The sequence below is a fragment of the Ascidiella aspersa genome, chromosome 7, assembly GCF_963924565.1.
Source record: "Ascidiella aspersa chromosome 7, kaAscAspe10.2, whole genome shotgun sequence".
Classification (NCBI taxonomy): domain Eukaryota; kingdom Metazoa; phylum Chordata; class Ascidiacea; order Phlebobranchia; family Ascidiidae; genus Ascidiella; species Ascidiella aspersa.
In genome coordinates, this window is record NC_139453.1 from 27845973 (window position 1) to 27968614 (window position 122642).

The 122642-nt window shown below is 35.6% G+C and overlaps 3 protein-coding genes and 1 long non-coding RNA gene across 5 annotated transcripts; 3 read left to right on the forward strand and 1 right to left on the reverse strand.

The window, feature by feature from the left end:
• Nucleotides 1–1948: 1948 nt before the first annotated feature.
• Nucleotides 1949–31303, forward strand: LOC146138780 (ribosomal protein S6 kinase alpha-3-like). Its single transcript, XM_083393843.1, has 17 exons — nucleotides 1949–2150; nucleotides 3495–3533; nucleotides 4078–4216; nucleotides 6302–6439; nucleotides 8401–8587; nucleotides 12704–12884; nucleotides 19650–19720; nucleotides 20984–21067; nucleotides 22364–22536; nucleotides 23561–23736; nucleotides 24579–24704; nucleotides 24950–25036; nucleotides 25591–25752; nucleotides 26966–27127; nucleotides 27859–28053; nucleotides 28473–28636; nucleotides 29163–31303. The coding sequence occupies exons 1-17, from the start codon at nucleotides 2082–2084 to the stop codon at nucleotides 29260–29262; spliced, it is 2253 nt and encodes a 750-aa protein (XP_083249969.1). The 5' UTR covers nucleotides 1949–2081; the 3' UTR covers nucleotides 29263–31303.
• A 2021-nt stretch (nucleotides 31304–33324) lies between these two features.
• Nucleotides 33325–61393, reverse strand: LOC146138781 (uncharacterized). Of its 2 annotated transcripts, none has more exons than XM_083393675.1 (24): nucleotides 61218–61393; nucleotides 56881–56932; nucleotides 55458–55567; nucleotides 54919–55095; nucleotides 54136–54252; nucleotides 53000–53335; nucleotides 52255–52458; nucleotides 51237–51341; nucleotides 50522–50611; nucleotides 49885–49989; nucleotides 48835–48906; nucleotides 47339–47464; nucleotides 44738–44809; nucleotides 43816–43924; nucleotides 41946–42013; nucleotides 41612–41740; nucleotides 40665–40952; nucleotides 39458–39754; nucleotides 38818–38935; nucleotides 37475–37674; nucleotides 36924–37061; nucleotides 35431–35490; nucleotides 34204–34332; nucleotides 33325–33833 (listed from the first exon to the last, which is right to left on the reverse strand). In XM_083393675.1, the coding sequence occupies exons 1-24, from the start codon at nucleotides 61276–61278 to the stop codon at nucleotides 33814–33816; spliced, it is 3183 nt and encodes a 1060-aa protein (XP_083249801.1). In that variant the 5' UTR covers nucleotides 61279–61393; the 3' UTR covers nucleotides 33325–33813. The 2 variants fall into 2 exon arrangements, with proteins under 2 accessions (XP_083249801.1, XP_083249800.1); XM_083393674.1 differs by having other exon boundaries at nucleotides 41612–41743.
• A 36102-nt stretch (nucleotides 61394–97495) lies between these two features.
• On the forward strand, nucleotides 97496–121422 carry LOC146138782 (uncharacterized). Its single transcript, XM_083394681.1, has 3 exons — nucleotides 97496–97562; nucleotides 118879–119261; nucleotides 121310–121422. The coding sequence occupies exons 1-3, from the start codon at nucleotides 97537–97539 to the stop codon at nucleotides 121420–121422; spliced, it is 522 nt and encodes a 173-aa protein (XP_083250807.1). The 5' UTR covers nucleotides 97496–97536.
• On the forward strand, nucleotides 104121–105248 carry LOC146138783 (uncharacterized). Its single transcript, XR_014501456.1, has 3 exons — nucleotides 104121–104304; nucleotides 104656–104712; nucleotides 105109–105248. It is a non-coding gene; the product is annotated as an uncharacterized LOC146138783 (long non-coding RNA).
• Nucleotides 121423–122642: the final 1220 nt, after the last annotated feature.

Here is a 122642-nt window from a genome sequence, read left to right on the forward strand (position 1 = left end):
AATAATTAGTAAGGTTGATAATTATTCTGCCGTAGTAAGATTCGCATGTAATTTCTTATTTTGAAAGAGTTGGTCTTTAACTGATTGGACATTTTATGCCTCAGATGGTAAATTGTTAATTGGCTATATTGTGATGTGCACCGGTATATTTGTGAAAGCAGGGTATATTTGTCGACCTAAATTTAAAAATTACGTCACTTAAATTTAGTTATAATACGGTACTATAGTATTTGAATAAACGACTCTTATATTGGCCATTTAGTGGGCTGTATGTTTGCTGAAGCTATATATCTTGGATACTTTTGTAAAGAAACCAATCAGTGCAAAGTTTTACCTGACAAACCTGCAAAGTAAGACCCGGCGAAATTTTAAAATAAAATATTTTGCACCGGCGTTGCCTATTTCCCTCATCGGATTTTGCGGAAAAAAATTATTTGCCAAAAATCCAAACAAGAAAAGAAAAGAAAAGTTTGGAGCAATGGCGGGTGTTACGTGATTCGTGTAAAATTTTGTCCATTTCAGGCTCAACTTCGCGGTTTCGCCAATCGGATTTGAACTAAAATATTTGATCATTATAAAATAATGATGTAATCCGATAAAAATGGCGCCATTTATAGTAATTCTCAATTGATTTAATTATGGGCGATTATGCGGTTTCACTTATATTAAAGTACATTGTTGTTATAACGCATCTTCCTGTATATATTATGGAATTTTACCACTAATTTAGTTTATGAATTCGTTTTTTAAATTGTTAAGAAATTTAGACCAAATTTGTCAGTTCAAAACCTTAACGAATGGGCTTATTTCAAACTCATTGAAGCCCAACGGCCAGTCTTGCTAGATATTTTTATACTTAGTGCTCTGATAATTCTCATGTCACCAATTAATGTGCTGAAAAATTTATACTACATCTAGGAATATTGTATAATCTTTTTCCTGGAACATTTTAAACCCAAATAAAAGGTGCCTAAATTAAATTTAACCCAGTTAATTGCACACCAGACATTTAAAAAAAAATTTGCAGGCACAACCAATTAGGTAAATCGCACATAATAATTTCTAAGAGAAGTTAAATTTTCTAAGAAAGGCTGAACATTTCAAACCTCATGTGTCCAAAAATCCTTGATAGCAAAAATACACACTTGAAAGTTTGTGGCTGCACACCTGAGATCTTGGTGGAAAGTGCCATACGCAGCCTGACCTATCCTGTACGCAGCCTGACCTATCCTGCAGATTAAAACTGACTATTTTTTGTTTAAAATATTTAGAAATTGCTTATAGTCGACTATAAAGTGCCTTTTGGTCATATTTTTATATAGCAATTAATTGATTAAGCTCACATTTGTCTTAATATTCCTTTTCCTAAAATCTTATAAAGCAGTTTTATTTTTCCTAATTTCTTGCCATCCCCTATGCTGTTTGTATTATAACCTTTAACTGAGAATTAAGCAAAGCAGTTTAATAAACAGAAAAACAAGATAAACTATTGGACATAGCCATAAAAAATACTGCATTTTAAAAGCAATATACTCCAATAGGTTGCGAAATTCCAGGTGAACTTTCAGTCATTACCGAGTCTGCATTGAAGGCCGCACCAAATTTTAAGGTGTACAGGTCCTACCCAAATTTGTCTTTTTTTAAAGTTTTGGACCAATTCAGGGCGCTGATCTAGAATCATACCACATTTTCGTCCGGGATTTATATTGCTAACAATATTTGGGTTTGGGTGGGTCAAGTGATATTATTATATTTATTCTTACATATGTATGCCTTCCTTGCAATTTCAACTGTGACATCTCGTTTTGTTACTGGTAAAATAAATGTGGTAGGATTCTAGACCAGCGCCCAATTCAGGGGTGTACACATCTCTTAAAAAAATATTGAGTGTGCACCTGCCATGGAATGCAGACTGGTTCTTTACTGTGTTTTTATTCTTTAAGGGTCCTCGTAAGTTTTTTGTTGCAGCTGTTAGGTTAAACGCAGGTGCTTCGTTACTGTTTATTAGTGTTCAGCGTGTGGTGGTGTGCTAATCGCATGTGATTGATTGAATCAAATCGTATTGCGTCAATCCAATCAATATGCCGCTGGCACCGTTCGCAAATGGCTTGTTCGTCGACCAAGTCAACACCCAGCCCCTTACAGAGGAGGTGTGTGTGAGTATTAACCTTTGAAAAATAAAGCTAAGACTGGTTTAAAGTTAACTGACTTTGAAGGCTATCAAATTTTGTGGGGATATGTATATAGGAATTACCCTTCGTCAAGAATTATTAACAAAGTGCATTCATCTTTACTTGACTTTAAAGCCCTTTAAAAAATTAACCCCAAAATTAACTTTCAGATACTGAATATTTCATGGCCTTAACTTCTTTACTACTATGATGAAAAGAATAATGATAGCAAAGTGTATTCATCTTTACTTGACTTTAAAGCCTATGTAATAAAAAATTAACCCCCAAATTATTGAAATTGTACAGTTGAAACTTTCAGATGCTGAATTGGTTTTCTTGACCCTAACTTCTTTACTACTATGATGAATATAAAATAAAAAACACTGGGCAAAAATAAAGTCATTAACCTTGACCTTTTGGGTGCTAAATAGGTTTTATAGTAGACAATGTTAAATTTACAATAAAAAAAAAAGAAAACTGAACTCTTCTATTTTTAATATTATTTTTTATTTGAAGTTTCTAAACACAAATTTAATCACTACCAGGGTCTCCTAAACAGTTTGCACTGGACCCATGGAAACTACAGACGTCTCTCTTGTTTCAATTTTTCACATAAATACCATGGTTAAAAAAATAAATCTAGTTTAATATTACCAGTCACCTGGCTTTTAAAACTGGAATTGAACTCCAAAATTACACAGTTTATAATTTTGTTGAACATTGACATCGGAGAAAGTTAGGATAAGGATTTTTGCAAATTATTGTGAAGTGATTTACTGATTGGTGAATTTTTATATAAATCATATTTTTTTCTTAACCTTTGACTTTATCCTTAACAAGTTGGTATAAAGTAACATATGATATAATGTGGATGTGCCTATTAGCCACAGGTGTAGGGATAGGTTTCCTTATAAATCCAATTAACAAAAACAGTTTTATAAAATGATGACAATGACAAATATACATATAGTCATAGGCGCCGAACTTTCAAATTTTCAGACCGTTATTTTCTAGACAGTGCAAAGTTTCCTTTGAAATGGGCAAATTGTAGCAATAATTTGGAAAAAATGACATAAAACATAAAAAAACATAGTCTGGGGGATTCTGTGGCCTTGTCTATTTGTGGCAATTCTGGAAAATTTGAATTACTTTTGGTTAACTAAGACTGTTCTAAAGAAATTAATTTGCACTTTAATTGAAAACTTGGACGAATTCTAGGGCGTTTTGGCGCCATACGAGAAATCTAGGGCGTCTAAAAACGCTCTGCACACCCACGTTTGGCGCCTGTGCGTAGTCTAACAGACTCTATTTTGTATTTTACAGCAAGAAGATGATATGGCTGTTGACTCTGTAGAGATTAAGGTAAACTTTTTATCATTTATATTTTTGGTAATAAATTAAGCCATGGGTACTTTTTATAATAAAATTACTGTTTGGCGATCAACACGGATTCTAATATTTACCAGAAAGTCTGTCAAGAAGTTCCCGAAAATAACATTTTTTTGTTTTCTTAGTTTAAGATTAAAACACATTATTCTATAACTGTGATTGAGTCTGTTTTCAGTCCTGATCAAGAGGCAAGTCAAACACAGCACACAGGATATCGTACTGTAGATTCATTTTCTAACAATGTATTCATGAAAAGGTCTTTTTGTTTTTTACCCAGAAGACATTGTTAACTTGGTCGATTTGCCGTGAAGATCCGAAAACAAGATCAAAATAGCTGTTTAATAAATACTACTGAAACACTTGCCTAATAACGGAAACAGCATAGCTCATTCAGCACAGTGACAGTTCGGATATGAGGCCTCGAGTTCAAACCTCAAACAGACTGCCTTTTTATCCTATGAATAGATTTTTTACTGGCGGCTTTATCATTTGCTGACACATTTGTTTTTGTCACTAGGATGAACCTATGCAGGAAATCGAGATTAAGGAACACACTAGAAAGGGATGCGAGAAGGCCGACCCCGGTCAGTTCGAGTTGCTCAAAGTTCTTGGCCAGGGTTCTTTTGGCAAAGTGTTCCTAGTTCGTAAAATCACTGGTAAGTTAAACTTTTCTTAACTATTAAGGCCTACCCGTTTTAATTATTTTTTTAAACTTTTTGCGAACCTTTTTGATTAAATGTTCAACAGAACAGTTTTCATTCTCTGTTTCTACACGTTTTGTTTAAGTAATTTGCAAATCACGGTATTATTAGTTGTTTTTTCGTTCGCATGTTGAAATTCACAAAAATGAAATATAAATTTATAGAATGCCATGCACAGATCCATAATGTAGCTTGATATAATGAATGTTAAAGCCAAACTGGTTGAGCAACACCTGAAAATGCTAATTATTGCATTAAACGATGAGTAACTCAAAATGATGGAATTGCACTCCACCTTCATAAGTTAATTTTGATTAACTGCGGTCACAATAACTGATGATACAAGTATGTATCGAAACGTCTTTATCAAGAGGATGTCGATTCACTCGCATCTTTTGGCTTTGCCATTCATTAATAAAATATAAAGAGTTAATCGAAACATTTAAAATTATACCTACTTCTGCATATGCTTTGATGTTCTTACTAGGTTATTCATGTAAAGATTTAAACATTCAAAACGTTCAAAATTATACCCACTTCTGTTATGTATCAGCTTTGATATTCTTTATGTCTTAGTTGGTACAACCTCAAACCATTATGCTCCAAATTAATAGATTTAAAACTTTGTTTGAATCGATATAGGATTACTCATTACCCCTAAATGGTAACCTCTGAGAGTTCACAACCCATGTTAGAAAATGCTGACTTAACCTATTGCTTTAAAATAAACGGTTTACCCTTTATATTGCTAAGATGAACTGCGACATATTAATTTCAATTTTACAATACAAAACATTGTGTAAGATTTTCCAAAAAATAAAATCTATCTATCTTACATAAAGCTAATGAATGGAGCATTTCTCTGTTATAAAATAAACTTTATGTAAAGATATTCTAATGAACTGTGTCCCTTACTTTTACAGTTGTAGTTTAAATATTTGACTGAGAACACAATACAACATTTTTCATGGTATTCCAAAAAACTTTCTTTTGGTGGAAGTATAAAAACAATCTTTTTGTCATAGTTCCCTGCTTTTAAACCCTTGAAAATAATGGCTTTAGTAAATTGTGGTAGTTTGTTGTTCTGGCCACTCCCCCATTATGTTGTTATTGCAGTCTATGTTTAGAATCACAAACAGAATGCCATTCTGAATGCAAAATGCATAAATTTCCTCCATAATAGCTGGTTCATGTTACAACTTTGTTTAGTTGTTTTATTACAAGAAAAATGGGGTTACTACAGTTTAATAAAGAATTTTATAATTTATCTTATTGTACCTGTTTTTACATAGCGTTTTTCAAAAGCTATTCCACAGAGTTTTGTTTCTTGATCTAAACAGTAGAGCTCATCTAAGCAGTTATAGTCACTCACCCTTTCAAGTGATTTAACCTTTAGTCTTGAATGAATTTGAAGAGTCTTGAAGTTTCAGGTTTGTTTCTAACTTGCATAACAGCATCTGACACACAACATTGAAAAAACTGTAAAAAGTCAGATTCGGACATTAGAAATGACAGAGAGCAAAATGGCTCAATGGTATATTAGACGTAAAACATATATCCCATAGAGAAGTTAATAGAATTTTGAAATAAATCTTAAGATAATGACTGAGCCTGGAGGTTCTAGTAAAATGTAGTATGAACATCAAGCCAATACAAAAGTAGTCAGCATTCTCGTAACATTTCGAACAAGTTGATAATGGCTTGAGGTTGTAGTGAGACATAGAATGAATATTAAAACCCATAAAGAAGTCGGTAGCACTTTGCCAACATTTCGAATAAATTTTAAGACAATGGTTGAAGGTTGTAGTTAGACAAAGAATGAATGTCAAAACCATATAGAAAAGCATTTTGCCAACGCATAAATCTTGAGACTGGAGTACTGGACCTTGTATCAGACATGGAATGAATGTACAAACATAGATAGCATTTTAACCATTTTTTTGTTTTATACACAATGTTTGCAAAATGCTATTTGAGTACAACATGGAACTAAAAATGGGATCCTGGCATTTAATTAATCAAATGTTTAATCATCTTCAGGCAATGACCGTGGGCAGCTGTACGCCATGAAGGTTCTGAAAAAAGCGAAGCTCAAGGTCCGTGATCGTGTTCGTACCAAGATGGAACGTAACATCCTCGTAGATGTCAATCATCCCTTCATTGTGAAAGTGTTCTATGGTACAAGATAATTAATTGGTTGATAGTTTTTAAATGTTTAAAAAATCAAAACCAGCCCAATAACACTAGTGTTTATAACTATTTATTAAATTTCAACATTCAAAGAAAACATTGGTTCTATAACTTGAATATTAAATGTCAAAACTATTACATTAAATAGGAATAGATCTTAGGTTGAGTTTTTTAAAAGAATATTGAAGGACAACTGTAATGACATTGCATAAAAAGACAGTGCCGTTTAAATCTAAAATTTAAGGCTTCATTTTTGGAATAAAAAATAACCTTGGAATGCAATTCAGACATAATAAAAAAGCTCATTTAAATCTTTCAATGCATTTTGACTAAGATTTTAGCGCGAGATTGTTTGACAACCTGTGGTTTCTTTAGTTTACCTTAAGAAACACTGCACTAAAGTAATGTATGTATACGTTGACCTACCAAAGCAACATATTCCTAAAGCATTTCAAACTGTTGGAAATCTTTATATCAGGGGTGGGCAACTTACGGCCCACGGGCCAGATCCGGCCTGCCAACGCAAATCATCCGGCCCGCGACCTATTTTACAAACTGGACACAGAGCGATATCTATATCTCATAATTTCTAGCTATTTAAACTACGAAAAAGCAAATATTTTTTTGTGCTTTGCGTTAATCATGTTCCTCCATCGAGTGTAAATTGCAAAACATCCTGGTTTTATCCTTGATTAATTGACGTTGCGATGACAATAAGATGCGTAAAGTATACACAGCTAACATATAACGGCCTGCAGAGACCTTTTTTAGTTTGGTTTTGGCCTGCGACTAGAAAAAGTTGCCCACCCCTGCTTTATATGGTGTTTTCAAATTGTTATCATGCACCTAATCTGCTTTGAGCAAATCTTCCCAGGCTAAAATCTGCACATTCAAACAACATTATTGTTTGCATTTTTTCACATTGTGTTGGCTCTCGACTCAAAGTTTGCCCACCCCTGCATTAAAGTAATGTACAGATTAGCTTACCAAAGCTAGGGATGTTCAAAGTAGAATATCGAATCCTTGGATTCGAATCCAGATGAGATTCGAATCCAATTCTGCCGTTTATTTCGGGTAATTGGAACCGATATAATTTAATGTTTCAAGGCCGATTGTTGCACCTAATTGTACAAACGCGAGTGGTAAGTTGCCTCTAGTTGCGGCGACCAATTTACAGTGCTTGCTTTAAATTAACCTGGTAGTGCAGTGTCAGCGTTTTTTGGGCGACCAATTACTTGCGTCTTGCGATAACGTTCGTCTAACAATTAGGTGTCAATCAAGCATTATTGGGCGAGCGACTAACGTGTAATTTCAGGTGGGAAGTTCCCAATTTCCCTAAATGCGTTAAGTTGCAAACGTAACATTACGTTGCAAGAGGTGCTGGATGTAACCAAATGCGCTATGGGGTTACTTAAGGTCAACTTTAGGCCAATATTCAGCGAGGTTATACAGTAATGCACAGCGTAATTGTCAAGTATTCGTTATGTCAATAGTAACTTATTCTTTGCAGTACATTATTTGACTGCATAAGAGATCATTTTAGTCAAAAAAAGAAGCACAAAAGCACAAAAACCCAACAATGCTTTTAAAAACAGGACCGAATTGCTAAAGAGTTCTGTATTCAGTGTTGCATTGTACTCACTATTGGCAAACATACGTTTTGGAAACAACCTGGACAGTGGACATATTGCAGTTTACACAACTGCTTCAAATGACAGTTGTTAAGAATGTTAAACATATGGGAGATTTTTTTTAGTATAATGTACACATGTTAGCAAAAAATCCCTTCCCCAAACAAAATCGAGGTTAAATAATTTAATAAAATTATACTAGGATTCGATATTCTGGATTCATTATTCTAGATTCAAAACCTATTATTCTAGAATACCTTGGTATTCTACTTTGAACATCCCTAACCAAAGCTTAACCCTTTTAAAATTATTTTAAAGCATTTCAAACTGATGGAAACCTTTACATGGTGCTTGCATTCTTGCGCGGCGGCGATCTTTTCACTCGCCTATCTAAGGAGCTAATGTTCACCGAGGACGATGTGAAGTTTTACCTCGCTGAGCTGGCTCTTGCACTTGATCATCTTCATTCACTCGGCATCATTTACAGGGATCTCAAGCCGGAAAAGTAAGAGTTTTTCTTTTGTGTGTTTAAACCAGGGCTGTGGAGTCTGACTCGGGGCTTTGAACTTAACAGAACAGGGTTGTTTTGTTTTGCTTCAAAGTTAAGTTACTTGTACTAACAGAATGTAGCAAGCATTGGAGTATGGTTCCTCTCCGAGCCTGTTTTGGCTCAGTTGGTAGAACGACAGTCTTGGCATGGCCGTGGTCGTAATTTCATTCCTTACTGCAGGCTGGTTGTTTTTGTAGCCTGCCCTGCTTGCACAATTGATCAGCAGATTCGGTTAGCCTGCGATGGATTTCGGTGCACTAATGATACGGAAGCCGTAATCGTTGGTCAAAGAGCATCTTCCGAGGTGCTAGATCACAGTTGTTAATGAACATATGTATGTGTGTTTTGCATTGTTTTGCTGGAGTCGAACTTAAGCCTTGAGTAAGACTACCTAACTCCAGAGTCTGACGTGCGTAAGAGCAGTTACAATTTTGCAACAGATATGGCCACAAACTGATTATGGTGGAATACCACATGGTGTAATATTTCTTTTGTGGGTGGGTGAAAAACTTGGAGTGAATTGCTAAATATCCACTTTATTTTAGTTAACGTATAACTCTGAACTCAACAAAATCAGAAATTATGCCAGAGTTAGACATGACTGTGGACTAGTGTGGAGTTTTTTAAGATGTTTAGTAATAGATTGTCATTTTTGGTGCAGCTTAAGTAAATTGACTGATTGTTGTAAAGTAGAAAAAGATGGTCTGTTAATTTTATTTTTAAAAAATTTCAATTGTTATGATTCATGATTTTCTAGTTTTTAAATAGTTCTTTTAAATTAATGTATCTCTGTCTGACGTGATCACCACAGTGTTCATGTGTTTAAGCTTATAATTACACTGCATTATGTTGTCACTATGGCTAATCTGTTATATTTAAAAGTATGCCATGCTCTGGACACTAACTAAACTTACCAACATCACAAGTTTGTTGACCAGTAAGTAAACATACTTTTTCAAATTTACAAGTAAAAAAAGGTTTTTGTAACTTGCCAGGGGAAAATTACTCAGGGAAGCTCTTGTTTATTAGGCATTTAGAGGGTTATATTGAATTAGGATTTGCAATCGCCAGAAAAACAAAAATGTTCAGTTTGCGGCCAACTGTTAAAACCATCACAATCACACAGAAAAGCTCTTTAAACGCAAGTGTATTGCTGTTTGAAGGCAGTATAACTGTGCAATTGTTTTGTGCCACAATGCTCAGTCGATTTCCCCATCCTGGTGTGTGAGTTTTACATGCGCTTGTGTCTAAAGAAATATCAGCTGTATATTTTGTAAAACTACCAAATCATTTCAACTTTGTTCTATATTTTCCTGGGCCGCCCAAATTAGGACTCCAATTTGCAGCAGCAACCCAAATCAGCTTATAAGTCATTGCATGGTTTCATTCTTTACTATTTTCAGTTTAAAACCATGCAATCATCTCATGTCCTTGTCATAATCATTGACGAGTGCTGCTTTACCAGGGTATTTTGCATGTCCGGGGCAACATAGTCATGTAGCGTTTAAATCCAGGAAGTCATAACGTAGGCACCACACTTTCTTGTCTAAACAAGTCTTATGCTTGTACATTGTACATTATGCTTGTACATTGTATATTATTCTTGTACGTTGTACATTATGCTTGTACATTGTACATTATGCTTGTACATTGTACATTATGCTTGTACATTGTACATTATGCTTGTACATTGTACATTATGCTTGTACATTGTACATTATGCTTGTACATTGTACATTATGCTTGTACATTGTACATTATGCTTGTACATTGTACATTATGCTTGTACATTGTTTTTAAAAATCAGTTATATTTTAAATAAATACAGCAACTTTGCTGACTTATTTATATGCCACACCTTTATTTGTTTTACATTGTCAAATATACATTGATTAAACCTTAGTTGTCCCTTACATTATAATGCAAAACTTGAAAGATTTCGGTATTTGTCCAACAAACTGAAGGACATTTTCAGAAAAAAATATTTAAGTTAAAGATAATTCACGAAAATGCCTATTCTTGCTATTTAGCTTGTACACATTTAAACACAAATACGTGGTTTTGCCATAAATGTGGCCAATTTGTAGTTTGTTTGTCCGCAAATGAAATGTCTTGCTATGCACCTAGTTTTGTCGACTGTATCATGACCAAAGGTTAAAAACCAAAAAAGTTAGACTTAACCTACTTACAAAGCCAGTTTTGCAACAAAAGCTGAGTTTTAACTGGAAATTGATCTAGTTTGAGACATCTATTGTCAGATTAAGTCATAAGCAGTATGCCAAAGCAAACATTAACATTCCTACGCCCAAAATGTTGTGTCTGTGTGCTCACCAAGTGGACAATTGAAATTCTATGGGAAAATGTTGCCAACCCACACATAACATCAGTAACATTTGTGATTTTGGTATTGTAATATTCACCCAATTTTCATAAATATATATATAATATATATATATATGTTTTGCACAATTTAGCTTTATGCTCATAAAAGAGTAAGTGACAATGTAATTTTTATGCTCCCATTGGCTTGCTAGTATAGAATATTTTCTACTGCTTTAATTTTAGTTCATAACTGTAAAACAGTTTAAATAAGGAGTTTTTTACCCTTTAGTGTTTGCTTAAAAAACATTTGTTTTCCTGTATCATAAGTCATTTTGAATTGAAAAACTAAAAATAGCAAACTGAATAAATGATCAACTTCCTCTTTCACTAGCACAATATTCAAATTTCGGAATTATCAAAAACAATTTATCTAATGCAGCGCCTTTTAAAGTGTAAATACTGGCTTGTAACTAATTTGGAGGTAAATAATTGTTACTCAGTTATTAGTTCTACTCTTCAAATTTTGCAAATTAAAAATTCAATAAACACCCATCTGGCACTACACTTTTTGGGTTGTTCCACACACATTTAAAATGACGCAGTGTTGAGTGGGTATAATAAAATTTCTGTTTCAGTTTTTTCTAAAATTATAGTTCAGTTAAATGTATTTGAATTTAGCAATATTGTAGCCAATTGCTTTACAAACTGCCTTAAGTATCAACAAACTACATTAGTATTTTTTTTTTTTATAAAAAGAATATATACTGCTGAAAAAATTTTCTTTTTTTGAAAGTATGCAGGTTTGCAATCCAATAGCATTTTGTCAAAGTCTGACAAAAACTGTTAAAAAACAACAAATACTCTTTTAACTGTAAAATAAAAAAAACCCAGATAAATAGTGTCTTTAAAGTTGATGTATTTTGGGTTGGCATGGAAAAAGGAGATAAAATTTGTTTGGCAAGCAGATAAAAAATTAAAATGAAAAACATAGATTATTTTGTCAAGTAAGTCAACTTAGTGCAGGGGTTCTTAAACTTTTTTTACCCCGGACCCCTAAAATTTTTTTTTGCTTTGCATGGACCCCGGTAGGCAAGAAATGCTTCAAAATGATGTCATAATATGACGTCACAATACAAATAGACTTCATAACTCTGTTTATTTCGGTCCGAAAAATGTAAAAGTTAAATGGAGTCTAACTATACATTCAGTGCAAAACCGTTTAATTTTTAATTAAGTGTTTTCTTAGAAAAAATAATTACTTAAGTATACACTAGTTCTTTAATTAGGCCTTCATGGACCCCCTAAAACTAGTTCACGGACCCCCAAGGGGTCCATGGACCCCAGTTTAAGAACCCCTGACTTAGTAGAACTGCATTTCGTTCAGTCCAGTTGTAGTATTGTTTTTTTGGGCCTCTGGCAGGGGCGTATTCAAAAAAATTAAAAAGGCCGGCTGAAATTTGGCAATTCCCTTATTTTCCATCTGACGTTAAAGACTAATGACATCATAAAATAGAGACACATATGAAAGGGAAAGAGAGAAAATGTACGTCGATTACATTTGACATTGTTGAAAACAAGAGTCGAAAAATTACATTTACACTTGATTAAGGTTTTAGCTTAACATGTACGACCCAATTACATTAAAAACATTGCCGCTTCGAACAGTTCGGCAAACCTTGACAAAAACGAACAAAAAACTGGCCTTGTGCAAATTAAAGAATAAAAGCAACATCATGTTTACTTCCACAGCATTCTTCTGGATGTTGACGGCCACATCGCTCTCACCGACTTTGGTCTGAGCAAGGAATCTTTGGACGGCTCGGAGAAGGCCTACTCGTTCTGCGGAACCGTGGAATATATGGCGCCGGAGGTTGTGAACCGGCGTGGCCACGAACACTCGGCCGATTGGTGGTCATTTGGTGTCCTAATGGTATGTTGTCTGCTGTTTTACAATGTATTTTTAGTCCGATTATATTAGATCAGAGAAAACATCATGTGTAGTATAGGAACTCCTTAGTTCCAATGTGATACTGAATTTATTTTAGCATTTCATCAATGGTCTGCAATATTTTGTATTCATTAATACTTTTTATTATATCTAAATATAAAATATTACTAATTGTGTGCAGAGCATAGAGATTGATTGAAAAACATGAAAAAACAATTTTAGTTTAACGTTGATAGAGTCATAAAATGCTTTTTGGATACTTTTGTATTTTAAAGTTAGCATCTATTATTACAATATTCTACTATACTTTGACTGCCCAAATAAAAAAAATATATAGTTATGAACCTGGTCAAACGAATATTTGTGAAAAATAACACCCTTAAAAACCCTCTTTAACTGCAATGTTCTGTTTAGGTACTGGGTTACACGTTTAGCTACAATCACTGTTAATATAATACCTTTTTGCGCTATATTTACATAAATATACTTAAGATATGCTTTTTATACATCCTTTGTTTTGCCAAATTTTTAAAACCAAATTTGTTAGCTTTTTTATGGTAAATGCATATAGTTTGAAGGGATTTTCGATACAGTCTTTGATTCAATTACAAATTGTGAAAAACATAAAAGTAGGTGGTTTAAAATGGGGGTGTGAATTGGCTTGTGACTCTTAAACATTTCCACACCTGGGCGTGCCGAAAAGCCCTGCGCAAACATTGCAGATGATAAACCCACACGTATCGGTCATGTGTGCGTTTTCCAATATGTGGAGTTGATGACACGTGTGGCCAATGCAGTCGGTTAGTTGATTAATTGGAAGTAACCACAATGACATCATTGTGCTTTAAATAGCTAATCATTAAGGGCCGAATGCACCAACCCGGATCAAAGCCCGATCAGATCAAATATTGCTGAGTCAGCGATCAAACTAGGATCATCTTTATTTTGGTATGCACCAAACCTGATCGCCGATCAAACCACGATCAAACACGCATATTTGATCCGAAAGTTAAACCTTCGGTGGTGCAGGTTTAAGTGCAGGATCAAATGACTTAACATTGACTAATAATGTATTTTTGAAATCTAATCACAAGTACTAAACTTTTAAACAGTAAACTAACACTAAACTGTCATTTATGAAACATATAAAATGATTTTTACGTTTTTTATTCATCGACATTAGACACCTAAATCATTTGAATTGCGGACCTAGTAAAATATGTAAGTAACTTTGAAAACACACCAACCTTTAAAAAAATCACAAAACCTCAAAATAAAACACGAATCCAGACCTAAAACGTGATCTGGTTTATTTATTTACAGATATATTTGCTTTAGAAAATACTTAATATGAATGCAATTGATGTTATAGAGGAAATAGAAAGACCATTGCAAAGTGTTATACTTGACAGGTCCAATCCATTTGAAGAATATGACAGTATTCAGTTTTACAATAGGTACCGGCTGAGTAAAGAATCCGTGGTTGACTTATTGGCTATGATATCGTTAGACCTTGAGCATCATTCAAAAAGAAACAGTTTTATTCCCCCTATGTTGCAGCTACTTGTCACTTTAAGATATTATGCTACTGGACACTTTCAGAGGTGTGATGGCGATCTTGTAGGAATTCACCAGTCTACCACATGCCGTATCATACACAGGGTGTCAATTGCTTTAGCTTCCAGAAAAAGGAACTTTATTTCACTTGAACTAGAGAGCTTAAACCAAGTAAAATGTAGTTTTAAGGAAGTTGCAGGATTTCCAGGAGTAATTGGTTGTATAGATTGCACACATATTCCTATTGTTTCACCTGGAGGAGAAAATGCAGAAGTTTACAGAAATCGAAAGGGTTATTTTTCTATAAATCTCCAAGCTATTTGTGATCCGAATATGTTGTTTACTAACATTGTATGTAGATGGCCAGGCTCCACACATGACAGCAGAATTTTTGACAACAGCTCAATCTGTTATCAACTCGAACATAATATATTTAAAGGACTTTTGCTTGGTGATGGTGGTTATCCTTGCCGCGCTTACATGATGACCCCGTTGCGCAATCCTGTTAGTATTAAAGAGAAACTATATAATAAAGCACACATAAAAACCAGAAACATAGTTGAAAGGATGTTTGGAGTGTGGAAGCAACGATTTCGTTGTTTAACAATACCAGTTCGCACAAAATTAGAGAATTCTTTACCAATAATTATCGCAACAGCTTGTCTGCATAATTATTGTCGTAGAAGAGGGGATGTAAGCCTGCCTGACGATGAAATCTATGATCTGCCCAACAATGACTTTACTGATGAAGCCTCAAGTGCATCAGGAAATATTGTTCGACAACAAATAATTGATAATTGTTTTTAATTGTTTAATAGTAACTGAAAACATATTGAAAACATGATGATTATTAAAAAAGGCAGTAAACTGCAGCATGCAATTAGACAGTATTAATATTTCTGTTATGTAAAATATTTATGGTATTCTTATTTGTAAGCTGTGACCACAAAATGATAAAACAATACAGGGTCAGAACATAACTGTAAATTGTGGCCATAGATAACAAATGAAATCAGTGAGTAAATCATTCACATTAACTGTTAGCCATGGCCACAATTTACGTCATTGCCCAGTATTGTGTGAATAATGAATATTATATTGGGGTAAGTGGTTACACCTTACAAACAAGAATACCATAAATATTTTACATATAACCAAAATTGCTAGCAATAATCACTTTTCTCAAGTTGACATAACAAAACAACCCTAAAAATGTTAATTTAACTGTTAACTAATTTCGATGTTCATCATAGCTGTCAATTCCTAGTGATCTGTATTCTCATCTGCTTGATTTCTGAGTTCTTTTTCAAGTTTAAGCTGTAAAATTTTCATCTTGATACTATGCCTTTCCTGTTTTTGTTTGAGAACTGTTTCTAGAAATGCCTTTTTTAATACATTTATGTCATTCTGGGTGACATTATTTTTACATTGCTTCATTCTTTTGACTGGCGGACTGTCTTGAACTGACGTAGAACTGCTTTGCTGTAAATCTATTCCAAAAAAAAGTTGATTATTGTTCATTATAAGTAAAACTTGACAACTAACTAAAATCTGTATTTAAGACTTCTAGCTATAACATAACTAACTAAATTTGTAATGTAGTTTATACCTTGATCTACGTAAAGAATAGTTACTGGTTCTCCAGTGTCAGATGCTGTTAGGTCAAGTATTCCATCATCATCAAATGGGTTTTTCAATGGGCTTATTTGACCTGATATCATTGCTGCCATATATACAAAACAAATTGGTAGTTAGTTTCTTTATAAAATAAGTTCTAAGTCATTGTTGGCCAATATTCCAAATATGGTAGTCAAACTATATTCCTATCACAGCAAAAGCAAGGTATTGTTAGCTAACGGTAGCTATTACTTAATAAATTTTTAAACAGATTTCTTTGTAAAGATACATGAACTAACTAACAATAAACGACGTCAAGTGCGTTTACTTAGTTTTAAATAACAAATTACAACATAGAGTTGATTTTAACACAACAAATGGTATATTAGTGTGTTTTGTTGAAGTTACTTTTTGATATAAAATACCATTTATACCTTCAACTTTTTGCAGCTGAGCATCTTCAGCAGGTGTCGGGCCTCCAGCTGTCTGAAAACGCTCCCTTCTGACATAAGCCGATTCTTTTTTGGCCCTTGATTTGAAGTTCTTCCACAGAACTTGAAGCTGCCCTATATTTCTTGTTGCATTTGTGGATTCGGCATTAAATGCCTGGCAAAGTTTTTCCCATGCCTTATTTTTTGCAGCGGCTGTTACGCAGTCTGTTTTTTGCACTCTAAAATATTTTTATAATTGTCCATTAATTGGACAAGTAAATTCTTTTCAAAGTCGGTGAAATTGGTTGACCGGGGCATATTTTATTTTTTATTAGCAGACAATATTAAAACAGTATTATACTGATGATTTACTGACTGTAAGAACAAAAATTAAACAGGGAAAGTACCGAAATCTCGTTTCCATAATTGATTTTGATCGGATCAAGCGCGGCTCAACTGATCGTAGTTTGGTGCATACCAAGTGCCTCAAAAGATCAAACTGGGATCAGTTGATCTTAGTTTGATCTGATCCTAGTTTGATCTGATCCATGATGGTGCATTCGGCCCTAAGAGTTCTGATACAAAACAAACATTCAGCATTAGCCATGTTCTGGTCCAGACTTTCCTAAGTCTGCTTTTCAATGCAAACATAACTCTATTTAAAATATTTGACACAGTCATTTTCCAAGCGATAGTTTTTTAGCCAGATTTGAATTTATGTTATATATTCATTGAAACTGCATAGTTTTTATGTGATTTAAAACGTATAAGGATTTTAAAACTTTTTTTTTGGTTTATTAGTTTTGCATGATGCTGAACCTGTTAGTCAAAGTCAGTTATAAAAAACACAAATAAAATTTTTTAAAGTAAAAAATAGGAAATTTCTTTGTTTTTAGGGCAAAGGGCTGTCAATTGTCATGTATTTTATGGTATTTAAAACAATTTTATTGCCACTTGATTTCTTGTCGTTCTGCTTGACCTTTTGCCTTGTAACCTCAAATAAAGCAGTTTCCTGTTGGGTTAGTTCTGAATATGGAACAATGGTGGCTAAATAATTGGTTTTCTGTCACATGGTTGGCTTGCAGGCGTTTTTTTTAAAGGGATTACTTTATACATAACTTGCATCACCGAATTTTACAAAAAATCTATGTTTTTGGAAATAGACTTAATTGAATAACTTGTAAGTTTACAGCGTGTATCACTAAACCTGATAGAAATTTCAGGTTTTAAATTGGACAAAACAAAGATTATTATTTTCGGTTGTGTTATTTGTTTCCAATTCTGTTTTTTTGTATGGGCCATATTGTAAAGTTTTACCGCAGATTTTGTAACTACATCTAGCCTATACTGTATATTTGCCCTTAAAAGTAAAACCACTTAAAACAATTTAGAGGTGTCCTTTTCAAAATTTGAAACAAGATCCCCGCTTATTATTAACTTCTATCCGTACGTCACATTAGCCGGATGTGCCTATTGAATATCCTTTGTAACATTTTGTCAACAAAAAGGATCTGAAAACTGGGAATTCCCCATGGTATCTATATTTATTTCAAATGCGCCCATTGTCTTTTCGCTGTATGGTACTGTCCTCCAAAAGGCAACAGCAATATATGCGTTTAAAGTAGTCTAGAGAAGTAATTATCGCCTGTTGTTTAACCCTTGAGATCTTATGACACTGGTATGTGTTCCCACACACTTAGTCATCAAAGACAATTGCTCTGTAGTATGTTACAGAGGGTTGTGGGCCTTCTCTCTATATATGTGTGGGTCCCTTGATGCTTTGGAGAAACGTCACGCTGTGGAGAATAGCTTGTTTGTCGTCTGAATTAGCTTGTTTTGATTACTGACTGAACTAATTGGAGTTACTTAATGGCTTATTTTTAATGCTTTGTGGTCCAAACAGCCTGTCCATTTATAGCTACAGCCACGCCGGACATTTAAATTTAAAACTATGGATGAAACATTTTGTTATTAATAGACCACTTCTATGTAAGTCTACAACCAAAAGTATTTGTTTTATATTTGGTTTGTGTATTTTACAAAATAAATATTGAACAGTGTTTGACTTTTTTACCGTTTTTGTATTCAGTACATGTATAAATTAAACTACTTAAAGCTCCAGCCATGCTTATAAAATCTTGTTTGTTTTTTTGGATCTGTTTATTCATCTTGCCTGTTCATCTCAGTAATTTCTGGGAATGCCAGTTGAACATGATTTGACAATTCCTGGAAATATTGCAAGCTAATTTCCTTACAAAGTCTACAACGTTTTAAACCTGAATGCTTTCCTGCTTAATGTTATTTAAAGATTTTGCCCAAGTCCAATCATTAATTTCTTTATTTGTTAAAATATTTTTCTTTTGTATTTTTTTGCTTATATTTCTGATGGGAAACCTATGCTTTACCAATGTCATTTTTTTATTTGTAAATGTTAGTGGACTTCACATATTTGATAAAAACCTGTACATGTGAAAAAAAGCACATCAACTTTTTGCGAATAATTTTAAATTTTGCGTTTTGTAAATTCAATTATTTATAGAACTATTTTGTTTTTTTATACTAGTAATGCAATTTGAATGTGGAAACAAACAATAAGACCTAAAAAGCAACCAATACCCCCGTCGTTAAGGCGCCGCTGTTTTGGGACCGGATTTTTGCCCCTGTTTGGGGTTATTGCTGGGTAATGGCTGGGGTTAGAAAATGGATTAGGATTGAAATTATTAGGAAAGTTAGTAATGTACTTAAGGATCAGGTTTGGGGTTAGGTAAAGTGTTGTTTAGGCCTGATTCTGGCCATTTAGGTCTAATTCTGACTTGTTTAGGACTTATTTTGATTTAGACGGTACTACGACTTTTAGGTATTAGTCCTTTTTTGGTCTTATTCCTAACTGTGGTTTATTTCAACGTGGATGTTGTTCTTATTCTGGTCCTATGGCTGGAGTCTGTAAGCTTGATGTTCTGAATAAATATTTTGACATTCTTGGGTACACTATCACATATCTGTAATGTAACTTAATAATCACAATAAAGCCAAAAAGATGAAGACATTTGGATACGCACTTGTATGAACATCAGCTAATACGCACATTATTCTAATATTTTTTACCATACTTATAATCTACAACTTATTTTGTTAATTTCAGTATGAAATGCTCACTGGCCAACTTCCATTCCAAGGCAGAGACAGGAAAGACACAATGACACAGATCTTAAAGTAAGATTGAAGAAATTTTTTTCGTAAACTATTTAAACCCTGCGTGGTGACCTAGGGATTTCTAGGCTTTTACTGTGTTTTAAGGAAACATTAACCTTCAACACAATAAATGCACTAATAAACATAGAGTTCGGTATGAAATTTGGCGTATGGTTGCTTCTCGACTCGCTCCTTTCTGAAACTTTGTTGCTCAGTTTGTAAAGCGATGGTCCTGGTATGGCACGAGGTCGTGAGTTTGAATGCCACCGCAGGCTAGTTGTTTTTCTAGCCTTCCCTGCTGGCATCATTAAAATTGACAGATTTTGTGAGTTTGTGATGGCTTTCAGCGTACTACTATGAATAACATAAATAACACAAAGTAGAGTGCACAGCACAAATTTACCACACCCTGATTGGGCTAGAATGTTATAAGTCTTATCTGAAATACATTGTTAACTGTTGTTTGCTCATCATATTGCTTTAGTAGTATAATTCATTTCACATTCTAGTGAATTCAGTGAAGATAATATTTTTGTCTAATAAGCTTAAGACATAATTTTGTTTGTAAACTATTTTGGCCGTGATTGGACTAGAATGTTATCAATTTTATATGAAATGTCTCAGTAAAGTGGAAAATATTTATTTTTTGTAAATATCTTGTTTAATATAAAGCGCTTATACTATTATACAGCTACCTTTAACTGTTGTTTACTTATTTTAATGCTTTAGTAGATGTATAATTATTTATTAAACATTCTAGTGAAGTCAGTAAAGATAATCTTTCTGTCTTGACTGCAATAAAAACATAGCCCAATAAATATTTAATGTTTTTGTCCGCTGGTTTTCCTTTGATGAATCTTTCATAAAAATATCAGGTAAAACTATGAAATCTTTTAGACAAGATCTTTATGAAGGATCAGCATATACCAGCATTTCACTTTTTGAGATTAGTTTGTTTTTACTTTTTATTTAAAATTTGGTTTAAACTTTTAGTCGAAAATTTTTTGATCGAGTAAAACAGTTTTTTTTATTTCCACAACAACCCTTTAAATATGTCCTACCTTTGTAACCACCATGGAGAAATTTTTTCGATACTTGGGCTAAAAAAGCTTAAAATTGTTACACTTGTCGGATACCTCAACTGAAAAATAAGAAAAACACACCTATAGCAAGTATATTGTTTTATATGCGAGATAAATGAATTAATTTTATTCACTAAAGACCAATCTTGAAAAAAACTTCCACAGTTATGCGATTTTTGTTAAATTTTGAAATTTTTTGCAGAGCCAAGCTTGGTATGCCCCAGTTTCTTAGTGCAGAAGCACAAAGTCTGCTGAGAATGCTTTTCAAAAGAAACCCAGCAAACAGGTTGGTAACATTTTTGTTAATTTGTTTAAAAAATAGTAAAAGATACATACACAATTACACATACATACATAAAACTCTCAACCACAAAATCGAGTGTACAACACACCACAAAATACAGCTACAGAATTTGGAGTTATATCAATTTTTGAATGTTAATTGAGGCTCTGTTTTGTTCGAGTCATTTAGCCTTACATCCATTTAACTTGCTGGTGTCTAGCTCCTCAAAAAATGCAGTTCTGTTTTGAGGTTGTGAGTTAAGTCTTCTTGCTAATTTATTATCTATTTGGCCTTTCCACCGTCTGCTCGTCATTCGATTTGCTTTTCTGTTTTTACTAGTGGCTGTCAGTGGCCGCTTCACTCATCATTTTTTTTTTTTATTCTTATGTTACTTTAGTGATCCGTAGGGCTATTATTTTTTGACCTAAAATATAGGAAATTTTGACCTAAAAATAATTTATTTTGACAAAATTTTGACCTGTTAAATATACATCGATTTAATAACCTAAGCGTCGTTAATCACACGTTTTTATACCGTATATTGCTCTAATAAAGATATAATACGGTTAAAATGACTTTGAACATAAATCAAAACTAAATTGTTTTGATAAAATTGAACGATAAATTTCAAAACAACTAACCGGCCAATTTCATAAGGCTGACTAAAGTTTTTTTTTTAGTTTTGTAAACGATTTATTTGTAATAGATTTTGACTTGAAAAATTTTGACAAATTTTGACCCAACGTGTAAATTTTGACAAAATTTTGACTTTTTTAACAAGTCAAAAAATAATCGCCCTAGTGATCGGTGTTAAACAAAGTTTGTCTTAGTTTATGTCAGTTTAGGAGGTATTTTGTTTAATTAGTTTACATTTTTAATATTGTAAATATATTTATACCATTTATTTCTGTAGATAAACTAATGATGCCATTGATTTATATGGCGAAATGCATATTTACATTAAAAGTTTTATACCTTGCTGACTGATTGTTGTTCGCAAAAATTTTAGAACTTTTATCGCCAACATTATGTGTTATGTTGGAGGGCAAGAATCTGTTGTGGAAACACATACTAAACTCGTACTAAAAAAAGTTTGAAAATAACAACCTGTCCTTTAGCTTGATAATGAATTAATGTCACTATAAACTGAAGATGATACAAGACATTAACTAAGATGATAGAAGCTCGTAAATGATGATGTCGATCTACTCGACCTTTTTGGCTTGTAATTCATTATCAAGCTACATTAAATATCCATGCACAGTTTACTCTATCCTTTAATACTCCAACTGTTTGCAGACTTGGCAGTGGCAGTGACGGAGTTGAAGAAATCAAGCGTCACGCTTTTTTCGCCAGCATTGATTGGAACAAGTTGCTTCGCAAAGATCTCGATCCTCCGTTTAAACCTGCTACCACTAGGGCTGAGGACGCAGCTTACTTCGACACTGAGTTTACATCACGTACTCCAAGAGGTAGAGTTTGTGGCTCTATATATATAAATATAGTTCAGAAATGAACCAAGAGGTAGAGTTAGAGCAGAGGTGTCCAACTCAAACATGCCAAAATGCCAATTTTTGTCCGTCTTAAAGTTTTCTATTACTTCCATGATTTATTATTTGTTAGCTTGGTAAATAGCTCCATGAAGTGCCTAAATATTGGCTATTTTCCCAGGTTACTTGGGAACTCTTACATCCATTAGTGATTAAATATAGATTTAACTCCGTAGTACAGGTAAAAATAATTTGTTCGAAAGATTCTGGCAAAAAATATTTTCTAACACTTTTCGGTTGTAACGTCTAGAAAAAAAAATAACTTCTTCCCGTATTAAATTTAGTGAGTAATTCTTTCTGATATTAAAAGCTCTTTTTTACAAACTAAAAACGTTTATTTACCCATTAAAAACTTTTGTTTATTTAATCAAGCAAACCAAACACAATAACTGGCCAAAATTGCTTTTTTGCAAACGTTTGTTTTAAGCCTACCTCTGAAGAGTGGCCTTAAGTGTAGCAGTAGCCAATGCGCATTACTGCACAAAAGAGTCTGTCGGTGACTTGACTTTTGCTTCTTGTCCTTGCTTTTTGTACAGAAAAAGAAATAGCGTTGAATACAAACTTTCCATTTAAATTAAATCATTACATTTTATTATTGAGTTACAAAACTTGTTGTCATAAGTTTTTCTAGCTTAAAATTATCACTAACAAATTCCTATTTGACATCTAACACATCCCTTCACTTTGATCAGGGTTGTAATCACTTCATGAACCTCTTTTCGGCAAAACGATTTGACTTGACTGGGGTCATTTAGTTTAAACAAATGTCTTTGCTTGACTTGGATTCAAGTAACTTATACATTTTACTTAACAATTAAAGTGCTTTAATTAAATACATTTTAGTTTGGAATATTAAATGTAATAAATGTTAACTTGCTGTTTGTTTTTCAATTGATACAATGCCTTGCAGTATTCCTACCCTAATTAAATGTTCCTTCTTATCCAGATTCTCCCGGAGTTCCAGCGAGTGCTGCAGCCCAACAACTTTTCCGAGGGTTCTCGTTTGTCGCTCCGACTCTCGACCAGGAGAAGGAGGTGAAGCAGGTTGCTGAGGAAACGCAGAAAAGCGCCGCTAACTCGTCGCACAGGGATTACAGCGGAACCGCTCTGCTCACCAACAGGGTACAGTTGAAAGTCCCTAAAGAGGGCGTTTTTTATAATTCTTTTATGCAACATTATGTTCTTTGTGTTCTTTGCTCACCAACAGGGTACAGTTAAAAGCCCCTGTAGAGAGCGTTTTGTAGACATTCTTTTATGCCTTATGTTCAAAACACTAGAGATCGACTGATATCACTTTTCAGGCCGATACCGATAACCAATTTTTTATGTTTTTGCCAAACGATACCCGATATCAATTTTTTTGTATAACTGGGATATGGTAATAAATTAAATTAATACAAATTAAAGTCCAAATAGCATTTCAGTTTATCTACCCATTCCTATATTTATTTAACCCTTGTTTTGCAAATTAACATTGCATGATACTGAAAGAATATTTTTTTGGCAAAAATAGGAAAATTGTTTGTTTTTTCTGAAAAGCTATACCATTTTTTCATAACAGAAAGCTATACCATTTTTTTCATGACAAAATATTGGCTGAAATTTACTGATACCGATATATCGGTCTATCTCTACAAAATACTTTCACAGGGATTACAGCTGAACCGCTCTGCTCACCAACAGGGTACAGCAGAAATTTATTATTTTTTTTAAGAAGATTCACCATTTTTTCATTAAAAAACAACAAATTTCTAAAATTCCCTTGAAATCAGTCTTATATAATCTGGAAAATATAACTGCCACTTTATTGACATATTTTGCCAAAAATATGCTAAAAAAAAGAAATAAAATGCTGTTTTTTCTCTGTGGAAAATCTTTTTTTGATTTTTTTTGTCTTTAATAAATTTATTTGTCTGTTTTTTCAAGCATTTAAAACCATCTGACAATAATATATTTCCATTCAGACTCTGGCTTCATCACCAAAGAGTTTTTTCGACGAGTACGAAGAAAAGGAGGAGATTGGCATTGGTTCTTACTCAGTGTGCAAACGTTGCATTCATAAAGCAACAAAGAAGGAGTACGCTGTTAAGGTGAAATAAATCAACTTATTCTTTATGATTTTTTTTTTGCTGATGTAATATTGTAGTAATTCCACATGGTAATTTGTTCAATTTTAACTGACATTTACACGTAATTTTCACGTCACGCCGAAAAAAGGCTAAGAAACACTGTGTTAGAGCAATTCTTTTAAACTCTTCCTAACCAATCTGCAATATTATTCACTTATTTTCACTGTATTGTGGCGTAACATTTTGATAACCATTCTCGATTGCAGATCATATTCAAGAACAAGCGTGATTGTGAGGAAGAGGTTCAGATTCTTCTTCGCTATGGACAGCACCCCAACATCATTACTCTTAAGGTAAGAGCATTAAGACTTATTTTTTGTGTTGTTTTTAGGTGTTTTTGTGTTACCTTTTAAACATACATGTGACTGTATTTATCAGGGGTCTGTTATTTTACTGCAGCTGAAACCTGTCAGTTTGACTTCTTTGCGTTACATTACCATCTGTGTTTTTTTACTACGAACTTTTATACCTACTAGTTCCGACAAAATTATTTTTTTGAATTTAAACATTTTTTCGAATTAGTCAGTTCAAAAAGAAAAAAAGTATACGTTTTCAAAAACTAGTCCATTGAAAAATAAAAAAATATACGTCTCAGTGGCTCGTACGAAATTTGTCTCAAAAAGCAGCAAAATCCAATCCCTCGATTCTTATCGCGGTACACTACCTACCCTGTATTGGCTTGATACGATGTTTAAAATCAATAAAGAGATATTCGAAACGTTAACAAAATGCCACCTACATCATTGCCTTTAATGTTCCTAACTTCCTACTACGTCTTACTGCAGCCTCCAACCATTATGCTCCACAATCCCACAAATTTCATACAATCACTATCAAAACTTTCCAGGACGTTTTCGACGATGGTCAACATGTGTTCCTCGTCACTGAACTGATGAAAGGGGGCGAACTGCTCGACAAGATTCTCAGACAAAAGTTCTTCACTGAGAAGGAAGCTAGTGCCGTGCTTAAAACTGTCACCAAGGTCGTCGATTATCTGCACAAGAACGGGGTAAGAAATAAACACATAACTTTTATATGTATAAAACAGTGGTCGGCAAACTGTGGGCCTCGGCCCAAATGTGGGCCGCAGAGCCTTTTTTAGTTGGCCGCGAGTTACTTTTGAATAGCTTAGTGTTATCATGTAGTTGTGGGCCGCGTGAGAGCTTGTACGTTCATTGCACTTTATTTTAAAATTTGTGTGGGCTAGGACTGTTATATGTCTTAGCGTGGTTCAGTCCCACGTGCCAAATGTGGTCCGGGGCCTGTCGAACTATATTTTTTGTCAACTTTTAACTATATGTTAGCCCCCAAATTGTGGCGCTTTGCGCGTATATGTTTTACACTTTGTTTTGGGCATCAGGGACACGTAATAATTCACCTTAAAAACAAATATCCTGAATCCGCCACTGTCCGGTAATAAAATCTTGTTTTAGGCAAACATATATAAACAGTATTGCCGCAAAGTTGTTACATCTTAAAATGTATTTTCTTGTATTTGAATGAATTGAATGAAAACTGAAAAATATAAAATTTATTTTTTGTCGATTATATTTGCACAAGAACGGGTCAGGCAATAAAAACGTAACGGAGTAAAGTGACCTCAACTTTTTTAAAATAGTTTGGGGATCCTCTAAAAGACGTACCTAATCAGGAATGCCGAAATATCGTAATATTTTCCATCATTACTCTTTTCTCTAATGCGAAATTTAAGAAAACGAGCTGAACGTTATTAAATCTAGTAAAAAATCCTAATTTTTTAACCATCTATAAAACCGTGGTGTTACCTTCAAATGCCTTTTATCGTTTGCTTATAAAATCTTTCAAAAACCTTGCGTTTTTCCCAAAAAACTCTTTGAATTGAATTTATGTGCAGCCTTATTTATGTGCGAGGAAAATGACGTAGTAAAACTATTTGTCATCGTGTTGACCATGGCATTTCTACTGTTTTATTTGCGTAACATATTCAAAAACACGAGTCATCCAATTTCCGGTCTTTAAAAACAAATAAATTTTCTTTCAATGTCTTTCAGTTTATTTCATAAACAAGTTTTTTTTAACCTTGATCGAACTACCAGATTCGATAGTACACTTATATAGTAATATCAATATTTAATTTAAACCAGTGTTTCTTCCCTAAAATCCAACTTACAACAAATAGAAACTGTTCTTCCGCGAAAATTCTCTTTTTATCAATCGTTTCCTTCCCGGGACTTTCCCCTCAGGTGGTCCACCGCGACCTGAAACCCAGCAACGTTTTGTACGCTGACGAGACAGGCAACCCAGAGTCGATCCGAGTGTGCGATTTCGGCTTCGCGAAGCAGCTACGTCATGACAATGGACTGCTGATGACGCCATGCTACACTGCCAACTTTGTGGCGCCAGAGGTGAGTGGTTTATTCGACGTTTTTTTTAAGCTGGGGTACGTGGACCTTTTGAAGGCAGCGGTTCCCAAACTTGTCTATAAACTTGGCCGGTGGACCCTTTGCAATTATTTTGATATTTCGCGGCCCTATAAAAATTCAAGGATCAGATGACCCATGTTTCTTGTAGTACACTAGTGCATTCACAATTTTTTCTAATGTAACAACTTTATAACTAATGCGAACGATTCGCTGACAGCAGGTTGTACAGCATAATGGATGCTTTATGATGCCAGAGAGACATCATAAAACACGCTATATTCTTGAATAATAAAGCATGAATAAAGACTAATATTGATGACAGATAATGTTTAAAACATCGCTAAAGCCTAATATTTAAAAACTTTTAGACTAATTCTCATTGCGGGCCCTCTGAAACTGCTGCACGGACCCCAGTTTTGGAACCGCTGATTTAGGGAAACGTGGACAAATTTTGGGGTTTTCATTAGATAAATAATATAAAGTTGATATTTATTTATTATTTTATTTTTGTGCGTAAAAACGTCAAACACCCAATTTTTCGGCGTAAAAACGTCAAACACCAAATTTAATTTTTGTGCGTAAAAAAACGTCAAACGCCAAATTTATTGTGCGTAAAAACGTCAAACACCAAATTTTTTTGCGTGAAAATGTCAAACCACTTTTTTTTGTGCGTAAAAACGCCGAACACCAAATCAACCACCATATATTTTAAGGTGCTGAAAAAGAAGGGTTACGACGAGGCAGTGGACGTATGGAGCCTTGGGGTGCTTCTTTACACAATGCTGGCAGGATACACGCCTTTCGCCAACGGTCCCGACGATACGCCCACTGATATATTGAAGAGGATCGAAGCTGGAAAGTTCAATATGTCAGGAGGAAATTGGAAGAGCGTCTCGGACATTGCAAAGGTGGGAGAATATTTATCACAAAAACAATTTTAGTTCGTAGATTTTGATATGACAGGTTGCCGCTAGTCTTTAAAGTCTGTAAGTTTCTTTTAATTGTTATGCGCATTAAACATTTTTTTAATAAAAATTCTTTGTTTTTCTATAGTATTTGAATAGTCTTTGAATTTGATTTTGATTTAATAGGGTTGTTATAAATGTCTTTTTTATTACGTGTTTATTTAGCAATACAACACTATCACCGATTACTAATTATGCCGACTGTGGATTCTAACATTCATTATTAATTTGCGCTTATACGTTTGAATATAGGGTTAGGGTTTTTAAAGGTTTTCGTGTCTCGGGACATATGCCATGATGTAATGTTTTTCGTGTTCTGTTTTTCTGTTTTTTTTTCATCCTTTTCTTCTTTATTCCTCCAGGACTTGGTTCGTCGGATGTTGCACGTGGATCCCAACCGTCGCCTCTCGTCTTCCCAAGTTCTAATGCACGCTTTCGTGGCTCGTCCCGACCAACTGCCAGAGTTCCACCTGAACCAGAGCAAAGACTACAAGTTCGTCAAGGGAGCAATGTCGGCTATGTTCAGGTGAGACGAAAAAATGGTTTTGTGCAAACGACTTTTATTTTTATTGCATTTACAGTTATTGATAAACTTTTTAAAAACAGAAAAAAAATTCGTTAAAAAAAAGAAAATCATTTTTTTTTAAAAAGAATGTTTATTTATTATTATTTTTCTGTTAACATACTATTTTTTATTAATATTTTTGGTATTTTTTACCTATAGTTTTAACTTATCACCTGCTGTGCTTTTAAGGTGTACAATTTATTCTTGATGACACTTTTATTATTTTTAGTTAAAAAACATCTTTAGATTAAAGACCTCCTTAAAAATATTTATAATCTCGTTTTAATAAACACAATTTTAAAAAACTTTTAAATTTGCCTTTTATGGTAGAATTGCTGCCATGATTCACAAATCTTGCTGAAATATACCAAAAAAATTATTTGTTATATGATGAGCGGTATCTGCTTTGATCCGATATTACCAGACACCCCACATCCAAACTTACGTATCTAACAATATTCAACTGAACCCTTATTTTACCCCACAGCGCCGCTCGTTCTCACAAGCCCCTAAACCTGAACCCAGTGGGTACATCCCTTCTGGCCCAGCGCCGTGGGGTCAAGAAAATCACCTCCACCGCCCTTTGAAGCCCCAAAACCAGACCTAACGCGTTCCAGACCCCTGTTGCAAGAAAAAAATCGCCCTGCAGTGCCATCCAGCGGCCAAGCGAGCCGCCATTTTCTTTTCTCCCAGCTTTGTAAAGTAGAAGATGCGACGATGCCTTAGCCAATTCCAAGTGTGCGTTTTCCCCTTGTTTTTTTGCGGTCGTTCTTGTGTATAGTGATTAGGGCGCGACCGCACTTTGTATATCCGATGTGTTTTGGCCTCGATCCCAGTAGTAATGACCATATTATGTTAATCGTGTGTGTGCCGCTACTAATTCCCGTTTTCGCCCGAAAAATCGTGTCTTTTTTCCTGTTGCGTTCTCTCGCGTCGCCCCTTTTTCTTTTTTTTTTCGTTTCTCGTAGAGCGGCAGTGGCTTTGTGACGTCACACGCGCGCTGTAAAGTCGTAAATATGTGGAAATTGTTCTGCCTAACTTGGCTATACCGGGATTAGCCGATTTAAATCACGGGCTTTGGTGCGAAAAGGCCGAAATGCCCGGTGTTTAAGGCAAGTGTAATGATGACTTGTGTCAAATTGAGAAGTAATCTAGTCAAGATTAAGGAAACGAAGTTATTGCGACTTTACAACGTTGTAGGACGGTAAACATATCAAAGCACTGCTGCTCGACAAAACTTATGCGCTTCCAATTGTGGATATAATAAGTCTGTTCCATCCTTTAGCGGTAAGTCGTTGCCCTTAAACGACAATTCTTAAACTCCCTAAAAATTGTACCGTTTTTTGGTAAAATTAAAATCTGCAAAAGCAACTGTAAAAATTGTAATAGATGTACCAAAATCTGTGTAAAAGCTAAAAGTGCTGTTAAGTATGATTTTTTTTCAGAATTACCGTATAGGTAACCTACAGAAAAGATTACCAACCTGTTTAGTGTCGATTTACCCTTTAGAAAGTGCGTTTCTCCTTTTCTCGCGCTTGCTTCGTTTGTAGCATGCTTCGGCCGTCCTATTAACACGCCGTAGTTTATCGAACCGCGTTCATAATTAACCCTGTGTGTTTCGTCGCTCTTGCAGCAAAATAACGCTGGTTTATTGACCGGTAAAATTTCTTTAAAACTGCGTTGACTGGACTCTACGATGTTAGTCGGTAGCTGTTTGCACCCGTTTAAAAAAATGCCTTTCTTCGCAATTTCAGCATTACAATATTTTGTTTGTTAAAAGCATTGCACACAAAGGGTGTTTCAAAATTTGATGAACACAAGTGTATTTCCAAATTGTACCCGGCTTTTTTATCCATTCAGTTGGAGAAAAAGCCGTTTTTTCAAAGCATTTTTTTCGAGATTTTTGTAGCAGCCAGCTCTAAGTTCCGTGTGTACAAAGTGCCAAGCGAAAACTTACTTTAACGTTCGACCCCCAGCCCACATTTTCTACCTGCACACAGCCATAGGCGGCGTGATATATTCTCGAAGCTCAAGTGATGTTTTTGCACAAAATAAAAACGCTTTGCTGTTTTTTTTTCGCTAAACGCTATTCGGTCGCTTAGTTGAAACGCCTGCGATTATTACAGCAGTTCCAACCGAAAATTAAACGTTGTTTGAAATACTTTTTTTTTACCCATTTAAAGCCAAAAACGGTCTTTAGTGTTCGGTCGATAAAAAGGTCAGTGACTTATTTTTTTTTCATTTTTTTTGATAAAATTTCTCAATTCACCCGAAGCCCCTTATTTGTTTCTCGTTGTCCCCCTTTTTCGACTAAAAACCCGTATTATAGAGTATACATTTATATTTAGCTCTCGTCGTTTTGTGTGCCGCTTACGCCTAACCCTTTATTTCGTGTCAGACCGGTATGGCCGCGTTTTGACGCTGTAAAGCGACTTTTTTTTCATTTTTTTTTTCTTTTTTTAGTAGAGATCCGGACGATTTAGCGTCGCTTTGTTTTTCAAAACCCCGATTTTTTTCGGTTGTAAAATCAGAACCTTTCTATATTTTTTTCTCGCGCTTCATACAAACTGTAATTCGGCCCGTGCTTTCGTTGATATATGAAGAGATGTACAGCAGATTGTGTGTTAGTAAAACTCGGTTGTACATTTTGTCCTGGTAACTTGCATATGCACCACCGGACACACCTACTAAAATTCCAAACTGAAAACAGAAATAAACTTTAAAAAACTTCTGAAATTCTTTATTTTCCAGTTTCCCTTATATAATCTGTGTGTTGCTGAAAATTCGGCCGATATTTTATGGACCAATTATTTGTCGATTGCTAGAAAGGGCTAATATATATAGCTCGCACAGGTTGAACTACGCAAGACAACCTGTGATTCTCGTCCTTTTGCCAATCTTTAATTTGTCATGGGCATTGGGCAATCTACCGCAAAAAATGCGTGTTTGGAATTTTTCTAATTGCCCGCAAATCGACGTAATTATCTTACAGCACCCTTGTTACTCTTCCACGCGCCTTAATCGGCCACTAGTCAATTTTTTTAACAAATTTTCACCAGCTGGTACATTGCTACTGCCTCAATTCCCTTTTCTAGTTGAAGCAGCAGCAGAAAAAAAAGCATTTTTTTTTCTCGTCTCTGTTTCATATTTCGCGGTATGACAACTTTCCCTGAAATGCCTATTTTCGCCGGTTCCGTGATTTTTTCTCGCTATAAACGAGTTAATTGCGAGTGGTATTAGAGATTAAAAAAATAAATTGCATTTAATTATATGCAGCAAATAAAGCACACACACCGAAATACGTTTCGTGTTGTTTTATCGTCGGTTTTAGAAATGTTAGCTCAAGTGTGCTGTACAGCAGCAGGGTAATCAGGAGGCACTTTGTAAAGATAAATTGTATTGAATTCTCCACAGGCTTTGGCACCACCGTGCTTCATCAGGTCAAAGTAGAAGTCTGCATTATAGCAGTGGTAAAAGTAAAACATAACTGTCTCCTTGAATGTATTTAAGCTAAGATTTCAGTTGCCTATTTGCGCACGAAGGCGAACGATAACCTCCAGTTTCAAAGGTTAGTTGTTTTAGACTCAAAATTTCTAGTCGTCCTGGTAAAAAAAATTATTCATTGATACCTGCTGTGTAGCCTTGTAACAGTCAATCAAAACGTTCCACGGGCAATCATAAGGGATATTATGAGAAATTTTACAGATAACTAAAAATTGTAAATCAACACGCGATTTGATTGTTAACTTCCATAACCAGTGTTTTACTCGGTGAGTTTAAAATGCTAGGATAATGTTTGATTAAATGCAAGAAGCTGACAATGATTTGACAGATATAGGCATATTGCTAATTCTAATATAATTTGTGATTTGTTTGTGTGTCTATGCTAGTTCCAATTTAATACTTTGCGATTTTTTTAAGGTAATTTTGGTTCAAATACTGTATACGGCCTTTTTTAGCTCTTTTAACCTTAATAATGTTATTATTATTATAATTGTATAATCAAACAATTTTATCAAAAAGAGAATCTTTTGAAAAAATGTTAAGTGTTTTAAATTAAACAAAAATATTTTAAAATTTTATTTAAGCATTTTATGACTTAAAAAGAAGGCGGGAAAACGATTAACTGTTTCTAAAACTCAGCGACTGTTTCTAATTGCAAATCATGGCTGAATAAAGCAAGTTTCTATTCACGCAATTTAACAATACCTATCTACAGTTAAAGGTCGATTTGATATTAATCCTTAAGACAAAAACTAAAAAAAAATAGGCGTTGGGCTAAGATCCTGCCATATTTTTGAGCGCTGGTCTAGAATCCTACCATTCGCAATACTGTAACCGGATCTGAAAAATTACAATACGATTTATCACTAAAAACGTTTATTTACAGTAGTGCAAATTAAGTTTATATTTATGCTCCCATATTTCTGTCTAACAATTTAATTTTTGTCAACTAGTTTCGTTACTATAAATAAGAATCTAGACCAGTGCCAAAAAATGTTTCGATAAAAGCTAGTTTGTGCTTATTGAGGCCTTTAAAGGTAACTTGTGATAAACTTTGGTGCAATATTTTTAGTTTGGCGCTTACCCTTTAATTTTGACATTAAAAATTTAATGCTTCTTTTAATGTTTTTTTTTGGTTGGTCAACAGTTAGTTCAACAATTTATTTAGTATTTGTTTATTTCACATAGCTTAAAGTAAGGAACTTCCGAAAAAACAATACCAAAACTATACTTGCTTAAATTGATACAAAAGTACAGTAAACAATGAATCCAAGGCAAAGCATTGATTGAGGTATGTACAGTTCTGTAAAGGTCTACTCATACCAAAGTAACATCAGTATACCAACCAACACATAAGCAAATGTAATACAGTATTGGTACATTTGAATTTATCTATTTATAGGAATACAAATGAATACAATCCACTCATCATTCGATATATATATATATAAGTCTGTAAACATTTTTGTTGGCTGTTAATATAAATACATTCATTGTTGTTTACTAACTAAGTCGAAAAAATTGTAGTTTCATTATTTTCACAGCCTTTTTTGCAAGTTTGTGGACACTGGTTTGAAAAAGATATCATCATCACAAAATTCTGAAGTTGAAGACATTTTTCTGAAAGGCTTTTCCTAGACATTTTCCGGTTTACCTGTTTAAAAAAGTATGTTTCAGAACAACCTTATATATTTTGCGAACATTTGTATGAGGGGCCAACAAACAGTTTGTAGTCTTGTTACGAAGCTTAATCCTTATTACTAACTTGCTATATTTACTTGCAATGTTAAAATAGTAAAACAATTCTAAAAAGTTTGATAGTTGGCACAATAATTTCTGTGCACTGTCAGTTAAAAAGAAAATGAATTAAAATATTAAAATGGTTTATGTTCATGGGCTCACTGCTAATATTTTAATGCTGACCATGAACAGTTTTAAACCATTGTTTAGGCAAATTTTGAAAGCCACTGGTCTAGTCTCTTTATGCTATTGGATTTTGTAGATCAGAGTTTTTGTTTACTTACAAACTTCACATGATAACGGGCAAGTGTCTTTCAGCGCTTTAAAGCTCCCGCAAACATTCCTCTCTTTAATGGATTTGCATGTAGATGGAAACCTATCCTCGCATTTTCCGGGAGTTGTTGGCACCACAACTAAACAATAAATTGATTTAGTAATGTACAGTTAAAATCATTACCGATATTTCTCTTAAATTGTCTGCATTTTTTATTATATGGGTTTTATAGTTGCATATCTTTAAAGGGACTTCCAGCCTTTGAGGCTAAGAACGTTATTTTGTCCATTAAAGTCTTAATCCGATTAATTTTGGACTTATTTAGACATGTTTTTTCCTTTCCCTCGCAGCGCACCTAACAGCCTTCCATGGCATACCATTGCGCCGCAGCGTACCGGTTGAGAAACGCCGTTGTGAAGCCTCAAGTCAATGACTTGTGAGAATTATTTGACCTAACTGCATTTAAGTCCCTATTTTTGCAATGGCTTGACCTGACTGAAGTAATATAGGCAAAATAGCTTGACCTGACTTCAGTATTTGGGCAAAATACCTTGATTTGAATCAAATCTTTTAGGACAAATGACTTGAATAAAAACATTCTTTTTTTTTATTTTTCAGTATTATTTGGTTAGTTTTTTACACCATTTTCTGCTCAACCGTTTTGTTGTTAGTCGATCAAAATTTTACTCCTGATCTTACAAATTTACTAATTAAAAATGTATTATTTGTTTTTGATAAAAATGACTTGAAAATTGAAATGTTATAACAATAACACGGACTAGAATTGAAGTTATTTTTTCAAATAACTGCTTTTACAATACTGGTTAAAACTTTCAACATCTAAGAAATCTATTTTCTTGTTGCCAACTTTTACAGTAGCATATGTATAAATTCTACATTAAGAAAAAACAAATGAGTATTAACTAGACTAGATACAGGATTAATTATACAAAACACTAAAGAAAAAAACTATAGTTGTATAGGTATAAAATCTTCATTTTAGAAAAGCAAATGAGTATTAACTAGTTACAGCATTAAATATTTAAAATCAAAATTTAAGGAAACTAAAGTTGTAAAAGATTTATTGCTTATTCTCCAAACGATTATGGCAAAGCCACTAAAATAATGACAATGACACTTGTTCTATCGGATACTGAACAGACAAAAAAAAATTAGAATTTTAAAGTGTTTCTCATTAGTAACATTCTTAACTAATGTAAATGTTGAATAAACTCACCAGCACGTGTTGTGGGGGCTGGAGTCCTGGGTACTGGAGGCCTTGGAGTTCCAACAATTGCTGCAAGGCAAAATCATGTTCTGTTGTTAATATTTAGATTTTTTATTGCTTGCTTTAAGGTTGCCCTATGCTTCATAGCAGGGTTGAGCAACCTTTTTTGTTCGCAGGTTAAAACCACAATTAGAAAGGTTCCTGTCGGCCATTAAATTTTAATTGTGTAGACTTTATGCATCTTATTAAAACAACCGCACTGACTGTTAGTCAGAGATCAGGTACAAAACTAGAATATTTTGCAACTAAAATGGGCTTTACCTACATTAAAAAAAACTAGATTTTTCTTTTAAATAATCTTTGAATTTGCTTGTGCAGGTTAAGTTGTGTTTAGAAAGCGCCATAGTCCAACAATTTTTTAAACTATTTGTGATTGTGTTGACTATGGCCTTTATACTGTTTTGTTGTTAGAATTATATAGTAATACACTTTCAGGTTTCTTAAAAAAATATGGTTTATCTCTTTAAATGTATTTAAACTTATTGGGGGCCAAACGTATTTTAAACCCCATATTTTTCCGTTAAATAATCTTAATTTTAATTTTATCTTCAGCTCAAGTTATGTGTTTAGACAGCGCCATATTTTTTGGTAATTGTTAAACTGTTCTTGATTGTGATGACCACGGCTTTTATACTGTTTTGTGTTTTCAACTTATGTTCAAATTGTGGAGTGATACACCGATATTTGGCTTCTACCGATATATCAGTATCAGTAAATGTAGGCGGATATTTTAGTACGAAAATATGATGTAATTTTTCCTGCACAAAAAATAACTTACCCATTTTTGATAAAAAAACAATTGGGTTTTAGCATCACACCAAGTTAATATGCTAAATAATAGTTTAATAATGGATTAAGGTATATAAACTAAAATGATAGTTGGAATTTTTTTTAATTAATTCAAGTTTTGAACATTTCCCAGGTATATATATAAAAATCGGGTATCAGTCCAAAAAAGTGATATCGGTCAATCTCTATTTAAATGTATTTTTCATAAAAACAAATGGTATGGCTTGGTTTCATCCTAAGAAGTTCTGCTGTATTCACTAGGGATGTTCAAAGTAGAATCCCAAAGTATTCTAGAATAATAGGTTTCGAATCTAGAATAACAAATCCAGAATAGCGAATCCTAATATATTTTTATTGAATTATTTAACCTCGATTTTGTTTGGGGAAGGGATTAATCCTAATGTACCCTACAGGGCCCACAATCACAGCAATAAATGGCCCAAACAATTTGCTAACATGTGTACATTATAATGAAAAAATCTCAGTTACTATTGACATAACGAATACTTGACAATTAAACTGTGCAAAAGTTGACCTTAAGTAGCCCTATAGCACATTTTGTGGACGGCCAGTACGTTTTACAATGTAATGATACTTTTGCAACTTACGCATTTAGGGAAACTTTTGCAACTTACGCATTTAGGCCTATTTACCTTTTAGTTCATCTTCCCTGTCGCATGCATTGCAAGATGCCAGGCATGTTAACTGCAGCCTCCGCGATCGCGCGTCCGTGGCCTGGCACAATCGTGTACCGTTAAACCGTCGGCAGAGGGATGACTTATCCCTGCACACTGATAAATTATTGAAGTTTAATGCGAGAAATTAGAAAAAATTGTTTTGTCAAAATTGATAATTAAATTAGAATAAAAATATCGATAAGCCTGCTATTTTGGCATGTTTTTATGTTTTCAAACATTTCGTCAATAACTCATGCCATCATTTATTCAGTTGGGACCATTAAATGTAAAAAAACGTATCTTTTTATTCTATTTTTCTTTTACAAGGTTGTAATAAGTTATTGCTAAAAAGTCTGAAAGTCTGTAAACACTCAATATAAAGATTTCACTGTTTGTTTACTAGTTGAAGGCAAGACAGATGTGTTGTCATCAAAAATCATTACAAATATACAAAGTTTGTTCTTAAAAAAAGCAACAAAGCTTGGCAACTTAAAATGTACTTCAATTATATAAACTTATTTACTAACCTTTAGGTTTTGGGGTTGTTATACTTGGGTTTGTAATCGGTATTCTACGTGGTATAGTTGTTGCTGGTTGTACAGTTGTGATAGGTTGTGTGGTTGTTGTTTTTGTTGTTGTTCTAGGTTGTGTTGTTGTTGTTGTTGCTGTAGTAGTCTGTGTGGCCGTTGTACGCCGAGCTATTGTCAGTGGTGTAACTTGTGGGCCCCTGTAGCAAAATTGCAAATCAGTTAATGGGTAAAGTAACCAGTTATTTAGGTTTAACATTGTCATGTGTAGCTGTGCATGACAAATGGTGGTATCGGTAATCATCCGATACGCCAATCCTGTGACAAAACTACTTGTGCATTGTAGCCATGGTTTTGGCAGCGATTCTACTTTGAAAAGTAAATTAAAAAAATAGTAGATGTTAACCTTGACTAAATGTTTTAACTACATCTATTCTACTTGATTGAGCATAGTAATGGCGTGATTTTGTTTCGGATGAAATCGCGAGTTTTTTTACTCAAAATATCAAGAAAGCGTGTAAAAATTATTGCTGATAAATTGATCACTTTAAAATCGTATTTAAACAATTCCATTTTATGATTATTTTGGTAGAATGTTTTTTATTACAAGGATAAAATGCCTTGAATGAGGTTCTATAACAGACAAAATTTAACTTAGTAGTAAGGCAATTACTTTTCCATGCTCATTTCATCTAAATGTAATAGGCAATTTTTACTGCAAAATATAACTATATTTGGAAAACGCCAAGTATAACTATAATTTTGGCAAACACGACACATAATTTGCTACACTATATAAGGATCTGTAGTGATTGAAAATAAATGTCAAAGTGAAATAGATTAAACAAATTTGTGATCATTTCAAAAATAAGACATTTCAATATGGACTTGTATCGTCATCACTTATTGTGACTGAATATATTCAAACCTCATGCATAATGATAAAACATAATGCACAATAATATAGTAAAGCTTTGTTTGGTTGTTTATGTGTATTTACCAAATTTACTTATTCAAATTCCAATAAATGAACTAACTGACAAACAAAAATAAAAAAGGTGTATAAGCATAGCTTTATAATGAATTTTGAAGCCAAAAAGGTTGACTAAATCAACATCATTTTGATAAAGACGTTTCAATACCTAATTGTTTTAGTAATTTTATTTATGCTGATCATTAACTGATGATGATACAAGCAGGTATTAAATTGTCTTTATATAAGTTTGATTTGGTTGACCTTTTTGGCTTTAAAATTAATTAGCAAGTTACATTACAGATCTATGTGCAGTGTAGCTATGTGCAAACTTAATATCTACCAAAGCATAGGTTTTATTTCAAGATACCTTAAACTTGGACATGTATTACATGTTAAAGCACATTGCTCACGCAATAGTGTCCGATAGCTCTCTTCGTTGCACTGTCCTCTCAAAGCATCACAGTTATTATATGTATCCTCGCAAACTGGAAAAACACACTAAATTAAACTTAGGCCTACTAAACTAATAGTAAGTTCAATCAACCTTTTAATTGTGTATTATATTACTCCCCTAAAAGTACAGTCCAATTAACTTTGCCATCAAAAGCTGATTTAAAATGCTACCAACCACATAAATGTTAAGCAAAAAATTAAATTTACAAACCTAGAATAATGTAAAGTATTACATTGTAAAAAAAAACTATAAAACCGTTTGAAGACATATACTTTCATTTTCTATAAGCCATTTAAACATGTTGTATCATCGTCAGAATTATCTTTCACCTACAGGTTAACAACGTTCAAGGTTTTTCAAAATTTGGTTTTTTGAACTGTGGCCTCGCCCCCCTGAGAGGCCACTGAGCATATTATATTCTAACTATTAGCCAGCTAAAATAAATATTGTGGTTTTTATACTGAATATAAGGTGAACCTTAGTTATGAGAGAAAAAAAGTGCATAAGTCTGTGAAAAAATATTCAAGAGTTTCAAAGCTAGCCTAAAATTTACCAGTTGATTGCCGTGGTGACGGCGCAGAGGGGACACTTTTACTCCTCGATGTTTGCGCTCGTACGATGGCTCTGTAAAACTCCCCAGGCAGCAAGCCCCTCAAAATAAAGGAATAAGTTCGACTCGGGATGTTTGTTTGTTGATTCTTAATTTCGACTTGTCCATCCGAAGAACTCAGCTCAATCTCAAACCCGGAAATTACAAAATCGCTCGTCGGCATCATCCACATGACCTCGATTGTTGAACTCGGACTTTGAGATGTTGGATTTAATCTGACGTTAAACGGAATCGGTGGGTCTGAAAAATAGAGAATTTTCGGTTAATGTAACAAGTTATTGCCAAGAAAAGCTGTGTTTTGTAAAACAGTGTTTCATGTGTTGCATGTTTAGAATTTTTTTCTAATTTTTTTTTCTTTAAAGGAAAAACAGGCTGTTAATACTATTGTGTCTAACAGTCTAAATACTTAAACTACAAAAAAATGTTTTTAAAAGAGTATTTTAAAATTTTCTTGATTATATAAATTCCTTGTTATAATTTTCGTTTGGTTGCTAAATCATTTTAATCTGATGTAGAAGAAGTTTTCAAAAAACAAAACTGATAAATTTCACCTGTCTCGTGCTAAATGCAAACATACCAATAACACACGAGATATGTTAAAATGAGTTTATAGCATTGTTTCTCAAGCTTTTAGTGTTGCCACCCCAAAACTAGCTTTGATTTTAATTACCCTGTTTATAGAAAGTTGTCAAAAAATAGCATACAAAATTATCCATATCAAATTGATTAAACAAGCTCTTTTTTTAGGAAATTTTGGGAAACACTATTTGAAGCTAATTTAAATTTAGCCGTTTATTCATCCTACTTGCGGACAAGGTTTATTTTGCTTTTAAAAATTATATTAGAATTTAAATTGAATCATTTCAGTTTTTCCAAGTTAGATTTTAATAAGAATTAGACTATTTTAATTTTTCGAATTGGATTAGGATTAGAATTACACAATACTTAAAAAACGGAACTACACTCAATTATTTGCAATCAAATTCTTTAAATCACAATTTATTCTTTTCCGTTCGATAAAATTAGATTAGATCTATAATTTGAGAACACAAGCGATTCGCAAATTAGATGGTAATTAGAAGTAACAGCATTTTGCTTTAATTCATAAAATTAGATAAATAGAACTATTTGGTTATCCAAGTCTTCTTACTTGTAATCAGTGGTGGAGATGGTTTGGAAGTTTTCAGTTGCACATCATTCACAATGGTTACAACTTCAGCCGTGTATATTTCTCCTGCTGTGAACTGGTTAACGGTGTATGAATAGTCTCTGTTGTCGACAGAAACGAAATACTCGGATGTTTGGCGTGTGCTATCTTTTGTGAGAATGACCAAAAACTTGGTAATTTGGATGTTTGAAACTGGCATTTGCCACGAGACCGCAATCTCTCCAATGCTGCTTAGCCTCAGTTGGACGTCGTAAGGTATAATTGTGTATTCTGAAAGGGTTTTTAAAATTTAAACTGTTTAAAATGGGTGAACTATTTTAAAGTTGTGACATTATTGTGTTAGATTAGAAAGAATTGCAGGGATTTATTTTTACTCTAAAACAGTGGTTCTTAACCTTTTGATGCTTGCAGACCGATATAAACAAAAAAATTTTAAGTACCGGTAACAAGAATTTCCAAGTCAAGATTTTTTGCTAAGAAAAGTCGCTATTAAACTGTATAGCTAGAGTACCGTACTATTAACTATTCATCGCGTTTTTGTACTAAAAAGTTGATAAAAGAAAACAACAACGTTTCCAACTACACAATTATAAAAAAAGTTTTTAGCAGACCACATTCTCGTATGATGAGGACATTGTGTTTAGAAGTCGACCATTTGACGAGTTATAAAGTGACATGTCAATCTCTGAAATGAAATCTTTGCTACTCTATTTAAATGTTTTAATAGTTTATTTTTCTATAAAAATTTCATCTCAAATTGGCCAATAAAATTATATTTCGCCAAGTGGCATCGGCAAGAATCGTCCGGTGAATGTGCTTGTAACATGTATGCTACTCAGTCTGTAAAAGGGACTCTTAGCTTTTCTATTTAGATGTTTTACTAGTACTGTTGTTATTAAATTTGTTTTAAATTCCAACAGCAACTTTACCTGTCTTAGGACTTCCACAAACTCCACAAGTCTTTTTGCAGAACTTTGTGATGTGACTGTATTGTTCATTTTCACAGAACCTGACAATCGTGTCGCAGTTTTGCAATTCATCTTCACAAACTTCAGGCACTGCTTAAAACACGATTTAGGAATTTATTTCATATTCAAAAATATTTCAGTTAAAAAATACTTACTTAATTATATAAAAAAATCTTTTCATAAGCTTTTATTTTGAGAAAAAAATATTTCCTATGAAACATGCTTACTTAAATTATATGAAAAAATAATTTCCATAAGTTATTATATAAAAAAAACTGTATATGTTTTCAAATACCAATAGTTGTTGTAGTAGTGGTAGTAGATGTAGTTGTTGGTGGTTGAGTAAATATTATCGGAGAAATCCTAAAGAAGGTAAAACTTTGTATTGTTTCTTGCTGAATACCATTATTTTAGCAACGGTTTAATTTATCATGTAAATTTATCAAACAGACTCAAGATTTACTATTAAATATCTTTGGTCATTCTTGCTAACATTTTACCAATGTAAATACGTTTTTTTGTAGCTATGAATGTAGTCGGTCACTTTAAAATCAAGTCTAAGTAAAGTTATTTTCTATATATCATTGCCATTGTAAATCAAATACCTAAAACTTGAAGATAATATTAAATAAATAAAAAACCATTTCAGTAAAAAATAATTATCAAGGTAAATGTTAAACAAGTTAATTTATTGTTTAAATAACTCCAGTCAGGTTAACTATTTCTCAAACACTTATGTCAGTCAAATCATGACTAAATCGCCATAAATCATTACAACATTCGTTGTAATCATCTTTGTTGAATAAATATAATTATGTTCCGTGAATTAAAATCTAAGTGATAAATATCTATTTCTTGGTATTGTCGTTTCAGATTTTCTTGTGTATTCAGCGATTTTTATATTCAAGAAAATAAGTTTTGATTCAGTTGAAAAGAAACCCTTTAGCATCTATCTTCCCTTTGTTAGAATTGAAAACTTATTTGGTTTTAAAATCTTAGAATTTTTTTTTGTCAAATAGAAAAATGCCAATTACAAATCAACAATTGTTTTAAACTATTAAAGGCTAACCCAGTGGTTTGCATTTTTTATCTCCACTTTCAGATTAATAGAAGATAGACAATGTTTTCTGAAACTATTGCTACCATAGTTTTTTCATGCATATTAATCACCACTGACTATTTCACTCATGATTAGAAAGTTAAGAATAAAGTTATAAGGTTTATACCAGTAATAAATAAAAGTAGTTTTATTGGCAAGAAATTGAAAAACAAACATGTTAAATATTGTACAGAAAGAACAACTTTGGCACATCTCGTTTGATTGACAAGTTACAGTCGGTTTTATCATGCAAAGAAAGGCAAAGGAAAACAATGGAAGGCGTAAAGGCAAGGTAAGTACAACTCTCCCATGTTAGCAATAGTAAGGTGTAGGTAGCTCATGCTATGTTTCAAGTGACAAACATTTTAAAGGTTAGTTATAGTAAATGCTTACCTACTAACACATGCAAAATTATTTCATATTAGTGTTGCAAAATGACTTTATATTAATAATGAAAAATGAGTGGATATTAATAATAAAAAAAGAGTGGATGTTAATAATGTAAAATGATTTGATATTAATAGGCAGACATTTGAACTTTTGATGCGCCATTTAAACCCTTAAAAATTTTACTTTGTTTGCACGCCATTAAAACCCTTAAAAATTTTACTTTGTTTGCATTTCAAATTTTCTAAATGCGTCTGTGGTTATTTATGTTTATTTTAATCCTCATGGCCAGCATATATGTGTCTAAAGAAGGCATAAACACAATTAAAGGCAAGCATAAATATCTGTTTAAATCAAACTGAAAAAAATAGAAAAAATATCTTTCAAAAGCGAGCAAACTATATATTTTAAAATCGGGCATAAAAATCTCGAGGATCAGCAGCTGTTTGCCGTTTATGATCTCTTATGTTGAACGAAACTAAAACAAATAAAATACATGATAAAAGCGCGCATTCATAAATATAAATAGATTAAGTTCGTAAGCAAAGCGGTAGGCGTTTATGCAGTGACTATAAGGATAGAAGTTTGCATGCGCATAAAGAGATGAGTGTATGCCGGGGTTAGTGCACACATTCGTGTTAGCTGAATCCATAATCTGCCTTCCAAGCAGAAAGTTTACCTTCCACATCGGTTACAAGTCAGATCACAAGGCCTCATCACGTCAGAATAGCTAGTGTCGGTGCAGAGACGATAAAGCTGCGGACAGTATTCCCTGCCATCTCTGCAAACTAAAATAAACGAATTGGCGGGTTATGGTCGCACAGCGTTAGGTATACATTGAACACGATTTTGAGGGTCCGAAAGTTCTTCAAATTTTCCATCTGTACTTTATAATATAGCCTACTTCTGTATAATGGTGACTATGGCTATTCTTTAGGCCTGTTTAGAAAAAAAAAAAAAAAAAAATTAAAAAAAAGATAAATCAGTAGCACTGTACAAATCAAAGACTGTGTGAAAGATTGTCGAGAATTTAATACAATTTGTCTTTATACAGTGCCACCTGATTCCTCTATTTAGAATTATACAAATACGGCTATTTACAAAGATTAGTTAAATTAATTGCGGACAAATTTTTTTGCGGACCACAAGCTAAACATTAAAAACGAAGCCTGAACGTATGGTACTGATCTTTTGCCAAAGTTAGAAGGGTCGTGAGTTCGGACATAACCACAGACTCGTTTTACAAACAGTATGCAGCAGTAGGCATTGCCTAGTTGTTTCTAAAATAAACAGAGCCTGTGTAGTTAAGTAGGTGAAGCGACGTTGTGGTATTACTTCATGAAACGTTGATTGATTTCAATAACTTACGTTTCACTGTAAAGATAGTTTTACAGACAGTGTTTCATTTCCAGAATATATCCTACTTCTATAACTATAGAAGGGAAATGGCAGTTAGTACTTGGATGAAATATTTGCCGACCCTTTAAAATGTCTTACCGCTTAGAAAAAACAATCTTAAAACAAATGGTTAACGCAATGAAAACTTTACGGTTGTTAAGTTGGAGTTAAAATCAACGTTAAAGAGTTGCAATTTTTCTTACCAGAGGCTACTGTTCGTGGAGGTTGTGTCGTGGTAGTAGTTGTAGAGGTGGTGGCAACCGTAGTGGGTGCGACTGCAAACAAAAACAGAATCTTAAATACGTTTGTAAAACTTGTGTTTGGTTGTTATTCTGAGTCTTCTATTTGGCCAAACCAACATGCAAAGTTTTTGGACTAGTTTGCCGTTGTATATTGTTGGTTATAAACACGTGAACCACAGACAACTGCCTGTAGGTTAAATATAACCCGAACTCGACAGCATCGTTGAATGGGAGAAAAAGTTAAAATCATGATATATTGGCCTCCAAACTGGTCTCATATATTGAAAGCTTCGTTCCATTTGCCACGACCAATGAGTGTTGTACCCAACGCAGTTTGGCAAACGTGCTAATGTGTTAACATCGAAAATCGTTTTCAGCATTTTCTACTGGTTGTGTTAAACTTCTGCTTGGAATTAACCAGTGATGTATTGCCAAAGTGAACTTAAGACACCGTTTTTAAACTACTTGACTTGACTTTAGTCTTTTGGGCAAATCACGTTACTTGCACTTACGCCATTGTGTCAAATATCTTTTAGATTTTACATTCAATGTTTTTTTATAAAATTGAGTTATTAATCTTGATTTTTGCACATAAAGCGTTAAGTTTGTTGTATATTGCGTTTTGTTATTTTTGGTTGAGTAATTGCTCTTAATAGGACGAGTTTACCAATTCTAATCGTTTAACGTTTTTAGGAACACTACACACGGATCTGTTCATAATCTTCAGGAGAAAGAGAGTAGCCCAAATAATAGATAAAAGATACCTTCTTTTATTAGCAAACGTTATTTTAACGTTTTTGTTATGCCAATTACATGCTTGAAGTGGACTTGTTATCACAATGACTTGACTTGGACAACCATTGATTTGGACTGGGACTTGACTTTTTTTTTAAAAGTACCAGTCAATACATTTGTAAGTCATTTCAAAAAGACTTGTTTACAACACTGAAGGAGATACTTACCCCTCCGGCCTGAAATACAAAAAAAAGCAAAGCATGCACTTTTAACTGCGGCAATATTCGGCCGGTAACGAAGAAGCAAAATTTAATTTTTAAAAGCAGTTGTGTTAGCAGCTGAACGTGCAAAGCAAGTGAGAATCAAGCAAGTTGGCATACTGGCTGTTCATAAAACAGCTGAACCAGTTTCGACCCTAATACAGTTACTTACCTATTGTTAGAGGTAATGTGCTTTCCACTGTAATTCTGACGAGGCGAAAATGTGAAAAATGGAAATAAATGAGGGAATCGTTTTGACAAGCTGTTGGCAACATTCAGCAGCAATATTGTTTCTAAGTTTTAGAGCATTTAAAGCATGATTTCCGATAGATATTGTTTAATCAGGTAATGCGTGATGGTTTTTAGCTATATGGCTGTCAAGAGCAACATTTTTTCTTTGATGTCATCATCGTAAGCCATTTACAAATAAATAACTTTGTAAAAATCCCTTTGTAGTGTGCTAAGATGTTGTGTGAGTCTTAAGTTTGTTAACGTTCGAATATATATATGCAGAAGCAAACAATATCTGTCAGGCGAAACATGCACATGTAACCAAAGCGTTTCTTCTGAAGTTTTAAACTCTTTTTCACCAAAAATGTGAACAGCGTGCAATGGAATATGCAGTTGAAAAGTACGACACAAATATGCAAGTGTGATTATTACAAAATGAATTGTGACGGTAATAAAAAAAATTGTATGGCTTGTCGAAATTAGCGTGCAAAGATGTAACAGCTTTTTGATTCACACTTTAATCGGCTCATGGATCTCTAGCCAAAGGGCACCTCAGAAAGAGTTTTTGTTAAACCTTTCATGCATTTAATGTCGATTTTGTACGGCCCTGTTAGTATACCAGGCTTGAAATTATTTAAATAGAAAAGGACTGAACTAGTTGCCTTTTTTAGGTTGGAACAGCAGCGACATGCAGAAATGCGTATGTACAAAATAAAGTGTGACGGTGATAAAGTGAAGGTATACCTTGTGAAAATTGCGATACAGAGACTTAAAAGCTTTCTTTGATCATCGATCCACAGCCAAAAGGCATGTCACAAACTATTTTTTTATTAAAACATTAATGCCTTTCTTGTCATTCCTATTGTTTGTGTGGCAAAGATTAGATGGCCACTCTTAACGTTAGTATACAGACCTAAAATTGACCTGAAATTATTGCCTTTTTTAAGGTTAGGCAGCAGCGGCATGCAGAAAATGCGTATGTATAAAATAAAGTGTGACGGTGATAAAATCAAGGTATGCCTTGTAAAAATTGCGATACAGAGATTTAAAAGCTTTCTTTGATCATCGATCCACAGCCAAAAGGCATGTCACAAACTATTTTTTTGTTAAACTTTAATACATTTCTTTACATCTCTGTTGTTTGTGTGGCAAAGATTGGATGCCCAATTATCAATCCACTGTTATACCAGGCTTAAAATTTGTCTGAAACGATTTTGTACGTCCTTATTAGTATATTAGGCTTGCAATGATTAAAAAAAGGACTGAAATGATTGCTTTTTTAGGGTGAAACAGCGGCATGCAGAAATGAATGAGTGTAGTTCTCAAGGGGGCTTACCAGGTCCGGACACGAGACAGGTGCCACAGGTTCTGGGGCAAAGTTCGCTGATTTGTTTAAGATCGCAGTACTCTGAGTTACGTTCACAATCGACGTCACTTGCTTGATTAGGGCAGTTTCTATTGGCTGCAATGAAAAGTGCGATGTCTGGTTTCAAGATGTTGTAGGCAGATCGGAATTTTGTAACTTCCATGTCGGGATGTTCGATAATATCAGATAGGAGCCGATACCCAATGCCAGTGCTTCTCAACCTTTTTTCGCGGCGACCCAAATATTAGGCGTAAGTATATGACAACTAAGCTTTGGCGACCCAATTGTTTTTTCTTGTAAGCGAACAAAAATAGGCATTAGCATGAAGAATTTTGAATTTAAAAAAATATTATAAGACATTATTTGTATTGCCTCCTTAATTTTCCAAATTTAATTCTCAGAACCAATCTCAATTAGTATAAACATGTGAGCTACTGCATTCAGCGACCCAACCAAATCAAACCGCGACCCATATGTTGAGAAGCACTGCCCAATGCCAAGTGGTAGTATCGGTATACTCTTTCGATACTATAGGGTGGTGTCGATCTGATACTAAATTAACAGAGTTATTTTTGCCATAATTTGTCTTAAAAAGTATATTAATAAAATAATAGTTAAGGGTAAAAATTCAAGGTAGTACAACTTTTTTAAAACTACACCAAATTTTAACCTAACAACCTGAGAAATTGAGCATAGTTATTACGTCACTGTTATCGCGATGATTTTTGTATAACACTTCGGCTAAATATGCAAAACAGTCAATCTGGAAGCATTCAAAGGATTTTTTCACGTTATTAGGCCAACATTTGCTTGACTGTTAAAGACGTTAAACTCCAGTGGTTAAGCAATACAAATTTTGGATAAATTTACCTTGTAAAAAAAACTGGCTGAAATACTTAAATTGAATTGGTATCGAATCGGCACCTATACAACCCTAGTATTCGACGAATAGGGATCCTATTACTAGGGATCGGGCATCACTTCCGATCTGTCATATGAGACCAAGCTAATATCATATGAGACCAAGCTAATTCTAATTCTTGTGGTTAGTCAGTTTGACCAAAGTTTCTGAAACTTGATTAATTAATACGGCATTGTAATTATGGATAGTAAAGACCGCTGCGTATTAATGTAAGAAGAAAAATGCTAGTTAAATTTAACACACATTTATCACAATCGATCGAAAAATTGCTGATTCGATATTCAGTAGCTTGGTTGTCACGCAATTAGTCAAATATATAAATTTGAGACGAGAAAAGTTGAAGTTCGAACCTCACCCCGGGCTAGTTGTTTTCTAGCCTGGTCTTCGTTGCATGAAAATCATAAACTCGCAGATTTCGGCTTAGTCTATTGAGTGTCTATTTGAGGTGGTTCTGACCAATGCGATTCATCCGAAATTCTAAGATGCGATTAAGTCCTAGTTCTTACAACGTGCAACCGCTTTGTGTATTATCGGGTCAATGTACCTGGTACTGGACCAGAAGGCTGTCTTCGAGGTGAATTAGTCGTTCTTGGTTGAGTGACGGGAACTGGGCGGTCTGTAGCAAAAAGGTTTGTCAAGTTCGATCGTTCGTTGTTTAAAACCCGAAGGACAAAGCTTAACATTTGATAAGCTACTGATCCAAGCATGCAGAAGCTAGAGTATGCAAGTGTGTGCCATTTTTGACACCAAAATGTAGCACAGGAGGTACTTTTCTCTTTGGTTAAACTTGAAAGAAGGTTTAAAGCGATAGAAGACCTAAACATATCCACGTGTTTTTGGTGGATCTGACGTTAACGTCTATCTTCTTACTTGGTTCGATGTTAAGGCGTTGTTATATTGCTGCTATGGTTAATACGGTGAAGAGTTTTAACACACAGACAGGCACAGAACGAATATACAGGCACGGATTTCACAAACATAGATGGATATGTACAGAATGATTTGTCAGCTACTACATCAGAGATTAGTACATCTTTAAGATTAAGATGTCATTTGGAAAAAAAAGAGGATGCAGACAATTTTAATTATCGCAGATCTCTGAATGTTTTATGTTTAATACAAACCTAGGTATAAATAGCAGACATTCCTTCTCACAAATAGCGTAATAGATTGAGACGCACACATACTCAACATTCTGACCCAAGACAATGAATGCCACTGTCACTTTTCTTACACCTTAAAGATGAAGTTGAACACATGGGAATATAGACATTCTGGAGCATAATGGTTGGAAAGTGTTAGTTAGGCGTCGTAAGAATATCAAAGCTCCTATAGATGTTAAAATGAATAAAGAGATGTTCGATAGGTTCAAAATGATACCTACTTCTATACGGGCGATTGATATTGTTACGAAAGACCTACACGAAACAGAGAGCAAAGATCGCTTTTATAGTAAGTTGAATGCAATAGTTTCAAGCAAGCGCTAATTCTATGCAGAAGCAGAAAAGCGAAAAGTTACTGTACACAATTGGCTAAGAGCACGAATTTTCGAGAGCGAGAGTCAAAAGCGTTAAGCGTGCGAAGCCTTTCTTACCACGACATGTGCCACAAGTCTTGGCGCAAAATTTCTTAACGTCTCCCAATTGGCAATTCCAGTTTTCGCAAATCTCATCATCAACCGAATTGTAACAACCGGCCGCTACAAGGACAAAGCGGGAATAGTGTTTTCATGCGTTTTTTATTTTTTTTATGCTATATATATCTTTTTAAATGTTTTTTAATTGTTTTTTAGAATAAAGGCAACCTTTTGGGGGCCATTAGAGGTTGTTTAAGTCTTTAAAACAGCTTAAAGTTATGAATGTTAAATAAACATAAACGCTTTGTTTTTAATCTAGTGGTTTTATAGTCACTTTATGTCGAAATATATTACGTTTTTTTAAGTATACAGAACTACCAGAAACTAAAATGGAAAAATGAACAGTTAATGTTTATTGTGGTTCATAAATAAAGTTGGTGTTGACTTTTTGTAAAAGAAAATTAAATTGTAAATGTTACTTACATATTTATCTAAAAAGAATATGAATACAGTTTCAAATTCTGAGCTATTTGACAACCACGGTTTGCTTAAATTTGAATTGTGATCTTTAATTTATTTGGTAGGCATACTAGAATTATCACCGGTGAATTGGTTTAAAAATTAATCGGTTTGAGCACTTTGTTTGCCACTGTACCTTGTGATGAGGTAACGGTCGTTCTTGGTGTTAACCTAACCGGACTATATTTTGTTGTAACAGCGACAGTTGCGGGAGGTGGAGTGGTTTCTGCACAAAAGTTTTAATTGCAAAGGTTAGGAAAAGGTATTTCTTAGCGTCTTAAATTCCCAGATTCGATTGTTTCGGTTTCTTGAAACATTCGTCATCGGAAATCCTTCTTTTATCGATGTGGTAAGCGGTCAATTTCTGAATACACTTATTACCGACAGCCATAATAGCCATTAGTTGTACTCGTACAGTATATAAATGTGTCCCATATGACCGAAAGCACATAATATGCCTGAACTTGTAGCTGTGAAAGCTTTCTTTCCTATATTAAAATGGAATTCTTGTCAGTAGTGTTACCTAATTTAAAGTTTTTAAATTTCCAAATAGGTCTATCAAACAAGATTCATTTTGTGATTTGGCCAACAGCAATGACCAGTGAAAATTCTCTCCGACGAAAATTCTAACACCTAAATTCCGGATAAGTCTGGAAAACCTGACAAAACCAAACTTGTTTAAACTTTTCAACAAAAGAGAAAAAATTGCCTCTCTCTTGCATAAGTCTCACGTAGGCCTACTCCAGCAAAATGTTTACTCAGAATAAGAAAAAAGCTTATATAATAATACGTTAAGCATTGAACAATTTAGTTCTCGCGCTTATTAGCCTACCACCAAGCCGTTTTCTTACCACATGCTCCGCACGTTTTTGAACACACTTGCTGTACTTGGAACAGGGAGCAGTCCAGCTGGACACAGACTTCCACTCTTGCTGAGTCTCTGCAGCTAGAGTCGCCTGTAAAAGCGGAAAAACTCAAGGTAGAAAATGGGTAAAAGCCTTTCGTAAAATAGGTAGCAATGTGTAATCGTAAAGCATCGTTTCTTAACTATGACCTTTCATCCACCCCCTTACAATACGAAGACTTGTCTCAATTGTTAAATGTACCTATTTTTCGCTAATGTTTTTGTCGCTCATTGAGATTAGACAAAAATTTGTTTCGCCACGAAAAAAAGCTGAAAATCACAGTTATAGAGCATTTTGAAAATGCCACATTCCATACAGAAATAGACAAACTAGGACAAACCAGTAAGCTACAAGGATTACATAAAACAACATACTAAATTACGTTATCAATAAGCTCAAACAAGTAAAATAGATGGAATATAAACAGCCACAAGTTATTTTGATTTTTAGGTTCTTAGATCAAATGTTGCTGAAATGTAAAGAAGTTCAATCACTTTTAGTTGTTAACCTACTATATTTTTTGATAAATTTGATTTCAACGTAGAAATCGTAGGTTAAATAACAAACTATGGCGGAAAGGCTTATATTAATTTGTTATCAAAACGGCGCCGATGCCACCTCGAGCATCGTACGAGTACCGATACTAGCAGTAAATATTAAGTATCGCCTCCAGTTCGATATTAAAGGACATCCGGTAGCTAACGTGGGTTTGCAGAGTGTTTTTCGACGCCCTGGATTTCTTGCAGAGTGTCAAAACTCTCTGGCATTCGACCAAGTTACATAGAGAACAATAATAAAGTACCACAAAAACGCCCTCAGTAACACAGTTCAGGTTCATTAATACTGTGCGATCACTTTGTTGGCGATTAAGCATTTTGATCTGGTTAAAAAACGCCCTGAAATTTTAAAAGTTCGCCGCCTATTTTCATGTGGACACCCAACGGGTTAGTTTCAACCGGCTTACCTGCAATTGGTGGTTGGATTGTTTGGGTTGCGGTGGTAGCAGGTCTTGGTGTTGTTGGGAGAAGAGACCTGAACTTGTTCGGGATGGGCAATTGGCAGAAGTTACATGTGCGTCGGCACAGCAGGTAAAACTGGTCGAATCGTTTCTCTTCCTGGCAGAGTTCGGCGATTCTGTAGCAGGTATCATACTCGTCCACGCAAGCAGCTGGAAAACGAAACGGTGCCGTATTTTTAAGCATTTTACGAAACGAAACGGTGCCGTATTTTAAGCATTTTTGGAAGCAGGTATCGTACTCGTCCACACAAGCAGCTGCGAATGGAAAGGGGTCCGTAGTTTAAGCAGGTTTAACCAGCGCTTTTTGAACTTCAGCCTATTTTCGCTACCTACCATGACAAAAGCGGCACGACCGTTATAACTGTACCAGGGTTGTCTCAAAGTCTTTCTTCAATCTCTAAATGTCTTTGGAGTGTTTAGGGTAATACAAAGGTTTTAAAAACCCTATGTTTTTCCAAAAAGTCTTTTGAATTCAACGTTTTTAGTTTGCGAAGTTTTTGTACTACTCCCTTACTATCGTAAATACCCTAAATTGCAAACATTTTAAACAAATAGAAAGTACTGAACGTTTTAATAGTTCACGTTTTTACTGAACGTTTTTAGCTGCTGCAGATTTTGTACTGCTGTATTACTATCGTGAACACAAGTTAAGCTTTCTTTTCGCCTAATTAAAATATGCTACTCCACTTACTTATGGGATATTTTAAGTCCGGCAGCTGGGGTTTTGTCGTTGGCATTTCGCTGGTGAAAATTTTGGCAGTCGTAAGAGCCTCAGTTGTGGTAGCCTGGGTGGTCACAGGCTTGGGGGTGGACGAGACGCTAGAGGCACCGCAATTCGTTTTGCAAGTCTTGGCGCAAAGCTTGGTCAGCTTGAAGCCATACAGTTCCGTTTCACAGCTCCTGAGGTTTGTTAGGCGTTGGCAGATCACCTCCCCTAGTTCATCGTTACAGCTCTCTTCCACCACAGGCTTGCCTTCATTCGACCCCGCTTCTTTTTCGGCTTCTTTCGCTTTTTCAATATCTGACTCTGTGGATATGGAACGCAAAGTTGTTTTTACTTTGGATGTGTTGTATTCTTACAAGGTTTATTACTCATTAGCGTAGATGTAAAGTTGCACAAAATAACGAAAAACTCGAACGGTTATGTAGGGCGCAGAATGCACTCACCATTCCCACGTACACCAACAATTACTGCGCCGAAGGGACGCTAGCGAAATACCAACGCGTGCACAAATCGTGCATGCTGCAGGGGAGTAGACTCATAAAGTGCGATACATGTACTAAATTGATAGGATGGTCGAACTCCATGACAGGATTTAGTAGGAATATTAAAACCCATTATAGAAGTAGGAACCATTTTAAAAGTTCCGTATATCTCTCTTCATTTGAAAATTTAAATGAATGAAGGACCAATAACAATAATTAGCTAAAATCTTTATATGGTATTCAACAAGTTGCCAGAAGCCCAATGTTGTTGGGACTGTAGACTGTTTTAACATGGTTTGAACTTTAATGCCTTATAAGAAGTATTGGGTAATTCTGTCTTTGTAGGCCACAAATTTGTCTTGTTTTGGATGTGGTAAGCTTTGGTTACAGTGTCAATCAACAAAAATAGGAGAATAAATATACAATACGTATCCGAATTAGTTAATGCATTTGTAGGTTCTATTTCATTTTAGTGCCAAACAAGTTATTTCCACACATTCAAACAGTTTGGTAAGTTTTCAGTGCACTCGGTACTTTCTCACGAACCCCTTGGCCAATTGCCAAGTAAGGCATAAGTAGCGAAATCAAAGGTACAACAAATAGCCCAACTTAGGTACGTACCACTGCACACTTTGCACGTGATCGGGCAGTTGGTTCTTATCACGTTGCTTGTGCAGTCGGCCGCTCGCGCTTCACAGATGTTCGGATACAGCTCTTTGCACGAAATCTCGCCTGGATCTGCAAAGATGACGTCATATCGTGTTAATTAGGTGACGTCATGTTGAAACGCAGTGATGAGAGATTCTCACAATTGCTTGGTCAACAAATTATATTCAAGGACTAATTTGATTTAAGTAGTTTTTCAATACTATCATAAATTTTAAAACTTTTTTAATGTAATAATAATACTGTATCCTGTTTGGAAATATTCTGTTATTAACATACGATTTTGGTGGTTGGGAGATATTTTTGAGTTTATTTATATATGTTGATTATAGGTGACGTAACGTTCTAACGCAGCGATTCGCAGACTGTGCATTGAGAGAATCTCCGGTATGTAGTGAAACGCTTTTTTTTCAAAAATAACATCTTTGTGTTACTAATGGACATTCAATCAAACGTTTTTAGGATGTAATAAGGTCCACTACAGTTTGTCTTGCATAGTTATTTATATTTGCTTTGTATAACCATCATTAAGTTAATCAAGTTGGAAAAATTATGTTTTATCTTAAAAGTTATTCGGCCCGGGATGATCAGACCTTACAGTTATCCTACTCTTTATAAGAAAAGTATGGTGACCCCTGCACTAGAAAACTAAATAAGCTATTTACCTAATTCTACTTATTTACCTATTACATTGGCGTGTATTGATGGCTAACATGTCTTCAGCCTAATAATCCTTACCTCTCTTGCAGGCCGGCTGTGTTGGGCATCGCTTTACCTCCTTATTCTTGCTTTTGCATAGCTGTGTAGGAGCTGGCCTGCCGTCGCTGTATTGACAGAATCGCTCTCGCGTTAGTTCGCCCCTTCCGCAGGTTTTCGAGCAACTGCTCCAAGAACCCCACTCGGCGTACTTTGGGGCTGTGGGTTAAATAAGAAAAAATAAGAAAAAAATACCCTGGCTACGCCTCTGCCTAGTAGTTAGGGGTTTTAGTTAGACGTAGAATAAGCATTGAGATTAAAACGGAGTAGGAAATATTTTGCGAACGTGTCGAATAAAACCTAAGATCATAGCTGGAGGTTGTAGTTAGACGTAGAAGGAATATCAAAACGGTTACAGAAGTAATATGTGCGTTTGTAATCATTTTGATAGTTCTTTTCCGATATCTCATGTTGTGCCAAATTTGGTCAACAGTAAATAATAATTAGACAACAACAACTACGATACAATTAAAAGTTTAACGTTACTGATCATGCTTTTCACTGAATGCTGCTTTTCATACCTTTGCCTTCTTGAAAGTAGCAGTTTGGAATGTCTTCTGGCGACTTGTCATTGTAGCAGCAATTCAGGCGCTCGCAATCTTCTTGCGAGACGTCCCTTGCGCACTCGACCCTGAAGGAAATGAGATCGTCTTTAAATCATATGTTTGGATGCTTTTAGTTATATGCAGTAGAAATAGGCTATCAAAGCTTTAACAGAAGTAGGTAGCATTTCGCCAACGTTTTAAGTAAATCTTAAGCTAGTCGCTGCAGGTTTTAGTGAGACGTAGTGTGAATATCAAAGCCCATACAGAAGTGGGAAGCATTTTATAAACGTTTTGAATAAATCTCAAGTTAATGGCTGGAGGTTGTAGTTAGGATGTCAAAGCCCATACTGAAGTAGGTAGCAATTTTAAAGTAATTAGATGTAAAAAATAAATAGAGATATTTTAAACGTTCATACTGCTACCTGCTTGTGCATGTGCTTTGATAATACTACTAAAATGTTCTTAATTTTAGCCTAAATTGTCTCCCTCACTTTAATGCCTGTACTAAAAAATGCTATTTAAAATAATATTTTCGTCAGATTTCACTGAACATTCAACTTGAAAAATATGTGTTGTTCGTGTCTGAAATTAGTGCCACACATTGTACAACGCGGTAACACTTTAATATTTTAACACAACCCTTGCTACTAACTAAACGATGACCTAAATTGATCAAATCATTTGATTACCTTATGAGTAGTATTCTCACTTTAACTTAAAAATAGTATTCTATCAACACAGTTGCCATTCTAGATTTTTGTAATCTAGATTTAGATGTTTTGGTTTGAATCTAGATGTAGGATTATACAATCTAGATGTTAGATGTTTTTTTAGATTATTATAAAAAAATATTGTGTAATCTAAATTAGTGACAGATTCGCTATTGACGATAAATATTTCAGTAATTTCAAAAGTTTTTTTTCTGCAAATTGAAAAAAAAATAATGAGATATAAAATCGAAATTTCAGTAACTCGTCATGCTCAGTAAAATGTTTTATAAAGCAGAAATCTTAAATGTAAAGCATCAAGCAAGTCCCTTTATGCAACTTTATACGGCATTAAGCCAACGCCTCAGGCGTTGATTCAGCTTTTAATGTTGATTTTTTGTCCAAAAGTATTAAATATTTTCAAAAATCATCTTTAGATTATTTTTTAGATTTCTGCATAAAAATCTAGATGTTTTTAGATTATTTTTTTGGTAAATCTAGATGATTACTGTGAGAAAAAATGGCAACTATATGTCTATCAATAGCTTCGTCAACACAAGAGAAACACTTCCCTGCCGTGTATTCGGTTTAAAAACTATGTCAAAAGGCTTAAAGGGTTAACAATAGGCTGAAGGCAATTCATTTCTACCTTATTTATTTTCAAGCTAATCAATGAAAAAATAGGATCTCACCTTGCTCCGAATAGGATTATACATGAAGGGTTGGTTTGGGATTGTACCAGGTCTGAAAAGTAGAAATATAGTTTAGTTTTGCTTGGTACAAAGCTAAAAGCAGGCCAACATTAAGTTTTACCTAAGCTTTGAGAACTTCAAAAAAAATTACTACGTCGTGTAATTAAAGGGCTGAGTTTGTTGTTATTATCGAGCTTGTAATAAAACACCTTTAACATCAGACTACCCCGCTGTAATTATCTATGAAGACCCGAAAAGAAATGAAGTTTTAAACCTGTTTCTTTATGTTAGGCGTGCAATAAAACGGCTTAGCCATTACGATTCCTAGTTGGGTATATATTTTAAAAATTCTAAAAGCATTGGCGGTAGGTTTCTGTCTGAAACACTGGCAATCTGCTTTGTTGTACGTTTAATAAACGTAAGACACCGTGCTGGCGCTCTATTTTTGTTTTTAGTTTACTTTTGTTACCATCTGAGCAGGCTCAGCTACAGTAAGGCAAACGCGTAGACATTAAGAAACATTGCCTGCTGTATGCTGATCATTTGAACCTGTATTTCGGCCCTTAGCTTTACGTGCACTCCTACTGGTGCAATTCGAGTTACAATTCGATTAACACACGTATAAATTCACCGCTCCAGTAAAACCAAGCCTACAATTAGACGGTGTTAACTAAGCGTGATGTTTCCTTCGACACGTGGTATAATAACAGCGGCAATTTGCTGTAATTGGCCGAATCCTTCCATTTCGTTCACCCAGATCATAGTAGTACTCCGTGGTTTGCCAGGCCTAAATGCTAGCGTTTTTTATTAGATCTGTTTTAAGTAGGCTTTCCTGTACGGGTCGCCGTATTGCTGTTTAAGTTTTGACCCTATATTTCCAACGATGGGTGTGGCATAAAAAGATTAAGGGGTCCCTATTTGGCATCCTTGTGCTTAAATTTTCTTAAGTAACGTTGGGGGTCTTAAAGGTAATAGTTTGTACTTGGTTTTGTCGCAATTATAATGAGACTTATCTAGAGTATACTAGAGGTGCGATTTAATGATGGATTATTTCTAATCTTGACATAACAACAATTACTGGTATGACGCATGTAAAGAAGAATTGAAATTATTTGGTGCGTGGAAACAAAAGCTACACCTGGTTTAAAAATGGAAACTTACCACAGGCTTAAGCGAAGTCCTTTTTCATTGTAAAGAGGAGAAAGATACTAAATATTTTATTACAAGAGCTGCTTTTATTTTAAGTAAGGTTATCTCAAAAGAAAACAAAAATATTTTCCATGTTAAAAAGGTAATACTAAAATTAAGTACAAAATGACTTGGTAGTGGTGTGTCAGGAATTTCACAAAACTCCACCACACCAGGTTTATAAATTTCCTCTAAAATAAAGTCCTAACGAAGCCGAATTAAGTCACAGCATTTGAAAAACGAAGCGACCTTGTGTGTTTATTGCGGCCATGTAATCGATCTTCGTCTCTAGTCTTCTAACGTGGACATATCGCTCGCGTTTTTCGAATTGCGTTCAATTGATTCCACGCCTTCTATGACGTCATATTCGCGTGTTGTTACTTGATACGACAGGCTATCGACGTTGTTTATTGCCCAATAAAATAAGTTGCGCAAAATCTCACTTGAAAACATGATCACCCGTGTGACTTTCGCACGTGTGTTGTGTGGAATTTTCTCACGGCGGTTAGCGACGTTGTTTTATGGCCCGCTGTAATACCCGTTCTGCAGTCTACACTGTATGTAAGCTATTATGCTGTTCATCCTAAAGTATAGGAATAGTTATTTTGACGTTTCACTGAATCAGTAGGTCTGAAGTTGTTAATAAATTATGTAAACCTTTCTATTAATTTACTTATTCACTTAACCATATTTAGTTATCAATATCCATAGCCTCCCATAGATAGCACTGTGTTATTGTTCCAATAAAACAATGGACATTGTTGATGCTACAATTGTTGGTGATTGTTGTTAAACTGCCCATGTTATACGTTTATGCGTTAAATCCACAAGCGAGGGCCAAAACCAGTTACAACATAACCTATGCAATACAATTTACAAAGCTACAATTAAAGCCAGGAAAGCAAATTAGGCGAATGTTGGTAGCCTATTGTGTGCAACCCTTCAAAAAATTACGCTAAAAAAAAGAATATAGTGGCTCCTAGCCGCATATTGAAGGTATTTTCTAAATTTGCAAGTTAATTTTGAAGAATTGATTTATTAACAATGCGACATTTGTATTGCACAAATGTTTCTAATGTGGTGACACCATATGTCTTCTTTTAAGAGGATTTGTCCTATTTTCTAAATAAAAGTGAATGTTCCTCCGAGAATACTGAAAATTCCCAACTGTTTTTTTTTTGGATTTTGCGTTTCGGACTATTTTTTAAGAGAGCTGGTCAATTTTTATATCAATGTTTCTTATTGAAAAAAGCTACGCCACTAAATTGTCGTGATCTAAATCTGGCGAAAAAAATGCATGATTGTTTTTGGTAATTTTACTGCATATCTATAACGCTATTTGCACATCATTAAAGGCCTATAAAAATGAAACATCTGGTGTAAGCGGATTTCGATTATTTATATGTTGCCTTGTGTTGACAATTCTATATGTATTTGCAAATGTAAAACTCTTATGCATTTTGTATTATCCGGCAAAGAAATTGTCCTCTTTTTGGACGACGAAACACCGTTAGTCCTGCTCTAATTTCGATCTTCATAAACGCGCCAATGTTTTCAAATTTCGACAGCCAGCCCGTAAATAATCATCTTTTGTTCAAGACTTGAATACAACGCGTCAAACCGCTCGGATTTTTGCGTGACCTGGCCGGCAGCGTTTGATAGAACGACGAACGCGATCTTGCAAAATGCGATCTTTGCAAAATTTGCCTTTATTACGTGGCTTTTAATTTGCGGTCACCTCTGCTCAGATTTAAATCGTAACGGCATCACGTTGTTTAACACTGTTTACAATATCTTTGCCTTTTTTGCCGGCGGCGTCCAAAATTGAAAATCGATTCGCAACCGTGTTTGTAAGTTTCCCGCACGTTTGTAAGTTTTCCTGTCTTCCCGCCAATGCTTTAAAACTAATATTACACTAAAGTATTTCAGCTAAATTTGATAATAAATTTTGTCTTATTTTAAGTTCTAAAGTTGGTACCTTTCACTTTTTTTATTTGCGTAAACTTCCCTAATTTGCATCGTTCTAATTAAGAATATATTCCTTGCCTAATTTTGGGAAAAACCGTTTAAAAATTAGTCAGGCTACTAAATGTTTCGCCAACTATTAGATTTAGCCGTATCCATAACAATATTATAAAACCATTTTCCAAACGCATGTATTTGCTATTTTTTAACTTGACATGTAACAATTTTTTTTTATCTCTTACGTGTTTTTTTGTTTTAATGAATTAAGTTAGCAAGTAACTATAGCTACAGAACACCAAAGCCAATTGTACAAAAGTATCGACACTTAGTGCGGCCAGTCACACAAAACAAATACTACCTATACATTATTCGTTCCATTTACGATCAAATAATTAATTTAAAAACAAATATACTTCCAAATTGTCGGTACCCGCAATTGACATGTCAATTTTTGACTTGCCAAAACGTATGTCTCCATTTGATAATTTCACCCCGCTCCTTTTCAACGGATTTAGTAAAATATTCATATGCCGTACGAAATATGGATTCTCTTAAGCGGCTAAACGTACTAGACACTATCTCTTAAGCGGCTAAACGTAGACACTTAAGATGTTTTTAAAAACCGAATCAGCTTTTGAAATTTTCTCCAATGCAAACTTAATGCCAATCATTAACATTATAAGACTTACGTTTATAATCCTGTACAATTTTGTTTAGCTCATTTCAGTCCTACTCCGTTTTTTAAGATGTTTTAAACTTTTAAAGGAACGAAACGACCTCTGAAATTATCCCAATGGTCTTTTCAAAAGATGGCCTACTTCTAAAACCGAAGCAGATCATTAGCATTTAGTCTTTTTAATTGATTCTTACCGATTTCTTAGCGGTAACTTATAAACGCATAACTGTTATTAACAGGCATAAAATTAATCAAAAAAAGACAATTTGGTAATATAATTACAAGAAGAACTTAAATATGTATTCCGCATATTCGTTATTTGTTTATTAGTTCCACAAAGTAAAGCGACCAGAATTTCCCAAATTATTTGCTTCCAAAAAGTATGTGGTTCGCCTTTATTTTAGGGTAGCAAGAGTTTTACTGGTTTACCGTATGCAATGTAGTGTATGGTTCACCTTTAGTTTAAAGCTCCTTTCAAGCAAAATATTGTTTTTGTTTATTAACTTACCAATTTGCAGCGTGACGCAAAGAGCGCTCATCAAGAGAGCGGCGATCTTCAGAAGTCCCATGATGCTTTCTCGTCTTCAGTCTTCAGTTCACTGGAAACAACAAGAAATCCAAGCCAAAGGACCAAAAACTGCAACTTGCTATTTCCCGAAAACCCGACGTTCAATTCAATGCAGCGCCAAGAGCTTCTGACCAGCGAGATAAGCGACAAGCGACTAGTGTTTCCTCTCGCCAGTCAAATCGTTGCTTTTGCCCCTAGGGCGTTCCACTCAGTGTTGGGACGGAGTTTGAGATTCGCGCAAATCTTTTTTAATACTTTTCTTTCTTTCCCGGCGGATTTGGTGATAAGAGATTGGAGATCGAAATCATTGGCCGTCGGCTTTTTGACTGTCGTTTGATTGTCGTTTAATCGTCGTTTTTGCTTGTATGCGTTGGCTTATGGGCCTTAATAAAACCACGTATTTCCCCGATAGTACCGTATCGGGCGTCCGTACCCGATACAAAAAAAAGTATCGGAAATTTTCAGTGTGGTATCGATGCCGATCCTAAACCGAATTAATGTGTTCAACCCATTGAATTAATATGTTCAACCCATTCTTTGAACATTAACATATGGCGTTCTATTAAAAGGTAAAATCTCTTAAAATACCAGAAAAATTTGAAGATGCTTCCTAACGGTAAAGTGAACTTGGCTTAAAAACCTAAAAGATATAACATTTTCACGTTTCAATTTTATTAGTTTCAACATAGTTATGACGTCATTTAGTATTAGATCAGACGACATACGTTTTGCCCCAAAAATGTTTATAACGAAAATTGTGATACTCCAATTAAATTAAGTAGGCTAAGCACTTGCGATGTCGGTAGCTGCTAGAAATGTCCTATTGAAGCAAAGTTTATTTCAAAATAATCCATAAACGTTATAAGATTAAAGAAACATGCCAGTGCTAGATGTACATCCACTTAGTAGGATACCAAATAGTTTGTTACCTAATGTAAGATTAAAATTTCGGTGAATGTATAAAAATGAAATTTAAGTAGGCTAAGTATCATTTGGCGATTTGCGCCCTTGATGTGTGTTTCTTGTGAAATTATTAAGTCCATGATAGGAAGTCAAGTCTAAGTAATTTGTGTAAATTAAGTGCACATAAGTCAGTCATTGCAACACTGGTTTCTTGTATCGCTGCCTTGGATCATTTAACTGTTTGAATTCTTTCAATTTGCTTGAACGTATAGTTGTTTGGGCGCCTCGGGCCTTTCCTGGAAAAAACTTCTCTTTGTTTAACAATATTGCAACGCTGGAAAACGTAACATTACTTAAATTGCTTGTCAAAAGTTTTTGAAGAAAAAACTCAGAATGACAGCTTTGGTCTAACTTCTGCACTAACTTGTTTGGACAGCCCCTACTTCTTTTTTTTTTTGATAAATTTGATCATGTCTCTGTCAAAGCAGGAACTCAACATTATGCCTGGAAGCAATAGCTTATTTTATTGCCTTGTATGAATTTTGGAAGTTTGAAACTATGTCTCAAACTGTACGTGTTCAATATAACTACGTTAAAGCAACAACAAATTGAGCAATGATACATTTTACTAATAATTTGTATCTTTCTAAAAATGTTAGAAAGGGCATAAATAAAGAAAGGAATTATTAAATGTACTGAAGTTTAAAATTATGTTTTGAATCGTTAGTGTTAAATATAATTACGTGAAAATAACAATAAATTGAGCAATGACACATTTTACGACTAATTTTTATCTTGCTAAACATGTTAGAAAGGGCATAAATAAAGAAAGGAATTATTATTATACCCCTTGGGGGTCCGTGAACTAGTTCTAGGGGGGGTCCATGAATGTCTAATTGAAACATTAGTGTATATTTAAGCAGTACGGTAATCCATTCATTTAAAGAAAATAATTTATTTAAAAATAAAAAGGTTTTGAACTAAATGTATTTAGACTCCATTTCACTTTCACATTTTTGGACCAAAATCAGCAAGTTGGTGAAGTCTATTTGTACTGTGACGTCTTTTGTTTGGCCTTCAGTGGTCCACGCGAGATGAAAGAAATTTTAGGGGTCCAAGTTTAAGAACTCTGATTTGAACGAAAATATTTAGCCATGACTTGGTTATATTTCTGTAGTCGGAAATTGTCCAACATTTTATCACCTCAGGCAAGAACGTTGCCTCCTACATTAGATCGAACCTGAAATATGAGCTGCGAAACGCCTTTTCAAAAGTTCTTCACAGGTTTATACTTCAATGTTGCTCGAAAATTGTGTATTTTCGTCACCGTTCAAAATGAAGGATTTCTATTGTTTAAGTGCATTAAAATAACTTAAACGACCCCAAAGATATAGACTACTTGGCGTAACCCCCCCTGGGATTAACAACTCACAAAGCCATTTCTTCTCGCAAATTTTTTTTAATGTGCCGGCCTATTCAAGTTTTAATGTTAATATTTTGGGCGCGTTTGCAAAAAGTAACAGAATTTTTTTAATGTTTTGCACTCCCAGTGATATGCTCAGAATATTATGTTTTATTTATATGGGTGAAAGTTTGCAAAATACTTAAATACGTTTTTTTTTTGTTTTTTTTAAGAAAATCGTATTTTTTCTTTTTTTTTTGTTATAATATTAGAAAAGGTTGCGAAAAATATTTTTAGGAAAAATTAATTTGACACTTTTGTTTACATTCTAGGTTAATTGGACAGCAGTTCAAAGATTTTTACTTTTAACCAAAAAATTGGTTTCGCTCTATTGGATACCCAAATTAATTAATGAATACCCAAATTAATTAATTGATTGAAATTCGACAAAAGTAGCAAACATTTTTGGGGGTTATCTTTAGTCCCTTCATATTGATAATATTTCGAGATTTTTACTAAAAATTGGAAGTAGGACAGATTTAATAGATAAAAATCGCTCTTCTGGTGTAAGCGAAGTATAAACTGACGTTTCGGCAGCAGTTTCCAGCTGACCTCATCGTGGTTAAGAAGAAATGTCGGTTTATTACAGTGATTCTCAACCGGGGTGCCGCGGCGCCCTGGTGTGCCATTTGTAATGCTCAAGGGTGACGATATAGGAATTTTATTTTTTTTCTGCATTGGTAAGCTTCTTGATACAACTATTTGTGTACGATTAGAGACTATTATACCAAATGACATTTCCCTACATGTTTTAAGTTGATTGTATTCTTCCAGTCTCATTTATAATAACATATTGACATTTCAGTAAAATACTCAACGAAAATTCCAGTCAAGTGCCGCAAATCTATTGATTATTTTTGAGGGGTGACGTAAGCCATAAAAGGTTGAGAATCACTGGTTTATACCTTCGTTTATACCAGGGGTTCTTGACCTTTTTGGCATGTTTCACCCTTTTAGCAAAGACGAATATCAGATTTACCCTCAATATATAAAATGGTTCCCAGACATGACGTGACAATAAAGTAACTAAGAGATAAAAGTATCAATTAACGAAGCATATAACGTTACCGACACTAGACCATAAAAAATCAAAAGGCAACTGGGCTAGCTTCGAATTAGCAGTTAATCTGAGCTAGGAAAGTAGGAAACTAGGAAAGTACCAATAGCTTGCAAAATTTTCTGTCCCGCCAATTCTGATGTGGATATTTTGATTGATAGCTCATTTACCCCCTAAAACGAGGAAATTTACCCCCAGGGGTAAATTAACCCAGGTTAAGAAAGGCTGGTTTACACCATAAGAGCTATTTCTATCTATTGATAAGTTGCCCGGTGTAGCTAACTCTATTTTTGTATAGGAGCGATTTGTTCGCCATTTTCAAATGAACCCTTTGTTTCCGTCCCGCGTCGAAAAACCAACAAAAACAATCCTCTCTGTGACGTAAGAAAAAGAAGCGTCGCTCTCGAATCCCATTTTACGCCGCGTCGCTCGATTGTTTACGTCACAGTGGTGTGCACAATGGACCGGGCGCCGCGGGCAGAGCTGTGCAGTGAACGTTCGGTTCCGGCGACGTTCCGCGCGTCGATTGCGCCATCACACGCTTGTTTACGTCACAATGCGACGCGATTTACGAGCGGGCCGCGTGGCCGCCTGTCACATGCATCATGTCGCCGGACGCGAGAAAGTAAACCGATCGCTTCTCTTCGGCGGGAAAAAGTGCCTCGGGCGCCCGCCGAACGAGGTTGTAGTTTCCTGATGTCTGCGCAGTTCTGCTTCAACACTTAGGCAAGTAATTTTTTAACTCAGTGTTTCTTAACCTTTTGTGGGTTACGGCACCCCTCGAAAATAATAAATAGATTGCGGCACCCCTACAAGATTTTTCAGTAGGTAAATCACTAAAATGTCACTATAAACGGAACTGGAACAACACACATCAACTCTACACAACGTAGGAAGTTATAAATGGATTTATTCCACCCTGATCTTACACAAAAAGATGTAAGAGTTGGGCAAAAATTAGATTCTCAAATATCTCCCGGCACCCTTGGTTATTAGAAATGACACCCAAGGGTGCCGCGGCACCCCGGTTGAGAACCACTGCTCTAACTGTTTGCCGCAAAAATACAACGCTTTGCGATAAAGTAAACTCAATAGTTTGCCTCAAAATCCACCTTAAAGAAAGTTGTATGGTTTTTATACCTTATCGGTAAAAAAACAAAACTAAGCCTATTGTATTTATTGCAACGAAGCTCTTGTTATACCGCCTTATCGAGTTTTTGTGTACACGGGTTCAACGGCTGTAAAAAGTTGTAAAGGCGTCGTTAAAACATATATATTATTTATTGATGTTTATGAACCAATGTCTGAAACACATTTGAAGAAAAATTAAAACTTTTTGAAAACTTACTCAGCAAAAAAAATATTTCGCACTTTCCTGTGACGGAGCAACACCATTTAAAACAGTCCTCGCCCAGTTTTGTGGAATGGATTGTACAATTGCAAAAATCAATTAACGGGCGCCTCAAAAACTTTTGTTTACAGGAGTATAAGATTCCATTTTTAACCCAGTCATTTTCTGTCGAACCTGCAGATGGCCGACAGAGTTTTCAAACCGCTTATAGAAACACAATGAGCGCTCTACGAAAGTTTCAAATTACCCATTATCTCTTTCAGTACTTCACTTGTTTAATCTTTGAACGAACCTTACGGTCTTTCGCTGTCTCCTGGGAATGTCAAATATTGCTAAACGTTTTGATTTCGACCATTTTTTTGTTTTTTGATGTTCCAAATAAAATCATCTATCTATCTGTCTTTGTATATGGCCGTATTTGTCGAATTCTAAATAGAGGAATCAGGTGGCACTGTATAAAGACAAATTGTATTGGATTTTCGACAAGCTTCGGACAAACAATCAGAAAGCGCATGAATGGACATAAAAGTGACATAAGGCATGGACATATGGAGAAACCTGTTGGCGAACATTTTAACCAAGGATCGAACAGTATAAAGGATCTTAGAGTTTCGGTGATCAAAAAAGTAAGGGGCGGCGCCCAAGCAAGGTTCACAGTCGAACAAAACATAATTAAACATTTCGATGCCGCCAATGTTGGGCTCAATCGAGATTTAGGCTTTATGTCACACTACACCTCATAGCACGCTTTACCACACCCAGCGTACCTTGAAGCGCAGGCCTCGTGGCATAATTGTTTTTGCGTCAGTAACACGCTTTTGCGAGCATGTGCCTGTGGATATCTTAGACGTCACCATTCTTATCGCCTTTTACTTGCGCTTGCGCTCTTACGTGCATTTCAATTATTTTCATTTACACTTTGACCTGACGAAGCACGGTTGTTCGAAAGCTTGTCGAGAATGAAATACAATTTGTCTTTATACAGTGCCACCTGATTCCTCACTTGTTTAAGTTACCTTAGGAAGTTAAGTTTGAGACTCTTGTTTTAAATAAGTGTTTCTCAACTCATAGGTCTCTACCAAAAATTAGGTTGCCGTTTAATTTGGTTTGCTCGCCGATTCCAATAGTTCACTTGGCTAGAATTTTTTAGATCGGTTCTGAGCAAGATTTTTCTCAAAATTTGAGAAAACCATGGGTGAATAGCAAAAACGTGGCTCATTTTAAATAAATCCAATTTATTTATGCTATACTTGTCTTATGTGATTTTGTAAACCAACAGCTTATTTAACTGCGTAAACGTTTTTCCTTAAGTGTCCACTGTTCCTCCGTTAAACGCTATTTCAACAGGAAGTCGATATAATTCAAGGATGTGGTTTCTCGCGATCGCACCTTACACTGTAGCCCCCGGCATTGTGACGTAACACGCGAACGCGCCGTCTCCCAAGTCGCGTATTGTTATTACCCACGGATGGCTCAGTTACATGACAATGCAACGCTGTATGGTAATTGTAGCGGTTTATTCCCGGTCGACTTTGTAGATGTTCTAACCACAACATTAAATCCGATGGTTTCTATTAAACCAGGGCTGCTGACTTTTATGACTTTGGAATATGTTTTTAGTTGAAGAAGCTAATAGCCAAATAACATTAACTAAAAAAAGTAACATAAACTGAAAAATGTTACTTACTTTATATTATATATAACTATTAAAACTAGTAAACTCGTCCGAAAAGGAGCATTTCCTCAAAGAAAAACGTAAAACATAGTAAGCAAGTTGTTTTACGTGCAAAAATGGAGATAAAGCTCAATTTTATAAGTTAATAAGTAATAAAAACACTTAATTTAAACCAGGGCTGCGGAGTCGGACTCAGGACTCGAGGAATCGACTTGTTTTTGCTGGAGTCGGACTCAGCGCTCGATTAAGACCTTGTAAAACTACCGTAATAAAAGTCCGACATGCGCAGGCGCAGTACCGAATTTTAAAACTGATATGGCCGCCAATTGGAAATTATAAAGGTGGAAAATTTTCCAAGTATTGTGAGTGAATGAATTATACGACACCCCTACAAGTGAATTGCTGAATATCCGTGTTATTTTAGTTACGTAAATTGGTGAAATACAGGCTGTAGAGTCAGGGCCGGACTGGGATTCAACGAAATCGCACATTTGATCGGAGTCGAAGTCGGGTTTATTTTTTTGGCCGGAGTCGGACTAGGGTTAATTATAACCGACTCCGCAGCCCTGAATTAAACCCAAGTAATTTGACATAATGATTTAAGTACTTGTGAAATAATTTATGCAATTACCTAAGTTAAGTGAATTTATTTAAAAAAAGTAACTTAAGTGCACTTAATAATTCAAACTATGATTACAACACTCACACATATACACAGTCAGAAAATTACCTTTTTAATCTCGGATTTTTCCTAACAAAAAAGATTTGTGCCAACTAAATGTCATCCGATCTTGTACTTCAACGGTGTAGTGTAGGGGTTCCTAAACTGGGGTCCATGGACCCCTTGTGGGTCCGTTAACTAATTTTGGGGGTCCATGAAGGCCAATTTTGGGGGTCCATGAAGGTAAAATATTGGTGTATAGTTAGGAAGAAGTAAATTCTTAAAAGAAAAGTGATTAATTAGAACCAAATCGTTTTAGCCTTGAACGCATTTAGATTCCAATTTACTTAAATAATCAGCATATTTCTGAAAGTCTATTTTTTACTGTGACATTAAATTATGACGTAATTCCAAAAAAATCTTCCCTACCGTGGTCCCCCTGCGTCAACCGGTGTGCACGCTGCACCAAAATATGCATAGGATGCACCACTACGAAAAGGTATACAAGGGTGCAAACTTTTAATGAACCATTATTATTTGAAGTTTGTTTAAATGCTGTATTTTGTCTCAAATTTGTTTAAATGCTGTTTTATGACATGCAATGGAACTCGCAAGCAGCCTGCTGTCATATTCAAACTGTAACCGACAGTGTATAAAACTTCGGCAGCTCCGCTCGGTTTAATTGACATGATGATATTGATATGCATAATAATTTTTCATATCGCTTTTTACCTCAGTTTACCTTTCAAGTAAACAGCGTGCATGAGTTCGCCACAGCAACTTTAAGAGTTCACCAAATCAAAAAAGGTTGAAGAGCACTGGTGTAATGCATTCCGTTTTAGTACCAATATCGCTTTAGATGTGTTTTTAAGCTCCCAATAGCTACATCCGTCCTGTCAACCTCTTCCGTCTCTGCGTGACTGATCTTCTGACCAGCGACATTTTACGCTGCTCCGTGATTATTTGTCTTTCTCCCGGATTGCTTTTCTAGTCTGTTTACAGACATCACATCTTTGCGGAAAGCGTGGGCGAAGATTAGGGGTCTACCTGGAAATAAACCCAGTTTTCTGCGAACTCTACAGGTATTAATAGCAAATCGTTGCTACACGAAGTCACGTGTATCTTAACCTTTGCTACTAACCTGACGCTTTTTAGCTTTGCTGTTAACTTGACGCTTTTTTCAAGCTGTGATATTATATCAGCGAAAAAATTATTTTGTTGTTTTAATGAATGAAAAAAGGCCGCTGGAAATTTTTCGTCAAACAATAATAAGCTTATAAAAAGCAATATGAAAAATTATTATGCATATCAATATCATCATGTCAATTAAACCGAGCGGAGCTGCCGAAGTTTTATACACTGTTTGTGAGAGTTCGATTTTGGCTGCAGGCTGCTTGTGAGTACCATTGCATGTAATAAAACAGCATTTAAACAAACTTCAAATAATAATGGGTCAATAAAAGTTTGCACCCTTGTATACCTTTTCGTAGTGGTGCATCCTATGCATATTTTGGTGCACCGTGCACACCGGTTGACGAGCACTACATTTTTTAAACGACGTCATAATTTAATGTCACAAAATGTTCCTTTTCGGACGAGTTTACTAGTTTTAATAGTTATATATAAATCTTAAAGTAAGTAACATTTTTCAGTTTATCTAACGGTTTTTCTGTGAATAGTCAAAATATTCGATAAATCCGACATTTCGCAGTTTACAAATGTACTTGCCATACCTCATGCCACCATCATCAGTGTAAAAACGCTTTCTAGTCTGTGCTCTTACTGGGCAGAACAATTCTTTTAATTTTAAAATACACTGTATTTGTAGTAATTTTAATGAACTGGACAGATGCATTTTATGTTGCAAATCTGTGTGACTTTGAAACACAATACAATGATTGCCTTAGAAAATTTTTCATACCATAATAAAAAATACGCTATCTAGTCTCGGCGCTTTCCACTCAGATCCACTCTCTGTGCACAAAAAACGGCATATTTTTGACTTGGGGACAAAATACACTGGTTTTCTTAGTATTTTATTCAAAATACCTAATCAACGATGTTTGATAGATTTTCGTTGTTAAACGTAACGGCAATACTTCATGCCATTATCAGTGTAAAAATTCAAGTGGGATATTGCCAAAACAGCAAAATGTCGATTTTATCAAATAATATGGCTTTATTATTTCCACTGAATTCTTTTACAGCTTTTACAGGTATGGTTCAGATTAAATTTTGTCCGAAGCTTTATAGAAAAAGTAGACATCGTAGAAGTTCCATGACGTAGAGCTGTGGTATGTTGATGCATATAATAGGTTTACGAGTCTGCACCCTTAGGGGCCTTTGATTGGGGTACAAAAAAAATAGTGTGACGTCATCGTTTTAGCTCTCTGTGGCTATCTACTGCTATCTGGCGGTTAAAAAACTTCAAAACAGAATTTCTTCATATTATTTTCACAATTTGCCAGTTAACTTAAATATTCGCTTTTTATTGTGACTGTAATCATTTCTTGAACCGGTAACATGTTATAACGCATTTTTCTGACACGTCGTTTCACGATTATTACTCAATATCGGATCCTAAAATTCGAATCCAAATTGTAATTCTGGCGATTTTGTCGAATGAGTGAAACCGATAAAAGTTGTTCGTTTTATCGCGTAAAGTTATGCCTAGCCACACATACGCGAGTGGCAAGATTAACGCCGCCTATCTCTATGGTGTAACAATTACTGTGCCACTTCGTGGAGACTGTAGCCTTATAATGTAGCGTTCGTGTTTTTTTCGGGTGACAAATTACTTGCCGATAACCTTTGCCTAATTACCGAGGATCCACCAAATGCTGTTGGGCGAGCAACTAATGTGTATTGTGCCAGGTGCAAAGATTTCGCCATTTTTTGAATGGCGTTAAGTTACATTCGATCGCAGAACGTGTAGATTGCGCTATACAGGGTTACTCATGGTCAACTTTAGCCCATATTCAGCGTTGTGTCAATATAAACCTTTGTTATTATCGAGTGCATGCCAAGAATAGAATCAAGGATCGACGTGAAAACGTCAGACGTTATAAAACACAGACGAATCACAGAGGCTCGTTAAGATTAAACAAGCAATTGCTGCCAAATCTTTCTCCTTACATGTGCAATGAAAGCTTATGATAACAAAAGTGATGGCTCCAGTTTTTGGTGTCTATCCGAGATTTGAGGCCTACCCACTACTCAGAAAGAAGGCCGTCTTAATGCGCGTTAAGTCGAAATGATACCTATGTTTGAGAAGCTGGACTTTCTGTTCTGGTGTGCAGTTAAACAAAGTCCAGAAATCGGCGTATGTAATGACATTCTCTTGGCGAACTAAAAAACAGAGCCGAATATAAAAATAACGTGGCGAAGCACAAAAACAAGCTTTGCAGTGACAAACTATAAGTAAATTTAAAGCAAAATGACTGATTTGTTAAATTATTAGAAACCAAGGGCATTTATTCGTTAGACTTCGTTTAATGGCTGTATTTTGTTATTAACGTGAGTAGTAAAACAAGTAAAAACACATTAAATACAATGCTAATTTTTTATAAGCAGGGGGGCACTTTGAGAGTTTATCGGATTGAGAGCCACTGTTAACAACACATAATACTGTCGGAATAACACCTCAATGCCCGCAATTAGATCTAGACCGTAGAGAGGGGGCATGTGACAATTACGCACCGCTATACAGCAATAAAGAACTAAGATAGTTAACCTATTAAAGATTACTAAGGTGCGTGAGGTACGAGATTACAGCAGGTACTTTGAATATTGTCAACTTATCATGATCACTTCAATGTTCATTATTGTAGTGTTTCTTCATTATAATGACTTACCCTTGTTTAGGGTTAGTTAGGACAGGGGTCGGCAACTTTTTTGCACTACGGACCAGTTTTAAACTGAAACTTTGTGGCGGACCGGCCTTAAAATACAACAAATGTTCAGTTATGGATATTAATACCACTTTTTTCAACGACTTATTAAAATGCATACGTTGTTTTAGAAAACTTTCCTGCCTGAACATCAAAATAATCTATCTTTTATTATTGGACATTGTAACATTGTTTTCATGATTTTATTCTATTGCACTTTAGGGTAAGCACGCTTGAACATCAAGGGAACAAGATATTTTAGCCAATTTTTCGATACATTGTACTTACGAGGTGTTAGATTGGTAAATAAAAAATGTATTTTTGGATGTTGTGAACGTTCTATGTAACTCTTATGGCCACAGAACACTATTGATTTGAACCTCACGACAACTACTAAATGTGATTTTTTATCATACAAAATCAACCATGGACTATATATTCAAATTGAAACCAAACTTGATGTGTTTTCAATATAAAAATACATTTACTTGTTTTTGACTTTTTTCGGCTTTTTACGTACAGTTTGGGTTTATATAAAAAAATTAATCTAGAAACCCTGCTAATTGTCACATGCCCCCTCTCTACGTTTTAGATCTAATTGCGGCCATTGAGGTGTTATTTCGACAGTATTATGTGTTGTTAACAGTGGCTCTCAACCCGATAAACTCTCAAAGTGCCCCCCCTGCTTATAAAAAAATTAGCATTGTATTTAATGTGTTTTTACTTGTTTTACTACTCCTGTTAATGACAAAATACAGCCATTAAACGAAGTCTAACGAATAAATGCACTTGGTTTCTAATAATTTAACAAATCAGTAATTTTGCTTTAAATTTACTTATAGTCTGTCACTGCAAAGCTTGTTTTTGTACTTCGCCACGTTATTTTTATATTCGGCTCTGTTTTTTAGTTCGCCAAGCGAATGTCATTACATACGCCGATTTCTGAACTTTGTTTAATTGCACACCAGAACAGAAAGTCCAGCTTCTCAAACATAGGTATCATTTCGACTTAACGCGCATTAAGACGGCCTTCTTTCTGAGTAGTGGGTAGGCCTCAAATCTCGGATAGACACCAAAAACTGGAGCCATCACTTTTGTTATCATAAGCTTTCATTGCACATGTAAGGAGGAAGATTTGGCAGCAATTGCTTGTTTAATCTTAACGAGCCTCTGTGATTCGTCTGTGTTTCATAACGTCTGACGTTTTCACGCCGATCCTTGATTCTATTCTTGGCATGCACTCGATAATAACAAAGGTTTATATTGACACAACGCTGAATATGGGCTAAAGTTGACCATGGGTAACCCTGTATAGCGCAATCTACACGTTCTGCGATCGAATGTAACTTCACGCCCTTCAAAAAATTGCGAAATCTCTGCACCTGACATTACACATTAGTTGCTCGCCCAACAGCATTTGGTGGATCCTTAGTAATTAGGCAAAGGTTATCGGCAAGTAATTTGTCACCCGAAAAAAACACTAACGCTACATTATAAGGCTACAGTCTACACGAAGCGGCACAGTAATTGTTACACCATAGAGATAGGCGGCGTTAATCTTGCCACTCGCGCATGTTTGCATAGCTAACTTTCCGCGATAAAACGAACAACTTTAATCGGTTTCACTCATTCGACAAAATCGTCAGAATTACAATTTGGATTCGAATTTTAGGATCCGATATTGTGAAAATTATATGAAGGAATTCTGTTTTGAGTTTTTCAACCGCTAGATAGGAGTAGATACCCCAATCAAAGGCCCCTAAGGGTGCAGACTCATAAACCTATTATATGCATCAACATACCACAGCTCTACGTCATGAAACTTCTACGATGTCTACATTTTCTATAAAGCTTCGGACATAGTCTGAGCCATACCTGTAAAAGGACTCAGTGGAAATAATAAAGCCATATTATTTGATAAAATCGACATTTTGCTGTTTCGGCAATATCCCACTTGAATTTTTACACTGATAATGGCATAAGGTATTGCCGTTACGTTTAAAAACAACGAAAATTTTCGAACATCGTTGATTAGGTATTTTGATTAACATACTAAGAAAACCAGTGTATTATGTCCCCAAGTCAAAAATATGGCGTTTTTTGTGCAACAGAGAGTGCATCTGCCTGGAAAGCGCCGAGACTAGATAGCGTTTTTTATTATGGTATGAAAGATTTTCTAAGACAATCATTGTATTGTGTTGCAAAGTCACACAGATTTGCGACATAAAATGCATCTGTCCAGTTCATTAAAATTACTACAAAAACAGTGTATTTTAAAGTCAAAAGACTTGCATCTGCAACAGAGAGTGCATCTGCCTAGAAAGAGCACAGAATAGAAAGCGTTTTTCCACTGATGATAACATGAGGTATAGCAAGTACATTTGTAAACGGCGAAATGTCGGATTTATCGAATATTTTGACTACCGGTATTCAAAATAAAACCGTTAGACAAACATACTTGCAACAGAGGGCATCTGCCTCGCTCATTAAATTGCTAAAGAAACACTACTCGGAAGTCAAAAGACTTGTTCACCACAGAGAGTGCCATTTGAAAAGCACAGATTAGAAACATTTTTATCGAATATTTTGACCATTCAAAGAAAATCCGTCTATTTACTTGCAACAGAAAGTACATCTGCCCAGTTCATTAAAATTACTAAATATACAGTGTATTTTAAAATCAAGAAGGCTGGTTTTGCAACAGATAATGCATCTGCCCAGTTAGAGCACAGGCTAGAAACATTTTTATCAAATATTTTGACAATTCAAATAAAATCCGTGTATTGTGTTCCAAAGTTACACAGACTTGCAACAGAGAGTGCATTTGTCCAGATAGACTGGAGACCAGATAGCGTTTTTCCACTGATTATGGCATAAGATATTGCGAAAACATTTTGTGAACGGCGAAATGTCGATTTTATCAAATATTTTGACTTTTCAAAGTCAACCCGACTTGCAACAAAATGCATCTGCCCCGTTCATTGAAATTACTAAAAAAACAGTGCAATTTAAACAGTTTCGCCCCACACAGAGTGCATTTGCCCAGAAACAGCACAGGCTAGAGAGCGTCTACTAGGAGCGAAGCCTCGTTATCAACTGTGTGACCTCGGGTCAAATTTGTCCGACACTTCTCACCCTGTCTAGAGCACGGCTGATTAAAAACTGATTATTTGTCAATTTATGCGGCGTCGCAGCTCGCGCAGGGGCCATATGGCGCGGCCCGAAATCAATCGACTTCTGTTATTTCAGAGACTAAGGCACGTCGTTGTTGAGAATGTGAAGGTTTCGTTTCTGTGAAAGTAAAAAAATGCACTGAACAGGGTTAGCAAAAGTTATTTTTTAGTGTTTCAGGGACAAGATTCCGTTTGAAATGATCTAAATTTGGGCAGGATATTAAAGGTTTTATAAAAGAATTCGTTGCTGTGTAAAGTGAAGGTTTTAAACTAGAGTTTCTTCAGAATATTTTGACACTTTTAGCCGTTTTGTAACCCTCAAGTAGTGCTTAATATTCCGAAGCATGTTGGAAAACGCTATGAAGCGGTCTGTTTATACTGGCAAAGGGCGATAAAACACATCAGTGGTATGGGCAGGGGGTTTTGATTTGGTAGGAGCGGAACTATTTCATCTTGCTAATTTTCTGCAGTATAGTTACACAAGTAAATTATGCTTTGATGGACTAGTGCAGCGTTTCTTAACCGGTACGCCGCGGCGCACTGGTGCGCCATGGAAGGCTGCTAGGTGCGCCGCGAGCGAAATGAAAAACCATGTCGAAATAAGTTCAAAATTAATCGGAATAAGACTTTAATGGACAAAATAACGTTTTTAGTCTCAAAGGCTGGAAGTCCCTTGATATGCAACTATAAACCCATATAATAAAAAATGCTGGCAATTTAAGAGAGATATCGGTAAATCTCAAAAATTTCGCGCTCGCTTCTCTTGTAAGGTGCGCCGCCACCTTTTCATACGTCTCTAGGTGCGCCCCCAAGTAAAAAAGGTTAAGAAACACTGGACTAGTGTGTTATATTTAAGAAACCGTTGCGCTTCTTCAAAGCTCCAAAAATTATCGGCTGCTGTGAAAAAAGCTAAGCGATCTTATAAGTTGCCATAAACAAGCGACGACAATTGTTAACCTGGTTTTATCATAGGGTCGAAAAAAGGCTTAAAACTCTGAGTTGAAAAAGGCAGCCGTTCTCCCTTGGAAGTGTGAAAATCGCGCGGTTCGCGTTTTCTTGAGTCGCAGTAAGCTTCAAAGGAATGAGGGCCATTTTCGCAAGGTGATAATCTGTACAGGAGAAATACAATGCTAGAATACTTTCAATACAGGCCCAAATTTCGAATCGTTTTATTAAAATTCAAAGCGTTATTTGTTTCAAAAAGGGCCTATAGTTGTTGATATAGCCAACATTTGTTGTCCGATGTATGAAGTGGTTATGTACAATGTGCCTGTTGAACTAACATTGGTTTAGGAAGGCAAACAGTATTCGAAAAAGACGAGCCGAGAGGTTACCGCATTTCGACATTTTGCAGTTGATTTCCATGCATGTAAAATGAGTTTTCTTTTGAAGTATTTAATACTCTGAGGTTAAGTTAATAAAACATTTTTATTATGAATAATTTTGTTGTTTATATTGGGATCTTAGCCTGTTCCAACACTGCTAGTTGTTGTGTATATTCTGTTCATATCGTAAGTTCCAAATAGAATCACAAAGGTTTTTCGAATGAAATCGTTTAAGATCTCTTTTATACCCTGTGAGGTTCTATTTGTTTCATTGCGGACTGAGGTTAATGCCGAACTTTTACCATTGGTTTAGAAATAAGGCACAACAGTATTCGAAAAAGTCACTAAAGAGTAAAGCGCTTCTCGAAATTTTGCAGTTTATTTTGTGTTTGCAAAATGATTTTATGATTGAAGTATTCGACATGAATTTTGCTTTATATCGAGCTAGTGACACAGTCTAAAGGGCTTTTTTTAACAGGCGCTCAAAGTAAGAGGCATAGTTTATGCATTTTGTAACTTAACAAGGAATGCTTATTTTTTGCAAAAACCTGATTTCCAACCAACTTTCAAAGCGTTGTTTTTTTCTACTTAATTTCTGGGTCGGTTAGGTTCCAACAGTTGTTATCACAGATTGATCGATTCGAGCGCTATCTCTAGCAGCTGAATACGACGCGAAAGAAATGACGTGTGGCCTGTTTCATGAGATAGCGATCGATGTATACCCTGTGCAAAACATTAATATCCCAGCTGAAAAAATTGCAACTGACAACTCATTTGAAGTCTGTGACCCATTTGCGGAAGTTGAACATGTCGAATCCTTATTTGTTTTGTGTGTGTTGTTTATCGTAACCCACCAGTTCTTTCCTGACTTAGAATAAGTTCGCATTGTTATCTCCAGTTTGTCCATGTATTTCTTCAGTTTGTTGGAGTATATGTCAGTCTTTGCAATTCTGAACGGTCCGGAACGGCGTAACTTGTGACGTTATTTCAGCGTATCGTTAAAAAAAGTATTTTTCATCGATTTGGGAAAAATATTACCTTTTAACCCCTGAAATAGACACTTCATGGCCAAAGTTATATGGTTTCAATGTCGTGCTTTGATCTACACACCTATACAACGTGTTAACAGATACGTCTGATTAGATTTATCGCACTTAACATTTTTTTGCAACGGTTCCGCCATGTTTGGTCCGTGGTATGATTTATGTTTCTATGTCCGTTTACAATAATTCAAAGCAGCAAACCGTTATGTGTGCCATTTGTTAGCAGTTTAAGACAGTTCAGAAAGACGTTAAAATCAAGGTAGCGTCTGGTTTGTTTATTAATGTTATATTTTTTGATTTGAGAATTGAAATTTATATGTAAGCTTATATTGGGATAGAAAGGCAATGTTGAAACGTTTCTAATGCACTTTTGTTAACACCTAATACTAATTCGAAACGTTGTGAACGTAACACACTTGTTTTGAAATTAGGGACTTAATTTTAAGGCTACTTTTTGGGGAATCCCCTTATCATTTAAGGATGCAAAAATTTTGGGGACCTCGATATCTGGCAAACAACAAACGCTAGTTCAAGCTTACATTTTTGTTGATTTCTATGGGAGAAATACTGTCATTCAAACGCTATACTAGTTATAATCGTTTGGTTTTGTAAACGACAAACAAAATAATTGTATTTTTATTACATGCCAATAAACACCTTTTTTAATATTAAATAAACCAGCATGACATAATACGAACAATTCTTGGATTATGTTTTTTGTTAATTGCAAAACAAATATGAATTATAAATGTCTAAAATCGACAAAAGCAAACAAAAAGTGACCCGATCAAATTCCAAAGGCCAAATATTTAGACATTTATTTGCACATCGCACGTCGACATTTAGCAGACAACACATAAAGCAAGTGTCAAACTAATGTCATTCCGCAGTCATATTTCACACAAGCATCCTGTTTGAGGTGCTTTACAGAAGCGAAACGGTTCTCAAACTTTCCCAACTGTGTCTTGGAAATGGAATATAGCGTATAAATTGATAAAGCAACTCTGGATATTTTTTTATAAAATAGCTGTGGTTTCCTAATGTTTCTTAGTGGTCACTAAAGCTAAGCCTTAAGAAATCACACACAAGCACAAGCACAAGCACACACTCATATGCACAAACATACAAACACATACACCACACACACACACACCCCACACACACACACGCACAACAAATAAACAAACACGCACACGCACACGCACACACACATATATATGCACACACACAAACACACACAAACAAACACACATCACACACAAAAGCACATACACAAGCACACAAACAAGCACACAAACAAGCACAAACACAAGCACAAACACAAGCACAAACACGCATATTCCCAGCGCGTCGCTATGCGAACCAACAATTAATTATTGATGTGCATCTCACGCGCCGGCCTTGTGACGTAACAGATAAGGGCCACTGCTCCCCCTGTTGCTATTTTGCTCCCCTCGTTGCCCTAAAACGGTCCGATCGATTGTAATAAGAGAAAGGTAGGCGTTAACGACGATAAAGTGACGCTTAATGGACGTTAACTGACATCCATAGCTGCTCGTTGCTTCGCAACTTGTTCGCACTTTTTAGCGCCTAGTTTTGCTGCGAAAATGTTGGAACAAATCGACAAAATGTTGCACGCCTATTTTGCATTTGAAGATGGAACTGGCTAAGATAATAAATCTAATTGTTTTTAGCGGTACGAGGGTCCTTTTAAAATGAAGTATCTTACATCCCTACTTTTGACTATGAGATCTGGCTCGATCATAAAAATTCTCACAACAACCCTGAAAAAATAGAAATTTAATATCTACTTACTTTTTAGCAGGATTGTAAACAAGTTGTGTTTATCCAAAAGACTTAAGTCAAGTCAAGTCGAGCCATTTAGACAAAATACTTAATCCAAGTCATTTTATTTGAAAACAGTGACTTTAGCACACTTTAGTCAAGCCTTTGGCTTTGGTCATTACATCCTGTCTTTAAGTAAAACTAATGGTATTCGAAAATTTTGGCAAAGTTTCTATTTATTTGAATTTGCTAAACTGCTAAACTTTTATCCCTAATCATACTTTGGACTTTGGAGCACAATGGTAGGAGATCGCAGTAAGACGTATAGTAAGAATATCAAAGCCCATACAGAAGTAGGTATCATTTTGGACGTTTCGAATAACTGTTTATTCATTTTTAACATCAATGTCTAAAGAGTTATTCAAAAAAATGAATAAAGAGTTTTTCGAAACGTTCAAAATGCTACCTACTTTTATATAGGCTTTGCCATTCTTACTACGTAAAATAATACTGTTAATTGATGGTAAACGTTTGCCTGAAAAGGGCATCGATCAAAAACAAATCGATTTATTTGACCACGCGTGCTTTGACCAATTACCTTGTCGGTGGCCACCAACTTCCCCGTCCAGTCGCCAATAACCACTTAAGGGGCGTTTCGAATCGCAAACGAGGATTACATGCGCATTAAGCAAATGTTGTTCTCCTTTGGCCTGTCCCATGGGTAAGCGTCTGATTGAATGGATTATTTGACGGTTTTGGAGTGATTAGCAATGTGACTGTACTGGTGAATGTTCCTGCAAAAAGTCCAAAAGATAACGTAATTCGTTTTGCCAACCCTAATTATTTTACTAGTTAAAAAACCTAAAATTTCGTGGCGGTGTACGCAAACACTCACACACACACTCACTCACTCACACACACAGTAACACACACAGTAACACATACAGTAACACACACATTCACACACACAGTAACACACACAGTCACACACACAGTCACACACACAGTCACACACACAGTCACACACGCAGTCACACACGCAGACACACGTACGATAAAAAGTTGCCCACCTAGTTTGCATTTATAGATGAAACTGGACAGAGGTATTAAATCTAATTATTTTAGCGGCACAAGGTTCCATTTGTCTAAATTTGGTCAAAAGATTATATATGGTTTATAAGGATTAGCGATTTGGCCAGCTTTAAAAACATGTGACTGTACTTGTGAATGTTCCCCGTTGTCGAAATTACGTTTTGTTAGTTTTTCAACCAAAACCTTGTTTGTTTTAAACGCGTGTTTTATAATTGTAGAAAAAGTTTAATCAAAAACCAAAAATAAAAAATGTGTTTAAAGTTTTCTAACATAGACTGTTTGGTATCGGCGTTTAGTTTCGTACCACGCCGCTGTTTTGGCCCCGGACTGTTTGCACCAATTCGGGGTCAGGGTTGGGGTTCGAATTATGGTTAGAGTAAAATTATTAAGGAGTTAGTGATGATGTTAGGGGTGGGGTTTTGGTTAGGTGAAAAGTTTAAACCTTCTGGTTGTTTTGATCTTATTACGACGTATTTAGGACTTTTTATGATTAAAACCTTATTACGACTATTATGTATTAGTTCTTTTCTGGTCGAATTCCGAACTGTTTTATTTCGACCCTGATGTAATTTCAATTTTCGTCTTGAAGCTGTGCCCCGAAAGACGGTTTCAGAATTGCCGAGGTCGATAATTCGAATCTTATGGTTGCTTTAGTTTTTTGTGTTGTGAATCGTTGTTTCAAAATGACGACAGAAAGTTTTTCGGTGTACTGACTTAAAAAAATTTCTACAACTTCGCTTTATTGCACTCACACTAAACCAGGGGTTCTTAAACTGGGGTCAATAGACCCCTTGGGGGGTAGGTGGACTTGTTTCAGTGGTTCAATGAAGACCTGATAAAATCTTAGTGTATAACTTGAAAAAGAAATGAATTTTTTTAAAGAAATATATAATGAAAAAATATTTCTCTGTAAATAGTTTTCTATAAAAATGAGAAAACAGAACTACTAAGGAAAATATTCGTATGGATTCCATGGTTTATACACAATAGCAAAAGTGTGACCAATCGATGTCCAACATTGCTTTAAATCAAAATCTCATTAGGCCATACGTGCGCCAAATTACTATCGACGATGCCTTCGCGTTATGAAATCGATTTTAAGGTCGAATTGCAGCGACTGTTGTTGCAATTGAGTTATTACGCGGCAGGGTTGCGGTGCTCAAGTGTAAAGATTGGTTCACACTAAACGCGTCTGCAGCTTTAGTGGAACAACAAAGATAGATCATTTTATTGCTTGTTTTCAAAACGAACAGGTTGTGTTTTTTTAACAATATTTATTTAGTGGAGCAAAAATCGCGAAAAAAAATTGTTTGTATTTTGCTAAAACGAGAGAATTTATTTTACTTTCTAGCAACCGATCTAACTGGGTAGGCAAGGTGAAGTGTATATTGGCAGATTTCTGCTTTGCATTTTTGTATCTTTTTCAAATCTGTGACCTGGCAAAAACAAAAACGGTTTACGCTATTTCGCCGCCTTTTTATTTATTCGCGACCAAGTGATCCTTAGTTTAATAAAAACCATAATACATTATGTTCTTTTGTGGCCCACTAAAGACTATTCCATGGCCAGGTTAAAAAACTGGTTCAAGTCATGTCTTTGTTTTGCGTCTGGAGAAATCTTGCTCCAAACTCAATAAATCCAACCATACCTGAATTTAACCAAATAAAACTGGGTATTTCCTGTACCAAACCAAATCAAACTGGGTGATATAATATTGAGTCACGGCCCATAGGTTAACGAAACACTATACATTCTATTCTTGTGGTTACATTATGTTCTCTCCCACCAAAGACTATCCCGTGTCCCGGTTAAAAACAAATAGTTTACGCCACGGCGGCACAACTTGGCGTCGCGACCAATTAGGTTTAAACAAAATGACTTGTTGCTTCTTCGTGGCCTGATAAGTCATTTCGCCGCCCGTTATTTATCCGCCAAGTCATCCATGAATAAACTGTCGTTTCGTCGGGCTTTAAACACGCAAGTCGCCCCCACTTGGCCTCGGTAAAGCGGTGGCCCAAATGCATTTCGAGTGTATCCCGCTTGTCAGTAATCGAATTGCGCCGACAGTAGCCTTCGATTTGAGGCCGAACTTTGCCGCTTTAAGCCTTTCTGAAGAAAGCGAGCAACTCAACGTATTACTGCAACGGGCTTTTGATTAATTTTCGATCGATCTTGGGCCAAAAGTGATGGCAGTGGCCACTCCTGTTGTCGCTATGTGTCGGCCATTTATCGACCAACCCTGGCACCACCTGCTACTGAGTCATTACAAACAATTGAGTGCTACTTGCCATGACCCTCGGTCGTTCAGTTATATAACCTTTGAATTGGCCACACTCTCGACAAGATATTTAATGCTAGGTCTTAAAGCTGTGGTCTGAAAGACGAGGTCGTAGGTTCGGATCCTATGGTTGCTTTGAATATCTTTGTGTTGTCAAACCGTTGTTTCGAAAGGAACACAGAAAGTATTTTAGTGTACTGACTTAAAAAAAAGTCATACAACTTCGTTTATTGCACTCACATTAAACCGAGTGATTTTCTTAAATAGTTTCTACGAAATTGAGCAACCAGAACTATACGGAAAAAGATTCGTGTAAATTCTATTGTTTATACACGATAGAAAAAGTCTGACCTATCGATGTACCACATTGCTATAAATCGAAATCTCATCAGGCATATGTTAAGATATTTAATGCTTATTTTGTAGTAGGAAGTCAAGCTGATTTGTTTATAGCAGTGATTCGCAAGCTACAGTATTGTGTGCAGGGCCGGATTAAGGGTACTGCATATAGGCCTAAGGCTGTTTACTGGAGTAGGGCCTAATTTTGCAAACCAAGCCACAAAAAGTAATACAAATACATACAAATACACACCTTATAAAAATATGAGGGCTGATTTTTCCAGGCCCTAAGACTATAGCTTAGTAGCCTAATGGTTAATACTGATTGTGTGCCTCGAAAGATTGTTAAGTGTAAAGCATTTTGTTAGTTTGTGGAAAAAAACCTATTTGTGTTACAAATAGTCGCGTAAGCATGCGAAACTTAGTCACCTACTGCACAGGGATTAGTAACGTACCTAAAGCGCGGATACTTAGTAAGTTATTTGCCGGATTACAATTTTTAAGCCATTATCTGTTTTTTGAATGAAATTTCAGATTTTTGTTGTTTAAGTGTTAATATTTTTTCGTTTGTATGGCAATATTTGCTACTTATTATGTCCGATGTGTGGGCTATGTTTAGTCAGAAGAGTATGATATGGTTGTTGAAGATTTAAGTTGTGCACAGGGGTTTAAGTTGTTCACAGGGGAAAAGCCTTTAAAAAATTGGAACCACCGAACTATTCGAAAACGTTGAAACAAGTTGCTCAACTTTTAAAAACCGTTGGAATATGTTTTTAAGTTTAGAAAACGTTGGAATAGGTTGCTAAACTTTTACAAAACGTTGAAAAAAGTTGCTTAACTTTATGGAATCGTTGAATCAAGTTGTTTATGTTTTAAGAAGAAGAAATATGTATTACACTTTGAAGGGAAACGGTATCTAAATAAGCGCATGTTTTTACCTGAGCGGTTTAAGCCAAGGGTTTCCGGGTAGGTTTACTGGCGCGATTTTTCCAAGCCTATATTCTGCCACAGCGTCATTAAGGTCGCGAAATGGATCGTTAAAATACTCAATTAGGAGCTGTTAAAGAGCGCTTTTCCCATGCGAATTAAAAAACTCCTAGCATTTTTGTCGCGATTTACAATGCGGCGAAATGGTCGTAAGGAAACTTGAATGTATGACAACTCACTACCCCACAAAATAGGCATAAATGAGCTCAATTTAGCTTTAGGTGAAACGATATGAAGCCTTTTATTGCTTCCGTTTACGCTATTTTAAGTTTTGAGACTTACGCAAGTCAAAGCTTTCGAAGACCCAGTATTAAAATATTATATGTTAGCTGTAAAATACATTCCATATCAAGATCTCATTGATAAACCATGTATGCGAAACACATTGCTTTTCAAACTTTGTCCAGTAGTTATTGTTTCATCATTTTTTTTCAAAAATACAACTTAATTTATAACAAAAATAGGAAGCTAATTTTGTTATTCTAATATACATAATCAAATAAGTTTTAAATCTCTTACGCAGACTATTGAACTTCGTTAATAGCCGTATCTGTCTAATTCTATATCTGGAAATCAGGTGTCTCTATTTAACGACAAATTGTATTAAAATCTTGACAAAGTTTCGCACAAGCGTGGTGAAAGTAGAATTGATTCATTTTTGTCAAGTTATTAATGCCGAAGCAGAATAAATTTTGGTTCCGAAAAAACGATTTCATACATACTGAGCGCGGATTTTAGATTTTTGTTTGGGGAAGCATGGCAATGTTTTAGAGGAGACGTCACAACAAAGTAACGTTATAAAGTGACGTAAGACGTGACGTCACAAAGATTTGCTAAGCACTTTTTGTTTATTTTGTTGAAGTTTTTAGGTTAGAGAGGTATTACTTTGAATACAAAAGCTACATTACAAGGATGGTAATCCATTCACAAAAAGTGAACAACACCTTATGGTTTAATACATAGTTAAAATACGCAAGAAATACACTTTAGGGACATGGCCCGGATACCATCTCGATACCTAAACCACGTTTGCAACGTTTTAGTTCACACGAAACACTTCAAAACGAATCCGAATATAGTTCGTGTCGAAAAATACGAAAAAAGGCGCGGCTTGTTGACCCAAGGTCTGAGAATGTTATCGTTGGCCTTTGCCGGCGATATTTATCACACACAAGGGGTAGACATCGGTAACGTTGAGAATCAAGTCTTTGTTAGACCTTCGGTGTAGCGCTATCAAAACACTGCGGTTCGAGTTTGTGGACTGATCGTACGAAGAATATTGCTCACACAACTTCAAAGTGTGTTGAAGAGCTGTAAGAGTCAGGTGTGCGCCACGTATACGTTTTAACAGCGCTTATTGAGCCAGTTTGGCTTATAATCGGCCTCGATGGCCAAGCGGAGGTTCAAAAAGGAAAATAACTTATAAAAAAAGCTCATATTATTACTTTTTAAGCGGTCATTTGACTTAGTCAAGGCGAAAAATCGCGAAATTCTGAATGAAAATAGGGATTTAGGCGTATTTTTAGTAGTCTTGTAAAACGATCAGTGTTTTGAAATGACCAGAGTGAAATGCAAAATGAAACCATTGCGCCTTGATGCAATTTGACTATAGTTCGACGCAGACCATTACGAGACATTACATAAGTTGCCACGTGCATGTATTTTGTCGTTAGTTTTTATCAACATTGCTGAGATAAGATGTGTGGGACTTTGCGCGACTTAAGGCTCGTGTAGTTGTCGCTTATTTCTTGAACTTTTGCCGAAAAACTTTTTTGTTTTCGAAATATTGTAATGCAAATTCTTGTGGTTTAGGTATAACTCCAAGCCTAATATTTTACTTTAAATTGTAGCTAAAAATATACGCATTCGTTATTAAATGACTTCGGTTTTAGTCCTGCATTTGCCTTTAAATCAGCACGACCCAAAATTGGATTTGATTTGGTTGGGTCTCCGACAGCCGTAGGCTAACATCGCTAGATTTAGTGAGTTGGGTTCTGAGCAAGATTTGTGCCAGAATTCGTAAAATCGCGAAGCAGTTTAAACAATTTCTATTTTAAGGTAAACTTGAGGTTATGTGTTATTTTATTTTACTTGTGGTTAGAAAGAAATCAGTAAAGAGAACTGGGTTCTTAAAACTTCGCTGAAGGTAAGGTGTTGCATCTCCACCCAAAAAGGTTGAGAAACACTGCCTTAAATGCTGTTATTTTAAAAACCTTGCGCGCCGCGTACTTTTAAGGATGGCACATCCTCAAACATAAGGCCAGAGATATCCGAGATAGATATTGGGGTCAATAGGGTTCAAGTGATATCGAAGCAAGCTGATACAATCTATCAGAAAGCAAACTTACTTGCGTGACGCGACGAATAAATTCAGATATCAGCTTCGAGGGTTTTTTAATAACATTTGTTGGAATTAGTCCTTCAAAAAATATTTCTACCAGAACCGTATTTTATGTCATAAGATATTGTGCAACCAAGGAAAAATCATATTTAATTTATTTGGAGATTTTTTGAAAAGCATGGAACATACAATCAAAATCATATTTTTTTCCTGTTTTTTTGATGCTTTATTGCTCCTAAAAACGTCCACGGTTTTGATTTTTATTTTTTGATGCCCGAACTCTATTTGGGTTCGTCTAGAAAATACGTTTTACTTAAAAAAAATATTTATAGGCTTTCTAGAGCAAAATGCGAGTTCGGCCTAATACCTGTAAGTCATTACCTTTGTATTCATTTTAACTGCCATGTAAGACTTAGAATTCCTGGTTTCCACAAGTATTTTTTAAAAGCGGTCAATAGCCGTACGCTTGTTAGGGATATGTTTAGGGATTTTGTTTTTTAAAATCTCCTATTGACCGGATGTGCATAGTGGCTTTAAATAAGTGACGTTCAATGGGGAAAAGTATATATATTTTTTCGAAAATAGGTACAAGAATTATGTATTAAAACATTTGCCTTTATTTTATTATTTAAACACGCAATGTATTTTGTTAATGTGAAATTAGGACGGTAAACTTGTTACGATAAACTCACTTCTTCTACGCGCTACCCACCCCTTCAAATGCTTTTCGTGTTTTCAACTACGCTACAGTGTATCTGTTTCGACTTTTTTCATATTTTAAACTTACGAAAACTTCCTTATTCATTTGGTCAAGATGTTTTAATACTGTAGCGCGTATTAACGAGATTTGGTCAGAAACTGGATGACAGGATTTTGTTACAACCCATGCTTGTGTTTAACTTTAACTGTTTGTTGAGCACGCGGAATAGCAATATTACGACAAACACGGCGTCACGCTGCAGAACGAATTTTTGTAATTATTCGTTTTCAGGGTACCTGGTTTTTAATTATTATGGTTTGGGTTTCATTTTTGATAATAACATCCGTTTACCACCGTAAAATAAGCAAGAATAAAAACAAGAAAGTTTATAATAAACAGTTATGAACCCGACCCTAACACCACCGAAAACACAATAGAAAGACAATCACATATACTGCAAATATGACTTGCTAATTGTAGAGTGCAACTGGAAATTCCTAATTTCGTAATGTACGGGCTTATGCGCGTTTTAGCGTGTAAATTATTCAGTAATGAGAGGCCTGTATTCTTCACGCAGGAACTGCATTGTGCAATATGTAAGCGTTGCATGGTTATTATCCGACAAGTATGATATTTTACAGGGCAATTTATTGTTTTTGTTTGGGGGGACCAACGAAAAAAATCAGAATTGACATTAAAATTTTACGGCATAACGTTACGGAATAAAATGCTTATATTTGCTTAAAAATGGCGAAACTGTAGGGGGCATGGGTGGTTTGTCCCCTGGATTCACCCCTGGTTTCGGAATATATGCGTGTGCGGGGTACTATTAGGGGGTGTACTAAATTGGGGGGAGGGGTCCCTTTGGTTTTTCCCTATAGTTCCAAACAAGGACTTCCTATAGTTCCAAACAGAACGTGCACCGTTAAAGTTTGTGTTATACCTTGATAACGTTTATAGATAGGGATTTTTGTTTAAATTTGGTCTTTTCATTCGCCAAAATTTTGATACTTTTGTCACAAAAAATATTCTTTGCGTCACACGCTGGTCTTAATATTTGTACATTTTTTTTTGTTTCGTCGTTTTATCACCAAGAATTTGTTAATTTTTGTCAATAGCTAGATCAGAATGCCCAACCTTATTGGCACAAATACATTTAAACCATGAGAGCAAAGGTTAGTTGATTTTGCGGTTGCGCCTTAAAAATGGCTTCTAGAATTGTTCATGAGGTGATTGCGCTGGAAGTAGAATAACATGTCGTAAAAAAAACTTTAGTTGTTGTGCTAAAAACCATGACTTCTTTTTGACGTTATAATGTTTTGTAAATAAATACAGGGTTTATTAGAAGTTAAATTTGTTAAAAGCAAAGACGTTGAAAATGCATAAAATCAAGTCCATTTTTAAACAGTAAACTACTCAGACAAGCAGCGTTTTGGGGCATAATGGCAGGCGGTTGTAGTAAGACGTAGAATGAATATCAAATCCCATACAGAAGTACGTATAATTTTGAATGTTTCGAATGTCTCTTTATTTAGATCAGGGGTTCTTAACCTTTTTTGTATATTTTACCCTTTTAACAAAGATGAATATCAGATTTACCCCCAATATATAAAATGGTTCTATTTTTTTTAAAAAAGAGTAGAAAATTATATCAGTTATGATTGAACAATAAAGTTACTAAGAGATAAGGATGTTGCCAATTAACTAAAATAGCTATCATCGCAAAAAATAATGTTACCGACACTAGATGATGAAGAATTAATAGGCTACTATAGGCTAACTTTGAATTAGCAGTTAATCTGAACTAGGAAAGAAGGCCACCAATACCTATGGCTTGCACACTTTTTCTGTCCTGTCAGCTGATGTGGATATTTTGATTGATAGCTCATATACCCCCTAAGATGAGAAAATTTACCCCCTGGGGTAAATTTACCCCAGGTTAAGAAAGGCTGATTTAGATGTTGAAAATGAATAAAGGGATATTCGAAACGTTCAAAATGCGACCGTATTCTGTATGGGCTTTGAAACCGATTTTTTTTTAAATATCAATTTTCGAGTTATGTATGGTACAGAGTAAAATTTTAATAGCGTTCATTTCAAATTGATCGTGTTTTTACAACCAGGCGTGCTACAAATTGATAAGCAATTCAATTGGATCGATTCCGTTTTTCGCCCGATTTGTCCAGAAAAGCGAAAACTAAAAAAAGGTCGCCGGGGAATTTTCCGCTTCGTTGCACCCCGCCGATAAACGATCGGTGATCGATATTTCGATCAAACATTTCGGCAATTTAAAACCACAACGAGACGAAACGGCAGTGTTGTAAACAAGTGGTTTTGAAATGACGTAAGTCCCAGTTGAGTCTTTATACAGTAACTTAAATGCAAGTCAAGTCTTTTTGAATAAATAACAAGTCAAGTCTATTGTATGTATAAGTACCAGTATTGTAAAGTAATTTTTTAAACAAGCCATTTTCAAATGACGTAAGTCCCAGCTGTAAGTCTTGTAAAATAACTTGAATTTGTAAAATAACTTGAAGGCAAGTCTATGATATAAGTATAGGTCACGTCATTTGTTTAAAATGCTTGTAAAGTCGAGTCAAGTAATTTTGTCTGTATAACAATTCAAGCCATATGTAAACAGTGACTTAAATTCACTTAAGTCGAGGCATAATTACGGCTAAACTTAAAAACATAAATGAAAACACGCAAAAAGCAAAAAATGGAGGACGCCAGGGAATTTATAAAAGTGCCACGGATGAAAATTCATTTTTATTGTGCTGGAGATGTAGCGTTTATCACTCACACAGCGTTTATCACTGACTGTGAAGTCAACTCAATATTACCGGTTGGACTGTCGCAAAATGATAATTTTAATTGTTAATTTTTTGGGCGGACAAATTACGCCAGTACAGGGGTTCTTAAATTATTTTTACCGCGGACCCCTAACATTTTTTTTTTTATAAATTGACATCACAATACAAATAAACTTAATAAACCTGCTGATTTCGGTCCAAAATTGTGAAAGTGAAATGGATTCTAAATAAATACAGTGCAAATCCGTTTTATTATTAATTAAAGTGTTTTCTTTAAAAAAATTGAAACTTTTTAAATATACACTAATATTTCAATTATGCCTTCATGGACCCCCTAAAACTAGTTCACGGACCCCCAAGGGGTCCACGGACCCCAGTTTAAGAACCCCTGCGCTAGCAGAACCAGCTGTAGAATAATTTTCTGGCTATGAAAAATGGAAACCCATTCATGTTTCTAAGCCTTTTACGGCCAGTGGCACCCCTCATAAATACTAAATATATTGTGGCACCCCTAATAGATTTTTTCGTAGGTTATTCACTAGAATATCACAACAAACGGAACTGAAACAACGCACATCAACTCTACACAACGTAGGAAGTTATAATTGTATTCATTCCACTCTAATATTAGACAAAAAGTTGTAAGAGTTAAGCAAAACTCAGATTCTTAACGATTCTTAAATATCCCTCGGTGCCCTTGAGCATTAGAAATAGCACCCTAAGGTGTCGAGGTACCCCGGTTGAGAACCACTGACTTAAGCCGTATATACTCCCGTTTAGAGCAATTCCGCACAGCCGAATACACTTTTCCCTCGTTGTTCAGCTCCTCAATCGGAGAACCAGTCATCATCATAGAGCTGTGCTATTTCTCCATGTCTCGTCTGCAAGTATAGAAGCTCGTTAATAATGGATGCAGTTCGGGCGCGTTATGCCTTCAACGTGCCACCCGATATGTAAGCACTCTTAAAATGTCGATGGCGATGGCTGTGAGTCCTGTCTTATTGTGAAGAGATGTACAGTATGTCCACTGAGGGTACTACTGTCCAGTACTGGTAATTTTTTAAGCCGCATTTGTGCAGTTGATAGTGTCTTCAGGTAGACATGGGAAACTATATGGATAAGGAGTACAACAGTTTTGTAAAAAAAGCAAAAAAGAAGACATAGTCATGTTGAAAATCAATAAAGAATATTCGAAAAAAAATACTTCTGTATGGGCTTAGATATTCTTACTGCGTATTGATACAACCTCCAACCATTTTGCCTTTAAGACGGAAATGTTGTTGAGATCCGACTTTTGAATGCTGCAAGCGAGTTTTTTTAAACGCAGCCTATTTACCAAAACCAGGGACAAATTCAGGGGTTGCTCGGCTATGCCTCCCCTAAAAAGTGATGTTTTGCCTATTTTAACTGCTTCGATGCAAAATATTTTTGCGACGCAAAATCTGCATTGTGCTTCTATATCTTTTTTGATTAATTTATCGGGTAATTGGGTGAGCCGAACAACTACATTATTGGTCATCCTTTGTTTTGGTCATTACGAATTTGTTGTTCTGGGTTAAGATTTCCAATTTTTAATGTAGTGGCCATTGTGTTGTGTTTTGCGGCCGCCTTGTAAAAGTGTTTTTAAAAGCGAGCCCGCTGATTCTTAATATCGCGGACGCTTTTATTGGTAATTGTGACATCACTATGTGGTCTGTCCTGTGGATTGAACGTATAGGTTGGCAACACGTCGCTGTTGATTGTGACGTTTTGGTTGTTGATGGTCCACTGAAAAGTGGTGACTGGTGGGCGGCGAATAAATTTGTTCTTTGTAGAGATGTCCGATAGTATCGGATCGGAGCCGATGCCCGATATCAAGTGGTAGTATCGGTACTCGTCCGATACTAAAGTTGGTATCGGTGCCGATCCGATACCAAATTAATACAGGAATTCCAGCCGTGGTCTGCGAGTCCACCCCTGGTAAACATGCCTTCGAACGTTTTAATTTCATCTATATTCCTTGTTTAAGGCATAGTAATGACGTCATTGGATCGGATCGGATCGAATCGCGATAATTTTGTCCAAAATATCGGTATCGGAATAAAATGTGCACTATCGGGCATCCCTAGCGCTACGCATTGTTGTTTGATTTCGTTTAGTTTTTTTTTTAAGTTTTTTCGCAAGCTCGCTATACCTTTCCATAGCCTTTATGACGTGACAGTGGTTATTGCAAAATTCGTTTAGGCACTTGTCTAATCGTCACATACCCTCTCCCTACAGTTTCGGGCGTTATTTTGGCCATTCAGGCCTCATTTCGATGAATTTAGGACTTTTCCGACACATTTACGTCATATTCAGACGATTAAGTTCTTATTCTGTCGTGGATATTATTGCGTGTTTGGCTTTATTATGTCGTTGGTCTTAATACTATGGGTTTATCGATTTTTTTCTGCTTTAGGTATTGTTGCTTTATAGGTCTTATTGTGTGTTCCCGCTTGTAGCAAACAAACAACAACAGCCGTACACACGAATTGGTTGTTTACCGTTTCTACGCGCAGCAACCAACCATACTCTAGTGGCGGTGAGTCACACTTGAAGTGGACAGCTTAACAAAAACTCGCAAAGTAATTGGGAAACAGCAGGTTTAGCGGCTCGCACCAAACCGCCAATATCTGGATTCTCCCGTCAAAATTTTACGGCTCTTTTGTAATGCGTTTTCGTTGACGGGGTCGCTACATCGCCACAATGGTGTTTTTTGCACAATTGCAGGTCACCTACGCACATCCGAAGTGTTGTGTTTTTCTCGTTTAGTTTTTGATCGTCCATATAAGAGTGTTTAGCAAGCGTACGAAGACTAAAAGTTAAGTCGCGTTTGATCGAAATACGTGAAAGTTGGTAGATTAAAATCAAGGTTTTCGAATGTAATTCGCCCGTGTACGAAACGTAGTCAGTATAGGGCAAAAAAAAAATGAGAAATTTTAGCCTATAAAATGACGGCTTCCGAATACCTTATTTTGCCCTAATGAACGCATAATGCAGTTATGTTGTTGAGTGTAATTCAACACTAAATTTTAGTAAAATTTGACACAGAACGATAATTTAAAAAAAATCCCGCAACGGTTTTTATTTATTTCGTAAACGATAAATTTTTGACTTGAGAAAGGTGTAAATTTTGGCAAACTTTTGACTTTTTTCCAAAGTCAAAATATAATCGCGCTAGTAATCAGGAATCGTAAATGTCGAAAAGCAAGGCGTATTTAATGCGTATAACTTGGTAAGTCGTAATCAAATCCATTGTATAATATTAACTTGTATAATTATGTAATAGTGTTTAGTAAACGTATATAAGCCTAAATACTATAATCATCGTCTGAAAAGAGCACTGTTGTAATGAGTTAACTTAAACCATTGCACTTAAGTCACTGTTTTTAAATGACTTGACTTTAATTGCAAAAGAAAATATTGCAAAGAAATGAGCGACACGAGCAATTCCGAAAGTTGGATTTGAAACGGAATCGTGGATTGTCAAAAGCTGTCCGTTTCTCAACACTAGAATTGCCACCAATGCCACTCGCGGGAGCTTAGAAAAATATTGTGGTAGACGCAATTCTGTTTAGCTTTCCACAAATTTCTAAAGATACTTTCTACGACCTTATAAAACTGGCCACTTTCAAGAGCCGTTTCAGATAAGCCTGCTCTCGTTTTTCATTTGCTATTTTTGACACGGTTTTAATGGTTTGGGTTAGGGTGGAAAAAGTCTAAATTAAGGGCTGGAAAAAATCAAATTCAAGGTTTAGACGTGGAAAACGCTGAATACCTCTATTTTATAGCGGAGTCTGGCGATATTCGAACAAGATTATTTTTTTAAGGACCGCTTTCAAAAATCAAGTTCTTTATTTATTCTTTTCCATTTTAGTTACGTTTTTCGAATATCAAAAATCAAAAAAGGATTTTTTATCCAAAAATAAAATAATAAAAAATAAATAAAATTGGTCTTTCATATAGTCGAAGTCAAAAAAAAGAGGCTAAGCCTATTTTGTTAAAATAGGCCTTGCAATTTGCGAAAATTGCCCTGAAAATGGGCTAAATGCGGTGGTCTGAGGATTCTTTTTGTATTTTTTGCCTTAAAATGATGCGCAGATGCTGTCATTTCGCTTCCAGCAGATGAACTTTCGCCTATTTACGATGGCCTGTTCCTAAAGCGCCGAGCCTTTTTTTATAATTTTCGCCTTTCAGTCACTTTATGGGCACGTTTTTATAGCAGCGGGCTCCATTTTCCACCTTTCTCATATAAAAGTAGCAGTTCACCGGGGAAAAAAAGTCTCAATGCTGCATAAAACTAAGACCTGGGTGACGAAAAAGGCCTGAAGGAGTTGTTTGTCGTAGTCAGACCTATTCCGTGTCAAGTTTGTTTGGCTGCGAGTTGTGTTCTGGCTGCTATGCGTGCAGGTAAAGGTTGTTTTAACGCTCTATATAGATGTGTATTGTGTAATATCAATAATACCAAGTGTTGTTGTGGTTGTTTAGTTTTAACATTTTTTCTCGCAATTCTAAGTACGGCTTTTTATTGATGCGAACGCGTAAATAGTTTAAAAATAGGTTCATATTACGCTGTATTTAGACAACGTATAAATAACTTAAACTGCATAATTAGTCGGAGTTTTGCTGAAATTTGTTTTTATTTTGTAGGTGAAATGTTTTTGCAAGTGATAGGTTTGTTTCCATTTTTTTTACTATTTTAGTTTTTTTCGCTTTTTTAGCTGTTGTTTCTGTGAAAAAAATATTTATAAAGAAATGAACCCGCAGGCTGTAGTTTTGCTGACCCCTGCTTTACGAAGCAATCCCAATTCAACTTAAACTCTAAAACGAAAAAGTAACATCAATTTGAAACACTTTCCTCACGGACAAATTGTTTTCTACTCGCCAAATTGCGTATTTAAAATCAAAATCAATCAACAATATAATTCAGTCAATATTTCGCCTAATCAGCGTTGATTTAGCGTTACAACTCTTCCAAAGGTTAACACGGCGTCAAATACGACCGAAGCCAGTCAAATGCGACCGACTAAAGCAGTGTTTCTTAACCTTTTTTACTTGGGGGCGCACCTAGAGACGTATAAAATCGTGGCGGCGCACCTTACAAGCAAAGCGAGCGCGAAATTTTTGAGGTGTACCGATGTTTCTCTTAAATTGCCTGCATTTTTTATTATATGGGTTTTATAGTTGCATTTTTTAAAGAGACTTCCAGTCTTTGAGACTAAAAACGTTATTTTGTCCATTAAAGTCTTAATCCATTTAATTTTGGACTTATTTCGACATGTTTTTTCCTTTCGCTCGCGGCGCACCAAGCAGCCTTCCATGGCGCACCAGTTGAGAAATGCTGAACTAAAGGTTCAAGTGACAGTTGCAAAACTAGAAATTCCGCTCCACAGCCTGAATCATCTTGCACTGGAATGACTAAGAAAGGCCGAATGTCCCAAAGGCGCCGCGTCTCCAGTTCGAGGCTGCTCGACAAAGCGTCACTTTCAGCTGCTCTGTGCAAATGGCTTAATTTAAATGGAAATGACCGGGGACCTGGGAATAATGTGGCCGACAGCTGGTGCCGTGTGAAGAAAAGAAGTTTATTTTTTGATTAGTTTTTGTAGCGTAATGGTTGGAGGTTTTAGTTAGAGGTAGTGAGAATATCAAAGCCCGTATAGAAGTATGTAGCTTTTTGTGAACGTTTCGCATAACTCTTTTGTTGCTGAAAAAGAATAAATATTTATTCAACTTCTATATGGGCTTTGCTATTTCCCATATCAAAATATCGTTCATGATAGGACGAGATTACCTATCTTCAGATATGCTACATTTTATATTGTTTCCTGTGAAATAAACAAGTTTAGTTTACAATCAGTTGATAACTTCTTACTTTTGTTTGATCAATCAACCTTTTGATGTAGAAAAAAGTTTGTGAAAAAAATTGTTGTGACAAGCTAGCGAGTTTTGTCTTTTAAAGATTCAATAGCGCTGTTTTAGCACAGTCTTAAAAGCAAATGTTGCGCAAAAGCAGCTATATCTCGATTTTTTTAATTTGACACCATTATTTATTAACCAGGTGATGATTTTTTCAAATGTGATTGAAATACGCGTAACGCGCACTTTTAACAGATATGTTAAATTAAATCCTACACGATTTTTGTCAGACAGTCTCCCGGCGTCTCGCATAATCGCCGTCATTTTAATTCCCAAGTGACCGCATCGCTGATGAGTAATCTATCTACATCGTATATAGTGTTTTGTATACAGGTCCTGTATTTACAGCAGTGTATATTGCGAGAACCTAGTCAGTGTCATAACGCGACAAATAGAGTTAGTTACTGACTTGCTTGGAACTCTTAAAAGTTAAATTGTATCGACTTACGAGCAACATTAATTGAGTTTAAGGGGTTTGAACGTACATGTTTCTGCAATGGCCCACTGTATAATTAGCAAGTTTGGAGTTTTGTAAAACCAGCGACAGTCATAGTTATTAATAGGCGTTGAAAAAGGTTGATAACTCCAGATATTCACCCAAGATGGTATTTAACACCAAACCCAGTTCTTAGAAAAAGTATTCCAACATTTTAAGTTACGTTCAAATGACATTTTTTCTAATGCATAAAGTAATAAGATTACTTTATAGCTACTCTATGATATTAAAGAATATAGGTGTACCCAGTAAACCGAAGTCTGAGCGATCTCCGTTGATTCCGTTTTTGTCCAATTCAAAATCTGGATAATCAGGTGTTACTGTTTAACGACAAATTGTAATAAAATCTTGACAAGCTTTCGAAAAACCTTTCTTAATAAGTCAAAGTCAAACCAGAGGTTAAATTAGAATAATATTCTCACCAGAACGGTTAAACTTTTTTTTACCGGATTGTGTGTTTTATAGAGAACGTCACAAAGTAACGTAACAAATTTACGTCTAAAATAAGTCACTTTCAAAAACTTGAGGATCTTCGATGTCGTGCATAAATATTCAACTGAAATCTTGGTTTAAATACAGTAAGAAGATGGTAAAAAAAATGAAAATTTTACCGGTACGGCGCATCGTTAAGAATTATTTTACCGAAAGGGCCGTTGAGGACCGTTTTGGAGTACTTTTACCATAGCCTGATCGTTAAATGCTTTTTAACAACCGTGGCAAAAATGCATCACCAATGTAGTGTTATGCACATAACCCTTGGAGAATTTATGTAATAATCCTTATATGTCATTTGCAGGTGTTCATAAACAACTTACAGGTCTGTTTTATAAAATACACGAAAATTGTTTGGAGTGATAGGACGAGGAAATATTACCCGACTGTTTATTCCAGCCTTCTTGGATTATTCATAAGAGTCATGTCAAGTTGTCTATCGGGGAATAAACACCAGTAGTCATGAGTCAGGATAATACAGCGGCAAGGTAAGTACATTGTTTTTCGTATTATATGGGACACCGTATAGGTCTGCAATTGGTTTTCTATCACAAAATTCTTAGGTTAAAGAACCCAATTGTTAACTACACTTTAAAAAACAACTGGCTTTTAAATTGATATTTATTTGATGAAATAGTCCAAATTTTTATGGCTCACACTTATTGATTGCATGACAACAATGTGGGCTTCATTTGGTTGTTCGAGTTAAGGTCATGAATTACTAGAAAAATATTTCTAAGTATCAATTTGAAAGTTACTCGCTCTCAATCAGGGGTTACGGCCTGTGGGCCTCATCCGGCCCGCCAGTTCATCAAACCGGCAGCACTTTTTAAAAACTGACTGGCTTTCAGACCTAAAAGAGTTGTTCACGAAGTTGCTCGTTCTAGTTCACAGGTCACCGAATTACGACCCGCCAGTTTAATTTATCTGGGCCGGAGCTTATTTTTTTAAACAAAGGAATTGATATGTTTTTATAAACAGGCATGTTTGCAAGAAGCAAAGCTGACCCAAATTTTGATGAAATTTTGAACAAACCGACATATTTCATGAAGCTTACTGTATATATTGATAATTTTTTTTTTGGTTTATTTCCTTCCTCTAATAATAACCAAGTAAAATAAGGTTAATAGAAAAGCTTATATCCTGCTCGCGATCTTCAATATTTACAGCTTATCGGCCTTTTATGAAAAAAGTTTGGAGGTCTATTTTCTAAATGGTGAAGTTACTCGCTGTAAATGGTGTCACGGCAAAATGTATTCTTTAATCGTAAGACTGCCACCTCATTGTCTTTAAATTAATAAAAAGAAGTTGTTCATAAATGTCATTTTCACTAAAACAATGATTAACTTCTCTACGATAAGACGGCGTTTTTAGAGAACTGGAAAACAAAACATTTCCCCATGCTGACCATAGCAGTACAACAAATCGCCTTAGCCCTTAGGTATATTCGCAATATTTTGAAATATTTACACGAATCGACACAAAAATTATTCTTCGGTCGTATAACTGCTGCATAATCGTCGTTAAATCAATAAAAAAAGTTGTTCATAAGTCCAGTTTACTAAAATAATGATTAAACTATACTTTTTGGCAAGATTAGGTGGAATTTAAAAACAAAAAACCTGGAATAAGAGACAGATTTCCCCACGCTGACTATAGCCATACAACAAAACGCCTTAGCTAATTTCAAATATCTAACCATATTGACCAGGCCTGAAAGACATTTGTGTTTGGCGTCTGGGCCTTGGTCAAAACTGGAGTCAACCCTCATTTACACCGTTTTTTACTACTTATCACCCACAGGCCAATTAATATCATTGGGACCATTGCACGACGTCGGAATGCAATTTCCCGCGCCGGAATGGCCATCAATAATTCAGGGCGCATGTCTTGCCCGCCCGGTCTGAATAATTCACGGTCCAATGCAAGTGTTTGCTTTTAACTATCTCGAATTACCGCTCGCACAACATTGTTGCCAATGACACCGTCTAACCCCCATGTGGGTTCCAATACCCATTTCATCGCGGTTGTCTTGTGTTGAATAGCCTATAGGAGAACATCTCTCTGTTGTTTTTCGAGGTGCAATTTCGTATAGCTTGATTGGTCTTAGGGCTGTCCTTAGGGAAAATAAGCATACTCGAAGCGCGATGATTGGTGGATTAGTTTTTGGGCGAGGTAAATATTGGGACACCTGGTAAGCGTTAGGAGAATTCCGTGCGCGTGCTAAATTGTTTATTTTTTCGTAAAGAAAATTCTGGGCTGGTCTGGTATTAGTATATAGTAGTGCTACATTTTTTCAAGTCATATTTTTTGAAATGCTTGCAAGCCTATTGTATGGTGTGCACCGTTTGCGGTACATTGTTAGGAAGGATGAATTCTTGGATGGTCTGGTATGTTTTGCTATAAAATGTGGTGTGAAATTATCTTAAAGGGTATTTATTGCTTGCAAGCCGTATTATAGATTTGAATGAGGAACGAGGCAAATTGATTGGATATATTGAGGAAAACATTGAAAGGTATGGATAGGTTTTAAAGCACTGTGAAGTATTTCCCAGTTCAATATATGGAAATAGTGTCTCGTATGTGACGTAAACGTAGTAGACGTCAGACGCCAGTGTTGTAAATAAGTCAGTTTGCAATGACTTCTCAAGTTTTTTGTAAAATTCCAGGGTCAATTATTTTTAAATAACTAGTAAAAAAATGCAAGCCAAATTCGTTTTTTTGAAAGTAAGTCAAGTCATACTAGACTGTGTAATTTTGAACGTGTGTTGAAATGTACAAGGCGCGTGCTAAAATGTTAATAATTGGGTGGATAACGCACTAAAAAGTCCAGCATTTTAGGCGCGAAGATGACATTTGGCAGGCTGGCTGCTCCGTTACAAAAGGAATATAACAGTTGTCCCGGTTCAAAAAAATCAACAAGAATTTCTCGAAAGCCTGGGTCGATTATCAGATGATTATCTCAAGTCGTTCCGGTCATACACGTCATAAAGGGCAAAGGTCAAGGCCAAGCAACCGACGATCGATAAGGTGGAAAATGTTTAACGATCTTTGCAAATGGCCGTATTTGTTTATTTCTAAATAGAGGTATCAGATGGCAGTATGTAAAAACTTTTAAAACTTTTAAAACGCAATTCAAACCAATTCAATTAATGGAACGTATTGCTTCGTAGGTTACACTTGCGAAAAAATGCCTTTATTTACTTGGTATTTGGCTAGTTGTCCGGTGAATTCAATAAGGTGTACGTGAGCCATGATGTCTTAACAGTTGATCAAGCGACAAGGTAACAACTCCCAAACCAAATTTATTTCATACTTAAACCTTATTTTTACCCAACTAAAAGTTAAGCTAACACTAACCCCAACCACAACCCTAAACCTATTTTCTCACCGCAATTTAAATCCCAACCCCAATCTAATCCCCAGACTTCTCCCGATATTAAACCTTAACCCTAACCCCATGCATAACCCATAACCCCAACCCCATGCATAACCCATAACCCCAACCCAAGACTAACTGTTAACCTCCTTCCCTAACTGATCCAGCACTATAGGCGGATCCAGGGTGTGCTACCGAACTATGTTTTTGAAAAACCACCGCGCCGCCTTCCGATTGTGACGAAACAGGGACTTCGACATGAAAGGCATCCTTGTTACGTCACAATGCTGGCTGGTTGACGCTAAAGAACCAGGGGCTGATCTGCTTGGCTACATTTCGACGAGTTTCGACGCGCGATGTTTAGGGATGTTTGGGCGTTGCGAATCGCGCACAATGCCGGTTGTTACGTCATAAGCGAGAAACAAAACGCGCGCGCGGTCCCACGAACTCGGTCAACTTGAAAACCGTTTGTTTGCTGTAGTTTTAATCGTTTCGCTCGAATTTGAATGCAAGTTTACATTGTTCTAGTTCATGGAAGGAAAGCGTTACATTGTGTTAATGTTTAACGAACTTATGTGCTCGGATAATATTATATCATACTCGTGCTGATGAGAGTTGTACAGCCATGGCAACAGTATTAGGCGTGGTTACTTGTGAATGCTACTTTTGAGGTACATTTGCAATGTCGTAATAACCAAGTACAGAAACTTAGTAAACCCAAAATCAGTTTCTTTGGATGTTATACGATAAATATATTTTGCTCCTGAAAGCATCATCAGTATCTTAATTTGAATGAAATTTGCAGTGTTGTATAACTAAAGTTAAAAAAGCAAGCAACTTTGTGTAAGTAGCCTAGAACTAAATTGAATAGGGAAGATGTTGAGCAACAGTTAAAGAATTTGTGAAATAGTTGATTCAAACGCTGTTTTCGCGTTATGTGTCGATGTAACGATAAGTAGAATTTAAACCTGGGTCCATGGACCCCTTGTGGGTCCGTGAACTAGTTTTAGGGGGTCCATGAAGGTCGAATTGAAATATCAGTGTTTATTTAAGAAGTAATCCATTTATTAAAGAAATCAATTTAATCAAAAATAAAACGGTTTTGCACTGAATGTAATTAGACCACATTTCACTTTCACAATTTTGGACCAAAATCAGCAAATTTATGAAGTCTATTTGTACTGTGACGTCAATTTATGACGTCAATTTTTAATTTTTTTTTGTCTACAGTGGTTCACGCGAGGTAAAAGAAAATTAAGGGGTCCGCAGTAAAAAAAGTTTAAGAATCCCTGATTTGAAGGTTGTTTCAACGCGACCCACAAACATTACAACTAAGAATCAAAGGTTAACAAGTCTTCAAGTGCAATGAAAGACACACACAAACATATGTGTTTAATAACATCTGTGATCTAGCCCCTCGGAAGTTGCTTTATGACCAACGGGTAAATAAGTCTTCAAGTGCAAGGTGAACACTTGGCTTGTTAGGTTCCTAGTTGTATTAACTGATTTATTTTTGTTCCTTTAAAATTGATTTCGTTTTTCGGTGATGGCAGCTATGGTGATCTATCTCTGAATGTGTTTACTTAATATATCCTAATTTTCTATTAGACTTATTTATTTCATTTTTATGGCGAAAGTATTATTTTCATCCTAATTCGGTGTTAATACTAATTAATCAAACGTGTTAATTCACCGGCGATTAGCCGAAGAGGCAAAATTGATATGATGATATAAAAATTTTTTTATGTATTTCTGAGAACTTTGCCTAAAAAAATTTAAAAAAAAGTTAGCGCAACTGCGTCCCAACCATTTTTAGGTTGGCGATCCACTTTTAATGCAAGTTTTATTGTGTGACCCACAATGAGATAAGACATTACATAAAACCTGCATCTTTGCTACCGGCTTACGTGCTGAAATATATTGCGACAAAACACATTTAATTGTTACGTATTTGTGATATTGTTGCATAAATGTCACCTAATGGTAATGCAATAGTTTGCTAATCTTACAGAAAACTGTATTATTTAGAAATGATTCGTGACTTACCTGAAATAGCTTCGCAACCCACCGGCTGGGAATCGTATTAGAGTATTAAGCGGCTAAGTTTTCGACATATCCAAACTGGCGGTATCATAACGTTAGGGGCGCGAGCATTTTACATACAGTGCTTCGTTGAAACACAATGCATTCTTAAACTTTGACATACAAAACTGGGGATGTCCGATAATGTCGGATCGGAGCCGATACCGGTACCATGTGGTAGTATCGGTACTCGTCCGATACTAGGGTTATATCGGTGCCGATCCGATACCAAATTAATAAAGAAATGCCAGCCATTATTTACCATCCAATTATATTTTACCGTAAAAAGATAAATTTATTAAGAAATAGAAGGTTAACAACTTGAGGTAGCCAAGCTTTTAGCGTTAAAGCAATTTTTTACATAATAGCCTGGGACAAAATGCCTTTAAACGTTTTGATTTCTATTAATTTGTTTTTTTGAGCATAGTAATGATGACATTTGCTACATGCAATTCTAAAACTATGTTTTTTGTCTAGTTTAACCGTGTAACTCTTTGAAAAAGAATCATGTCTTCGAGAATCTGCTTGCCGATCAGTGAAAGGATTTTTGTTTGTGTGATTTCACTTTGCGCCCTGTTGGCTTTGTGTGTTAGTCCCTGACGAAGGCTTGCCGTATAGTAAAGCCGAAATGTTGGTTGAAGAAATATCCCAGTCAGAAATTATCTTGGAGTTATCCCTGGGCCTTACTAGGCATGTTCGAACTAGCAGTGGCCTATCTTAGATAAACTAGGCATGTTCGAACTAGCAGTGGCCTATCTTAGATAAACTAGGCATGTTCGAATTAGCAGTGGCCTATCTTAGAAAAATTAAGATAACTTATCTTAACGAAATTTAGTGTAAGATGTTGTGTAGTACATGTTTTGATACAGAAACGTTAGTTTTTTGTTGTAAATTCAAAAATTGCTAAGATTTTTATGAGCTGTTTCTATGATATTCTATGATAGCCCACGGGTAAATCGAAGATTAGCCCATGATATTTCTTGCATGGTTTTTAAGCTCAAATAATTCACTTTAAACAAAGTAGAAAGATTTTTAGCGACAAAAAAGTAGTTTTTTATTGTAAGTGGAAAAATTGCTGAGGTTTTTGTAAACTGTTTCTATGATATTCTATGATAACCCGCGGAAAAATCGAAGATAGGTCAATGGTATTTCCTGCATGTTTTTTAAGCCCACATCAATGACTTTAAACAAATTGAATATCTAATATTACTTGTTCATCATGTTTTATGGATCAAGCGTGAAAATGTCATTGTACTAATAATACCAAACATATTGGATACCTAAACTGTTCTTAATGAGACTCCGGCATTAAAAATCGACCGAGCGTAACGTAACATTTATGTGTAAGCTCTTGGCCACTACCAGGTGTAATATTTTTATTTATTTAAATGTTTTATAATCTTGAAAAAAAAAATTCGTCGTTATAAAATTTAAAATTACCAGCAACACTTTTTAAAATCACCGTTAACAAATTTAAAATTGTTGGCGGGAAACGTTACGTCACAATGACAACCATTGTTGCGGGTTGTTCGACCTTTTTCAAAAAGTGAACTGTTTTCTTTTACCAAACGGATGCATTGAAGAAGCAGCGCAAGTTTTTAAGTTTTTGCGTATCGTGAAAATGTTATGAAACTAAGTGCAGTTGTAGCTTGTGGACAACGAAATTTACTATGCAGCTAAGGAAGGTTGTAGGCTCGATGCTACATTGTCTTTGAACAGAAAAAATGATGAAGAAATGTAAAGTCCATCTCAAACCAAATCCCCATATGGTAAGTCAAAATGTCTGTTGTTTTTGTTTTTTTTAATGTTAAATTTGTATGTTAAAATGTTTAACTAGAAAATATCCCAATACCACTTAAAACTATATTGTTTCATCTTATGAGTTTTAGCTAAATTATGAGTTAATCCACTTGATTTTAAAGATTTTTTAACAGAAAAATACTAAGTATCCATAATGAAAGTTAAAAACTATTACTATGCCTATAAAATGAAGAAATAATTCTTACAAGGACCTCGTTTTAAGTTATAATTGAAGCAGTTTACACAAGAACAATTATTTTACTTCTGTATAAAAATATACATTATTTAGATATTTCATGTATTCATGTATTTATTTTCAGAAAGTGGAATACTCTTTATAATTGAAAGCCAGAAAAAAGTATGAAAGGTACAAAAAGGTATGGTTTATTTTTTTGTTACTGTGAGGATTATTCCAAGTTTTGTTGTTTTATATCATTATATAAATATTTTTATTTAAATGATTGTCTCTACATACATAATATATTGTGTTAAATGTGTTTATTGAATTTTTTGGTTCAATATAACCTAGTCTGGAAAGTATGGCATGTTTTGATGAGATCTCACAAGAGCAAAAAATATTAAAATTCACCCCACTTATGAATCATAGGCAAATTGGGGTGCAGGTTAGGTCTACTAAAAAAAATTGTGTGCACTTGCCATACTTTCCTGTGTGCTATATTGTTAAATATGTGTTTTGTGTGATTATTTGGAGGGTACAACTACAAGCACATCATTTTTATATAAATTGTGGCCATTTAACTGTTTTTGTTTAGAATTTGAATGGCACCACTTCAAAAAGTCATCTACAGACAAGCATTCCTGCAAGCACTATTTTGTTAATCAGGCTACATCCACACAGGGATGCAGAGATTACACGAATGCTATCAAAGAACAAAAATAAACTGCCAAGTTAAGGATTTTTTCTCAAATAAAGTGACTAACATAAATTTTAAATTATAATTACATGTTTTATGAATTATTTTTATTAAGAAAAAGGCTTTATTTGGTTTGTTGCTTTTGTAAACATAGTTAGTTCAAACGTTTTACTAGCACATAATTTTGATATATATATGTATATATACATGTATACACATACTTTAACACTAATTATGTTATTACAGATGTTCCATATCCTCACTCAACACTCAATATTGTGTTTGTAACCACCAAGAAACAATTACAAGTGGATATGAAAAATAAAACTCAGGCATAAATTGCATTAATATGTGTTTACTTATGAGTATACTGTCAACAGTTACATTTAGCCATTTATTGTTTACGAACCTCTTGGTTAAGCATTCCATCAACTGTCAAAACTCTGAAAGAATTGGCCACAACTTATGATTTAATTGTTTAGTATTTTGCGGTTTGTAACTCGTGTGATGTCAAAAGTTCTATCCATGTTTTTTTTATTACAGCAATGTTTATAATTCTTTTTTTCTATTTGTGTTTATATTTAATCATTCCTAAGTTATTCTTTAAAGCCGTTTTCTTCAATTGTTTTTAACTTTTTCTTTTTGAATAACCGTTTGATATTTTTGTACGTGCTGTTATTGTGCTTCTGTGCGCGGAAATTTAATGACAATAAATATTGATTGCTTGCTATTTTAAAATTGGTGTAAAGCAGGAATATATTTGGCCAGGCTAGTTTCACGCTTGAACCATACGTGGGATGCCATGTATGGGAAATCAAAGAAAATCTAACATGGGCCGATGTTACCTTTCCGGTCTCCCAGCTGGGATATATCTATGGGGTTTCTGTGGTAATCTGGTAATGGGCCATACTAACACCGATGATAGTTCGAGTAAGGCCCGCATTAAAATTTCTGACTGGGATATGCCAGAGGAACCGATTTTAAATATACTATGCCAGGTAGCAACAGCATATTTAAGGATTTTTGTATTTTTACCGATTTACAAGTTTCAAAAAAACCAAAAAAAAAAAACGGTGGTCTAGTTTAGACAACCCTTAAGTTAATAAACATGTTTTTAAGCGCCTCGGTCGCCCATTTTATCAGAAATTTGGCGGAAAACCTCGTTGTACAATTGACCATGAAGCGTTGTATAACATTTCTTGGTACCGGAGGCATGTGTAAGCTTACGCCGGTTCCACGTTCCAGGTATATAACCTCGGAATAAAGAGCCTGCCAATTTGGGGCTTTCGCGGCAATTTAACAAGCCACGGAATTCATTTGTTGGACAAATTGACCTCTTTTTTCATCAAAACGATGTTTTGCGCGCCGTTTTACAAAAATTGTAAAAAGTTTGACTTACTTCTATCCAGAATGCCTTATAGACGTTGAATGAACTACTAAATTACCAATAAAAAGTTTACCATTAGGGTTTTTATACCTTTTTACAGTTTATATACATTTTTCGTAGCGTGGCCTCAAGTTTAACGTTTTTTTCGTTATCACTTCACTACCTCCTTTAAATACATCATTCGACCAATTGTGAATTGCAAAAAATGTTATCCTATAACTTCTTCCCGTGCCAAAATTTAGTAACTAATTCTTTCTAATAATAAAAGCGTTTTTTTACAAATAATAAAAACGTGTATTTAGGAGTGCGCATTACTGCATCTAAATGTCCGTCGGTGAGCTGACTTTTGCTTTTTGTTTCTTCACACCAAACTTTATAGTTATGTAAATGCTAGCCTGCACTACAATATAATGTTATAGTATTAGAAGTAATTATTGGTTGTCGTGATGGCAGCGATTGTTTTATATTGTGATTAAACAATGGCAATTTAATGCATAAAGAGTTAGGAATTTTTTGACAATTGGCTGAATAACAAATTAAGTAATTTTAGGGGGGCGTGCCATTTTTTTATTAGGTCGCGTGCCACAATTGGCACACGTGCCGCTTGTTGGACACCCCTGGCCTAAATGCTTTTTCTATCGCAACGTTACATTGTATCCTAAGGTTCAAAAACATAAAAAACTTACAATCATTTGCATTCAAAGAAGAATTTGCTTTTAAATGGCGCTTGAAAGGTTTTCGAGCCATTTGACCTCTTATCGAAAGAACGCAGCCGAAAATAGCAGCGCAGTTGCTATTTTTACGCATCAGTAGCTTTTCTCCTTAATTCTTCGGCGAATTTTATCTCGGCTCAGCAAGAACGCCAAGCACTTAAAAGGTCTTTATGTCTACCCTTGTGTTTGCAAGTCGGCGATGGACTTTTCTCGTTAGTTTTCGCACGTGTTAAATTCTGGCCTGAAATTAGTCACGCTGTCACTTTGGCTTGTAAATAAGTTGTGGAGGTTGCACAGAAAATCCAAAATCGGTAGCTATTGTTTTGTTCAGTGAAAAGCTTATTTCTCAAATAAGTCGTTTTTCGTAATTTCAGAAAAATTGTAACAAAAACAAAATTTTCCCATAAATTAACCTTGTAATATCTAAAACAATTAACACCATCTGCTATAAACTTTTCGCGACCGTTTTTTGCACATCGAGGTTACGACTGCTTTCATGTTTTTAACATAATGACAATTTAAATGCTTATACTTTAACCTTATGAAAGCAATTAGGGCCATGTTGAAAATGAATAAATTCGAAACGTTCAAAATGTTACCTATGCTTCTATATGGGCTTTAATATTAATTCTATCTATATATATACTTCAGAAAAGGGAATTGTACCAATTCCTGGCGAACTGTGTACTGCAGATCGCAAATAGAGCGTAAAATTAGGTTTCAAGCATTCAAAATAACATCGACAAAACAGCACTTTGTAATCAAGTAGCCTATATATATAGATTCAATTGCATGATAAGCAAACTGAGTTCCTGACTTGTTGCACGGTACCGGTTACATTTTACGAGTTACTGACAAAATTTCATGCCATAAAATTCAACTCATATCAAGGCCATATCTCGTTTTTATAGCTCGGTAAATCGTCAGGCTGTGATTTAATCCACAGAAGTGACGGGAGTTTCGTTATTCAAAATACCGCGTCCCTGAAACCGCCTTGACTCTTCGTGGCGGAATTTTAATAGCTAGTTTGTGCGTCGCGTTTTTCTCCATGGCCACTGAAGAATCTAGGTGCAGACTTGGATGACAAGAAGTTTTTTAGCTTTTTAAATTAGATTAAAGTTAAAAGAGATTTTCAGTTTTTCCTGGAGAGCCTGAATATTTTCAGCTTTTTTTAACTAGTTTAAAAGTAAAATTGTGTTTTTCTGATGCAGGCTTGGGATACTCATTGTTTTTTTTTAAATAGTTAACAATTAAAAATTAGAGCTTTTCGGGTGCAGACTTGTACAAGCAGAAGTTTTTCAGCCTATTTTTTAAATTAAATTAGAAGTAAAATTACAGTTTTCCAAAATTAAAAATAAACCTTAAGATAATTAACTGAATGTTGTAGTTGGACGTAGAATATATATCTGGCCCATACAGAAGTAGATAACATTTTGTGAACGTTTCGAATAATTCCTTATCCTTTGTAACGTGATGTAGAAAAAATTGGCTTAATTCTTTGTCGCTTTTTTAGGTTGGGCAAGAATGAGATATTTCGCTTTTGGGCGACGTGTTTATAAATCGTAGCCTATCTAAATAATCGCGCCACGGAATCTCGTGATATTATCTTGAACATTGTGTGTTGTTGCCGTTGGCGTGTTTTGCCAGCACTAAAAAAACTCATTTGGCATGAATGTCAAGGTTATGAGCTATAGGGGTGTATGGTGTGAAAAAGATTTTGTATTTCGCAAGGGAATAAGTTTTTTACGGAAAAAATTGCTCACTTTTTGGCCGAAATATCGTTCTAAAGCTGTTAATTGGCAAAATGGCAATATTTCTTTAACTTTGCTCCATAAAACGCCTACGCGTTTCTCAATAACGTAAGTAGAAGAAGGTTTAACCAAATGTTTGATTGTCAAACACAATAGGGTTCACCAAACTACGGCACATGAGGTAATCTCTTTAAAGCTAGCCAACTTTTTCACCGGTAATTTCCAATGGAAATATTTACACGAAATGTTCTCCCAACACCAAAGTCAGAACTAGAAAAACCTGTCAATGCCAATTAACCTCACACCAAAAAGTTGGGTTTACAGAGTTCTGTCAATATGTGTTTAAAATGTTTAACCTTAAACCGTGGTCCATAGTATATACGTTTGGATACAATTCTTGTTGCCACACAGCGTATGACCTATTTAAAATGACAATCTCCATTCAAAACCTCAATACGATTTTGCTTACTAATTGTTTGGTTTTTGCCAGTCAGTATGTCCATTTCATTACACATTACATTGCAATCACAATTGAAAAAATGAGTTTTTTATTAACTGTTTCTGAACAACATGAGTAGCTAAACGTAGAATGAAAATCAAAGCCAATCAAAAGTATAGGTGGCATTTTGTGAACGTTTTGAAAAATAGAAAAACTCTTGTGTGTAACAGTTGATGTTTAATCAGTATAACATCTTTGGAGCCTAATGGTTAGATATAGATGGTAGTAAGTCGTAATATAAGATTTTTGAACGTTTCGAATAAGCACCACAAAATCGAATACAGGAGTAGGTAACATATCCTGAACGTAGATCCCCAGCTATTATTCTCCAAAACGCGAGTAGTGTTTATGAAACACGATAGTCATGTATCACGTTCGCGCGCTGTGGAATATTTTGTTGCCCCCCTGATTAAACAGATAGGGCCCGGTCGAAGTTGCGTGTGTTTTCAAAGTAAACAAGAACTAGTTTCACAAGAGCGAGCGACTGGGCAAACTTCCGTAAAGCAGTGAGCGCAACAAAGTCAGGTGTAATGTGGATTTAACACGAGCTCTATTTGGTGGGAAAGAAAATATCGTGTCGCATGTTTTATTGCGATATAAAGCAAACATCAATTCTGCATAATGCCCAGAAAGGCGTAATGGTTCAGGATTCCGTTTTTAATTCTGCTTTTAAAGGAATAATCTTTTATTGCATGTTACAAAAGCGTAATAGGAGTTGTACTGTATGCTGTGTTGCGATGAACGTTCAAAAAAGTTAAAAAAATATTTAAGTCTATAGTTGGCTATTGCTTAATACGCAGATTATTTAAACAAATAAATACGAATTTCTATACTTGTTCCAATCTAATTTGTTATTTACTTGTGTTTACCCACTTACGCTTTAATCTATAGTCAACTGAAAGAAACAAGTTTAATATTTACATTATTGTCAATAAAAATTGCGATTTTAGTTTGATTTAGCTTTCCTCAATTTGGTAATTTTAATTCTAATCTAGCTCGGGAAATTTGAAAAGCTTTTATTTTGCTTATAACCTAGTTTTCGAAGCTACAGCGTTCTAGTTGTTCAAGTCAGTTATGGTAAGGCGATTTATATATACGCCTTTCTCCAGGCCCTTGCCAAAGACCAGCCAATTTTACGTTTTGGCTGACTGGGCGTTTTTTCTGCTGCGGCATAGCGAGTCGCCTTTGAAAATATCTCCACACATTCTAGAGGGGAGCGTTTAAACTCAGGTCGCACAGGTCGTTTTGGGGCAGAGCGCATAATTCCAACTTGTGTGCTCACAGGAATAGCAAGAGTCGTAATTTGGCGACGGAAACGGATAACTTTACCACGAAAGGCTACGACCGCGACGGATCATTACGGGTTAGCGGGCAATGTCAAGTGCCTTCTGGCACAACGCGACTAGAGAGAGATCGAAAAAAGAAGGCGATATTTTTTCGCGTCGTGTTAACCAGTGGTTCACTACATTCGGTGTTCATATAACTAGGGCGAAAGGCAAAGGCCTTCTTCGGGTGTTTCGCGAGCGGTTTTTAGGTGCTATGCGGAATTTAGGAACAAATATTAAGTTATACTCACTTTCCCATGCTGAATGAAGCTATATTTTACAAGCTTAGTCTAGCGCGCGGAGCGAGGCTTTTTACTTTATTTTTTGGCTTTATAAACGCAGGTAATATGAAGCAAAATAGTGAAAAAAACAGGTGCAACAATAGTAAAAAGCGATTAGGTTGTGCGCGAACAGAAAGCGTTAAGAACAGGGCATAAAAGAGTCCCGCCTTGCTAGATTTAGTCATAAATTTATTTGTTAATATTGTTAATTTTTCTGTAAGAGCCCGTGTAGCATACTTTTGCACTTGTGTAACATATATGTTAATACTGAGCTTAGCACCTTTTTTAGTGGCAATTTAATATTTTTGATATCTGTTACAATAAAAATCAGTTTTCTGCAACCTTTCAAATAGCAGGAACATTGTCTTTGTGCGATGAAAAAATATATATCACTATTCAGCATTAGGTTTAGAAAATTGGCGCCCATAGCAAACGTTGCACTCAGGGCTACACATTGACGAAGATACGGTCCTGGCTGGCAACCTTTCATTAACACAAAAATTGTTTTTATGTGCTCAAAAACTATGTGAAATCAGTATTAGACTCTGAAAATTGGTGCCCATAGGGGACTTTGTACACACTGACGAAATCACGGCCCTGGCTGGGATTCATTGGTGTAAACTTTGCACTTATTCCAGTGGCCTGTTTTGTGGACAAGTACGTTGTCGTTCAGTCGTGCAGATATGCTGACTTGCCCCAATTGGCGCGATGAAAGACTTATAGTTGCCGGCGCGATCTTAATAAGCAAGTCTTTGTCAGCTGCCCAGCTAGCATCGATTTTTTTTGCATGGTTTTCCAGGTGGTCAGGAAATAACAGGGAAGACATAGAAGAAACTTAGCTTTCTCGTAGCGGTATTACTGATAAATGTAGAATGAATATTTCTAATCTAATACAGGAGTAACTTTTCATGAACGATTTGATTTAATCTTAAGCTAATGCTATACGTAGAATTAATGTCACAGCTCACAGAAAAGTAACATCATCATGTTAAAAATGAATGAAGAAGTATTAGAAACGTTCTAACACACTACCTTAATCTGTATGGGCCAGTATATTCATTTTCTACGTCTAACTACAACCCCTAGCCAGTATCTTAAGATTTATGCGAAACGTTTACAAAATGCTACGTTTATCTGCGACTTATTCAAAAAGGGCAAAGTACAGTCCAAATAAAGCTGGAGTAAAGTTGGATTAACGTATATACTTTAATAAGGTTAATCCGATCAACTTGTAAACAGATCCAGACTCTAAATGTCATTTATTGGCGTCATTCACACCATAGTGCCGAAAAAACAATTTTATTTCAAGAAGTCAGCTTCTTTAGCTTGTAAATGACCATGTCGCTAAATTCTTTTCAGTTCATGTTTCCGGAGCGTCGCACACCATTTAAGAACAAACCCTAGCCTTGTTTATTTTATGTGAACAAGTAAAACCCTTTAATTTCGCAGCTTGAGGTCTTGAAGATGTTTAAAAATTGACAACCTTTATCATTTGCTAAAAATGCAGTCTTACAATAAGGTTTGGTTTCCCAATCATCAACGAGCAATGTATAAACCCGCTTTTATCGTATCTTTCATAATGTTTAATTTTCTACGATTATAACCAGTTAATTTGCATTTAAGCTTAAGTCAACTAACTATGTACCCGACTAAAGTTTGCAGAGAGGCCATTTTGTAAATAACAGCTAAAATTAGTAACCTGAGGCACTCTTATGTTACGGAGTGATTTCGTAATTGAGTTCCCACAAAACGAGAACCACTACCGCCTTCCTGTATATAACGCAATTCCTAGTCTTACTCGCAAAAGGTCATACTAGGGCGTTACTGGAAAAAGTCAGGACCGTATTTAATCCAGAGCAATTTGCCCGAATCAGCAGCGAAGAATAGCTTAGGGCGGCGGTTCTTAAGCTGTGTCGTTAGTATCTATTCGACTTTTAACATGCTTAATGTCATATAGATTTCAGTGAATTTTCTTTAATATACAATGCGCAGTTTTTTAATTTTGTGTCTGACAGCAACAAATAAATAAATTTGTCAAATTTCTTTAACGAGGTGCGTCGAAAAAACAGTAAACTTCCCCAAGGTTGTCGCAAAGTCATAACTTTGAGAGTCCCTTGTTTAAGGCATGAGGTCCAGTCATAGACAAGGCGTACCGTAGTTAGTACTGTAACCAGCTGTTCTGATTTTCAAGGATATCAATTTGCAGTTGGACGCGCAAAATTAGGCCTGAATGTAAGCTGACCTTATGCGTTTTTCTGCTCGGGGGCATTTTGAAAGACATTGCTCGAAGGCCGACCGTTTTTTAACCACGCTTTCTGCTCCGTTGCTTTTTTCTACCGGTCGATTGCCGTTTCAGTCGGTATTTTGCTGTTACTTGCCAGTTTAGCACATAAACCACGTGTCAGTTGGAAAGTAGGCCACGCTGTGCCGTCACAATCGGCCCTTCTGTGACGTAATAGACGCGTGCTGTTTGCTGGGCAGGTTTGATGGTACTTGAAGCATTGCGGATTGTACTAGTTTTTGTGGCAAATTCAACAGTTATCAAGGAGCATATTTTGCCATTTTGAGGCAAGTTACAGTTGCTTTGTGATACAAAAATATAATTGTTCAGAAACACCAAGGCACTGGTCTAGAATCCATAGCATTGAAACAATCATTAAAGCAACGTACAATATTTGGGTTAGGGTGTCGGTTAGTGTTTGGGTGAAGGTGGGTCAAGTATTATTATTTAATAATATTGATTAACCTACCCAAACCCAAAATGTTCGTTGTGGTAAGATTCTAGACCAGCGCAAATTTGAGTTTAAACTGTAAAATCCAATAGACATGATACGTTTTAAAGAATCGCATTAAATTTGTTCAAAGCTGTAGTTTTGACGCTATCTAAAATTTCAGTTAAAAAAGTCAGATATAATGTCAAGGAAACAGGTGAATCAAGGTTATATAGATAACGGTGACGTTTTGTGACGCGCCAGACAGCTTGGGATGATCAAAATCATGATTTCTATCGATTAATCGCATTCTTCCATCACAATGCTTGTTTTTGTTTGAATGTCACAGCCGCGACTTTTTACCACACTTGTTCACAGAACTTAAAATTACCCGTGACTGTCGGCTTGTATTGACCAAAAATGGCCGGAAATTTATTTTATGTTTGCCTCTTTAGGCAGTCGAGCAAATCAGCGGTACTTGGCCACATGTGGCCTACATTGTCAACCTTAGCACTTGTAGTGGAAAAAAATGCGGTAAATTATTTTATCCCCTAAGGTTTATTAAAAACATAAACTAGGTTGACTCGGCCGCTCCTTTAAACCAGTGTTCTTTAAGCTATGGGTCGCTGTTTGATTTCATTGTGTCGCCGACTGCAGTAGTTCACATGGTTAGTTTATTGAGACTGGTTTCTGTGCAAAATATTTCCCAAAATTCACGAAAATCGCAAAAGCAATACGAAGAAAAGCTTCGCCGCGATAAAAGTTTAGGAAACACTGATTTAAACCGTCTAAAAATGCTTTAAAAGATATGCTTTGAATATAACCCTGTTTTAATGTAATAATTTTGCGAAGTATCAGCGAAAAGTTGCGCCGGACAAACCACCAAAATTTGTTGTAAAAGTTTATGTTTGTGTCACTATTTTATCGTTTTAACAGTGCCTGGTTTCAAAAGTATGCTTGTATCAGGCTTATGGTAATCAGATTCCAAAGCTCACATGGGTTTGTCTAAAACTCTATATGGATTAGTTAGTATATAATAGGAATTAGTTAAATTTCGCGCTCCAATTCCAAAGATATGCGACCATTCTTAAATCTTTTAACAGTCACCACCAGCGGAATGTTACTTTACGGTTTCCGTCGGCATACAAAGCATAGCGACAATTGCGACTTTACTATCACCGCGAGCGTTGTGTAAACTTCGTTTTGCAGACACTTTCTGTAAAATTTCGAAACCGAATTTATCGCGCAGTTTTCTTAGTATTTAAAATCGGAAAAATGCTTTTATTTGAGTGTAAAAAGATTTGCTATTCGTCGCATGTCACTAGTAGGATAAATTGTTATGCTAATATTTTCCCGGAATAAAGTGGCCATCACCCTTTTCGGATATAACTTTCATTTAGCAAACGTTTTCCGTCAATCGGTCACAAACAATATTTCACTTTGTTTTATTAAACTTAAACAACAAAATAGAAAGGCGGACGAGAATAAAAAATAGCACCTATCAAGAAGCGACAGGTTGGGCTAAAGGCCAGCCCACTTAACTTTATGAGCTGAGAGTTTTCAGGATTTAACGCACAAATACATTCAGAGTTTTTGTCGGCTTGATCATAAAAACAATCATAGAAAACGTAGGCAATGTATTTGCAAACTTACAACGGTATATATACACCGAACTGCGCACATAACAGTAAGCAATTCGAAAAATAATTGTCGACACCAGTTCAAAAAAGGAGAGTTACAGGTTGGTTTTGTAAGGAAATTGAAAGCTTTGAAGAGATCGATGAAAATAAAACGTCTAAAAGCGTGGAATCGACAACCAATATCATGAGATTTAAAGCGTGGAAATCTCCACTCTGTAATACTTAAAGCGTTGTGAAAGTGGCCGTACTTTGAGAAATGGTTGTAGAAAAAAAAAACAGTTTATGGCCCTCAAAACACCGTTAAAAAAACACCGGTTATGACGTAATAGATATCAGATGAGAACATCCCTCCCCCTGCTATATATCGAGTAATGGAATAAAATACGCAGTATCAGACATTCTACTTAAAACACGTTTTGTTGAAGGCTTAAAGTACCTTCATTGATTGACGCACCGCGTAAATGTTCCGACAGAAACCTGGCTATCCTATTCGGCCGCAGCGGATTAACTGCGTTTTTCCGACTCGGGTTAAATTCAACGCTGTTCGCCCCGCTAAGGTTCGGCTCGATTTTTGGCCGCCGCGTGAATTTAAATCGCTGGAAAGGCGACCGCGACACGAATCGATATAATAAGCTGCGCGCGCTCTTTAATGAAACGCGTTGGGTCGCTTCCCGGTATTTTGCCGCCGCATCGAGCCAGCTGTGGTGAGGTGAGGGATTAAAATAGGCACTTTGAGCAGCATGTAAATCAGTGATGATTCAGAGCACAAGTTGTGCTATGGTGTTATCCATAGCACTTGTATTTCACCGTGTAATATCTTCGAAAGTAAACAAGATATCGATCAGAATTTTACACATTATTCAAAAGAGCTCAAATTAGCCAGCTATCAGAACTTTTATCAAAAATGTATTGTTTAGTCATATTTGGCCTGTAAAATTTAAATGTGCTTTTTTTTATTAGAGGCTATTAACCCGAACACGAAAGTAGTTTCTATCGACATATAATCACTAATGGGTGCAAGTGTAAAAGAGCCATCCGGTTAAATAGTCCATCGGCTCCTGTTGAGGCTATTTACCCGGCTAACAAAGTATATAGTTTAAATCAATTTCAGAAAAAACATTGAAAATATGCACAACTCGGAAAATTAGATCTAGTACTACCACCACTCAAACGCTAACCTCAATCCTAACCCTTAAATCAATAAATAATCACGTATTGGTGCAAGCGTAAAAGATCGATCCGGTCAAATAGCCACTGTCCATTTTTTATTAGAAACATTTCACATAATTAGATTTATTGAGTTTTCTAGGGCAAGACAGAATTGCTTTTAGGAGGTTGCAGAAGCAAGACAAATACATGGCTCATATTATTAGATTTAAGCAAAAAAAAAAAAATAAGTAGATTGGTCGCCGTGACCAACGTTCGTTTAAAAGCATTGATATTAAGTTCTGTTTGGCAAAATGCTCAGTTAAAAGCAGGTTTGGCAAGTATCCTGCTTTAAATTGAAAAATACTTCTTTGGTTTGGAACTGTTAATTAGAGTAGCCAGTTTGCAACAAAATATTTTGTTTAATAAATACAGTCAAAAAAGAAAAAATGAAAGTTTCCTTCGTAAACTGTGGAGAAAAGTGCGCTTCCGACAACTATAGTACAAAGCTTATAATATTTGTTAAGAAAGTAAAAACAAAACTGAGATACTTGCTATGTGCTTTTAAATGTTGGCTAGTTGCAATAAAAACTTCTCAAAACGTTGTTGAAATAAGAACATATCTAAATGGCATTAAAACGCGGTAATTAATAAAGCTTCCTACATTGTTACAGAAAACCTAAAAATTCCACAATTTTCCAAATGAAACCACATAAACGTTTGATCTATTTCTGTTCCAAAATTACTTAGAAATCGTTTGAAAGCCTTTTTACACGGAAGCTTTCGAAATCGGCCACAAATCTGGCTTTCAGTGTGCGGATTTAAAAGTGGCGGCGGGGAAAAAACGCAAAGCCTTGTTGTGACGTTTTGTCTACGTCTGCGGTTTTGTAGTCGCGTTTAAATGTCGTCACCTGTGTTTTTAGCCAGTCGCTTAAAACAAGCGTTCGGGTTTGAACATGATTTGTGCCTGTACGGTTACTCAGTTTAGTCCAGGTGTATTGTAATAGAAAATACTTCTATTATGATTGCTCTTTATGGACAGCGCTAGTACGAATAGATAAAGGTGGTTAATAGAATAATTTGCACCAATAGCTTGATTTTGTTGTTTCTATTTTTTGTTGTGTCGCCTACTGCAGTAGTTTCTTAAGACATAAGTTATTAAAATTGGCAACAAGCAGAACGTTGTGGAAACGATACATAAATGTGGCTCGTGTTAAATTAGGTCGCATTTATTTATGCCATTATCCTATTTGTATTTGGTTCACTTTCAGCCTGAAAAAGTTCAATGAAAAGAATTGAGACTTCGCTGTGATATTCCCGCCCAATGTTTAGGTCACCGCGAAGTTGAGAAATATTGCTGCACATAGATAGCGCTGGTATGACAAGATAATAGTTGTTGGTGTAACTTGGTGTAATTTTCTGATGAAAGAACCGCATGTTGGTAATACGTCCCGCGTTGTCCCGGTATGGCCGAAAGTCGTGCTGAGTTCGAACCTCACCACCGGTTAGTTGTTTTTCTAGGCTACCTTACTTGCATCACTGATCGACAGATTCAGTCACTGAGCGATGGTGCCGTTGTAGTTGCACATTCAACATGTATTTTGCCGTTTCATTTTACAAGGTACTTGTCTTAAAGACCGTAGACTTTTAGAGCAGTAGATGCGTAACTCAGGATATAATCTGTGTGAGATCTACACTGTCCAATTAAAAGTCGCCTAAAAGATTTCAGCGTGGCTGCATCATTTAACATATTTTATGCCGTTTTATCTTACAAGGTGCTTGTCTTGAAAACTGTAGACCTTAGAGTAGTAGGCTCGTGACGACGTGATTTGTAAGCTCTTCACCATTAAGCTTTCGAAGTTTCGAAGTCGCTTTTTACCACCCCTGGTTTTTATGTGAAGTTGCTTGTACTAACATAATGTAGCAAGCATTGGCGTCATAGCTGGTGTTTTTCAGCTCTTTGCTCTGTGCCAGGGTAGTTCCATTTAACATGTTTGTTGCCGTTTATTTTACAAAGGTACTGGTCTTTTTACAAGATACTTTGTCAAAACCGTAGACCTTTAGAGAAGGAGAGGCGTGACGCCGTGCACCAGTTAACATATTTCTTGCTGTTTATTTTACAAGGTACTTGTCCTAAAAACCGTAGACCTTTAGAGCAGTAGGCTTGTGACGCTGTGATATGATCTGTGTCATCTCTTCACCGTCCAATCTACAGGTCGCCGCGCCCCGCTCTGCGACGTAAGAGTCCCTACGAGACACCCCTGCTGGAAGACCATGTCCTAAGCGGACCACGAGTCCAACTGACCACGACACCGTGCAGAAAAGGCAGGAGAATGGCGTCCGTAATAGGTCCCCCCAAATCTGTAGCCTTCCAGTCAGACTTTGGCGGAGAAGAAGCGGAATTTGCGGACGCAACGCGAACTTTGAGGATCGACTCCGAGGACACGGACTCTGGGGAAGAGGAGGAGCCACTTTTTCCCGGTCTCTATCCCGTCGTTTTCTTCGCTCTCAAGCAGACCTCGCCGCCCCGGATCTGGTGCTTAAGGATGGTTGCTAACCCATATCCTTTTTGCGAATTTTTAAACAAATTTGAAATCTGTAATAGGGATATATCTAAACTGTTAAGACATAGTAATATTAATCAAAAAACAGCTCTTCTGGTAATTATAATTCTTTAGCAACGTTTCGTCAATAGTTTTACCAACGTTTCGGCAAATATTTCTGTAATGAGGATGTCTGTCACCAAACATTATATTTCTGTACCATACCCGATATTTCGGATGAAAGTATCGCGATTAGACCGTTAAAAAATTACGTTACTACTCTCCACCTACAGCTAAATACATGAAATTAAAATTTTAGTAATTTTTCCAGGTTATTTGACGAAATGCCGCTTCGGCATTTAAATGTTAGATGCATCCAGTTGTTAGCCTATTATTGTTGAAAATTTACTCTTTAACCCATTACTATTTTTTATATTAATTTGTTGAAGGATCGGCACACCGATACCACTGTAGTATCGGACGAGAACCACCACTTGTTATCGGGTATCGGCTCCAAACCGATATTATCGACATTCCTAATCTGTAGTACAACCCGCTCCTTAACTGGGGCATTTAAGCTACTGTACGTATGTCTGATAATATCGGATCGGAGCCTTTACCTGATATCAGGGTTTAGTATCGGTGCTAGCGCGATACTTAATTACTACTCTTAGCTACGGTTCTTGCTTAGCCTTACATTTTAATACCTTATAAACTTCGGGAAAATTTTGCATTAATAATACAAATTTGGCCTAATAACCATTAAAACATTATTATTGTCATTTCAATACGAATAATTTTTCGTAATTCGCCGAACTAAAGGCGATTTGGTATCGTATCAACCGGTCGTACTTTTCACCAAAATACCGGATATCGTTATCGGAATACAAAAACATGTATACGACATATGTCAGCTATAGTTTATGTATCATATTTGTGGTTATGTAGGGCGTAACCGGTGTGTGAAAGCCACGTAGTTAAATATATACTCGTAAGGCGTAGAACAAATATCAAATCTCACACAAAATTCAATTACCATTGTTGGAACGTTCCAACAATACTATGCCCAATACTGACGTCATAATAGTTAATAGTTCTGGTGAAATGTGTAGATATAAATCCCCTACAAAGGGTTGTTAACGCTAGGCAAATGTTAAAAGGGTTGTTCAAGGGCGTACGAATAAATATCACATCCCGAACAGAACACATTTAATTTTGCTATTAGAAACATTTGTAATATTTTAAATATATTTTCGCATTTATTTTGGCTTCGTTATGAAAAGCGTATTGTTACTAATTTGAAATAGTCAAAATCTGTGAGTTTGCCAAAAAAGTTCGATTTAACTACCAAAAAATAATTGCCTTGCGTCCAGTCCACGATAATTTTTTTGCATTTGCCTAAAAAGCGTAAAATCATTTTGAAAAATGAAATCGTTACAAAATAACCATGTAAATCAGTTTTTGAGACCACCCGAATACTTAAAAAACACCGAAGCAAACGAGTCAATATTATGATAGCATACAGATGTTAAAATCCACAAATCACTCAACATCCAAAACTAACAAAAAAAGTTAAAAAAAAAGCAACACGGTAAAAAATATACCAACCCACATAGAAGTATGGTGTGTTTACGATTAGCAAAATAAACTGCCTGAATAAGCAACTTTTATTGGCTTGCGGCACCCTACAGAAATTATAAATAATTCGCGGCAACTCGTATGTTTTGCTGAGTATAGTTAACTGCAACGTTACAATAAACGAGATAATAACAGCACATTAACAAGGTTGAAAAAATCTTTTTTTTTTTGTTATTTATCGTACAGAAAAAATTGTATCAAGAAGCTTGCCAATAGAGCAATAATTGGAATCCTAAAGAATTTGAAATATCTCTCGGCACCCTTGAGCGTTAAAAATGGCACCAGAAAGTGCCGCGGCACCCCGGTTGAGAACCAATGAGCTTGGGCGTTAGGGCTCCGAAAATACGCAAAACTAGAAACGTGCATCGATACATGTCGTATCACATTTCAAATATCAGTCGGCGTCTCACATCCTAACACTTGTTTTGCTGCACGCCTCATCGACACCGTTACCCCTTACCCTAGGCGCCAGGGGAAATACCGATGGGGCCAAGTGGAACCCAAGTGAACCTTTCGAGTGTTCCGATCTAATCCGTCGGGGGTCGAGCCCCCTGGGTAACGGTTTGGGTCTCGTTTGAGGACCCCGCGTCCATTTCTAGTTGTGGCGTGTTGTTCAGTGGCCTTACACGTCTAGTGAGGAAGGTGTTGTACAAGTTATGTCGTAATGACTCAAGTCGCACTCAAGTTGTTTGCAAATCGACTTAAGTCAAAATCAACTCACTCCCTAAAAATACTTACACACCTGTCAAAATGCTATCTTCCGATACATTTGCCTCAAAAAAAGAAACGACACACTTTATCTCCGTTGTGTTCATAAATGCAAGTTAACCACGGGATCACATTTTTCCATTAACCATTTCAGATAAATAATAAACTCGCCAAAATTCAGACTCCGGCTTCAAATTTGACGTGAAATTTCCAGTCATCGCTACCCATTCACATTAGCTGATGCGTTACCGCCAAATCCGTGGCTCAACGGTCCAAAAGGTCACAACAGCTTTCCCTTGCGCGTTTTCTATGCTTCTAGGTTTGTTACCACCGAAAACACAGCACTTTACGCGGTTGGAAGAAGCGATGATGTTCGTCCGGGCTAAGTTAGACCATAAGCCTGCAAACCGTGCCACGACCGCAGACGCTACACACAGCCAATTAAGTTGTTTCGGGCGGCGTGTTTTGTGTTTTTGTGGTTCTTTCTGGCCCCGGCCGACGACGGAAGACCCATTAGGCCGGTTTACAAGTGGATTTTGAAAATACCCTTTTGTCACTGACGTTTTTTACCCTTTTTGGGGGTAGTATTCGCTAAAATATCGCTATTTTCTTGTTTTATTCTACTTTTCTGAAGAAAAAAAACGCGTCAAATCTCCAAATCAAACCCAAAGCACGTTTTTATTATCATTAAGAACGACATTATTTATGAAATTAATCTTTTTTATTTGTACTGAAGACAAACCTATCGCTGTGCCTGGTAGCAATTGCGTAAAATTTTTGGATACAAAGCTGAAACCTTACTTTTGAGGTTTGGTGGATTCGTTCCGGGGCACTCAAACGTAAAGCTACGAAAGCTTTTGGTTACAATCGGGAGGAAGTACTGACATTTGCGGCAACAGCCTATCTCTTTCGCTTCAAAGCTCATAGTGGCTTTTTCATTTGTTTTGCTATTTATTGGTAATGTTAACATTTCAAACCCAATAGAAGGGGGAAAAAATGACTTCTAAAAATGGCAAATTAGATATATAGGAAATATTTGAATAGCTTATTTTCTATTGCTTGAGGCGTTCTTATACTACACATGTCATAT

Bases quoted from the DNA above. Each gene is read 5' to 3' on its own strand.
- LOC146138782 (XM_083394681.1), top strand. From the start codon at position 97,537: ATGAGTCAGGATAATACAGCGGCAAG. The intron at 97,563-118,878 runs GTAAGTACATTG...TCCAATCTACAG, and splicing joins CAGGATAATACAGCGGCAAG to GTCGCCGCGCCCCGCTCTGC. The intron at 119,262-121,309 runs GTAATAGGGATA...CCCTTACCCTAG, and splicing joins TTTAAACAAATTTGAAATCT to GCGCCAGGGGAAATACCGAT.
- LOC146138780 (XM_083393843.1), top strand. From the start codon at position 2,082: ATGCCGCTGGCACCGTTCGCAAATGGCTTGTTCGTCGACCAAGTCAAC. The intron at 24,705-24,949 runs GTGAAATAAATC...TCTCGATTGCAG, and splicing joins AGAAGGAGTACGCTGTTAAG to ATCATATTCAAGAACAAGCG. The intron at 28,637-29,162 runs GTGAGACGAAAA...TTTACCCCACAG, and splicing joins GCAATGTCGGCTATGTTCAG to CGCCGCTCGTTCTCACAAGC.
- LOC146138781 (XM_083393674.1), bottom strand. From the start codon at position 61,278: ATGGGACTTCTGAAGATCGCCGCTCTCTTGATGAGCGCTCTTTGCGTC. The intron at 51,342-52,254 runs GTAAGCCGGTTG...CCGCTTTTACAG, and splicing joins AATCCAACCACCAATTGCAG to GCGACTCTAGCTGCAGAGAC. The intron at 37,062-37,474 runs GTTAGTAAATAA...ATAATTTATCAG, and splicing joins AACAACCCCAAAACCTAAAG to TGTGCAGGGATAAGTCATCC.